This window comes from Diadema antillarum, unplaced genomic scaffold (genome assembly GCF_040938485.1).
Source record: "Diadema antillarum isolate AM-2024a unplaced genomic scaffold, OU_Dant_1.0 scf00000141, whole genome shotgun sequence".
NCBI classification, from domain to species: Eukaryota; Metazoa; Echinodermata; class Echinoidea; order Diadematoida; family Diadematidae; genus Diadema; species Diadema antillarum.
In genome coordinates this window covers 2,974,221-3,118,399 of record NW_027271030.1, presented here as the reverse complement: position 1 = coordinate 3,118,399, position 144,179 = coordinate 2,974,221, and the positions used below count along the sequence as shown (strand labels likewise).

General features: G+C 38.6%; 1 protein-coding gene, 1 long non-coding RNA gene and 2 other non-coding genes across 4 annotated transcripts; 3 read left to right on the top strand and 1 right to left on the bottom strand.

Moving 5' to 3' along the window:
• Positions 1 to 15,445: 15,445 nt before the first annotated feature.
• Positions 15,446 to 20,197, bottom strand: LOC139721364 (uncharacterized). Its single transcript, XR_011710231.1, has 4 exons — positions 20,090 to 20,197; positions 17,000 to 17,267; positions 16,457 to 16,680; positions 15,446 to 15,935 (listed from the first exon to the last, which is right to left on the bottom strand). It is a non-coding gene; the product is annotated as an uncharacterized lncRNA (long non-coding RNA).
• A 15,470-nt stretch (positions 20,198 to 35,667) lies between these two features.
• Positions 35,668 to 127,789, top strand: LOC139721290 (integrin alpha-8-like). The gene is made up of 29 exons (XM_071632611.1): positions 35,668 to 35,801; positions 51,774 to 51,904; positions 66,238 to 66,317; positions 68,079 to 68,214; positions 76,687 to 76,751; positions 77,374 to 77,422; positions 78,208 to 78,294; positions 86,456 to 86,544; positions 89,029 to 89,135; positions 89,776 to 89,878; positions 91,257 to 91,359; positions 91,741 to 91,838; positions 98,838 to 98,931; positions 100,978 to 101,023; positions 101,420 to 101,524; positions 104,152 to 104,207; positions 105,293 to 105,438; positions 108,447 to 108,581; positions 111,103 to 111,167; positions 111,837 to 111,987; positions 114,033 to 114,116; positions 115,704 to 115,783; positions 116,859 to 116,948; positions 118,024 to 118,141; positions 119,354 to 119,518; positions 120,056 to 120,265; positions 120,871 to 120,987; positions 122,268 to 122,393; positions 126,530 to 127,789. Exons 1-29 carry the CDS (start codon positions 35,668 to 35,670, stop codon positions 126,620 to 126,622), a joined length of 3,063 nt encoding a protein of 1,020 aa, XP_071488712.1. The 3' UTR covers positions 126,623 to 127,789.
• Positions 127,790 to 136,496: 8,707 nt separating this feature from the next.
• Trnak-cuu (transfer RNA lysine (anticodon CUU)) lies at positions 136,497 to 136,569 on the top strand. The gene has a single exon. It is a non-coding gene; the product is annotated as a tRNA-Lys (tRNA).
• Positions 136,570 to 138,780: 2,211 nt separating this feature from the next.
• On the top strand, positions 138,781 to 138,853 carry Trnak-cuu (transfer RNA lysine (anticodon CUU)). Its single transcript has one exon. It is a non-coding gene; the product is annotated as a tRNA-Lys (tRNA).
• The last annotated feature ends 5,326 nt before the right edge of the window (positions 138,854 to 144,179 follow it).

Genomic DNA, 144,179 nt, shown 5'->3' with positions numbered 1-144,179 from the left:
ATTAATAAAATCTAGTGATTTGGTTTCAAGTCAGCACATAAAGGAGACATTACTGTAGAATGAGGAATGCACACGAAAGTTCTTACCTGCACTACATGCATTGAATGTCAGAGACAATTTACAAAAATTTCATGCTGTGAAAAAAGCCATTGGCTCCAATTCGCAAAAATATACTGTGTATACCGAATATATCGTATTTACCAGTATGTGACAAATATGGTAAATTCAGGATTATTAGAAAATTATATGCCTACATTTTTAAAGATTTTGTTTATTTTTTTTGCAAACCATAGTAAAAAACAACAACAAACAAACAAGCAAACAAACAAAATATATTCTGCCAGTTTGCACAATGTAGATAGAATATATAGAAAAAAACATTCAAAACACAATTTATCAATTTGTTTCTCTGTGTAGAATTGATGGAAATTCCTCATCAAAACAATACAGGTCCAGAATTATATTAGCTTATACTATTGCTGTATTTGAAGAGTTTGTTCGCAAAAACCGATAAGTCTATTTTTGAAGATTTTGAAGTACGGTCTCTGTCATAAAGTACAGAATAATACCTTTTAATTGATATATTGGTCACTACATATAAAGGTACATTTTTGAAGTTATGTTCAAAAGAAGCTAAAAAATTCTTATTATTCTCTTTATTATTCTTGACCTTTAATCGCAAATATCTCCATTTGGCAAATATGGACTTATCAGTTTTTGCAAACAAACTCTTCATTTCCTTTTGTTGTTATTTTTTTTTTCCTTCTTTAAATATATTTCGGTTCTGGTTCAAGATTGCGACGCATTCTTATTCCGCATGTGTCAATTCAATTTTCAAATTAGCAGCTTAGTGTCTTCATGTACTGGCCAATTACAAGTCAGCGGGGCATTGGGAAGACCTTGTGAAACTGTCAAGGGGGGCAGAGAGCGGCAGCGGTGGACCAGGGTCGCGGACAAAAGAAATTCTCGGCAGATGGGGTGAACTTTTGATCTTTTTGAGTATGGGGAAGATGCCATCCTCCCAGGAGGGGGGCGTGGAGCCGCGCCCGTTTTGTCATGTGTCTGAACTTTGCGGACCGTGAAATGATGTAATTAGGACATCAACTCTGCTTGAGCGCTCATATTTTATGTTTCTTTCCACTATTTTCTGAGCTCCTTGAATATATGACAAGAAAAAAAAAAAAAGATATGCACAAAGAACCTGCCGTGCTTGAAAGGAGAATTTCATGTTTACATTAGCTGTTATTGTTCATCTGAGGATTGGACATGGCACACAATTCAAATACACACATGTTGTCATCCCCCCCCCCAAAAAAAAAAAAAAAAAGAAAGAAAAAATGAAAAAAAAAAAAGATGCAAACCCAAAACAAAAGAACAGGACAACACAAAGGCAAAAAAAAAGAAAAAAAAAACAACTATACTAAAACCTTCTCGTTTCTTGTGCTTCTGTTGACAATTTCTTCTCTGACATGTATGTTTACCCTGTGATATCACATTTTATCACATACTTACATGAAAATATTAAGGTATACTTATATCTATAAAATGAAATAATCGAAAAGCCAGTAAGCAGTAGCAGTTCATAATGTGTTTTACAAAGAACAAACAAACAAACAACAACAACAACAAATATCTATTCGTATACTATAAAGCAAGAAATATTCGCGGCATTAAATCGCCACTGGCATCCAGTGCATAATAGTGAAGATAAGAACTTCTGTATGCATTTGAATTTCATGAATCTTGGCTCTCACGAAATTTGCAAAATTGAAATGCACATGAACATTCCTGATTTTACAGTATATGATATTATGATGATGATAATAGTCTTAATATCAATAATGATTCTGAAATGGTGATAGTAATGATGACAATGATGATGATGATATGTGACCGTGCACCTCAAAACGAACATAAAGTCGCACACACTGATTTTGCGTGAGGACTGAAAATATGTGAAATGGTTCAACCTAGCCGAACTTGACTTTTTCATATATTCTGAAAGAGCGGGTCTTCTTTTACATTATGCTAAAATTTGGTGTCATAAAACGGGCAGGAAAGTGTGTTTTTTTAGCAGTTTATCTCGAACATTTTTGGTAGAATAGTGTGATTAGGTGTGTCTTTAGAATCCCTTTTTCATTTATGAAAAACCTTGCCCACATTCTTCACTTTCAACTCTAATAGCTTTTGAAAGCATAGTGCTACTGCTTTGAAAGTTGGCATTAATTATGGGCAGAATGTGTTAATGAGGCATGTTTAATTTCAGTGTAATTTGATAATCCCTTCATTGTTGTTACTCTGGTGGTTTACTTCCTGTTTTTGTTCCATTCATCGCACAGCCAGCACGGTTTGGTAAAGATTAAGCACTTGAATAGACACTGTACTTCAGAGCCTCTTTTCTCAGTTCACACTTTTCCTGAGTTTGTGCTTTCTTTCCAATATTTAGATAGGTTAGGAGAGTCCATTTGATTTGAATTATACATCATTTTAAAGCTTAAAGTATGCGCTTTCAGAATATGGTCTTAACTAAAAATTCATGTCTGGCGACTTTTTGTTTGTTTTGAGGTGCAGGGTCACATATAATGATAATAATGATGATGATGATGATATAATAATAATAATGATGATGATGATGATGATGATGATGATGATAATACCAATACCAGTAACCAATCAATGCGAAGTGGCAGAGAAATATAGTGAAGTGTCTGACATCAAAAGTATGAACAAGCGGTAATGCGAAAATTTGGGCTCAGGTGCTGTGTAGTCATCGCAAACGTGATAATAATCTGGCTGATGGAAACCTTTCTGGAGCAACCAATGCAGTGTGAGGAGGGAGAGAGAGACAGGAATAGAGACAGAAAGTGAGAGAACACTCAATGGATGTTTCGAAGTATGCACTGCCGCAGCGGAGATGGTGGTGGTAGTAGTGGTAATTGAAAAAGTCGTTTGCGGACACTGTACATCCAGCCAAGGTTACGGACAGCTGAGGAACGTACAGTCAGGAGCGTGTGGAGATTTATGGCTCGTTGCCATGCGTAATGGTTGTGCGAGTAGTTATTTTGGATCTGGTAGATGGAATTTATGCTGGTGTTAAATTCACACAATCAATTTCACCTTCCCCCACATTTTGTTTTTGTTTTGTTTTGTTTTTGTTTTTTCTGACAAAAGGAAGAGGTTCCAATCATATACATGAGATAATTGGAATGCTGCTATGTATGCTTTATGCCTGTTACTATCATAGTTGTACACAAGTACAATGAGTACACTTTCTCACATAAACGTACAATACTGTGCAAGGGATTTTGGACAGTGTGTACTATGCTATGGGGTTTTCTGTGCCATTTCATGCGCTCAAAGTACGCAAAGGGTCAGTTGGAGTCGTTACCATGGTTACCGACATCAGGAAGTGACTTTTCGTATTCTGATCTCTAGTTTCTATTTTTTTTTTGCGTACTGTGTATTTCATTTGGTAGTTCTTCTGCAGAAGAGTTTGAAAAATAAGCAAAAACTACCAAAAAAAGAAAAAGAAAAAAATCCTAAAACATATTTTGTTTTTATCACTGCAAGCTGTCTATATGCAATGCCAATGCTATTTTGAGGTTGTGGTCTTGAAAATGCTGAAGTAGAGTTACTATTTTCCCCCACACATGTCATGGAAGGGGACAGTTACATCTATCAAACTGTAATCATCATTTTCATGGACCTATTTAACAGAAAAAATAATAATTTTTACAGTAGCAATATCACAAGAAGAATCCCCCTGTTCCGCCCCCATGTGCTGGACCGAGGTTCAACGTGAAGCATCTGTCTGAAAAAACGTCCTTCAATATCAGAAAAAGCATCCAGCATCATGTCATATACCAGCCTGGGGCGTGATTCGCTCGAATCTTTTAATATTCAGATATCCTTCCGTATCTTCCGGAGTGCCGGAGGCGGATCTGTTGGGACTCGACCTTAACTGCGCCCAGTCCCATTCACTTCTTCATTGCTGTGCCACCAATTATTGCTGCAAGATATATGGAATCACAGAAGTTGGCGTTTTGAGTCGCAACAAGTCTACTTCATGTTGGTTCAGTGTATGTTTGGTATTAATGAGGAAATGAAGCACTAGATAGACAGAATTACAGAAGTTGGCTTTTTTGAGTCCCAGCAAGCCTAGTTTGTGTTGGTTCAATATGTTTGATATTTATGAAGAAACGAAACACAAATCTGGTATTAGTTTCTTATTTTTGTGCTTAAAATATTTCATGTATACATGTACATTTCAGAATTGTCAGCCAAGTTTTCAGCCATCTTTTAATATAACATATTGATATGAAACAAAATGATGAAAAGAAAATTGCTGAAAGAAGGGTCAAGTGAGTAGTAGCTTAAAGAAGTGGACCACACACACAAAAAATGGACCCCATTGATGAGGTTATGATATTTATTGAATTATCAGTGTTCACTGTATGGGTAATCCACAGATATTTCTTGGATTGGTTTGAGGAAGTCGTGGGTATCTTTCACTGATGTCTCCCCTCTTCTGTGATAATGAGGGCTCTGCATTTATTGACTAGTCAGTCGAAATTGTTGTAGAGGTGGGGTGCATCTCGTTTTGCCGAAGAGAGTCTGTCCCAAAGGTTATTGTATTGTTCAATAATGTAACATATTTTGCCCTGTGCACGATTGCCAAGAATAATATGTACTTTTGATGGCCAATGTCATGACATACATTTCATTTGACGACATTGTGTTTTTGTACTTTTGCATTTTTGTAATTGTAGGTATGTTAGTTGTTACCTATGAAGAGTTTGAAAAAAATACAAAAACATACTCAAAAGTCTGGTTCATATTTTTCAACTCTCATAATGCTTTGAGAGAAAGATTATGCAGTGCCTTATTCAGCTCACCCAAAGAGAAAAGTGCTTCAAACTCTTCTTCAGGAAAAAAAAAAAACAAACACACACACATTCTTGCATCAGTTTTCGTTTTTTTGTGTGTCTGTGTTTTTGTTTTGTTTTGTTTGCTTGTTTTTTTTATTTTCAGGAGAAGCACACACCATTTGACACACATCCATGTCCGACAATCAATCAATTACTAATTACCGAATGGGACGATATGAATTATTGATCGTTTGATATGGTAGAGTGCCGATCTCTAGATCGAAGTTGTGACTCATGGCATTTCACTTTTGATATATACACTCCCCCGAATAAATGCTTGCACTCCAATGATATGTGGCCTATAAATGCTTGCCTTGAAATTTGTATGAGAACCGGTTTTTAAGTTGTTCCATCTTTTTTTCCTCGGTTCAGCTCAGAATTCACACTTTCAAGGGCAGACCTGGAGAAAGAGAGGGAAAAAAATAAAATCATAACTATGCTCAGTTTTGCATCGGGGCAAATTCCATGTCTCATTTATGAAATTAAATAACGCAGCCACACAATACCACTCGCCGATGACTCAGAACCCCGTGCGATACGGAGTAACGATAATTGAATGCGACTCCAATATCATACTCGCATATCGGAAAGAGATATTCGGGAGGAGGTCGGAGATGGTTATGCATGACGTTCGACCGAGTTGTGCTCGCGGAAATTGCGTATAGAAGGAAAAAAATGAAAGGAGTTTATATCGCGTTTCGTGTTAAGTGGTGGTCATCTATTCTCCTTGAATGACAAGAGGGATGTACGTGACACCGCAGTGCGCAAAGGGCGTGTAGGATAACAAGGTGTCCTTCACTCACAAGCTGAGCCATTTACCCCTCTGACTACCAGCGAGGACCTCATCAGGTGGAATATCAACAGCATCTTGAAATAGCACACGTGAGAGGGGTTAAGCTAGAGAGGAAAGGATCTCATTTGCATAGATGCTGGTAGCATTTCTCCATTGTGACCCCAACACAATGCAGCACAGCATCAATTGAAGAGCTTTCTCTGTCATTTGTTTGATTTAATTTGTTTCTTTCTATGGCTGTAAGGATGATGTAGAGGTATGAGTGTCTTGAGATCTCTCCCTCTCCCTTTCTCTATCTCTCTCTCCCTTTTGTTGTTCTCTCAATCCCTTCTCCAGTGGAAAGGGAAAAAAAATCAGAACAAATGTTTTTAACCCTTGTAGGACCAATGTTTAACTCATTGAGGACAAGCTGATTTTGCTACAACATGCATTTGCCATAGACACCTGCCAGAGTATACTCGGGACTTTTCCTCAAGGGGTTAAGAACGTCAGTGAGTGTGGCAGATGAACAGGTTGCCAAGGGTAACCACGGGACTAAGATACCAGCAGTGAGATGCAGTGCATATTAACAAAGATTGCATCGTCAGATATACCTTTGTATTTCTATACTCCAGAGATTTATTCCGGTCTTCATCAGTGAGAAAAGTTGGGGTGGGGGAGGGGGAGGGGGGCAAAAAAGTATCTGAATGGTAGAATGGCGTGGGGAGAGCATTGCACAAAGTATCTCTCACACGCTACGGTAGCTGAAGGGGGCGGTGATAAGAGATTAGCTTGGCAAGGTGTCTCTAAGGAAGAACAGGAGCGCTCATGCCTATTTCTGGTACTTCTTTTGCTTCTTCTCTCTTCTGTTGTTGTTTTTTTTTATCATTCGTGCTCATATTCAGGCGATTGATGTCCCTGAAGAATGTTGCCGAAAATAACCTTGCAGACAGAGAAAGAATGAAAGGGAATAGTCGAAAAGAATGAAGGAAGAAAAAAATGGAAATCATGAATGAAAACAATGACAGGGGGCAAGGGAAAATTGGGCTGATGCATCTCTTGTCCAAGTTTTGCCCTCCCGCCACCAGCCGAGGGCCGTATAATGTAAAACAGACCGATTCAGACATATATGTACACGTAATTATGCAAATCATATCTGTGATAACCCGTTATGTGTCCGCTGGGAGCCAAGGGCCCCTCGACCTCGCTTCATCACTGTCGAGATCTGTAACGTTTGTCAAAGGGATATCCATCTGATCTTTCTGTTTCGTTGGGTTCTGTTTAACCCCAACGTTCCTGTGTTGCTCCAGCCTATGTAGTATCCTTTCATTACCTAGCAAGAAAGTCAGACATCCCATTGTCTTTGTATATCTTTTCAGGAGGGACCAGGAGGGTGGGGGGACTCAATAATCTGCATTTATTGGGTTACAGAGCTTTCTCATTTGCCATTGCCCTTGTTTGTATGTAGTTAGACTTTGTGATAGTCAATCATTTTTGTCAGAGTTGTAAAAGGAATTTGAATTGAATTGAATTGAATAATTTGGGTGCTAAATCTCATGGAAGAAAAATAATCAGAGAGATTCTAAACTAATGATTTGTGTGTGCCCTGGACCCTGCCTTTACTTGTTTTTAGACATCATCACAAATCAGGCTAAGCACTATTTTTCAAACATTTTGAAGTAAGTCCATTATCAGATAGAGCAAAATAAAACCTTTCCAATCATACCTCAACTGTTGCATCATAACAAGGCATAATATGGAAGTTCAGATAAAAAAATGTCCCATATTTTTATCATTTTCTTTACTTTTTAACATGTTTAATCACAAATGTCTCATATTGACAAGAATGGAGTCAGCTCATTTTGTAATCAAACTCTCCATATAACATGCAGAGAGAAAGAGTGAGAGAAATGTAGAGAGATAGATATTATATGTGTGTGTAGAGAGAGAGAGACAGATATGTATGTATGTATGTATATATATATATATATATATATATATATATATATATATATATATGTATATTATATGTTTATAGAGAGAAATAGATAGATATATATCAAATGTTTGTAGAGAGAAAGATAGATATGTATTATATGTGTGTGTAGAGAGAGACAGATATATGTTATATGTGCAGAAAGAGAGAGATAGATATGTTACATATGTAGAGAAAGAGAGAGGGAGATAGATGTATGTTATATGTGTAGAGATAAAGATAGATATCTTTTATATATGTAGAGAGAGAGAGAGGGAGAGATGAATAGATTATATACTATATGTGTAGAGAGAAAGAGAGAGAGAGATGGCAGCATGAGACATGGAGAATGAGGATGCGCTTCGTGTAGAGCTATCCGGTTAATGACGGATTAGCGTGATGCGTTCTGACAGGACGGCAAACACCACCGTTCCAGTCGGGGGATGATTCCCAATCCAAATGACAGTCATCAATAAATCTGTTACTTATCCCGATCTATTCCAACCACTTTAGCCCCAATTCACTGCATCATTTCTTACCCCACCCCCTCTCCATCTCAACTTTCTTCTCCTCTCCCTTCTTGCATCTCGCCTTCCTCGATACCAAGAGCACTGTTTCCAGACTTGCAAGATGCATTCCGCATCATCTTGCACATATGTTTTTACAAGCAGAGGATGTACTAATGGTGTGACAACTCCATCATTTTTCTTAACCCGTTGAGGACAAGATGATTTTGCTATAACACACATTCCCATAGACACCTTCCTGGGTGTACGTGGGACTCGTCTTCAACAGGTTAATCATCAAGCTCTATTTTACTGTTGTTGCCATGGCAACTCCGCAACAAGAAAGTAAAATTCATGCCCGTTGCTTTTTATTTTCATTTTCATGATAGTAAAAGGAGGTGCAGGTTTGTTTGTTTGTTTGTTTGTTTGTTTGTGGTATTGAATGCTAGTTTTGTAATAGATTAAACATTTTTTTAAATTCCTTTTTTTTTTTTTTTCGCTTTCCCAGTCTAAAGTACATCGGAAGCTTTTTCATTGTGGTGATGTGTAATATGTAAGCAAATTACTTTATTTATTTGAATAATTTTAAACAGATGTAGACTTGAATGATGAGATATCATTTGATTGATTTGAATTGATAATGAAGTAACTTGCTATTTATGTTTTTTATTTGTGAGTGTATGTGTGTGTGTGTGTGTCAATATTAGGCTTTTATCACATGTAATACAAAGCACAATTTTGAGTGGAAATAGCATATATATTATATGCGAGTGCAAATGTGTTTTTGATATCAGAGTTGGACATAATGACTGGACAGGGAGTCTATCATGTCTACCATTATGTTTTGCGGAGGTGCAGTTTACACATCATGTGACTTTCACTTATTTGAGAGTTTAGATATTCAGTAGGATACACTGGCTTTGTAATGTAGGATATGTGATGCAACATTCGTTAATTCTGTATGACTTTTCTTTGAACTTTATCACTTAACATAATTCACATGCTGATGTCAATATTTGGAATATTCTGTATTTCATACGATTACATTGTGTTTGTGATTGTGTATATTTGTGATTTTTTTTTTTTTTGGGGGGGGGAGTGGGAATGGAAAATGAAATGAAATGATACTTCTGTATAAAAATTGGTAAACATTTGTGGTACAAAATGCTTATTTTGGACATGATCATATAGACTGCCACAATTAGAGTTATCGCAACAATTTCTGAAACCATGTTACCTGAAGAAAGACTGATCAAAATGTGGGTATTCTGTATCATCATATCTCATTTTTGTTCATCAAAAAGATTACAAAAGAAAAGGGCAGTAGTTACAATGTTAACCCGTTGAGGACGGTTTGATTTTGCTACAACACGCATTTCCCATAGACGCTTGCTCGAGTATACTCGGGACTCGTCCTCAACGGGTTAACAATCAAAACCATGCAACCATGCGACTTGCAATCAAACCAGCTTGTTGTTACGTAGGTCCTAATTTATTTCTTTTTATTCCTGTGGTAACCCAACAGTTCTGTGCTATCTGTCAGTATGTCCATTAATCGGAAATAAATAAAAAAGAATTAAGCTTTATTGCATTGGTTATTATGATGTATCATCATTTTGGAAATGCCAAAATATAATTGATATGCAATGGAAATGAGATTTAAATATCTCTGCTGTTTGATACCATTATTATAATTATGTCACAACTAGAAAACACACTCACTTCTTCAATAGCTTTTCAGTAGCTGTACATTGACTTTTATTGGAAGGAAGTTATGCGATCAGAGTTTTTTCATCAAGAATGTAGGACGGACGATTCTATTCATAGTAACACGGTTGCTCGCCACCTCACACCCAAGAACGTTCAAAGGGGGAAGGCGAGTTGAGAAGAAGGTGTGTGGAGAGGGGAGCTTGGAAGAGCTTTCTCGTAGCGACATCGCAGCTCCATTACATTTGCATTTTCAATGTGATTACCGCGGCTATTGCGGCCCTCAGCTGGCGTACAATTTCCGTCACTGTACCCCCGACGTTTTCCTTCTCCTGTGCGTATCTGTGACACGCGACCGAAGGGTCACCGATATGGAGCACTGCACGGACAGAGAGAAAGATGTATGTGTTGGTTTCCACGATAATCATCTTTAAGAAGAAACGGGGGAAAGGTGAGATGTTAGAATGGAGGGGGGGGGGCTTTTTTGACTCCAAAAATGAGACTATTATAGATAAAGAGTTTCTAATGAGAGAGGGGGAGAGCTCGGGAGAGAGGGGGGGGGAGGGGGATGAGGATACATAGATGAAGTGATACCTCCTCCGCTGGGACAAAATTCGATGTTAATCATCGCTGGATGTTGGCGTTTAGACAGGGGAGTCGGAGCCATTTGTGATAGGGTGGTATTAACTCTATCCTCACTTCTGTGTTGGAAAAGAGGATAAAAATCCTTGGATTCTTTTGCATCAAAAACTTGTTTCTATGTTTCTTTGGTTTGCAAACCAAAGACCCAACTCAAGTGCAAGCCCAATATTCCAGATTGTGGATTGGTTGAAAACCAGGACTTAAATACATTATTTGTGTTTGGTACATTAATAGATGCAGGGAGAATCCACATGTGTGTGTCCTTGGGATGTTGGTTGCCATGGTAACCCATTCTTTTAACCTGTGTATGGATGTTTTGCTGAGTAGAAAGACTGGCTCCATAACCAAAGAACCTTTGTTCCTATGTCATCTGCCATCACCCAACAATTGCTTCCTCCAGTGTGTCCCAAGGAGAAAGAGAAAAAAAAAAGTGTATCCATGACAATCACAAAGGACCACATCCTGGATGGATGACCTAGCTGGAAATTACATTTACCTACAAGGGAATGGGTCAGAATTCAAGAAGGTAATGTGGAATTATGAAGTAGAGAACTTGGTATAAAAGTGTGGACAGAGAACATAAAGGAAGAGACATTATAGAAGAAATTATCTTTTCTTCTTTTTTTTAACCAAAGAGGCTTTTGCAAGTAGAATGAAGGAAAATGTATATCAAGGATGAGAATTGAAGAAAACTGAGAGAACAACAAATGCTTCAATTCACTGACAATTTCTAATAGATGGACAAGAAGAGAGCACATCTAACACATGTGGGTTGCATTTATATGATAAAAAGGACAATTCAAGAGGCATTTAAAGGAACTTACCATGTAGTCTCGCAAAACAGAGGGAAAACAAAATATTTGAGATTACCATCATAACAAGCAAAGGTAATAGACTACTCTGTGAACAGAGGCTGTGTGAATTTGTATAAAGGTTTGATAGGAAAGGAGATAGTGAAAGGAGTTTAATGATGACCAGTATGATACTGTCTTCTATATATCCAGTCAATGAGATAAAGATTTACATAGGAGAAGGCAATATACAGATTCCCAAGGACGGCTTAGGTAGAGAAAGGAATTTTAGGGGAATAATGACATGTGTAATATCATCTTCCTTACATGCAGTCAATAATGTAAAGATTAACGTGTGCATGGGAAGGCGATATATTACAAAGATTTTCCAAGGACAGCTAAGATAGAGAAAGGAATTTCAGTGGAATGATGGCTTGTGCAACATTATCTTCCTTACATGCAGTCACTATAAAAGGATAAATATTAGCCTATGAGAAGGAAACATATGATAGAGATTCCAAGGACAGCCAAACACTTTGATTAAAAAGAAAACCCAAGATTGGAGGTGGAAAACAAACAAACACAACCAACCAACGGAAACCCCCCCCCCCAAAAAAAAAAACAAACAAACAAAACAAAACAAAACAAAAACAAAACAAAAAAAGAGAATATAGAGAGAAAGAAACAAAAGCAGAGAAAGAAAAGAAAAAGATAAGAAAAAGAGGGTAAAAAACAGAGAAAGATAAGTAGGAAAACGGGAGCAAAAAGATGATTAGAGATGAGCAGTGGAGACAGAGAGAAGTAGAGGAGGAGAAAAGTCTGTAGGGATGCGTCTCCGGGGACGACGCAAGGTGTGAATGAACTGGAGTACACATCAATGTTGCATCTCCCGTTTCCTTGTCAAAGACGTTGGTCTGGACATCTCTTTCTTTTTTCTCTCTCTCTTCTTCGTCATCTTTTTTTTTTTTTGAAGAAAAAAACAAGCAATAGTGGAAAAATGCCCTTTGGGTGAGTAGTCCATGCGAATAAATGCACGCATCTGTATCTCTAGGTGTGCATAGAATAGATGCCTCCTTGTGTGTGTGTGTGTGTGTGTGTGTGTGTGTGTGTGTGTGCAGATGCTAGGTGTATAACCTCCAACATGTACTGCTAAATTTGTGTGTGTGTGTGTGTGTGTACAGTTGTAGGTTTCTGTGATACTGTGCCCTAATTTATAAATTCATCACTCATACGTGGGCAGCACTCTTCGGGCTCGATGTCTGTGCAAGTATTACGCTCTAGCTGGCTTCTTGACTGCCTTCTATCATTTGAATTCATGCTTTTCCATTCACCTACATCCAACTGACTTTTCCTTTCTTACAGTTAGCTCATTGAAGACGAGTCCCGAGAATACTCGGGCAGGTGTCTACGGAAAATGTGTGTTATTTATAGCAAAATCAGTCTGCCCTCAATGGGTTAATAATGACAAGCATTGTGATCTTTTTTGAAGAGATGGGAATAAGAGGATCACTACAGTTGAAGACACCGAATGAACTCTGTGCAATATGAAATAAGTTTCCACCTGCTAATGTTTTCCCTTGTAAAAAAATACCATGGTTTGACTATGAGGCATAACCATGGTTTTACATTGGATCCATCCATGGTTTAACCATAGTGCAATATGGTTTGATTATGGTCAAACCATGGTGCACTAGTGTTTAACAATAGTTTAACAATAGTTAAACAATGGTGCACTATGGTTAAACCATGATAACTACGGTTAAACCATAGGTTTAGCATGGGTTAACCATGGTAACCATGGTTTAAAGGTGGTAAATTGGAACGCACTTACCATGACATTACTGTGGTATTACCATGGTCACTACTGTGGTTCTACAGTACCAAAACCATGGTTAAGAAAAAGTAAAACCATGGTTAAGGAAGTGTAAAACCATGGTTAGGAAATGGTGAAACTATGGTTAGGAAAAGATGAAACCATGGCAAACTCATGGTTTAACCATAGTGCAATATGGTTTAATTATGGTCAAACCATGGTGCACTAGTGTTAAACCATAGTTTAACCATAGTTAAACAATGGTGCACTATGGTTAAACCATAGGTCTAGCATGGGTTAACCATGGTAACCATGGTTTAAAGGTGGTAAATTGGAACGCACTTACCATGACATTACTGTGGTATCACCATGGTCACTACTGTGTTTCTACCAAGCCAAAACCATGGTTAAGAAAAAGTGAAACCATGGTAAAGGAAGTGTAAAACCATGGTTAGGAAATGGTGAAACTACGGTTAGGAAAAGATGAAACCATGATAAACTCATGGTTTAACCATAGGGCAATATGGTTTAATTATGGTCAAACCATGGTGCACTAGTGTTAAACCATAGTTTAACCATAGTTAAACAATGGTGCACTATTGTTAAACCATGGTAACCACGGTTAAACCATAGGTTTAGCATGGGTTAACCATGGTAACCATGGTTTAAAGGTGGTAAATTGGAATGCACTTACCATGACATTACTGTGGTTTTACCATGGTCACTACTGTGTTTCTACCGTGCCCAAGCCATGGTTACGAAAAAGTGAAACCATGGTTAAGGAAGTGTAAAACCATGGTTAGGTAAAGGTGAAAGTTTGGTTAGGAAAAGATGAAAACATGGTTTTACAGCTGCCAAACCACAGAATTACAACCCAAATCACGATACAACCATGATCCATTGTACATAGTAAACCCACTATTTAACCACAGTGCAATATTGTAGAAAAATGTATTTTTAACTACAGTTGTATTTCACAAGTACTTTGAGAAACCATGGGGGAAATTGGTGAATAATAAAAATTGGTGAATATAATATTTGATGAATAATGATCAATAAATAGCACAGTAGAGTCTTCACATAAAGTGATGAAATAAAAATATTTTCAGTAAATTACCTGGAGCAGAATAATAATTCTTACAATTCCTATACATATGTATTATGATACAGTACATTTGTAAACATGTATATGAACCTGGACTCTGAAACAGGAGAAAACCAATTCTCTATTATTTTCCTTCTAGCTATAGTCTAAAAAATATGTACAGCTGTATTTAAAAACTGACTTCCATGTGTGTGTTGGTGGATGGGTGCAGATTGTAAGTGTTAATTGATTCACTATTTAATAAAAGAAGCTATATGTAGCAACGAGTAGGTCGATGCTCTTACCAGCATTGACTTTCACACAGCCAAAGCTCTCCCCAAAACATACATGTATATCGAATACACTATGGCCAAATTGAGGAAACCAAAAAGTCCCAATTTTTATGGCCTAGTCATGTGTATTCCTCTGAACATGCAGAAGTCAAACATTGCCCAATTTGATGCGCTTTTTCAGTCAAAACTGACTGACTGGAGTTGACTGTACTGTCATTAGCATTTAAAGGCACATAGACCCGGTGGTTTGCTTGCGTACACGGCGCACGGCACAAGCTTCCTTGAGAGACCTATGCTATCGACTCCTCTTTATCGTTAGCGTACACGGCGCACGGCACAAGCTTCCTTGAGAGACCTATGCTATCGACTCCTCTTTATCGTTAGCGCTTACGCTTTGACCCATTTCCATGAGTCCGAAGAAGTCCAATCCACTGCTGATGATGACAGCTTTAATATTTTTTTCTCTGAAGTCAAACAAAGAAGCATGCACCCTGGCATTCAAATTCTACGGACTGTCTGACACGCAGAGAAGACAATGAAGGCAACATTACCTAGCAACACCTACGCGCTTTACTGTTGACGACAGCTCAATTTCGGCAGTCTTTGTATCAATGCTAATGGTGATCGGCACTCTCATCCAAAAGCGCTGCAGCAACTACCGGGTCTAGGCACCTTTAAAATAAGAAAGTACACAAGGGTAGAAACAGTCAATTATGATTATACATTCAAAAGTTATTTTTCAGCAGCTGGGTGTGAGAAGTCAAAGTATCATACAAATATCACATTATTTCCAGTTGCAAAACTGTAGGTTTATGTAAACAAATCAATGAAGAAAATGTACTCTTACTGAACCTCAGTCAACAAATAACACATAAGAATGCACATTTGCTCACTTTGCTGTTACGATTGAAAAGTAGCTTTTTATTGCTTCATGAGCAGCATCTTGACTGTACGTAGGTATGGCTTATTGCCAGTCACATGATTTAAAACTATAACAATATCACCTGCAAAGAATTAGTTGGATAATTAAATACAGTGTACATACATTAGTGCATGTTTGATGTACATGATCATTTGTAGCTTTGTATAGATAATGCAAATTTGGACTTAAGTGACACCAGGAGCACTGGACAACAGAACAAAACAGCATCAAAAAAAAAAAAAAAAATATCTAGCAACCAACAGTCCTGACATGAGAGCATACATGCACACTTCACATGCTTTGAAAACTGTCCTTGTACTTCTACTGTCCAAGAATATCCAGCAGTAAGCTTTGGTGCAACTTCTGGATGAGGCTTCGCAGGAACTAGGTCTTGATATAGCTTGGTTAGTGTGCCCTTTGTCGTTGTGGAGCCTTGAGATGTCCTTCTTTTGCAACCGTGAGCCGTGAGAATTTTCTTGGGGAAGATCACTCCTGCAACGAACTGAGAATTTATTCATTACGCTATTATTTTTTTAAAATAATAATAACATGTAGTACGTGTTAAACTCTACTTCAAATACTCAACACACAAAATTCTTGCACAGAATAGCTACCTTGCAAAAAACATAAGAAGAATGGGATTAGATTGATGTGGTACACCTAGCCATCATTTCATCACTCTAATGTGCTGGAGAGATACTGTTTAAAATACAGTGTACTTTTACAATCATTTTAACCCCTAAGTGCCACATACAGGTGAAGCCATTACGTTCAACATTCCATATCATGTATTGTGCACAAATTGCCTAGAGTAATTTGATGTTTTTCAAAAATTGATCACATTCTATTTTAAGCAGGTTGCCAATATTTTAGGATGCTGCATAGCATGCTGCTGGTATTTGAGGATGTTGCACAAGAATGTGGGTATGCTGCAGTGTAATGCTCAAATTCCTCATGAACCACACTAATAATGGGTTGAAAAAAAGAAAGAAACAAATAAAGAAAGACAGAGGAGTATCTTACCCTTGATGACATGGAAAAGCGGGAGAAAGTATGACATCAGTAGATGGACTTCTCTGCACCAGAATTCAGCCAGGAGGATGCCATACACGTATCAGCACTGCATGTACTTGTACCCATGAAAGGAGCTAGCTAGGGGACAGCCTGATCGATGGTCATGGGTGGACTTCAAGTCTTCTATGGAGAAACCTTCTCGTGTCAGCCACTGGCACAATCAATCATTGATTCTGATGAGGAAAAAAAAAATAACACAACATAACGATAATAGTGATGATTGAGAGAAGTGAAATAAGGTTAGGCAGAAAAATCACACAGGAAAATGACGTAACATACAAAATACAGCATTGGATGATTTAAAGTTTGGTGCTTGTGCTAGCTCCCAAATGACTGCTGGAATAAAAGACTCCCAAATATTCTACAATGTCGCATAGCATGCTGCTGGTTTTTGAGGATGTTGCACAAGAATTTGGGTATGTTACAGCGATATGCTCAAATTTCTAATGAACCATACTGGGTTGAAATAAAGAAACAAAGAAAAAGGAATACCTTCTCCTTGATGACATGGTCAAACGGGAAAAAACATGACATCAGATGATCCACTTCTTTGCACCAGAATTCAGCCAGGAGGATGCCATGTACACATATTGATGGAAATCAGCGCTGCATGTGCATCATGTACTTGTACCCATGAAAGGAGCAAGCTAGTGGACAGCACGATCAATGGTCATGGATGGACCTCAAGTCTTCTATGGACTGCAAGTCTTCTATGGAAACACCTTCTCACATCAGCCACCTGCACAGTCAATCTTTGATTCTGATGAGGAAAAAAAAAAAAACACACGACATAACAATAATACACCTATTAATGATTGAGAGAAGAAAAATAAGGTTAGCCAGAAAAATCACACAACAATCCGTTAGGTGAATGATATACTGGTATAACATACAAATTACAAAATACAGCATCCTTTGCCATTGGGGGATTTCAAGATCAGTGCTAGTGCTAGCTCCCAAATGACTGACTTAAACTGAGCTCCAACACCGACGGTCGGATTAACTAAGCGATACTGATCAAAGTTATTGATCCCCAGCAATAGGTGTTGGAATCGCAGCATCGCGAGGTCCGTGAGAATCGCACGACGAAAAGTGATGGCGCATGATTACACTCGAATATTAAAAGATGCAGGACTGCTTAGTTTTTAGACACAAAGTGAGGAAGACAGACTAAAATGCCCCAAATTTCAACCATTCTTCAAAACACAACTTAATATTTAATTTTATGCTTCCAGGCTCAGATTTATGAAGCCACATGCTTGTGTAGGGCCTACATTTTGTGGCGTGGGTGACCATTGCATTAGCATAAAATGTACATGCTACAGGCCTAACTCTTACACTACGAAATAGCGGAGCTAGGTTCAGTAGACGACATTCTTTGATTTCAACACCAAGCCCAGCACTTGACCGAAAGATTGGTCTGTATCTCGTCGACAGGGATATGTTCCACAGAGCAGAGACTGCATCTGGCTTTACGGATCCCCTCCTATAGACATAGTCCGGAGGTAGAGAGCCATAAGTAACGTAAAAAAAAAATAAAAGACTCCTCCTCCGGACAGACGAATCTTTCACAAGTTTGCCCAGCACCAGCAACCAGAAATTTATGACATATTCTTGAGGTCATCCTACCAGCACCTACGGACTTCAAGTTCACTTCAGTTTTATCGCCAGTGCCAGTGGCTGCCAGTGCTTAAGTTAGTGCTGAGACACAATCAAAAAGCTAAGAGGGCGTACTCTCGCTACTTCGCACGCAAACGGGTGTAGTACGGCATGGAGCGGGAGCCCAACCGAGCCCAATGGCAGCCAATTTAGTAATAATACCGCAAGCTTCTTAAACACGTGAGCCTATGGAGCAAACCCTACCTTCCTTTCATTTTCTTCATTTTAAAAGGAAGCACACAGCGGTAGAATTGCATTTCAGACCTCAAAATATCACAAAAAGTATATTTTCTGTCGATATGTAAAAAAAAAAAAAAAATTGAAGTAATGTAAAAGCCTTTACTTTTTTATCTATAGTCCCTCAGCAAGTTTGTGTTTGAGCTGACAAACGCCACCTATCTCTTTCTCTCTCCCTCCCGAAACATAGTTTGGTCTACCTACTTCAGCTCAAACTTTGTGGGCCTGCAGATTGCGATTGGAAAGTAAATGACATTTTTTTTTCAAATACATTTCATAGTTAGAGAGGAATGATACTTCTTTACGACAAAACAAGATTCTAAGTACATACATCCGTACATATCTTCCCCTGTATGCCCCCTAAAAAGGGGAAAAATGAAAGGGAGACAGAAATACGAGGACCCAGTGATACGGCACTGATATCATGATCGCGTAATATACAGTACGCCCTCTAATCAATCTATCGGTCTGTTGCTTTCAATGGCGGAATGGCGTCCGTATTTCGCCCATGAGCGTACTAGTTCGCAGGAGTAAGCCCTTGTGTCTTAGCGTAGCTTCTACTGATACTCTTGATTCACTGGAGCAGTTATACCACTAGAAGTCCTAACAGAGTTAGCAGAAAATAGTGTTGTTGATGTAGCTTGCACCGAACCTGACATCACCACCCAATATGAGGTAGGCCTATGCCTACTAACATTGTTAGGGATTACGCCTAACTATCGTCTTGTTAGCCCGACCAGACGCTGTTAGAGTACGCTGTGCTGTGCGAATAAATTATAGCCTGTCGCTTAGTAGTAGGGTTGGGGGTACCACGTATCGTCACCCTAAGGATCTGTAGCTTGTTTATTCTAAAAATATAACACAAATCCGCCTAATTCTTACCTCAAATATGCCATAAATACTGCAGTTTTGAATGTCATGACCGTCTCGTTGATTATGAATCTCCGTTTTAAAATAGCGCAATTTTAGCGCGTGCGTTTCGTTTTCTTCGCGCAGCTAAAAAGGGAACCTTGCGATCGGCACCCCCTAACCTCCATAGGTATACACGTGAATTTCACAGCATAGGTAATACACGTGAATTTCACAGGCCATAGGTAATACACATGAATTTCACAGCCATGCGTCGTTACTGAGCGGATGTGTAATTTTTAGCTTGGTTTGTTTGAGTTTGATTTTCGTTTCTTCGTTTTTATTGTTTTTATAGCTCATGACACTTAATCCCGCGCGTACCTTTTCGTTCTATACGCAAACAGCCATGATACGCAGGGTGCCGATGGGAAGGTGCCCTGCCGATAGGTGGTGCCCCAACCATACTAGATCTACACTGTCTACAGCGACTGGGTTGTGTATAGAATCTAGTTACCGTAGATAACTTGTAGAATTTACGTGACACAGTAACACTAACAGTTCAGTACATATACAGTAGCTGAGTTAGAACAACTCATTCCAAACTCTTGAGCTCTCATGTCATACTCTCACACTCACTGACTCAGTCACACTCTCAGATACAGAACAGTCTAACTGGACTGGTTATCCCCACTTGATACGATCATGCGAAATTTGCACAGCAGGGGCAGGGCCGCTGCCGGCCCCGGGTCGGTCGGGACAATGCAATGCAAATCTCGCTGGTAATTATTTTAGCTAAGATTAGGTCTACATAATGTATTAAAAGTTACGTTGACCAACCTTCCGCGAAGAATCCCAAAGGAGAAGTTCCTCTTTTTCTTAGGGGCCGTTTGCTAGCCATTTCTCAAAATAGATGGTTCGTACGTCGAGATGTTTGACTCCGGTCAGAGATCATCACGAAAGATCAAGAGCGTTTGAAATGAACAGCGAATCGTAACCGTGTGTGTGGTTTTTGAGCGCGGTCGCGGACTAACGGTTCAGCAGTACATACACGTAAGGTTCAATCAGCGACAACAACAACACGCACATGACCTCTTACGTTACATTATTACCAAGAAAACTTGTAATCATTAATTTTTTGGTTTTGAATAAAAAAATATATGTATAAAACTTTTTTTATTGCAAATTAAATTTTTTTTTAATGTGTCAATATTTTTTGTGCTCCATATATTTTGAAATATATTTTTGTTGTGATCCTTGGTACGAACGAGCCTCATATCAACAACCCGGATCTCCCATTCATCGTACACAATTGCTACACGCCGATTGCATTCATATACAGTGTACCCTAGTAGTTTTCTATTGTTGTGTGTACATGTCAAAGCTACGGGGAACGAACGGGCGGCAATGGGTTACTACCTTTTTTTATTTTTTCACGAGTATGTAATCTCATTTAAGGTTTTTTACGTGCTTTATTCCGTAGTGAATAGATGTTGCATTTTAGGAATGCTGTAAATCAACCAAGTGAAGCAGCTTTTTGTTTGCAATGGTAAGACTACTGTTTGTTTACATAATCCTATTGAAGCCAAACGGGTGGTTGCGTTAGATGAATGTCCGTCATGACTTGCATTGACATTGCGGCCATCAAATTATGAGTTTTCATATTGATTTTTGTGATCGACATCATTCAATAATCATAGTGCACGTGGTTTAAACTTTGGTAAAACAAAAAGTTAACCATGGTTTAATAACCACTGTTCTTATGCTATCATACAAGGTTCCATGGTTAGAAATTCTAGAATATGGTTTTTCTGCACTCTATATCTGATCAGCATGAAACCATGCACGGTTGAAACCATTGTTAAAATATTAACCACTTTTTCAACCGTGGGTAAACAAAAGTTAAACCACGGTTTTATAACCACTGTTCTTATGAGCTATCATACAACCATGGTGAAAATCATGGCTTTTTAACCGCCTCTTCACTATCATGAAACCACGGTTCGTAGAACCAATCAATGTTTCATAACCATCCTTTGCACATCACACTATGATAAAACCATGGTTCAAATCCTGGTGTAGCTATGACCATCGTTTTCCTCGCTAAAATGGAATTTGAGCGATTGTTTAAAACCGTTGTTTTCACACTTTCGTTAAACCACTGTTAAAGTCATGGTTATATAGCCTAACCATCATTTTTTAACTATGATAAAACCATGGTTAATATCATGGTTAATAGCCATCGTTTTCAACCTTTGTAAAACGAAAGTTTAACCAAGGTATTATAACTAGTGTTTTTGTGCTATCATACAAAACACGGTTAAAATCATGGTTTTATAACTATTGTTTTTACACTATCATAAAACCATGATGAAATCATGGTTTTATAACGATGGTTTTCAACCTTAGTAGAACGAGAGTTACACCATGGTTTCCTAACCATTGTTTTTATACTATTGTGAAACCATGGTTACAACCATTGTTATATTATTATGTTATTTTTACCAAAGTAGAACGATAGTCTTGTTGTGGTTTTCTCGCCATTGTTTTTTTAATTTCTTAAAACTGTGGTATAACGATGATTTTTTAACCATGGTTTTAAAACACTTTCATTAAACCACTGTTAGAGCCATGGTTATACAAAATGTATAACCATCATTTTTTAACTATGATAAAACCATGGTTAATATCATGGTTAATACCCATCATTTTTAACCTTTGTAAAACGAAAGTTTAACCATGGTATTATAACTAGTGTTTTTGTGCTATCATAATACCATGGTTAAAATCATGGTTTTATTACTATCTTTTTTACACTATCATAAAACCATGATGAAATCATGGTTTAATAACGATGGTTTCCAACCTTGGTAGAACGAGAGTTACACCATGGTTTCCTAACCATTGTTTTTATACTATTGTGAAACCATGGTTACGACCATTGTTATATTATTATGTTATTTTTACCAAAGTAGAACGATAGTCTTGTTGTGGTTTTCTCGCCATTGTTTTTTTAATTTCTTAAAACTGTGGTATAACGATGATTTTTTAACCATGGTTTTAAAACACTTTCATTAAACCACTGTTAGAGCCATGGTTATATAACCATCATTTTTTAACTATGATAAAACCATGCTTAATATCATGGTTAATACCCATCATTTTTAACATTTGTAAAACGAAAGTTTAACCATGGTATTATAACTAGTGTTTTTGTGCTATCATAATACCATGGTTAAAATCATGGTTTTATTACTATCTTTTTTACACTATCATAAAACCATGAAGAAATCATGGTTTAATAACGATGGTTTTCAACCTTGGTAGAACGAGAGTTACACCATGGTTTCCTAACCATTGTTTTTATACTATTGTGAAACCATGGTTACAACCATTGTTATATTATTATGTTATTTTTACCAAAGTAGAACGATGGTTTTGTCGTGGTTTTCTCACCATTGTTTTTTTAATTTCTTAAAACTGTGGTATAACAATGATTTTTTCACCATGGTTTTAAAACCATCGTAAAATGAAAGTTTTATCATGTTATCATAACTATGGTATTTTAACAATGGTATTACCACACTTCCGCCACACATTTACCATGGATATGAATTAAAAATCATGGACTACCATCGATCCATTGTAAAACCGTCCATAACCATGGTTATACCATGGTTACGGTTGTAAAACCATGGTTTTTTTTTATAAGGGTACCATATGCCCAGAATGTATATCACATTTTTAATGCCAATGAGCAAATGAAATAAGCGGGGGAAAAAAGGGCATTTGTCATGAACAATTATGATTTTGTAATGATGGACAGTGTGAAATCAAATCATGAATTCTTGTTCAAATGCATTGAATCTCTGTTGTTTCAGGGTGTGAACAATGATGCATTATAGTCATTCTTAAAATCGTAACATATGACACTGTTAAAAAATACCACTGCCAACTCACAGGCTGAGCCAATTAAGGTTGCTTGAACGTCAGTCAACGTGGACACTTTTATTATGAGCTACCTCATAGATACATGTTGTATTTGTAATAATAATGTTTGATTTCCTTCTAAAAGATGTACTATTGTCTGATTTTATGTCAGTATTGTCTTCGGCATATTATTTGTTCAATAGAGTCCTTTTTTCTCTCTCTCTTCTTTTCTTTAAAACAACAACAACAACATCGGTCATTTGAGTGTATTCATCAGTGCACACATACAAAAGTATCTATATCTATGTGTGCGATGGACCATTTTGAACAGGCTGAAGTAGATGGATGCAAGTGTTACAACAAACTTTCGTATTTCTTAAACACACTTTCGAGACAACGTGCCCAAGACCAGGCCATGACTCTAACACTTCCATGCAGCGATTTGTCATGTGCATACGGAAGCGGAACGAATCGCAATGGAATACAAAAAAAAAGGAGGAGGAACATATCACACACACACAGACACACTCAAAAGATTACATATGTATCCTTGGCCTAAAGATACGAATCTCTTCCCATCCCTAACTTGCCCGTTTGCGGCCGAATGCGAGTAAATCCTGACTCACAATTTGTGCGCCCTGCCTTGATTACGCCGCGTGATCACATCTTGTAATGGCTCGGCATTCCCCGCAGGCCGTTTGTTCGCTTCGTGGGAGCACGAAACGGCCGTTTGATTCTCCCAGAGTTGGCGTAAGTCATGCCTTCCGTTAAAGGTCAGAAAAATTTCAGATCAGTCTTTGGCGATCCAGCAAAAATAGCTTGATGCTGGTATAATTGTCATTACCGATCTTAGCATTAGTCTTTCAAATGTCTCGTCTATATGTACATGGGACTGAAACCAAAACAAAAGCAAACAAACAAATACACACACACACACACATACTCATACGTATACACATACACACAAAGTGTATTGCCAGTGTTGGTAGAGATTGCACTGCACCAAAGAGAACCAGTGGGACTAAGTCAGAAAAAAATAAAAATCCCCCCCCCCCCTCCCCTTAAAGCTGTGTGTTGGTACTGAGTGTAAAAATAACTAAGACTATTTCAGCATTCTCTCAGCATAATGCAACTTGTGCATAATGATTTATAGAGATTCATAAGTATGTGTGGAGACAAAATATATTGTATTGATCAATTGTAATATTTATGTTGTGTTCTGGGGTTTTACTCAGCAGCGAAGAATCTGTGTGCAACCTCATGTAAAGAGAAAAATACATCATCAGCCCTTTCTGTATCAGGAACTTTGGACAGTGTGTACAATGCTATGGGGTTTTCTGTGTCAATCACCACTCAAAACACACAAAGGATTAATCAACAGACACTTGTGCTTTTCTGATAATTTTTCTCAAAATTTGCGACTGAACCAACAATCCCTAACAGCTTGCAAACGTGTCTCCCATGTGCCCCCCCCCCCTTCCCCAAGGCACAAATGCTTTGTAGATCATCCCCAAGGTAAGAAATCATTTAAGATTTTCTCACAGAAAAAAAGGAAAGGGCTTCTTTATAATTCTGTTGTTATAATTCTCAGTCTCAGATTGGCCACTCACACATTTGTCCTCCACAGTCACAATTCGTGAAATATCATATTTGCAAAGAAGATGTCACAAACAGTAAAATTAAAGAAAGTATTTAAGGACTGTGCTTTATTTTTCATATAAGTCATGAGCTTTTCGTAGAATCTCTCTAAACATGTTTTTTTGTTGTTGTTGTAGTTGCTATTATAATTCTTCATCTTCATTTCCTGTAAAATGCTTTATAATTATAATACTAACAATACTATATATAACTTATATTGTGCCAAATCCACTCTGTAGTGTCCTTAAGGGGCATAAATACAAATATTTTGTTTGTTAGCTTTTTTATTTTGGTTGTTTTCTGAGGTGATTTGCATAACAATGTTCACAGACAACTACTGCAAATGTGTTTGTTTTTTTAATGTTTGGAGATGGATGAAAGGAGGAGAGGGCATGGACGAGAAAGAAAAAAAATAATCTTTCAAGAAATTCCCTGGATCTTCTCATCCCTGATAAAATGGTAGTTGCCATGGTATCCTAATGCATGTTTCCACTCTCCATCCCACCCCACCCCACCCACCCCCCCCCCCCCCCAGCCCAAAAGATGCACTAATGGAGGGGTAAGTGTACTTTCCAGTCATACATTTATAGAATACAAAAAGGGAGTTGTGGGGGAAAACAAGACAAAAAGGGTCAAAACATAAGGATGTGGGACGCACGTCTTTGTGAGCAAAGGCGTGGCGAAAAAAAGAAAAGAAAGGAAAATGTAGCAGAAAAATGTGAGGAGATTAGCAAGATAGATGGTCCAGATGATGTCGCGAAGTGGCTGGAGGGTCGCCGCGGCTCCCCGCGAGAGTCCCGATGGCGTCGTGAACTTATGAGCTAATTGGTCAATTTCACGTAAATTGGATTTGTCTCTTTCCGATTACACTGTTCCTCCCACTTCTCCGTCCCCTCCCCCCCCCCTTTTACCTATTTCTCCTACGCTTTTTTGTCTCCCAAAATACGGGTCATGATTTATTCATTGGTAATGGACTCCCATAAAAGTCTCCCTCGGGATTTAGTGTGATTTTTAGTTTTTTCTTTATTGCTTTGTTTGCTTTTCATAATTATGGTCTATTTCAGGAAGGCAGGCAGGGAAAAAAAGATGTCTGCGTTAAAGAGGCACGGTAATTAAACCGTATTTCTAAAATACACAGTCTTCACGCTAGATTACCATTTTGTAGGTAGCCATGTTTGACAATGAGGTGACCTTATTAAGTGACTGAAATCAAGTATTAAGCAAATTGTCTGACTTTTTTTTTCTCAATCCCTCTCTTTTTTTTTATGCGGCTAGCGATGTGCCAAAATTACACATTTTTTTGAAAATGAACCATTTGGCACTTTGTCAAAATGATGTTGCCATGGTATCGAAACACTGATGGTGTATTCTTGCTGTATATTCAAAAAGATTTTAATTTGAAGAATTAATGTAAAAAAAAAAAATCAGTGTACTAACTAAACTTTTTGTAAGATTCATATGTTAAAAGATAGTGATAGTAAAACACAATACATTAAAGACCAAAGTATCTGTGTTATATGGAATTTCCAAGTGAAGGGAAGTCACCTAGTCATGTAAAACGTAGAAATAAAACAAATTATTGTTTTATTTTGTTTGTATAAATTAGTGGTGTGGAGTTGACCTCTAACAATCAGGAGCTTTGTGAAATGGTCTTGAACTTTGAATTTTGAACTTCTTTGTGTTTAAGAAGAAAAAAAATGACCCTCCCTCCCCCCCCCCCCCCCCCAAAGACATGCATTGAAACCAGTTGGGAGGCAACCTTTAGTCTCATATATATAGATGCCTGAACCTTGATGCATTAGCTTGTACCGGTCATATGTACCACTCAGAGATAATGTGCCTGTGCGGTCGAAAAGCCTGTTCAAGCAAGACTACACTAAACTCTCGGTCACTTCACACATTGCACAGTGTAGTGGAGTCCAGATCAAATATTCATGTAGCCGTGACGAATGGCGAAGCGTAATCTGCCAAATTTTCGTTGCTCTTCTTTTTAATGTGCGAAAAGCCAATTTCTTTTAATCACCAGAATGGTCACATCCATTGTCCTTAAAGACACAGTATTGTTGAGGTAGAAACCAGAAAAGAAAAAGATTCAAAGATTCACTTTGCTCTTATTTTGGAAGACATGAGACCAGTAAGTGAGATGAATATTCATTTAGTATCAGGGCAAGGTGTGTGAAAATCAGTCATTTATGTTGGAAACAATTTAGTCGTGTGAAAATCAAACATTTAGTATTCTTTAATGCACAGTTTCAGATGTTGTGTTTCACTGAGAGAAATGCAAATGCATATATCCATAGACTACAAATAATGGGTTTGGTTGAGTCAGTTGATATCGAGGAACAGTTTGGATGCATCTTGTGTTGTGTTGTGTTGTGTTGTGTTGTGTTGTGTTGTGTTGTGTTGTGTTGTGTTGTGTTGTGTTGTGTTGTGTTGTGTTGTGTTGTGTTGTGTTGTGTTGTGTTGTGTTGTGTTGTGTTGTGTTGTGTTGTGTTGTGTTGTGTTGTGTTGTGTTGTTCTAACTATAAAGGAAAACGGCATTATATAGTATTATGCGCAATCTGTATGTTATATGTGAGAAAATGTATGCTTTATTTGAAGATTAGACAAGTCTCATGCTAATGCCGCTCAGTCCCACATAACCACATGCGTGTCAGTGGTCTTAAGTGAGATTGGCCTTCGGCAAGTTTTCGCAAGAGCCGTTCAATCCCGCAATGTGTCGGCATCTGCCTCATAAAACCACTCAGAAGAGACTTCTTTAAGGCACTGCATCCCACTTACCAAAAACCTTGTCTGGGTTGTGATAATGGTAGTGGTCTTTTTTCTCCTTCCATTTCATAAGTCCCTCTAGATCATAGTTTGATTTTTTTTTTTTTTTTTTGGGGGGGGGGGTAGGGAGAAGGGGGATGAGGATGGAGGTATAGATTAGCTTCAGATCTTACCTCTTGAGTTAATTGTTGACACTGTGTAGTCGGATGCCCCAGGAGGTGCGCCGTTATTGGTAGCCATTTCAGCCTCTTGACAAGCGAGCCCATCAGCAGGGTGTCGAGAGTCACAGGGTTAACCAATAGAACAGAGCCATCCTGACTCTGTTACTGTAAGATAAACTTGTACATAACTCTCACACGTTTGCTTACAGGTACATACTGTATGCATCATACATACAACACACCACAGATACTGGATTATGTTTAACCCTTTTGCAGTCTGTTTGAACTGGGGGGGAAAAAAAAAAAAAAGACCTCCATGGTCTCGCCCAGAGGGACCAGGAACCGAGTTGGGAAATCATACTAAGTGAGTCATCACCAGTGTTTTGTAAAACTTGGCCGGCGAAACGTTTGCTCAGATTTTGGAGCGAAAATGGGGGTAAGAATGGTGAACCGAAATGGAAGAAAAGGGGGGGGGGGGGGGGTGGAAGAGGATAATGATGATGATGATAAAAGATTGGGAGACAAGAGCAGAGGAAAGTGTGGTGTGATGACTTGAAAAATGTGATGAAAAAAAGAGGTTCTCTTGAAGATTCTTTTTTTTTTATAGATAGAATGAAAAAGGTGGTTGCAAGAGGAGAAAGTGAGAAAAGAGATTTACTGAAAATGGAAGACTTGAGTGGGATGAGGATGACTTCCTTGGAGAAGATGAAGAAAGAAAGATGCAGAATGGAAAGTACTGGAGGAGGAGGAGGAGGAGGAGGAGGAGGAGGAGGAGGAGGAGGAGAGAGGGGACAGAAAGAAGGAGAATTGAGTTTGGGGGAGATGGGTGTCATCCATGGTATCTTGAGAGTGTATGATACACAGAAATCACAAAGTAATGAAGGGAGCATATTGATGTTGAGGAAAACAGGATAGGTGTGGAGGTAAAGAAGAAGAATCCATAGAAGATGCGTTTACACTTAACCCGTTGAGGTTGGACTGATTTTGCTACAACACGCATTTCCCATAGAACCCTGGCTGAGTATACTCGGGACTCATCCTCAACGGGTTAAAGGAGACAATATAGGCCTACATCAAACGTGTTAGAAAGAATGAAATTGACAGGAAACTTTTAGGCTACTGCCTCCAAGATGTGGCAAATCCTATAGGGCTATTGCGTGATACACCTGGGGCCCGTTGCATAAAACTTACCATTGAATATCAATGGTAACTACCATCAAAATTAGGCATCACAGCCAATCAGCATCAAGGATTATAAAATTTACCGCTGATTTGAAGACTTACCGCTAGAAAGGAGCGGTAAGTCCAGCGGTAAGGGTTTTATGCAACAGGGCCCTGGTTCACATAGGTGGTGGTGGAGGTGGCGGGGGGTAGTGATTTTGGAGGCAGTTTCAGCCATTTTGGGCTTAGGAAAAGTACACAACAAGCCACAAGCAGCTTGAGATATATCTATTAGTTGATTTGGAACCTCATGTTTTGGGTCACACTGCATAGGAGATATGAGGTGGCAAGATTGTTCCACTGTCTACTGCGTGCATGCATGACATACAGGGAAATTTGCATGTAATGTATAAATTCAACTGGCACACGCAGTTGATCCGAAGGACATTCGGTAACCGTGTCAACCGAAACAGTCAGGACAGGTTTATCAAACGCTGTAGGCAGCGAATACAGACTATAGCGACCCATTTTCGGAAATAGCTTTCGGTTAAAGAGAATAGGAGGAGATGGCAGAAAGGTTCAAAATGGCTTAAATTCTGGATGTAGTATAAACAGAGAGTATCCATCTCCCCCTACAATAATTGTTGCAAGGCGGGAGGAAATTTGGTCGTCTGAACATCCCCCGCAGTCAGCTCCGGCTAGTTTTTGAATGAATTTAATCCATTGCCGGCACACCCCTGGCTGACTGATCGCTATGCTCAATGGTTAGGGGTCGGTCTTTGATCACGACTTCTCACCTTGGGAATTTTCAGGGGGAAAAGGTTAGATGTATTGATAAGCAACTTTTGTATACCTCTTTCCTTTCTCTATCTGTTTTGTTTCTCAAAGGTTGTGGTGGAATTGCTTTGAGTTTATAGTAATCCAAATGACTGTAGTGTATTTGTTGTTGTTGTTTGAAGACAAAAGATGTACAGACCTCCCCAGGCTCATTCTCGGTAAAATTGACCTTGGAAAATGGATGGTATCTCCTAGTCTAGATTCATCGCATGTGCTTCTTTTTGTAGGGAGAGGGCTTGTCTTCTTTTTGTTGTTTCATTCCTTCTTCTGCTTCTTCTTCTTCTTCTCCTCCTCCTCCTCCTCCTTCTTCTTCTTCTTCTACTACTTCTTCTTCTTCTTCTGCTTCTTCTTCTTCTTCTTCTTCTACTTCTTTCTCTTGTTCGTGATTTTCAAGATGGATGTGAAGATTTTATGTTACCATGGTTGCGTGACAGGATGTGGAAAAGGTTGTGAGGCATTCATCATCTGCAGCGTGTGGATATATCTATGTACTTCAATCATATGACTCTCTTGTTTAAGGTACAAACACTGTATTGGAGTAAGAATGTTTTAAAGGAAAAATGGTATAAGTATGATACTTGCAGTTATAGTGCACAATTCATATTGGAGTAAGTTACAGCCTGACAAGTTTGATGTTGGCTTTCATTTAGATTTCAAAATGCAGAAAAAGGTTTGCTGAAGGCATATTTCTAGATGTTAGAGAGACAACACGAAGCCCCCAGTACACCCTTATTACAGATATGGAAATACCAACCATAGAAATATATGATGGAGATTGTAACGGGGGCTCATCAATCCCTTCAGAATTACCCTTCACTCCTCCCCCTCCCCCCCCCCCCCCCTCCCCACCAAACACACACCCTACCCCTTCTCCAGTCTCGTTTCCAGGCGGGTAATCACGCATCCGCGAGACAGACGGAGCAATTCCGCTCGCTGAGCTCTGGCGCCAGAATTTAGCAGGCAGCCCATTGGTTTCATAGCCATTACACCAACTCCCACTGCCTTACACCCTCCCCCACCCCCCTCCCCTTCCAAATTCGAAAAAAAAAAAAGGAAAAGTAAAGAAAGAAAGGAAAGAAAAATGCAGTCTAAACTCAAGGAATGGTAATGAAAACGAGAGCAGAAGAGTGAAAATAGAGATGGAGGTAAGAAGTAATGCGATCAATCCGGCGTGTACTGATATGATGGGCGAAGGGGGTCGTTTGGCGAGCACAAATATCCCAATCTCACCCCACGACGCACGTGGTGGATCCACTGTACCATGCAATATGCATGCGACTCGGGGAAAAAGCAACGGCCGTTGCGTTGCCGTCCGGTCGAATTCCGAGCCCTTCGCGCTCTCCTTCTCCTGATGCAAATGGACAGTCAATATTCGAGCAAGAGACATCTCACTTAACTGCGGTCGTCTCGTCATGTCAAATTGCCATCAGAATTTCTCTACTTGCGTTCGAATCGACGTCAGGCTACCCCTAGCCCCCCCCCCCCCCCCCCTCTTCAAATTAAAATGAGACGTGATTGATAGTAGAATTGATATCAATTGCAATTTCTTGGCTAGATGTATATCAAACAAATGTCAACTTTAAATAACACAAGGCCTTGATCTAGTCCATCAATACAATATGTCATTTGCAGAGCAGCATGCCATATTGTTTGATTATTCAGATTCAGAATCATCTTTAGTGGTCTTTCATATGGCAAAGGAATTTTGTTTCCATAATACAACAAAAACGTATCACATCACAGATACTCGTTTTCCAAAATAGATGTTTTGATACTTTTACCAACATCTTTCTTGTTCCTCATCTTCCTTTCTGTACATCTATTGCTATATCTTTTTGATCCTTGTATCCTTGTATTCATGTCATATGATCATTTTCTGTCCTTTTTCTCTAAAGCTGTCTCATATACTTCAGTTTTCCTCTGAAAGTTAAAACATACTTCAACATATATCTCCATGCATCTGAATGTGGGTAGGAAGATATGAAATATATGAAATATATGAAATATATAAGTATATTCACATCCGTTATAAATGCTTCTAATATCAATCTGGGAATATTGATAAACACAAAGGGGGCAGCAGTGTTGGAAACTCTGCGGGGTGTGTTTTAATTAAGTCCATCAGCCCTTTGACTGTGACAACAAGTTCAATTTGGGGGGGGGGGGGGTGAATTGGATGCACTTTTTAATTAAAGTGGTCACACCTCCCAGCTAAGGTCACTTTCAAATTTATAACAAATTAAAGCAAGAGAAAAGTCATGGCCATGCAGCGGGGATGATATCTTCATTTAAATGTCCATGGTACTGTCGTCTACCAAAATGGTACACTGGTAACTTGAAGGTGTAAAAAAGGTGTAAAAGGTATTAAAAAAATAAAGAACCTGCTTATGTGGGCTGAAGTCATCATAACGGTATGTGGTATATGTTGCTTGGTGGGTTTATTTATTTCAAAAAGGTTCATTATTGATCAATATTCTTGACATTGAAAACACAACAGAATATTGCCTCCTGGATCACTGAAGATGTGAATATTGTCTTCAAGGCAGTAGACTGCTGTCTTTGCATCTTGAGACGGGGAAATACCCATTTTTCGTTTGGCCTTTGCGGTTCTCAAACATTAACAAATCCACTGGCAAAATAATTGCCTTCCAAGTCCAGTGCAGTTTTAGTAATGTTATGCTCGAGAAATGTATATGGTGCATGCATTGTACAGTATGGGTGAGAATAGCATGTAAAAGATTGGTTAACTACAATTTTGCTCATATAAGGTGGTTCTGGCCTATCATTGACGAAACTATGACAAACTGTGAAGAGGGGATCTGGCTATCCACCTTTAGTAGAAAACAGAGAATGGGGGCTTGTAGTCTACATTGTTTTCTTATTGAACAAAGAAAGTGCCCAGCCACTTGCAAAGAACATCTCCAAATAATTTCATTAGGAAGGACATTAATAATGAAGAGCTTCATTACAGGATTCTAACAGAATGTGCTCTACATACATTCTATGATCATCCACCTGCAGCTGTTGTGTGTTCAGGTATGTGCAAAACATTTACCTTTTTCCTTGATGATATGAACTTGAGGTATTTTTGGATGGTGATTTTACCTTTGTTGAAATCACTGTTTTCCTTTATTTTTGTTGCTTTCTTTTTTTCTTCTTTTTGATCTCTGTCTATGTCATTGGACAGCGCTGGAGGGTCTATATTTTTGGTACCAGGTCAGGACGGAGGTAGACGAAATCGACGTTGTCGTCAGATATAATTTGATTGCCTGCGAGAAGTAATCCCCTTCTATTTCCACTGTTAGCTGAGAAGGCCTCGCAGATTTCGGCTTGAATATCTTCAGCCATTGTGGAAAAACAAGCGTCGACAAACACATTCCCGCCCTCCCCCTTGTCGAAACTGGAACCAGATGGAAAATCGTTCACTTCGGAGCTGTGCGACGCACACACGCACGGACGTTCGGGTTTCATTCACGCCAGCCAGGATAGATGTATACACAGATTTCTTGTGCGGTGGTGCGGAGGTTTGTGTTCTGTGAAAAGAAACGGGAGAAGAGGGAGATATCGAGAGAGGGAGAAAGGAATGCACGAAAGCGGCATGTCCGCTTGCAGGAAATTCTAGCCTGGTGCTGTAAGAGTGGCGTGCATCTTGCATCTATTCGTTACGGGTCGCCAAGTGAGGTGCTTATTCAGAACTGCCCTGTACCGTGGTCTTTTGTACCCCCCCCCCCTCTTTTTCTCTAACCTCCTCCCCACCACTCTTTTTGCTTTCTTTGATATTACTTACCGGCCTATAACCTGCCCCCACTGCCACCCCCTCCCCTGGCTACTTCATGTCTGTTAGCATTCAGATGCGTCTGGGGTAATTTAGTGGGCAGTCCAATGCCATAACCACATGAGAATGCATGTGTGGGACTGTGAATTGGTGGAATAGTGATCGAGGGAGGTTAAAAATAACTGTGGCTTCGAGCACAAAGGAGCAAACAACACTACCTCAGCGAGGTGGATGGAGATTTTATGCGGGAATTCATAGTGCTGTATAGTAGCAGTGGTATTCTTCTTTTCAATTCATTCTTGGTCATGGATTACCACAAATTATTGGGAGTTTGTTTGTGCTGCTTTGGCTGTTGTAACTCACAAAGATTGAACAAAGTGAATTACTGTATAAGCTGTTACTTTCGCGTGGGTTTAATTTTTGCGAATTTCATGAATCGCAATTGGACCGCGAATTTAACAACACGTGAAAATGTCACCGTGCGCTAGGGTAATAGTGCTCTTATGAAGGCCTCTGTGTCAATTTGCAAAAACAACATCTCGTGAAAATGTTTGTGACCTCCTCATTCGCAGGGATGCCAAGTTCAAAAAACTTTTATGAGTGAGATTTTCATGATTCAGCATCTCGGCATGCGAATGTGCGCGCGAGCGAGGGTGTGGGAGGGGTTTATCCCCTCTGTGGCCTCCCACGGTAGGGAACTTTTTGAATTTTCAATGTAGCTCTTAATGGTGCAATCAGGTGCATACTTAAGTGACTATCTTTTACTTATTTTGAAAGACAAATGGAAATATACCTTCAATTGCAACTATCACTTTAATCTTTTGAGCTATGCTCATTATTATAGGCCTAAGTTGCAGACTTCGCCCGATGCGTGAGAAAAATGGGTGTCATGCGTGAGATCGTGAGATGGCCCGTAAATGCTTGAGTCTCACGCAGAATGCGTGAGACTTGGTAGCGCTGCATTCGCGAAAATAACTGTACGCGAAAATAACAGCTTATACAGTAGCCTAGGAAGAACTTGAATGTTTCAAGAGGGAAAATAAAATTCTCACACTTTTTCTTTGGTTAAACATGAATTATGAGTCAGAATATTTCCTCTGTGAATAAACATGACATATGTTGTCAATTGTTGGTGCATGTTGGTAAATCATCAATACCGGTAGAACAATTCATATTGAAAGAAGTTAAGTGCATTTGATTGAATCTCAAAGTAAACTTGACAAGAGTAAAGTAATTACGATTTTGAAGAGTAAAAAAGGACCCTCTCTCAATTTAGAGGAGAGGGGATCATTCAAGACTTTTTTTCCCCTGAAATTATTCACAAAATTTCTTCGGAGTCTACATACGATTGGCAGTTATGTAGTACTAACAAAATAACGGCAGTGTGGGACTAGGTAGCCTGAGATATCGGATGACATTTGCTAAAAGGAAGGGAGCGAAATAGGGTAAATGTACTGGGGAAAAAAATCAAACTTTATTTCATTCCCTTTTTTTTTAAATTACTCAGCAACCAGGAAAAACTTCTGTGGACAGTAGGCCTGTGTAGTAAACGTAATTGTTATCTTTTTTTAAAACAATTTTTAACAAAATGAGGGTAGAGATAGCTGAAGACTAACGGCCATGCGTGCGTTTGTGTATATCTCAGCCCATTCTGAGGGAATGTAAATGAAGCAACACGTTCGGGAAGCTCACATGTGGCGGAATTTTTCCCATTCCGACATCCAGCTGGAAAAGGGGCGCAAGGCGAACAACGGGAGTTGGGAGCGAAGGGATTTGCGCTTGATCCCAAATTGAACCGTGAGCTAAACAGATGTGATTCTAGCCCATTGCCCGTACTCCCCAACTCGAGCTAAATTGCCCCGATTAATTGACTAAAAAATAATATCATCGCTGTTTGCAAATCCGCTCTTTGTTTGTCTTGGCGGTGATCTCGTACAGGGACGGTGGAGGAATGAGAATGCCCCAGGTTTTGAAAAAAGTCCCGTCTTTTTCATCGTCATCGTTAGAGCACGAACGAGTGACTCTGACGTAGTAGAAACCACGGTTAAAAAGAAGAAGAAGAAAAAAAGCAAGACGAACCTGCGATGGAGCGAGGGAAAAAAAAATCCCCGAGGTGATTTACCTTCCTGTCATCACCCTTCGCTAGGATGAGTCCTTTTATCCAGCCGGAGTTCGGGGGCATTGGGGGGCCAGCCACCGCGGCAGCTCCCTCTTCCACCGGTAGAAAGGGTACTCTGGAAGCACCCCTGTCATCACCTTTGGTAAAGAGATTGGTTCGGGGGTGAGACGGGCGGACAGATGGATGAAAGTGGGTTGCGAGAGAACGCTGGTGCCAGGGAAAGAAATGAAAAAATAGAAGCGGGGTTGGTGGAAAATGGAAATCCGATTTTTGTTTTCCAGGGTCAGGCTTCGTTTGATTGCAACAATATCAAATAGGATCTTAAACTGTAACAGATTTGGACGTTTGTGATTGAATCGGTTTGATTGGAGGAATGCTTAAAGGGATATAGTAATGCAGTCAGAAATGCCAGGGTGCAGTTTTCATTTCTCCTTTTTTCGTTTCAAGAGATATTTTCCCTGGGAGTTCAAATTAAGGAGGGGAAAAAAAAGAAATAAAGAAAGATTGAAATGGGGAAAAGAGGAATTATATGCACACTTTATGTAGTATATTTCCACTGCTGTATGCAAGGTATGATCAAAGGGGAGTTAATGATGAGGGTAAAAGATCCAATTTAATTTTTTCAATTCAATTTCTAGACTTGATGTATGACACATAGTGTTATTACAGTGGAATAATAAAGACATGTATTTTACATTTTATACCCTCCTGAATATGATATTCTCTGTATCTGTTGTGAAAGGTAACAGAGACAAAAAAATATGATGCAGATTTTGTTATTTAGTGACAGTAAGCCTCTTTGACCTTGCTAAACTAATGCACAAGAATGGAGGCATATGTGACCCGCTACAACAAAATGATCTTAAAGTCGGGCGAGGTCGATTATTTGAAAATTGCATGACACAATTCCCTAATCCTTCTGCTTTAAATTGATATATAACACATCTTATAAAAATAATCGGCTGCGGAGATATCGATGTTTAAAAAAGAGCATGTCGAGACGTCTGGGAAATCACTGTTTCGAGAAAAGCGCCCTAAAAGTTCTCCTTGCGACGCAATCACGATCAAGGGACACGCAAGTCAGTATTCACCTCCGGACAATAGAAGGTAAGCCCTAGCAACCCCCGAAATGTTCATTCAAACACAGCGTCGACGGTCTCCTCACCGACTAATCAGAGACCAGGAGGCCAGGAGAAGTGGCTGGGCATAGCGCACCCCACCAGCACGTACCAGTCGACTGGGCAGTGTGCGAGCTTCACGCTTCGGTTAGCGGCAAGCAGCAAACTGACCAATGAGATCACTCTAGTCATTGTTAGGGGCGGAGCCTATGTGTGGCGCTCACTCCAAATGTTCGAACCAGTTTCTGCTTCGTTGAAACGCCAAAAAAACATGGCCCAGAAAAACGCTATTTTTTAGTCTTTCCTTCCATCATTTTGCTTCAAAATTTCAAAAGATGATAGAAGACATGTCTGATTCTAATAATATGTCAAATTCAGAAAATCGTAAGTTTTGACCAATTTTGATGCTCTGACTTCAAACTCGATTTTCACGGCTTCGACCGTGCGCGACTTTAGGACCATTTTGTTGTAGCGGGTCACATATGGAACGAAAAATATTGGGCAGTTCTTCTTTCCAAAATCCTTAGTGAGATAAAGGTTGTTTTTTTTTGGACAATATGCTCATAGTAGTCTGTGTTGTGGAATATACCGGTATGTGGTTTTGTTTTTTCCTTAAATAGTTGTTTTGTAATGAAATGGAAAGTTGTGCTGTGGATTTAATTTACAAAGTGTATGAAAATCATTGTCATGTTTGGTCTTTACACTCAGTAACGGACCAGCAATTTGTATTTGTTTTGGTACCTTTGCTATTCCTTAACCCTTACTCTGATTTGTATGTCAATAGACACTGATGTCTGGAAACTAATTGTTAATCTATAGAGATTACCTAATCCCTTTTGGATTCAATCGACCCACAACCCCTAACCTTCAAATAAAAAGAAGAAATGTTCTGCTGCCCCTGACATTGTAAAAGAGCATCTTTAAATCTTAGTCTGACATGTTTGTACACCCGATGCAATTGTCGGCTCGTCAACCATGCATACTTTGCTCAAATGCACAACAGCTTACGAACTGATCGATGAGTTGCAATATGACGCACTACATGAAAGGTCATAGCCACATAAAAACTGACATCACAACATAAAGCTAGCAGTCTTCTCGTCTGTGGCGTACTAAATTTCCATCATGAATGCTTCTATGTAAAGTCACATGGCTTAAAACACACACACACACACACACACACACACACACACACACACACATTTTCAACAAGTGCTCGCCATCTCAGAATTGATATGTGTTGCACAGGGGATTTACACCATGGCACAGATAGAGTTAAGCAGTACAGTGGCAGTATGATAGAAATATGGATCACATGAGTTTATGCTACTAATGTGAAGCCCCACCCCCCCCCCCCTCCACAAGTAAGTGGTGATACATGAAAGCCATATACAGACGTTACAGATTGGATCCTTGGAGAAATCGGCAGACATAGATAACCCCATCCATTATTGATGCGGAGATGGCCATTAAACTAAAGATGGACGTTTGTGAATACCAATGCCGGGGATGAGGTTGTTGAGGGTGGTAGGAGTTCATCCAGGGGGCGATCCGCGGAGGGAGCTGTCAGAAGAAGTTTGTGACTAATCGCCCCAGAAAGTGACTTTTTGGTGACTGCTCTTCATTCTCAAACTTGGTATCATGGACAAAAATGGTACTGTACAGTCATGATCATAATAATCATTGTAACTGTACTATTGAATTTACTATTGAATAAACTATTGAACTAACTCGGTGGTTCAAATTCATGAAATTCTTCCGTCCAAATGTTTTCATTGCAACTGATTAACAAATTGCCCTACATCGACGTAAATAAGCACTGAATTGATCAGTGGTCTACTGAATTGATCGGTGGTCTAGTGGAGATGATGCCTGTCAGGAGATCAGGAGGTCGTAGGTTCAAATCCTGCTCGAGTATGTATATGCCCATGATTTTTTATTATGGCTACTATTAAAACACTGATCAATTCAGTGCTTATTTACAATTGTACGTCAACAACGTAGGGCAATTTGTCAATCAGTTGCAATGATAACTCAGTTATGTTTGTTTCATACTTTTGTGAACACAGAATGAAATTGAATTCAAATCAAATCAAATCAAAATCAAATCATGCTGTTGTTGTTTCTGCCTTTGCTTTTGTTTTTCATTTTCAAAGCTTGCTGCATACATGATGTATGCACATATGATTCTGAATAGATAGGTAGAAAGTATAGATAAATATGATTTTTTTTTTCATTCATTCATTTATTTTTTCTATTTCCAGCAGAAAGATTATAGGGTATGTTATCAAATATCTGAGCATTCTAATTTCTAAACACTGCTTTTCTGTGTTCACAGTAACCTTGTACATCAGTCTTGAGTAAAGATTATTCCAATATTTCTGTGCCCATTCTTTTATTATGTCTTTTTTTTCTTTCAAAAATGCTCGAGAAATACTGAACTCTCCATAGACTAATGTGTGTCTTGAAATGAAATCTTGGTTTGCTATCTAACTTGAAATGCGCAAGAACGAGAAAAAAAAAACTAACAAACGAACAAACAAACAATGTTTTGTTGGTTACCATGGTAGTGCTGCTAACCGTCCATCTCTGAAGACATACTTCGCCGCTGCACCTTCCACAGTGCGGATGCCGTGCAATTTGTCTAATGCGTTGCCCGACCTTGTGGGAAATGAAGACGCCGTCTCGGGAGCTGGCCGCGCTTTGTTCGCGAGACTGTCGTTCTTTTGCAGTCTTCCATTGTTGCATCCACAAGGGAAAGACAAAAAGATGCTCTTACCTTTATTTGACAATGGATGAGGGGATTCAAAGATTTTGTCGGTACACTAAGAACATACATCACTCCGACTAGAAAATTGTGTCAAGTCATGGCTCAAAGGAGGAAACCATGCAAAAAAAAAAAAGTTGTACATCTTTAAAACCTTGAAATATCATGTTTCCTTTTTGCTTGTTCTGTTGTTGGTGTTCTTTTTTTTGTAATCAAATACTTGAAATGTTATTGTGTAAAAGTGAGAAACGTATCCCTATTCATAGTGATATTCTGGGTAGTACTGATTTTGTACTTGTGCCCACTGTAACCCCAAAAATGTATAATGATTGAAGATCGACAGACAAAACTATCCTATAAGTTGGATAACCTTTGACCTTCTCCACGGAAGAATGATTCCTAGAGTGAACTTAATGATAAAGTGGGATTTAGTCATTGATATATATATATTCATTGTAGATTTATTTTGAGCATGTGTACCTGTATGTCTTTCGAATGATAAGTGAGTTGTGCTTGTATGCCTAGATGTCTGTGATCTTCATTTCCTGAGGAATTATCATATATATCTGATTTAGATTCAAATTTCAGAAATAACCAAACATACCTGCTTTACCGAGGGACTACTCTCAGTAGAATTGTTCAGGTAATGGCATTCATCATGTCATTAGTGATTGGATTTTCATTGATATATCTATAATTCGTGAGCATTGCTTTTTCATTAGGTTCATTGGTATTTTACAATGAATAGTAATTTTGTTAGACTCAAACAAGAAAAGTATGAAAATTTATGGTTTTCCTCATATTGTATTGTCATCAAAATAATTTCATTTTCATCTAATTTCATTTCCAACATGAATACCATCACGTAATAACATTTGCAATTACAGTATATATAAAAAATACAATCATTCTAAAATATTCAATTCAATTCAATTCAAAGGTTTTATTGTCACTTCTTCCAACAGAATGTACAAAAAGTATAAATTCGGCATGCATTTGAAGGAATGATATATAGATAGCAAAGAATAACATGTATTTGTCAGTAGTCATTAAAACAAAAACTGATGCTAAATTGAAGAAAAAGCTGTGTCTACATCCATGCTTATTATCAGATAACCCTGTGTGTGCTTTGATTGTTGACTGGTACAGAAAACACCATAGTGATATGCAGACTCTCCTAAGTCCATGGTGCAGCATCGGTTAAACAGCAAAGAGTGTAGCTCACCCCTTCTGCTTTTCAGACACCCCTGGAATGGGATTAGCATCTAACTGTTCCACTTGTCCCCATTTAGATCCCCTGTGTAAACCCCTAATGACCCCCATAGACTGTTAATCCCCACCCCTTGTTTACCCCCCATCCAACGTCAACATTGCGCCAGACTCTTTTCCTTTCCACACCTTCGGGGCATGTGAGGAGAGGAAACCCAGGCATTGTGCATCGCGCAGTCAAGACGACAATTTTCTGTCCCCGCCAAGAAAATTGTTGTCCCCTTGTATATTCTGACTGACATAATAGAATCCACGCGTTCCACAGGGGGGATGGTTTTTCTGTAAATGTCATATACATACACAAATGGTGTCCTAAGTGAGTAGGTACATAATGTAGTTAGCAAACTGATTTGTTCATGAAGATGAAGACGATTTTAGTTAGACCTCGTCTTGTACAATGGTTGGCTGAAACTTTTGAGAAGATGTTTATACATATTCCAGAGCCTCACAGGAATAGACCCTTGAACAATTTGTACATTTATATTGGTCATATTGGGGGAGGGGGGGGGGGAATGAATAGATAAAGGTTCAGGTTTTGGATATACATATAGCTAAAACAGCCAGAGTTTTAGAGCTGTTCATTGATGCAATGATAGGAGGGAAACACAGACTACTAAGCACACTCAAGGCAAAGTCATAAGCACACTCAAGACTTTACAAACTTTTATGACATTTGCACCCTACCAACATTATGGTTAATAGCCCCTCCCCCCCTTACGAGTAACAGGTTTTTAAACATAGTGGGGCAGAGTATTTATTACCAGTGTGTATGTCTTAAATTTCCTTAGGTCCAAATTCAAGATTCCCAAGCCAAATTGTTCCCCCTCACATCCATTGCCATCCACCATACACAATGCTAGCAATCATATCCAAGCACAATAAAAAGGGGGACCATTTTTTTTTTTTCTGTATACGATGCAAATGCAAGGTTCAAAGTCAACTTCTTGCATTCACTTTATTCTACATTAATGTATCCACCTGCATCAGTGCTTTGCAGTAGTTGTAAATGAATAAGTAAATACCAGTTTTAATATTGGGATTTGTTTTTCTATTCCTGTTGATCTCTTTGTCAATATCTGATTTTTCTTTTCTTAGTAATTGGTGTAGAAGCATTCAGGTAAACGACTTTGCTAAGATGATGTACTTCACTTTCTCTTTATCACAAGAAAGAAAAAAACAACAACAACTTCAACTTGAAAGCAATCACCCATTTGTGGTTAGAGTCACTCATAAAATATGCATTAAACCACAGACGGCTCTGTTAGCTCTAGTCAGAATCCATCAGAAATTGAACAGCAGCCATTTACCCCTCATTGCTGATTAATAAATGCTATTGCATGATCAGTCCCTCCCTTACCCCCCCCCTTTTTTTTTCCCCTTCGGTTCAAATGTAACCAGAGTTACCTGTGCTCTGCTACAGATGGTAAAATTGGCGAAACCGGAAGAATTCCGGCTCGGAGGTTTTGAATACCAGCCTTCTCATGTCACCCGAGATTCTACAGCAAGCGTGAAACGGTCACTTCTTAACCAAAATACGGCAGGAAAGATTTTGCTGTAATCGATGCTGAAGAAAAACAGCACAAATCCAAGTTTGTAAGTCAAAGGTGGGAAAGAGGAGCATGTTACAACGGTATCCTAATCTTCAACTTTGTTATTATCTTCATGGTGACTTACCAATTGGTGGGGGGGGGGGGGGAGGTAGAGTGTTTGAGGAACAGAAGAACGAGAGAGAAAGTTTTGTCAAGAGAACCAGAGGGATTATCAAAACACAGGCCTTCCTTTGTGGAGTTTTGAACTTCAAGCTTTTGGAGCGAGCGACCTCTGAGCAGAAGTCAGGTGTTGGGTTCAGGCACATTGCCTTTTAACTTTTTTGTGCCCATGGGAGAATTGGCTAGGAATGGGGGGGGGGGGGGGGGGGTCGAGAGGGACTGGCAGTGGTATTGTGTGCTTTGAGGCAGCAAAACGGTACGTCATCGTCGTCAAGTTGTGGGTCGACAGGAAAAGATGGATGGAAATATATTGAAATAGAATTGCCTCTCTCCCTCTCTATCTCTCTCCCTCTTCCTCTATTTCTCTTTCTCTTTCTCTCTCTCTCTCTCTCAATGACCCCCCCCCCCCACCACCACCACCACCCACCTTCCCCAGTTGAGTGTTTTCAGCTCAAGAGGCGGATCCATAAACCAACCTCTTGATGAGATGAAGGAGGTTTTGATGACGTGTCATCCAGGATGCCGGCATCTTGAGATGAGGAGGAGTCTGGTGATATAAAGCCCATCTCAAGGTGGTGTCGGGGAGGAGGAGAAAAGGGACTACAATCCACAACTTCCTCATCCTCTTCTTCCTCCACCTCCTTATACCTGTTTTAATCTCCATCCCCTTCTCAACATCCCTGCATAACCACTGATACAATTCTATATTTTCATCTTTGATGAATAAATATTTCTAGGTTGAAATGACATGTATGACATTGTCTTCCAAGATACTTACTCAAAGAAACTGTTAAACTGCTACTGCTACTGCTACTGCTACTACTACTACTGACACTACTGACTACTACTGACACTACTGACTAATACTGCTGCTGCTTGCTTCTACTACTACCACTGGTGTCACTATTCCTACTGCTGCTGTTGCTGTCACTACTATTATTACTACTACTGCTACTACTGCTGCTGCTGCTGCTACTACTACTACTACTACAACTACTACTACTAATGTCACTGCTACTTTTACTACTACCACCACTAATACTACTACTACTAGTACTGCTGCTATGACTACTACTACTACTACTACTACTACTACCACCACTGTACTATTTCCACTACTGCTATTACTACTATTTCTACTACCACTACTGCTACTTCTACTACTACTACTTCTACTACTACTATCACTGCTACTGCTGCTACTACTACTACTAATCTCACTCTTTCTCTCTCTCTTTCTCTCTTTCTTTCTCTCTTTGTCCATCTCATGTTCAAACTTTTTTCCTTCCTCCGACTCCTTGCTTCTTTGTCGGAGAACTGGGACTCAGTGCGTATTGCTGTTGTAACCCAAAACTAAGAGAAAATTGGTTGTGATTTTCTGGACGTGACTTTGGAGTAATTCCGGACCACGAATCCGAAATGGGTCAGTTTACCCGAAAGAAAGCATGTCTTTGTGCAAAGGAAACGAGAGAGAGAGAGAGAAAAAAAAAATGGATGAAAGGACAAGGAAAGAAAAAAGATAAAATGCCGTCCAGTGCACATGAATTTTGTGGTATTCGTTCGTTGGCGGTATTTGGATATGATGATTTCTGACATCATGCTTTGTGCAAATGCCAGATGTGGAGAATCAAGCATCACATGGAAATACGGCTGCCTAGCTCTTTTGCCCATCATGTGCACTAAGCTAAGAGTAAAGACTGTGTTGTGGAATGTATGATGTAAGTGTGAGAGTTAGAGCAGTGCAACCCATTGCCTGTGGCTGTGTGATTGGTCTTGTGAGAAGTTTAACTTTATGGAAGTTTCAGATTTTAGTTAGGGATGGATTGATATTGTGAATACACACTGCTTGCCTGTGCTTAACCTTTATTTTTTTTCTGTCAAAGATATATTATCACTGAAATAATATTTGACTGATTACCTGTTCTTGTGTGTGAAACAGAAAAAAAAAAATGAAATTACAAACTATGCGATTTCATACACTGTAGTAGTTTAAGACAGTTATTGAATTACATCTTGAATTCCATTGGGTTAGGAAAAGAAGAAGAAGAAGAAGAAGAAGAAGAAGAAGAAGAAGAAGAAGAAGAAGAAGAAGAAGAAGAAATTGTTTTCTTTCATCTCCTGACCCCAAACTCCTCCCCTCCTTCCCCCCCCCCCCCCCAAAAAAAGGAAAGAGAGAGACAGAGATAAACCAATATATATGCGAAATGTGCTTTCAAAGAAATTTTAAAAGATATTGATTCAATTGCCATTTTTTTAAAACAATATCATTAGAAGATATGACTCAGACACTCACTTCTTTAACACTCATATTGCTGGGTGATGGATAGCTCACAGTGTTGACAGGGATCTTACTGTAAATATTAAAGTCTAAAAAAAATGAATTCAAGCAACTTGTGTGTAGGTTTTATCAATTTTTTACTATTTGGCATTAATGCTCCATTCAAATAGTGACATGTCATTTTGCATGTATATGTGTATACCAGTTATGTATTCATGTAGGTATGTATAAATAGTGTAATGATTCCCCGAAATTTTGGCTAATGTCAGGTTTAAAATTTTCGTTCATTACTTACTATTAGTGTTTCAGGTTCCTTGGCACCTGTAGTCTACACAAGCAGACCCTGTAATGACTTTTACCCCTTTTGTCATCGAGGCATCTAACTATTGATTAAAAAAAAAATGAAAATAAACAAAAGCAAAAGCAAAAAAAAACAAAAGAAAAAACAAAAAAAAAAAACAGAGGATGAAATTCCTATGTGCACAAAAGATTTCCTGTAAGATAAGTTTTGATGCAAGTGACTTCTGTTCTATGGAATAAATTTCTTCCCAAAGCTGGAGTTGCTGCTGTTGTATGTAGTTGCAGATACTGTAATCAATGTGATATGATGAATAATGGTGGCAGCAGGTCCTGTCTGCATGCAATGCTGAATAATCACAGACTAACATATGTATAATAACCCGTTGAGGGCGAGTCCCAAATATACTCGGGCAGGTGTCTATGGGAAATGCATGTTGTAGCAAAATCAAACCGTCCTCAACAAGTTAAATTCTCATGCCTTATCACTTCAAACAGTACAAGGATTGTCATGTATAACTGGCTCCATTAATACAAAAATTCATGTTGATATCTCCTGAGACACTTTAGGAGGACGAAGAGGTACAGAGTTTAGATCTAGACTACCGTCAAGATGAATAATACTCAGGGCAACCCTCCTTTCTTTCTTTTTTTTTTCTTTCAGGATTGCCAGAGGTTATGACCTCAAATTCTTTTGCTATGATCCATGATTGTGTGAATTCCCCCATCCCTTTTCTTGGTTTTAGTTTTTTTTTTCTATAATTAGCTTGTATTCTCTGCCTAGAATGCAGCTTATCATAGTTTTTGTTGCTGTTCTTATTCATTTTGTTCAATGGTATGTTTTTTTTTGGGGGGGGGGGGCAGGGAAAAGATGGAATGCTGGGATTTGAGGACAATTGGGTTTGAAAAGGGGGTCAAGTTCAGGTTAAATTTTGATCCAGACAGAAATATTTTGGTTGAAAATTGGGGGTCATTAGTCAAGATCCACTAAAATGAGTGCTGATGGCATTGCATTGTGTAGTGGAGTCAGAATGGATACCGGTCTACACCAAGTTTGGCGGCAAACACCTGTTTTCTTTGCCCCCTTTTTAAGATGATGGTGATGGGAATGAACGGATGACTTTCACTGGAATCTGACTCGTGGGCGGTTATGACCCATCGAAGTTTGCAGCCAGTTAAACCCATCACAGCTTCATATCATGGAGCAATCTGTTGAAAACCATATGTGCTTTCATCAATTCTAGTTATCATTTGAATTTGTCTGATAATTGCTCAGTTGAAATGTCATGATTTTTGTAGGGGATCATTTCCAACAAGCCTCTTATGTGCTTTTTGTGATCCCTCCATTCAAAATGTATAGATTGTACCAAAGCAATTGTATTTTGATTTTTTTTTTTTGTTTGTAAATGTGATGTTCTGAAATGGAAATGAATGAATGAATGAATGAATGAATGAATGAATGAATGAATGAATGAATGAATGAATGAATGAATGAATGAATTTATGAAAGTGTGCAAATGCACCATTCTAGCGAGTGAATTAATGTTAGTGCATCTTATGAGGTGCCTGATTCAAGGCCAGTAAGATTATTTGTTTGCTTTTTTTGCCAGGTTTTTTTATTGATTATAGAAATAGTTTTCTTTCCCTTACCTTTAAGTAAATGAACTTGAAGGAATTAATGTATGGATTAAGGGCCCTTCCTCCTGTATTTTGATTTGCTTTCTGCTGTGTTTATTTGCATTTTACCCTGTAGATGTTAACTTCATAAACTATCAACCAAAACTGTTCATTTAAGCATTGAGTACTCTACTTGTGTGTTGTTGTTGTTGTTGTTGTTGTTGTTGCTTCTGTTGCTGTTGTTGATGCAAAACATGTATTGTCACAAATTCAGCTCAATAAAGGTTAAAAAATTGTCAATTTCATAGTTTACTGATGGCTCTTGAAGTAATTGCAGTTCACTGATACAGTGATTTCATCTAGATGTCTGCTTTTAGTGATTTCAGCTTATTACGTTTTTGTAACACAGTTTTGTGGCTAGTGTGCATTATACATAAAGCAGAAATACATGTACAAACAGTGTATATGTAGGGAATAGTTTTATATTTTCGCTGAGTGATTTTTTTTGTGATTTTTTTATTATCCTTTATTTCTTTGGTTTATTCAATATTTTTTCTTACGTTTAGAATTTGTGTAAAAATTCAAGTGTTTCTACTATGAAGAATATATGATGTAAAGCTGATATTGTTCTAGCTTCAATGATTTCAGTGCAATATGAACTCGATATGATTTGTTGTTTCCAGATGAAACGCACCTGCTTATGTTTTCAAAAATGGCAAGAAATGTCTGAATTCATTATTATTATTGTATTATTGTTGACGCTGCCCAGGATGGAAATTGGTTTTATCAAGCTGTTGTCCCTTTGAGGCAAACTTTTGTGAAATGTGTTGAAAGCTGCACGCCCACCAGATCTAATGGTACTGTAGGTGGTTAATTTAACCCTTTGAGGATGGACTGATTTACATGTAGCTATAACACCCATTTCCCATAGATTACTGCCCGAGTATACTCACAACTAGTCTACAGTGGGTTAAGGAGAATGAGCCAAAAGGGGGAAAATAAAAAATGATAAAAATAAAACAATAAATGAAATTTAAAAAAAATATAATGATAATGCACGAAAGGTTGAATAAATCACAAAACAGTAGGTGAACGCTGCCTTTATGAATGCAGTGCCTATGACATTGCATGTAACACAGTGCCCATTGTGTGTATGTCGAGTGTAGGTTTTTGTTTTCTTTCTTTTTTTCATTTCCGATTCGAGTTCTGTGCTGACGACATCTTGAGTAACTAACTGCGTGGCATTGAAACAAATCAGTTCGGCCATATGCCATTTATGAAATATGTATGAAGGGAAATTGAGCGGCGTAATTTGTGTACGCCGTGACGCACTCTCTTCCAACGGGGTCAGCGGGGTCGGTGGCGAAAGTTGGGCTCGATCGATATTCAGTGGACGACATTTGCCAACTGAGCGAGAGTAAAACGTAAATGTATGCAGAATGAGTGTTTTGATATCTGCTGCATATCATTTATGTCAAAAAATAGCAGTTTTGATGTTTTTGCGGTGCAATATGTTGTTTACATCTTATTCATTTCTATCTCTCTATATATATCTCACTGAATCAAACAAGGTGGAAGAATTTTGTTTTTTTATTTTTTTTTCCCCGCACGTGGGCGGTTGGGTCTGTATTCATTAAATCGTGTACTATGGCAAATATAGGTGACCATTAATGTGAAGTTGTTACGAAAGTAAAATTGTCTTATGCAATATTTGTCATACATTGTAATGTGAGTAGGACATCCATTGACACATATAAATGTAAAAGTGTCATTATTTTTCTTGGTGTGCTATAGCTAATTGTAGATCAGAAGGCGGCTGACTCGCAGGCTGACACTTATCGGCCCAAATTCATAAAGGAGATTTAAATTTAGACCATGGTTTAAATTTAAACCATGGACTAAAATAAGCGTAAAATAGGCATACCTTTTAGCCTTGAGTGTCGGTCATTGTTGGTCGTCTGTTGGTATATATACAATCTGTCATGTGCATTTATGCAGAAGAAATTTGCATAAACCATGGTCTAAATTTAAACCACCTTCATGAATTTGGGCCATTCTGTATGGCTGGAAGTTGTATTACTCGAGAGAAATCTAAGGCTGTTATCAGCTAATAGTCCCACAGCCTTGTTTTGGTGTTTGGTTGGGGGGGGGGGGGGCAGAAAGTGTGCAGCCTGGGCCCCCTCTATTGCATCACCTAGGCAAACAAACCTGATACTGTTGAGGGGCCTGGGCTCACTATCACCTATTAATCAGTCAACAGAATCAGGCACAGATTAGCCAGCCAGGGCTGTTGGTTGAAGGGCCCTGAACAATCCAATTACAAGACAGTCAGGCACAGGCGCAGAAAACTGCGCCTGTCGAAAAGAGCCGAATTCTGCTATCATGAATATTATAATGACAATACCCATCATGCAACGCGATGCTCATAGTGCAAAAGGCATGGGGAAAATTTTGGTGATGAAGACACCAAATCGATACTAATTTTGTAGCAAAATTTGAACCCTGACACTTTTCTGATTTTCCACCTGTAGTAAGCCAAATACCTAATCTTGCATAGGAATCCTTTCTATGGGAAAACAACCTTGACAACTGGAGTAATTCTGGTCGGAATACATAATTAGGTAAATGTTTTTTGAATGACCAACGGTTTGCTGTCCTATTAGCCTTGCGCAACAGGCAATTGAATAGTGTAACAGAATTGTTATCTTAAACAGCTGATAGGGACACTCTTTCCCTTTCTCTCCCCCAGCACAGCCACCTCCCATGTCTTAACACATCATCTCTTTCCCCCTCTCTCTTCTGCCTGGTACTCTCCCCGGCAGGTTGGGTTCTTATCGGTGTTATGTAAACATAGGGCAGCAGTTTAAAACAAAGAACGTTTTGTGAAAGTGAGAGCCTCACATCTCTGTGGGGCCTATACCTCCCTGGTGTTGAACTGATCATGGGCAAAGAACAGAGGCAGGGGCTATGCGATGGGTATGAAGGCTGTTACACTGCAGTTTTAGATGAGATTCTAGAGAGACAGAGTTATACCAGAGATCCCATAGTTTTACCAAAGTTATCAGAGTTATTTGCAGATGATTTTGCAATCAAAGGCAGCATACAGCTTAACAGCAAGGTAATCACAATTACTCCTACTTTTCATTCTTACTAGCCTATTTCTTTGAATATGAATGAGCTAAGTATGGTCAATGTGGTGAGAGCTACATCTTTATTTTGTGCATGGCGTCTGTTTGTATGAGAGCGTGTGGCTCTGTGATATGCCTTATGACGGCAATGCCGTATTTCGATATAGATGGTGATACAGTGCAATATACATGGTATACTATCGTGTTTTTTATTCTAAGGACGTTCAAGACCTGTCACTTTGACTGTCTTGCATACAGTAGAGCACTGCACATCATTGGAACAGGCTGGGAGGATGGGGGTGGGGTGGGAGGGAGAGAGATGTAGGAAACAGTAACGAGCGCCCGGCACACAGACGGTATCAATGGAACCGACTGTTCGTAGAAACTACGAGAATCGATTGTAGCGGGCACACTTGCTCGGCGCTCGGGCGAATAACCCCAAAGTAGCCGTTTTCTGCGCCTGGTGGGAGGCGCAGTTTTCTGCGCCTGGGCCTGACTGCAAGAGGGCTGTTTATATTTGCCTTCTGGGGGTGGGGGGGGGGGGGGGGGGAGAAGAGGGTGGATGGAGTAGGAATGAGATAGAGAGGTGCATGACATAGAAGAATGCGATAGAGAGAACGAGGACTGTGATTGATATGTTTACTGTTGCCTCCAGTGATGGGACATGGAGGGATGAATAAAAGAAAGGAGAGACAGGTAGGTTACTGCATTGTGAGGATAAAGGGATTGACAGAAGAATTGATAGAGGATAAAAAGATAGATGATACATTAGATAGAGAGATGAGAGAATCAGAGTGTAAGAGGATGACCCAGACTGGGTCACAGTATCACCTGTGTTTGCTTGACCTTATCTTGAGGTCATGGGTCATTTGAGGTGAGAGAGTCAAGTCAGTACAGAGAATGATGTCATGTCAGTCAAAGATGGGGAACCCCCTGCTGGGAGAGGTAGAAGGTTAGGGAAGATGATCTGCCAATCAGATGATTAATAGACAGTTTGATGGACACATTTGCAATTGACGAGTTTGCTTTGTCAAACCTTGTAGCAGAATTATGGCTCAAATTTATACCTTGGCTGCTATCACGATTAGAAATAATATACAAAAATGTGTTTAAAAGAATGTGAACTGGTAATATGAATATCAATTAATGTGGAAACTGTATTTGATTTTCAAACTGTTGGTACAATAACGCATTTGAACTATAAAAGTTTTCAAAAAAACAGTAAAATGTTGAGGCTGTTTAGCCTTCAGTTGTCCCTAGAGTGCAAGAAATTCAAAGTGCAATAAATTCTATTAATACATTTTTCATTTAAAGCTTCCAGTTTTGAATATATTTCAGGCATATTTCTTGATAGGAATGGTACTCAAAATAAGGGACATTTGAGTCTCAAACATGAGTTTGGATGAATATCAAAATGAAGTGACTTGGAATAACCCTATAGGATGTACTGCTACACTAGTTACGAAAAAGGGAAAAAATCATAAATTCGAATGACATAAAGGAAAAGCTACAGCACCAAACCACAAAAATATGGTTTCTTGGACTTTGCTGGGTTAAGCCATCAAGACTTTTGTTTTTGGATGGTTACTGGTACCTGGCTTTAATATTCTCATCCATCAAAATCCACCCTACATTCATCACCCTACTGCACTGAATGCCCCCCCCCCCCCCCCCATTTTTGTTTATCTCCATGGAAAAGATGGCTGCCTGCCTCCATAGAGTCGGTCAGTGATTGGTCGCTCATGAAGGCAAGGGATGGTCTCAAATGGAAAGAAGGGATCATCTCAGATTCCTTTGTGTGAAATGAAGGGAGATGGATCCCTGTACTAAGGGATTGTCTCAGATTGAGCGGATATGTTGTCTTGTGTCCGAAGAATTAAGTAATTGGCAAATGTTTTCACCTGGATTATAACTCCCATGCTGTCTTTGCTTCCTTGTCTCTTGCATGCAGGGTGCTTGTTGGGGCTCCGGAGGCACAAACCCAGGTAGCTGGTGTGGATAATGGTGGGGCCGTCTTCAAGTGTCCTGTGGTACCCCTAAGTAGCCCAGGTGCTTGCGAGGAGGTTCCCTTTGACCCCCAAGGTGAGTCTTGTGTCCAGCTAATTTTACAAGCTTGGCTGCTCAGGTGGTTTTATATAGTTCTTGGCATTTGTTGCTATTTTATCTTAAGTAGAATAGAAACTATTCTTTCACTTGATTTCATATTGATGTTACTGTTTCTCTCTGAAATTTGCCTAATTTTTTATCTACTATGTTATTATGTCAGACATCAATACTCAGTGCATCTGACTTTATCCTTTGTCAAAATGTATATGTTGAATTACATCTAAATCATACAGTCTACTCTTTAAATCATAAATGATAATTGAAATGTAGCCTACAGGGGCCGCAGAAGCGGGGGGGGGGGGGGGGGGGGGGGGGGCTGGGGGGGCTGTAGCCCCCCCACACTTTTTGATCGTGAAAAAAAAATCAAAGAAAAAAAAGAAAGAAAGGGGAAAAGTCGGGGGAAAATCACATTACCCGAATTTCTCACAAAAAGTGTGCTTCAGATCGCTTTATCTTGATTTCAAAAACGCAAAAGCTCCGTCGATTGGGAGGGGGTATCCCCCTCCCACACCCTCCCCCTCTACCTCATTAGACTTTGTACATACACACAGATGATGCACACGTGGAATAAGAGCTAAATGCCGTGATTTTGCTATTTAGTATTAGCACTTTCCTGAAAAAATCTAAATTATTTCCATAAATATTTTTTTAGGGGGGGGGGCTGGGGGAGCTAGAAAAAAATCCCAGTATTGCACGAAAAGTTTACACCAGATCGCTGAATTTCAGGTCTGAAAATGTAAAATCACCTTCGTGTAGGAGGAGAAATATCCCTTTTGTACATACACTCTCGTGAGCATGCCTTTTCTGTTTGATTGCTTAACAGACAACATTCATGAAATTAATTGTAACAATAAATTTATACAAGAAGTTTATTCATATGCTACCACTTTATAGGCAAATTGTTCAATAATAATCCACACCAAAATATCCTGCTATACCTTAAACAAGTGGGGCCGTTTCTAGTCGATAAAAGACGGAAAACATGCATCAAATTGCGCCATGGGGGGGGGGGGTTGACCTTGATACCCCCTCCCCTCCGGGCTGCGCAGCCCCCCCAAACTGAAAAACGTTCCGCGGCCCCTGGCCTATATATGAATATCTATGATATGCAGCTAAAAATGGTAAATAGGGACCTATGTGCTAGGAAAAAAAAATTGTATACAGATGCCAGTTAAATTCCCCTTCACTTTGCCAAAATTTGAGTGCATCACCAACATAATTTTGTTACTGCAAATGTCTTTTGTTCGTGGGGGGAGGGGAAGGGGAGAGGGGAGAGGTGGGGAGGGGGCTGGGCTTGGTCAAAATTTGCAGTTGGTCATGCCCTGACCTCCTGCTCATCCTTTGGCACAAGAGTGGGTTGTTTGATTCCCCCATTGGTTAGCTACTTGACCTTCAACCTGCAAGGGTCACCAGCATTCCTGGCATAGCGGAGTGAGGTGCTGTCAGTCAACAGGTCTTGAATTGTCTTTTACCTCTCAGACAAGAAAGAAGAGGTCATTATCAGACAATGGCCTAGAGTTATCATGGGGAGTTTCAGAAGGCAAGAATATAGGTCTTGTAATTTTGATGAACTATTTCAAATGGCACATAATGCACACAGAAGAGTGTGTCTCAAATATGTGAGATATAGGCCGTGTTCATGCGAATTTCATAGCCAGAATCAGAAACATGAATCATGATTCAAAACGGCGTTTCAAATCACGGTTTCGGCGGAAGAGCGTTCATGCGGGCTTTCGCAACGCTGATTCTGGCTCTGCTCATCCTTTGCCATTGCACAGCGCACTGCGCAGTTTGACCTTGTCTCTGCAACTCGAGCCAGACCTCCTTATGCCAACTGATCAGTTAGTTTATTATAGGCCTTTTCGTTTTTATTTCGGTGAATACTTTCCAGTAAGGTGTGGCATTCAGGCTCTACCCACAGATCGAGGAATATTCCTAATTCTTCGTCTCTCCAATTGTTTCCCTTGGTAGACACAGCGCTGCAGCCATTGTTTTTATCAACTCAATCGGAGAGTAATTACATGTATTATTATATTAAACAGCTAACGTTAGATACTAGCATAGAATCGGTGTATGGTATTGATGTAAACAAACAAGTGCAAGTATGGTACCGAAACACACGACTCATAAGACGTACACAAGCGCGCGAACAGAGCAAGAAGCTGTGGATGGGACACCTTGCAAGACATGCATGCGCACAGCGCACAATGACATCATAGAATCATGATTGAAATCACGGTTGCGTTCATGCGGTTTCTGCGATCGTGATTCTGGCAGAATCATGATTCAAAACGCCCTTTTTTCCGCATTTCAGATTGGCGTTTTGAAACGCGTTTAAATGGAAAAATCACAAGAACGCAACGCAACTAAACACGTTTAGCGACTGAACGTGTTTAGAAACGCAATTCTAGTTACGCATGAACGCAGCCTTAGTACAACAGTGAGGTGGTCCCACCTCCCTGGTACAACTGATGTTGTTCATAAGAGCTACATATAAGAGCTTCAAGGCAGCCAATTTCTCTCTTCCTTTCTCTTCTTTCTCTCTCTTTCTCTCAGTCTGTTTATCTCCCTTTGTTAAAAAACAGTCTTGAATGATGCCAGTATAAACTAGAAAAGCACTCTGAGAGCGCAGACCTCCGCCAAGCAGTTACTTTCCACCGATGATCTTGCTCTTCCTGAAGAGATTTTTTTCTCCTCTCTACCAATGGGGAAAAGCTCGTTGGGCTCTTCCATAGAGATCAGTGATTTCCACCCATAGGTCTGTACATGCTGAAAAATTGCCCGATTTCTCAATATAGAAGCCTTTGTTACGTCATAAACCCTCAGCTGCACAGCGCGCCTCGGCCTAGCAGAAACTAGAGCACGCACCTTAGTGCGCGCATGCAAACCTCAAATACGTGCAGCCTGAACTCCCAAGTTCATTGACCCTACTTGCCAAAATATCAAAAATCCTTAATAAATTCCCCCAAAATTCTCGGATCACTACCAAAAGTTAATCATTTCTTACTTGTGTCATTCTGAACCTTTTCTGCAAGTTTCATCCCAATCCGTTCCCTACTTTTTGAGTTATTTTGCACACAGACAAACAAACTAACGACCTAACAAACAAATCGACGGTAACGAAAACATAACCTCCCCCCTTGGCGGAGGTAATAATTGACATTTTGGAAGCAACCACTATTGCATAGTATAGCAGAATATGTGACTAATTGAATACTTGTGTAATAAAAACATTGAACCTAAAAATAGACAATTCAGTAACAATCAAATTATTGTTGTAATCAAATTTCTTTGAAAGAAACCTTTTGTTTTCACTACTGAGTACTTTTTAGACTCACACATATTCTTAAAAACAGAGGACCTTCATGCCTCTAAAAAAAAGTAGATTGATTAAATTGTGGTAATTCTTGGAGCAGAAGAATATGAAGAGTAGGAAGGAGTGCTTAGTTATTGTGTCTGTCCAATGTTGCCATTTCTAGTTGCCCCCTCCAGTTTAACCCGTTTAGGATGGACTGATTTTGCTACAACACGTATTTCCCATAGACCCCTGCCCAAGTATACCCTGGACTCGTCCTCGGCGGGATAAGACACAACACAGAATGATTTACACAAACCATAGTGATTATGATTTGCATGGAGTATATAATATCCTTACCTGTCTGATGCTTATATTGCTGTCATTCAGAAAACCTTTTCATTTCATAGCTACCAGGTATTCATTACTTATGTATAAATTCATTGAGACCAACCTTCACAGAGAAAATCGCACTCATCACTAAGTGAAATTGATATCCTATGCTTCGTGCTGCTGCTGTGTACCTTGTTAATACGAGATTGAATACGAGGTCAAGCTAAGCACTGCGTCCTTGTCATGATTTAATCAGTCAAATCGTTTTGACGTCATAAATTGTGCACCAGAAGCTGGCAAAACACAACTGGAAAACAACCAGACCATGCTGGGGCACCTGTGATTTGAGAAACCGAATCACTGAAATGGGATTTGACTTGAGTTTGCGTTCATTGCAGACTTCTATTTGATTTTCATGAAATGTGATGAGACACAAAATGAGTCTAAAAAAATGAAGAAGAGTTTTTATGTGAAAGGGAGACTAGTAAGAGTCATTGCTGCAACATTAAATTATATCAGATAATTATGTTCCTATGAACTAAGGCTGCTGGGCAAAGCTCTGTAACCTTGCTGGCTGGCTCAATGTAGCCTTGATTCAGGCTCTTCTATTATATCTATTTGATCTCCACTCAGGTGGACAGTTTAACTTAGACCTGTTGCAGACCTCTGACTTTGCTATTACACACATATCCCATACAGACACCTGCCTAAGTACACCCCGGACTAGTCTTCAGCAGGTTAAATGAGAGCCTGTACATATCATTGTAAAGACATTCAACAATACAATACATGTGGATGTGCATCGTACCATACTTTGTGACTGTCAGCAGAGCTACCAAGTCTTACGCATTCTGTGTGAGACTCATGTATTTAGGGGTCGTCTCATGATCTCACGCATGGCACCCGTTTTTCTCATGCATCGGGCCAAGTCTGCAACTTGGGCCTATAATAATGAGCATAGCTCAAAAGATTAAAGTGATAGTTGCAATTGAAGGTATATTTTCCTTTTGTCTGTCAAAATAAGTGAAAAAAATAGTCGCTAAAAATTGAAAAATCTCCCTACCGTGGGAGGCCACATGGGGGAAAACCCCCTCCCACACCCTCGCTCGCGTGCACATTCGCTGACAGAGACACCGAGTCATGAAAAATCTCCCTCATAATTTTTTTTGAACTTTGCATCCCTGTGTCAGACATACCTTCGAATGATAAGAACATTTGTTTTGCATGCTTCCCAGTCATGCGTGGTAATGAAAGACTGCATGCCATAATTTTAGAAGGATGAATAGAGAGGAAATCAATGAACCATGACCATTGTGATCAAATCTCCCAAAGAAGCAAGAAAAAACAAAACCAACAACATCCTGTGCTGTTCTTTTTTTCTTCTTTTAATGTTGAATTCATGTGGCCTCCGTTTGAACTGATCTCTGCCCACAGGCACAGGAATCGCAGGCACATTGCTTGATAAGTACAGTTTGCAGACAAAAGTTGCGAAAGGGTCTGATATGTATGCTATCACACACAGAGAGAAGGAAACAGGACTTGCAAGCTTGGCCCCGTGTCACACCCAAACAAACACATTCTTTCAAGTGAATGTACTGGTATTATGTCATGTTATGTTTTGTTCTTGTTCATCATCAGGGACGTATTGAGGGAAGTTGAGGTCCAGTTTAATCAGATGTAATTACTATTGCTGTCCAGCCTTTATTGGATTTTCATTCCTCCTAGAGTCCTAGCGGACGGAGATGCAAAGCAAGAAACAGTTGTGCAGATTCACTTGCACAAGTCGAGGCCAGGAATTAAAGGGGGACATCAAGTCACCAGATATACAGTATTTGCAGGTCTTGCTACCCTGTTAACAGCTTTTTGACCTTCAAAGCTACCATTCAATATTGTCATGTACAGAACATTGTATACAACTTACATATACCAGCTAAATCTATGACTGAAGGGATTCAGATCCAAGTGCCCACTTCAAGCTGGCGAACTAAAGCTCTCTGTTGAGGAAGGGATATGAGTGGGCACTTAATGTTTACCATATGATACAGTACTTGCTTTAAATGTTCATGTGGGCAAGTGCACAAAATGAGGTTTGTAGTACTGTATACACTGTTATTTTCGCGAATTTCGAGAGCTTCGGGCTGATCGCGAAATTAAATACACGCGAAAATATTACCCCGTCATACTTTTGTGCAAATTGATGACAAAATGCATCCAATGCTGGCCGGACCAGAATGCGGCTGTTACATCGGCCAGTATGTACACATACTTTATTACTAGTATGTACGCTACGGTGCGACCGTTTGTGGAAGTGCAGTACGATGCTAAACGTGCATTAAAATGTGCAATCTCCGTGCTACGTTACCCTACGCGAACGAACACCGGCTCGACGTGGTTGGGTACACGGGTGAGGCCTAGGGATGCATGTAGCCCGACCAGACGCCATGTGCCCAGGGCCGTGCAGACGCCATGCACAGCTAGGTGTAGCTAGCGCGACACTTGTGTCCAGCAATAGGGCCGTGTATATAGGATGCATATAAAACTTTCGCTAGCGCTACAGTGTAGCACAGCTCTGAAACTTCGTCATCTATTTGTTGCAACATTTGGTAGGTGCTGAGTACTTGTGAATGCCGTAATTGTTTCATTCTATAAATCTTCTGCTGTGTCTTTTCTATTTTCATGTTTGGGAGTCACAATGCAAATGGAAAAACGTTACGAGTACGTTGGCAAGTGTTTGAACGTATTTCTCGGGCTTGGCAGTAGACCCTACTCTCAATCGCGAATTTAACAACACGTGAAAATGCCACTGATACCGTGACTCACAAAAATATCTGTAAGCGAAAATATTGGCGTATACAGTAACATACTGTGGAAAATGCTACAGTGCTGTTTGTATCTCCAGTCAACCTGACGAGGACAAACAGATTTTGCTATAACATTGATTCATTTTCCATAGACACCTGCCTGAGTATACTACATTGTAGGGACTACTCTTCAATGGGTCAATATAACAAATAGACCTGATAACAATAATTGTATAACAGTGCATGATACCACAGTAGGTGCATTCACATTGTATTACCATGGTCTTAAATGGCATAGTAATTTGTTTGCACCATTCTCATTGGCAAAATACCATGATGATAATAGATGCTGTGGTAATTTACTTGTTAGGCCTACATATTAATAGTTCTCAGTCACAAAATATGATTGGTATTTCTTTTAAGCACTATGCATGCACAACATCTCCTAAGTCCTATGAGAAATAGTGAGTCGGGTCATGCAAGAAATACACTGCTGTACATTCAGTGGTATTTAGTGATATATATGATTCACACTTAAATCTTGCATGCATATTTTGTGCGAAGTATGAATTACCATCATCAATACTGCAGTATTTTGCAATGTATTTCGTATTGTTATGCATGGAATTCACATTGCAAATTACCATATGAAATACACATTGCAAATTACCATGAAATACCACAGTATTTCTCCACCAATGTGAATGCACTTTGTGTCTCTCCTGTAAACATAAGCAAACATGTGAATAAGAATAAAATTGAAAACTTATGCCAAAAGAATAAGTGGAAAGTATACAAGTTTGTAAATATAGGAATGGGGAGATGGGGGTGGGGTGTTCCTTTGTTTGTCTGACGTAAAAGAAATTCAGTGCTGAAAAGGAGTTTATGACACAGATATGCATGAAAGAATTACAGCAATGCTGAGTACAGTACTGTTATCAAATTCAAAATAATGGTCATATTGGATTCGCTGCATCAGTTTTGGACCATTCGTGTTGTACTGAACCAGCTTCGATTGTGTCACTATTGGAATTTGATACATAATGGTATTTTTCTGACCTATTTGTGAAAAATGCAAACAAACCGAAAACAAACCAGTCATAATAGTAATTGGATACTGCTGCCAGCCTGAACCTGGCAGCTTTTCCTGACAGCTCACTGTAGCTGCTGTACGTGTAATATTCCCAAACATGTCAAAGGGAAATATCAGCTTTCCAGGTACATGCGTTGCAGCTGATATACAGCGATGAAGACTGGGCTCTATGAAGGTGACCAAAGTATTAGTTTACTCAGACAATGATTCTTGAAGTAACAGTAATTTGAATGCCACATCAATAAGGTCATCTGACTTGGTGGATTCTGGGGGCCTACATGTAGATGGAGCTGTTGTTTGCATAATATATGTATGTGACCCGCTACAACAAAAGGATCTGAAAGTCGGGGGAGGACAATTTTCGGAAAATGACATGACATTATTCCCTTACTCTTCTACTTTAATTTCATGTATAGCACAACTCATAAAAGTAGGCCTACTTGGTTGCGGAGATATCAATTATGTTATTAGCACATGTCTAGTGGTTGTGGAAATCACCGAGATCTGTTTGCGTACAGTATTACGTGTAAATGCATGTGTGGGACTACGGTATGCAGTTGCAAAGTGCAAAACAGTGAAAGCTGGCAAATAAAGTAGGTACCAGATCTAGAGGCTGTAGTCTGTATGTCAGCGCTGCTGCTGTGACTTATCAAGACCATAAGCTTTCATGTAATTAGAATATCAATATTCTCTTGAAAGAAAAAGGAAAACAGGTGAACTGAGCACGTATTTCCCGAGAGTCATCATGCTCTTTCGCACGATTTTCGTCTATCGTGAGAGGAGTGTGACGTCATAGCAAGGTGGGTTGAGCGTGGTGCAACCGAGTTGGATCGACACTCGCGCATGCGCAGTACGTAAAAACTACGTCATAACAGGGTGACGCCTGGCTCAACATGCAAATCGAAAAGTCCCTACTATCATGATCAAGGGGAGGCGAGACAGTTTTCACCGTTTGACAATAGAAGGTATGCTCCTAGCGACCTCCGCGATGTTCATTCAAGCTCTATATATTTGCTCCATGTGGCTGAAGTGATTATGCTCATGGTTTTTATCATAAAGTCTGAATCTCTTCAGAATATATATTGGACGGAGAAGTTGAATGATACAAGACTAGAAGGAAGAGAAGGAAAGGTTATTCAAGTCATATGCATTTGTTCTGTGATAGAACCAATATACCAGAATCCCACACTAATTATGCATGAAATCTTTAAAATGGCAAGACGTAGTGTGTGCACTGAAGCACTCCGACATGACCGTGTGATATTAGAAAAGTGTGTGAATCCATTTGTTCACAGTACCATATTGCCATGCCTGCCTAGAAATTCGTAGGATTACCAAACGCATGCTACAATGTTGTATTGCTCCATGAACACACTGAGTGTATTCATGTCTCTTGTACTTGTACGTCAGACAAGGAGAGATCCTGGATACTGGTTGGTTGATTGTGCTGTAGTACACTATGCACAGGGTGTATTCCTCAATCAGAAAGAAAGAAAGAAATCTAGTGAGAGAGAGAGAGAAAAAAAAGCCAAGATTTAACAGTCTTTAGCTGCAAGAGTCTGTGCACTATTGCGATGATACATTTCACATTGTGTCTTTGGCAGTGTAAATAGGCCTACAACCTGGCAAATTTGTGACTATCCACCATTGCGTGATAGTGTCGGTAGAGCTTGTGGAGCTGTGCACGAATCACCAATATTTCAATATGGACTGACTACTCTGACAAAGAGGCTGTACAATTTTCCGTACATATAGGCCCTAGGTAGTGAAAGTTTGGGTACACTTTCTTTTAGTGTCAAGATAATGCCTGAAGTACTCTGAGCACGTTCACAATCTATTGCTATGATCATGCGATTCTTTTTCCATGTGGTAGGCATCTATTTTAAAGCTTGCTGTACCCACCTTTGGAAAAGTTTGAATTTGCCAATGATTATCTACACTCTTTGATGCTGTATGTGTGTCCATATTTATTTGTTCATTTATTCATTCATTTTTCATTACCCCCCTTTTTTGGGGGGGGGGGGGGGCGGGATTCCTGGAATACAGCTTGCATGATTGACAGTAACATTTTTTTTTTTGGGGGGGGGGGATGTGGTTAGGAATAACCTGGGACAAGTCAGGAAATTGTCATGGGAACCTTTAGTAAAGGGATGGGCATTGTAATTGAACCCATTGCTGAACAAAGGTCTATTCAACATTGCTTATAATGCCCAGGGATATCCTTTGTACTTCCAGCTCCATGTAGGTTCCGTGGGCAATTGGGAAGGTAGTCTTATATCAAGCAAGGCCTTATTTTGCATTGATGTATCAAATTGAATGGTTAATAGACACATTATACAAGAGGTATGCAACCTGTTACCTGCCTGCCCAATGAATAAATTTGTAGCTTATTTCATACTGCATAGATGTCAGCTTTTGCTATTCTGTATTTGTATATATTTGTTCACCACTCATGGGATGGATAGCCCCTCAGCAAATTGCTGTTTTTTCTAAGGTGTCCAACCATAGTAAAACAAACAAACAAACAAACAAACAAGCAAACAAACAAACCATGCACAAACATGCAGCAGGGGAGCAGAAGAGTTAAGAAAACAACATCTAAGCTAGGAATATGTTATCTTACGCTTTCAAATATACTACTGTAAAATGAGGAATACATTGTTCACATGCATTTTAATTTGATGAATTTCTCGAGAGCCAAGATTTGCAAAATTAAAATGCACATGAAAGTTCTTGTCTACACTATATGCATTGAATGTTCGAGGCAACTCACGAAAATTCATGCCGCGAAAAAGGCCGTACGCTCCAATGCGTGAAAATTTCATGCCACGAAAATATTGTGTTTCACAGTACCTTTAAGTCTTTTTGTTTCATTTTATTTATTTCATTCCCAACAATGCAAAACATTTCCACAAAATAACACAATATCAATACAATGTAGTAACAAAGAAAAATATGTGAAATTAACAATATACTCATCACATAAGCAGATGAAATTGAATTAGAGTTGAGGAGAAGATGTGTTTTTGAAAAGCGAAGCTTGTATTTTGCAGTCTCTTCATGGACAAACTAACTAAATAACACTGAGCAGTTTCCATTGATCATTAGATCGGAATAGTCTTGCCTCCACAGGCTATAACTCTCAGAGCAAGTACCATCCACTCTGTCATGATATGACAGTAGTTGGTCATTGAAAGTGATAAAGTTCCTTTATTAAACTATGAACATCAATCAAGAAAGAGAAATCTAGCTGCCCACTGACAGTTTCCGAGTTGTATGTTGTATGTATGAACAATGAGTAAGTTCAAATTCATATTAGATTGATTGGCAATGAAGCGATGTTTGTAATGTGACTACTAGTGTAGTGTGTGTTTACATAATATCCTATTATCCTGGCTGAAATACACTGTAGATAAAATACCTGGGGTAGTATTTGAATTTCAGAATCTGAGTAATCATGATATTACCTTTTAAAAGAGCTCATACCACTCATCATTGTGTGTAGTCCCACATGTTTACTTTTTGGTTTGGAGCTGTTTGAGTAACTATAGTCTTCAGTCTTGTGTGTGCTTGTGTATCCCCCCCCCCCCCCCCCACACACACACTTTCATTTATTTGTGTTTGATGATATAGGACCAGTCTTAGATTGTCCTTTTCTAATAACGATTTAGAAAAATAAAATTCAACTGGAGTTTATACCAGGGATCCATTTCATGAAAGTGTTTTGAAAAACTTTTCGCTCATAAGACACACTTAGGAGAGACTTCATGAAATGGATTTTACTTCTCTACATAATTACATACATTTTGTATGAGCGACTTTGGCTATTCTGAGATTAATGTTAAGACTTTTATATGACGACTTCATGAAATGGACCCCTGGACTGTTGTGATAGAGTCTAAAGTACAGTATGTCCCCCAAAAAAATTACAATTGGATTTTTGCATTGATAACACACAATATGACTAAACCATCTAAATGCTACTTCAGGGTCTTTAAACATAACATCTTAGCTCTATTTTGCTGAAAACCCCATTCAATCTGGTTAAGCGGTCACAGAGAAATGTGGATTGTTGTAAAGCATGTCATGAGTCTGATTCTTCCAAGTTTGGCACTTGGATGCTTTTGGAACTGCGTATTAATGTGTAAATACAATACACAGAACTGGAACTTGGAGGGAAGGGATTCCTGACATGCTCTACAAAAATCTTCATTTCTCTTTGACCACTAAAGCAAATTGAATGGGGTTTTCTGTAACATGTGGGCAATGAGTTATAGCTTCATACCCTGAAATTGTTTTTGGATTAATTCACTATTTTTAAAGTTATCATTGTGGAGGGTACCATTGTAATTTTTTTGGGGGACATACGGTATTAGACTATTGGCACAATTCTGTATTGTCTGTTTTTAGAGCTACAGTAGGCAGATAGTAAACATTCTTCAGACTTTCCAGATCTTGTATGACTCAGAGACTCTTGCCAACAACTCTTGTTTGCATCTGTCGCTTCAAGAGTGTGTGCATTGGCAGACATGACTGTTTGACATTGGGCTGTATACTGTAGACAATTCACAGTTCACACACTGTACAGCCAGTCCGATCCAATTCCACAGGAGACTTCGCGTGAAGTCAGGAAATCATGTGCCACTCTTGACTACTGATCGAGGATTAGAAAATTAAAGTAGAGTGTTTACATTTTCTGGACATTCTATGAAAACTGAAACCCTATAATGATGTCATAAATAGAGAATCGTGTAGAAAAAAAACTGTACAGTGTTTTGCTCAATTCTATTTTTCTTCCGGGATTCTCTATTCATATGTTCTATGTGGAAATTTTAAATGAGGCTATTGATTCATGAATTAGATATCAGATGAATTAAGTTCTATAAAGTCAGTGTATTTTCTGGTTTAGAAAGGAATACTAGCCCCTGTCCCCCACCTACCACACTATGCACTCAGTCTACTAGCGTATACTACATCATGTATATATTTACATAATTATGTATATAAAAATATGTTTGTTTGAGTGTGTTGGCCCAGGATGGACCTGGTCTCTTTCGATTATTAAATTGAGTCAAAAGGGACCTGTATAAGCTTTCAATCCTAGCAGAATCTCCATTGGGGGCAAAAAGTGAATGGATGCTGGAAAAAAGAACTGAAATGATGATTAATGGACATAAAGACACAATTACAGCTGCTCGATTTTCAAACTTCGCTCAATTTCATTCAAATCTGATGATATCATCTCCCATGGTTTAGTTGTATTGTATGCGTGCTTGGTATTCATGTCTTCATTCAAATGTGCATTTATCACTTGGGTGTGATCCTTATCGTGGAGCAACTCACAGTCTTGGCATGTTCAGATCGACTCATTACAGTGGGGCATTCCGGGGTTAATTTTGACAACAGCATCCAGATAAATCTAATTTACCTCCTGCAGCTTGCGGAGATGTTAACTGTGTGCATGTTCCGAGTTGTAGTCAATAACCCATGCAGTCGAGATATAGACCACTCATACTTGAGCAGCTGTGTGTGTGTGTGTGTGTGTGTGTGCGCGTGTGTGTGAACATATGTATTTTTGGAAGGGGGAGGGGGTGTGCAAACAGATAATAGGACAAGATGTTTTCCCCATCCACTCTAATTAAGTACTTGATCCTTGACCCTGTCAGATTGGAAAAGGGGGGGGGGGGTAGAAGTTTGATACTGGTATAGGAAAAAACAGACTTGGTACTCCAGAAATGGAAAATATGTTATTTACAGTCTGTGTGTCCCTTTTGCAACTCTGAAAATTAGAATCCTTTCATTAGCGGATATGCTGTAGAGGTAGGTACAATGTAATTAAGACCTTTCCTCAGAGTAACAAATCTGGAAACGTCTTTGTGACGGAAGGGGAAGCAATACTATTTCCTGCAAATTTATGTGAACTAAAATATTCCCACCATTCTTATTACAAAAGGGAATGTATTCTCAAGTGACATGGGGTTACTTTTTCACTCTTTTTTTTTGGGTTAAAACTCTTGAGGCATAGCTAAATATCCGTAAGACTTCAAACATGATGTTGGGAGACATTCTTCAAGCATGCAAAATTTTGTGATGCTTGCAAAAGGGATATCATTAAAAACCTTTCTCTTTAGGATGTGTGCAAATGGGAACTGTGATATGATGCTGCTGTTAGAATAGGGTCTGTGCCACGTTACATTCAAAATACCGGTTGCAAAGCCTATTTACATGAATTAACTGGTTGAGGAGGACTCCCGAGTATACTTGTGCAAGTGTCTATGGGAAATGCGTGTTGTAGCAAAGTCAGTCCATCCTCAACGGTCTATTGGAGAAAAAAATTTACCTATGTGAAAAGTGCACTTTTAGAGCTAACAAATGTGCTGGAATATTTCTTCAGTTTATTTAGTTAATTGAGAGAATCTGTAGTGCCTTATGATATGAAACACTATCAGTCATTCCAGACTGTTATTTGTCCATGCAGTATTTGTACAGTTTCCTCTTTCTTTTCCTTTTTTTCTTTTTGTAGATAACATGGTAACAACATGTGGAGTCTTTTTTCATAAGTTGTTCTGAAAGCATGCATGATCTTTGTTTTTCCTTTTCTTTCCTTTTTGGCCAGTGAATGAGGTATACAATAAGTGTCACATGCTGCCCACTTAGTTTTGTTGATTTTCCAGTGAATGCTGGCAATGTATAAAGTATTTCTCGTTGTTTGATATTGTGTGTCAAGCATAATTTCATTAATTTTTGTTTAATTTTCTTTGCTTTATTGTTTTCCATCCACCCGCAGGTAACTCGCCTGTAACGGACAAGTCCAACCAATGGTTTGGAGCAACGGTAGAGAGCTCAGGCCCAAATGGAAAAATACTGGTAAGAATATGGCCCTGCAGCTCCCAGGTTTTGGGTATATAACAGTAAAATTATAAATGGAAAGTTTCCCCTTTCCTGTTGTGGACTGTGATAATTGGGGCTAAATGTGATCCTTTGGGAATCACATTAGAAAACTTTCACCATTCGTTTGCAAGAGCCTACATGCAAGTGCTGTGCTAGGATGTAGCATTTAACGTACATTTGTAATTATCCTTTTTACACACTCATGAGATATTATGAATTGCAAGTAGTCCTACACGTGTACTCCTGTCTGATTAGACATTTTTCATCTATTTGTTCTACTAATTTAGGTCGAACAGATGTCACTAAAATGTGCTGAACTAAGAAAAATAAAATACTGCATTTCTCCACTCTCAGAGTTTTACATTGTATGTCCACATATCATTCACCAGAAATATGAATTTGAAATGTAAACTACACTGCATATAAAAAAGACACACACAATAAAAGAGCTAATACATTAAAGGCATAATTTACCATTTGCAGATGAAACGCAAATCAAGCATCAGTGCTTCAAAATAGTTCTAAAATGTGAATTAGGGATAGAAACAAACCAAGTTAAAAATTTCAACCAGTATAATCAATGCTATTGTGTTGTTAAATATATGAAATGTGAACATTAGTTTTAATAAAAGTGTTTCTAGACTAAACCATCTACAGTTATGGTTTAATGCGAAAAATAGTGATATCTCCTTATATTTTAGGCTTTATTGCAAATTTTTTTATATGGTGGGATGTTTTGTAATACAACTGACCTAAACATACATGTAGTGTATATATATATGCATCAAAAGTGATATCTTGAACATTTTTAAGACACTGTTCCCAAAGGTAAACAGGACCTTTAACATTAACATATTTTTACATTGATGCCTACTTGACTGTTCAATGATAGGTTTCAATGAGAGGTGCCTAATGGGGCCTCCACGGTCTGCAGTAGGAAGAGTCCATAAGGATTGAAATGTGAAATCCAGCGTATTCCACAGGGGTCCTCATATAGATGAAGTCATGGGCTTTGTCACGGAGTCGGCTGACGCTGGAGGATTACGAACTCACAGAGCAGGTGTCTGGATTGTCTGACCGATAATCGCACAAGGCACCTGTAGGTCATTGACCACAACGCATTTTTCATACCGCTCGGGTGAAATTATATGAACGGCATATCATGCGTGCAGCACGGGTGCGCATGTGTGTGTGTGTGTGTGTGTTTGTGTGAGTGTTGTGCTGCCAAACTGTTGATTAACTTCTGGTTGCACCCCAAAATGGACCTTTAAGCGAAGGTTAGCAATTGGAATACATTTGGGGATCCGTGTAACACTTCAGAAAATGCTAATACAATAAATTAGGCTCTTGCAAGCAGAGAAGACTACATTGAGTGATTCTAGACTCCTCTGGCCAACCTAGTCTTTGCATATGATTTGTACCATAATATGCTTTGTGCTAATATTTGCTGATGGGCAGTTCTGTTGTAGCAGGCCCCGGTCGGCAGCAAATAAACGTTGGTTCAGTCAAAGTATCATAATATCTGCTGATCGGTTCCATGTAGCGATAGAGGGACCATTGAAACAGAATAGTAGTGTACATGCCCATGCCCATGCCCATGTATTCAAGTTTTGGGTAGTAAGGTCAGATGTCATAGGCTATATAATCTCTAATGAACATTATTTTAGTGAGTGGAGGGTCTGAAAAGTTTCCCCGTTAACATCTAACTGCTGTTTTTGTTCTTTCATCCTTTGCAAGGCTTGTGCGCCCAGACTAGTCTGGTTCAGAGACCCCAGCTTGGCAGACCAGGAGAGGGAACCAACAGGAACATGTTTTGTTGGATACTCAAACTTCACCAACTTTGTGGAGTACTCACCATGCCAGACAACAGACCGTAAGTATGACAAGCTATCGAGAGCTTGGGATGGAAAGAAAGAAAGAAGGGCAAGACAATGGATGCTGAAAGTTTTGATTTGTAGAATCTTTGTTTTTAAAATCAACTTATGGTCTCTCTTGGGTATGTTGGTGGTACCAATGAGGAATGGATTTAATATTATGCAAGAGTGATTCTATGCAAGTTTGATATCATTTTAAAAAACAACAAGTACACTGTGTGCACAAGTGTGTTGCTGCTGAACCTTACTGATCTGTGAATTCAAAATGATGCAAAGTTCACTTGAAGTTGAAAGCGCATTGTTCCGATCATTGATTTCTTTACATTCTCCTTGCCATTGCTAGCTGGCAGCCTATACACTGTGTGTGTACAATGTCAGTGGCATCTTGGAGAGTGGGGGGGGGGGGGGTATGCATTTTATTAAGTGTTTTATCAGATGATTTTTATTACAAACTGTTTGAAGCTACTGAATTCCTTGCATCTGATTGGCTGAAAAGCAAAGTTGTTTGAAAAAATCTGACAAAACACTTGATGAAATATCCCCCCCCCCCCCCCCCGACCAGTTCATCCACGAGGAAGGCTAGCTAGATTAAGACCTCATGTCTGCTATCACCTCAGGTTCTGATTCAGATTAGAAATATGCCATGCAATTCTGATGACAAGGGGCAGAAATTCTACCAGTGTTGTGTGGTTGGAAAAAGTAGTCCCACATAATCATAATTATGTTTGCATGTGCTCTAAATGAACGATTGTTGACCGAACTAATGTTTTCATTGTATTTCATGGTGAGTTCTCTATTTTGGGACAAAAAAACAGGTCCATGGTAGAAAGGTTACATTTGTGTCGAGAAAAAAAAAAAGGAAAGGGTTGAGGACTAGTGCAGGGATGTTTTGAGTTTTGTTTATCTTCATTCTTTCTGTACATTTTGTTTTAGTTTTTTGTCCTTACAATTAGAAACCCTGTAGTCTTCTTGTTTTCCTCCTCAGAAAAAGAAAATCCCCCCAAAAAACAAAAGCACAAAAGGAGGACCCAAGGGGTTCCAACAAATTATCATTGCTCTGATCTTTTATCTTCCTTGTGTATGACTGACTCCCCAAACAACCTGCTAAATTGACTTCATCCCATCTTCCCAAACAACATGGTCCCCTTTTCCTCATTGCTAAGTGTGGATATCATAAAGTGTTTTGCAATAAAAACAGGAATGTCATCAGAGCAAAGGGAAGTGGCTTGTTATGCGCACATGAATACAGACTTGAAAAGAGTCATCTCATGAACAAAAAAACAGACAGCAATGAGACATTTTTTTCTTTTTTTTTAGTCTTTTTGATAGTAATTTCAGTGTTTGTGCAGACCATGTACTGTTAGGACCATGGGGCAACAGTACATAGACCATAGTGCAAGCATTCAATATCTTTACAGTGTTGCATTGTAAACAACAGCAACAACAATGACAACAACGTCGACAACAACGTCGACAACAACGTCGACAACAACAACGTCAATGAAGACGACAACAACAACAGTAACAACAACAACAACACCATGGAATGCAAGTGACTCCTAGAGAGTGAAGATGGTGCACATTTGGGTCTTATGAATGAGAATTTTTGTTTTTGATTTTGTTTTTCTTGCCTTTATTCATTCATTCATTCATTCATTATTTATTTATTTATTTACTTTTTTTTTGGGGGGGGGGTTGGGGGATGGAAGATGAGGAGAGGCTTTTTGTGCAAGTCTTACATGCAGAAGATAAAAGAGCAAAGTTAAACCTTTCCGGTGATATCTCACCTGCTACATAGCAAGGAATATTCCTGAAATTATGATTGGAAAAAGGCATACATATATATATTTTCTTATTACTTTCCTTGTTTTTTTCTTTTTCAGCAGCTTTAATCTCAAATATCTTTAATTCTCAAAAAATGGAGTTAACTCATTTTGGAATCAAACTCCTCATTATTTACAAAATGTAGTACTGTGTGTATGAAGTAAACTCCAAGTAGGTCAGCTGATCATAATATGTTGAATAATGGGCTGGAAGTCAAGTCCCAATTAAAATTCATAACCTTTTATTATAATGCTGCACACTCTCGAGTTGAGTGTCATCAAAGTCAAATGTTACCTAAAGCCCACTGCACACCACAAGACCTGAGGTTGTACTACCCACCGACCATGAGACCAGGGCCCCGTTTCATAAAACTTGTTATCAGTGACAAGTTGTGATAGTTGTTACAAGCTACTGAAATCCTTGTATCTGATTGGCTGAGAGCAAATTTGTCATAGAAATGTGGCAGTTGTCACTGATAACAAGTTTTATGAAATGGGACCCAAGTGATGCAATCTGGCAACACATGCTCGATGCGACCTTGGGGGTGTTTCATGAAACTTTTTGTCGGTGATTTACTCCGACAACTGTTAAAAGCTACTGAAATCCTTGCGTCTGATTGGCTGATAGCAAATTTGTCGGTGAAAACCTCCGACGAACTCGTTGATGAAACGGCCCCCTGATCTTTAAGCCCTGCAACCTGCCTCCAACATGCTTTATGTACACAGGACGCGCGCAGCCTAGCAGCTACAGTGTAGCTAGCTGGCTATAGACGCACGACCTCTTGAAAAAATTCAACATGCCAAAACTTTGCGATCAGGTCGTGCGACCTAGTCCTGTAACCTGACATTTGGATGTTTGGTGACATCTAACCAACAGTCGGAAAGTCATACGACCTCAGATTGTGTATTGTGCAGTGGGCTTTAGACTACCTGCTTAAGTCAATGCATTTTCCTCAGTCCCTTCAAGATCAACTCACATTAAGTTTACTGTGTATACTGTATTATGCAGGATATTGATATTTATTCAAAGTGTCCTTTGCATGTTCTGTAAGGTCATCCTTTGTTAGAAAAACAAACAAAGAAAATAGCACAAATCTGGTCATTACTCTGGCTAGTACATCATATTCTGGAAAAAGAAATGTAAATTGATAAATTTCAGACTTTTCTCTCCTTTCATTTTGTTAAAACATCCTGCCTGCTTCTAGATGAGAAAGGTATGGTGACATCTTCATAACTCTTAGACCAGAGGGCTGTTTCACCAAGAATTTGAGACGATCTTAAGATCAATGCAAGGTTATACAATGTAGTATCTGCTGTTTGTGTCTTCAGTGGTATTCTAACTTGTGATAAAAATGAGAATGTCGGAGACTTTTTCAAGCAGCCAGTTATAAAAAGAATGAAACAAATGACCAAGCGGTTTGTATGTCGATTTTGATAACAATTTGATGTGGATTCTGAAACTATCAAATGAATCTGAACAGGGAAACCATTGGCATAACATGATTTTAAGTTGATATTAACTTTCTTAAGATCGAGATCAATTCTTCGTGAAACAGCCCTAGTAGCACTTCACCACCCTCCTTTATGAATTATGTTGTTTTGCTTTATATCTTTGTTATCGCTGCATGGATATACTTTTAAAGTGTGTGTATTGTACGTGATGGAAAATGTGCGCAGTGATTCGTCACTTTGAACGTGTTGTGCTGTTTGGTTCAACTGCCAAGTATTATATTCATTGACTTCAATTCTTTGTGAAACAGTCATAACAGCAGTGTGCTTCCCTCCCTTATGGATGATTTTGTTTTGCTTTGTACCTAAGTTGTTATTACTGCATATATTTACATTTAAAGTGTATAAAAATGTATGTGATGAAATAGGCGGGCAGAAAATCATCACTTTGAACGTGTTGTGCTGTTTGGTGCCACTGAAAAGCATGCGTTACTTTACATGTGAAACAGATGTATTTGTGATTTCAGTTGTAGAAACCTCTTGAATAGGGCCCTACATGTCAGACACCAGTGTTATAGACAGCAGACAGACAATAGCAAGGTCCACCAACCTTCAACTGAGAAGATCCTGAATGGACTTTGTATTTGATATACTCAGCAAGTGAAGTGTGTTTATGATGCATTTTAGTTGCAATAATAAAAGCATAGGATTTACTGTGATATTATTTTATGTATTCATTTTTTAAATGAATGTAATGTGACATTTTTGACACTTATCATTACCTTAATGTATCCTGTACAAACATGATTGAAGGAATTTATCAATTGAAATAGAAAATATTTAACAATGAACATATTACTCATTGATCAAATATTTTGAATCTTGGAAGTACAGGTACTGTATAATGTATATTGTATGAAATGACATACACATGGATGTAGCCAGGTGGAACAGACATTGTGTTTGTGGCTTCATTCGTATACTCCTCTTAAAGGGGAAATCCAGTCCAAGTGTATGTTAGTCTGATAAGAAAGAGTAATATATATTACAAGTTCAACGGTAACATTTTGATCGAAATCCTGTGAAAAATAAGGAACTTATAACATTTTGAAGTTTCGCTAATTTTTCAGTAAACAGTTCTTGAACAGTGAATATGAATATGCAAATAGCAAAGTGAGCATGCCATCCCCTCACAACTTGCCATATAGTTCGCACAAAATATTTTGAAATTTCCAGTTTTTCATTCAAACGCAATTATGCTTGGAGGCTCAAATTCTGGTATATCTAATTGATCTTTACTGTAAAACACAATATTTTTGCGGCATGAAATTTTCTCGAAATGGAGCCAACGGCCTTTTTCGCAGCATAAAATTTTTGTGAGTTGCCTGTAACATTTAATGCATATAGTGTACACAAGAACTTTCGCGTGCATTTTAATTTTGCGAATATTGGCTGTCGCGAAATTAAAATGCACGCGAACATTCCTCGTTTTACAGTATTCTGAAGTTATTCAACCAGGAATGACATCATGTTTCAGATTTCAGTGACAGAAACATGAGATTTTCGTCATTTGATGTACACGATCAATGGAAAATTGTGAGGGTATGACATGGTTAGCTCACCCATTTGCATATAAACTGTATACAAGAACTGTTTTGCAGAAATAACCCAAACTTAAAATGTCATAATTTCCTTATTATTCATCCAATATCACTCAAAATTTTACCATTGAAATTTTAAGATTTTACTCTTTTTCATCAGTCTAACTAATATTTGGACTGGATTTCCCCTAAAATACATGTCAAAAACCAGTGTTCCAATTGTAATCTCTGTTCCCTGTGGATGAGCTACCATACATGGGTTAGAAGAAGATAAATAAAGAAACAAGGAGGAAAAGTTCAGAACTGCAGAGGCCTTCATTTAAAGGGACTGTACAGTACTGGTTGAGGTAGGGATTCATGTTTTAAACATTCCTATGTGAGATAATGAAAAGCTTCTTATGAAATATGAAAGAGCATGTAATTTTAAGAAGGATTCAACGTTTATTTGATGAAAATTGGTTTTCAAATGGCTGAGATCCCCAAAAAGTGCTAATAATAAAAGGCGACATGCCCCAACTTTATTAGTTTCTCTTTGTTTCACCTTGTTTTTGGATATATCAGCCATTTCAAAACCAATTTTCATCGAATAAACTTTTGATACCCCTTAGAACTGCATGCTCTTTGACATCTCATAGAGTGGTTTCTGAATATCTCACAAAACACTAAAAGCTAAATCTTCACCTCGACTAGAACTGTACACACCCTTTAAGCATATGAAACATGTATGGACTTCTTTGGCTTTATATTGTCTTGTAGAATAATAATGTGTTGAGTTGTGGAGTTCAATGGAGTCCTTTATATGACCCCCCCCCCCCCCCCCATCAAGAGCAGGGATGTTTGTTTGTATCAATCTGTGTCTATTTCAGTATGTGTGTGTGTGTTTGTTTGGTTTATCTATTTATTTATTTTTATTTTTTTTTTTGAGAAAGGAGTGATCCATAAAATCTATTCCATTCATGTTGTGGGTATGTGTTCATATGTGCAAGGTAAATAGCTTTCTGGTATGTGTTATATGTTTCCCACGCTCCTTTGCTGTAACCCCAGCCACCCCATCTTTTCATTGTAATTTGTACTTTTTGTTATAAATTTTACTTGGATGAGGAGGAGTTAAAAAGCTCTTTAATAGAGTCCTACATTGTTCATCTTCACGGGTCTTCTTTGTGGTTACATAATTTTTAAAGACTTCTTTAATTATCAAATTTATATCAGATTATTAAGAATTAGCAACACTTGTGTGATGATTATTAATGTTCCTGTATAATTTTCTAAAGTGGTATTTTTCTAATGAATTTCTTTTTCTTTATGGGCAAATTTCATGAATGGTTCCTCACAATCTTTCTTTAGTGTCTTGCAGCAAAATTCAGATTTTCTATTGTATGCACCAAGAATGTAATGAATACAAGATGATAATTTCTCCAGCAAATTCCCCAGGTACTTTATGGATTAGAGTAATACCTGCCTGCCCATCAATTATGAATTTGTGGTTAAAGAGAAACTTTCTTATCCTGTAGTCGTGCTCAAGCGATACAGTGTGGTCTATAACAAAATTCATACCAAATGTGCATATATTTGCGGTCTGAAAATTTGAAGCATGTGTCCAAATTGCCTCAGTCCGACATGTGTGTGCACTTATCCGACATTACGAAATTTGCGAGATGATGTCATTGGAAGTTCCGAGGAGTATGTTCCCTTTAACGGTCCCGTCTCCTGTAATTAGCCGTGGCTGCATCTTGCTGTAGCCTGTGTAATTGGACTCTGCTGTCTAATCAAGTCAGAGTGTCGTTAGGAAATTCCCCGACCCCGTTTTTCCCGTCTCTTTCTATCTTTTTCTCTCTCTTTGGCTCTCTCTTTCTCCCGCTCATGTCGATTTTGCATGGTAGGTTACATCAGTGGCATCGCGAATGTCTGCGTGGGCCTGGGTGGTAGTGAGGCAATTTTACACTCGGCACAGTGCATACAGTACATGTCTTATGCACTATATGCCTGTGGAATGCCAGTGGTGTGCATACGCACCATGAATGCACACCAACAACATGTGTGCCATGTACCAGTACAGTGTAGCTTGCACAAGGATCATTAAATTTTAATACCTTGTAATGCCAGCACACATGAATCTATAATGACGATGTAGAGATTCTATGTGAGCTCATTGTTTCATTGTTCATTTCTAGGTATTCATGATATACAAATGCCTCATTGTCCGTGCGTTATCAATGTGTGCTTTTCTTTTGATTTTGTTGTATTTAAAGCTCCTAGCTGTACAGCAAGCTGCAAAGTGTCGAGTGCAAATTGTCATTGTATGGCCAAGGCCTGCTCGTCACATCACTGTAAGCAAGCTAAAGTTGTTGGACCGCCGCTATGCTCGACATGATCTGTGCTATGTCTGTGATGTTCAAGAAGATGACACGTGTGTGCATGTGTGCGTGATACAAGATCTGGGCTATCGCGTTGCTCGACCAGTAGAAGGTCAACACCAGCTACCTGTTTTTCTTACCGTGTTAGCAACAGCAACACTGCGCATCAATAACAGTGTCAATGCCAAAAGGCACGATCTGTATCGAATAGATCTTTCATGGTAGGAAGATCCTTCTCAACTCTGATATATAAACGTACGGTACATAGTGTATGAGGCATGCCAGTATGAAGAAATCTGCTTCTTCTGATAATAGAAATTGTATTATGTGTATTGTAATACAAACTTGGCAGTCATGCTGGTGTGGCAGTTAAACTGATGTGAATACTTACAAAAAGGCTCGGGAAGAGTGCAAAAGGTTGTAGGCCTATATCGTATGTATTGTATCTGCCCATTCACAGTCTATTCTGTATTCCATTTATGTAATGAATCAGATAATGTCGTACACAAGGCTGGAATAAATATATGTACATTGTAGGCCAAGTAGCCCATGTACATTCCAGGGATAAGGAGCAAGGTCGGGTATAACTTTTTTTAAACAATGATGATGAAAGGAATGTATCTCAAATCATCTTCATATATAGTTTAGCTGACTGGATAAACTGAGTATGATATTTTGTAAGCTTTAAAGTTGAGAGTGATGATGATAATGATGTTGTTATTATGATAACTATCACAATTACTTTCATTCACATTGTCCTTGCTTTATTATTATTTCAATGATAATAGTGATAATAATGATAGTGATGATGATAATAACAATAATAATAATAATAATGAATTATTGATCAATAATCAACATCATTGTAATAATTGCTGCCGACTAATATATTCATTTTTTTTGTCTTTTGCTGTTATAAATTTAGCAGTCAAGATGCTGTGACTGAAACAGCAATATTTGTATGAACAACAAAGGTCTCAAGTTTGTGAGAGTTAGTCAATCTACTTTTTCAAACACTCACACTGAATGACAGAATTATGAATTTAAAAGATACACAACCAAAGTGCAGAAATATGGTCTTTATCAAGACTCATTGGGTCAATGCACTTTTTGACTCCCAACTCCCAACTGAATATTCCACTTTCACTGTAATTTTGCCACAAAGCAGACATGATACATTCCTCTGTTGTTACTCTTTCTACATCATACTTGACCTTTTTCTTCTTCATTTTTTTTTTCCACAGGAGCCCTCTATGGCTTTGACAAAATCACCCACTGTGAGGCTGGCTTCAGTGCGCAAATTGTACCGGTGAGTGCGTCTTGTGACAGTAGTAATTTTTCTTTTGTCTCTCTGTCTTGAATATATCTCATTTACCAGTACACAGTATCATATTTACATACCTTTTCTTTTACAAATAAATATTTCATTGTTGAAACAATAATAAAATAATGATAATGATGATGATGATAATAATGATAATGATAATAACAATAATGATGATAATTATGATAATAGTAATAGTAGTAGTAGTAATAGTAATAATGATAATAATGATAATAGTAATAGTAATAATAATGATAATAATAATAATAACGATAATAATAATAATAAATAACACTTATATTTAGCGCTTAATACTGACATTTCTAAGCGCATTATTACAGAAATATGCAGTGTATATGAATTAGCTAATCTAAACCTTTGGTGCAACTTGCCTAAAGAAAAAAAAAAGGAAAGTGTTCAGTAGAACTTAATGGTATTACAATGTGCTTTGAGTCTTTATTGTAATTTGAATGTAAAGAAGAAGAACAAGAGAATGCACGCATTGCTGTTTATGCATTGTATTATATGTTATAGCAATACCTTTTCGAAATTTTAGCATGCAATTCTGATTTGGATTCTAATATGTTTCACATTTTTGTTACTCCAGGATAACAGTGTACTGGTCATGGGGGCACCAGGAAGTTTTTACCTGCAAGGTAAATTAATATAACTTTTGTAAATGTATCATGTCTTTTTGTATTTTACTCCACCCGTGCATCAGTGCACGTTCTCACTAATGGCATATTTCGCAGATTCTTTTCAAGCAAAAGCTGGTCTATAAATTAACTGATCGCAATTAATTGTACTTTATTTTGTACTATTTGCTGATGATCTGATGATTTTTGAGATGCTTTAATAATACTACATCTCTTGCAATGCAATTACAATACTGTGAGTTTTTCCAAGGCAGTATTTCTTAAATAAGTATAAAGTGTACCATTTCTACTTCTATCACCTGCCCAACTCCCCCCAATACAACCTGTTGAGCAATCATGATAATTGCAAGCAGAAAATCCATACCAATAATCACACAGCACACAGTCAATGAAATGCCCAGTGGCAGCTAAACCTTTTCTCTATTAAACATAGCTAAATTATATATAAAAGTATCATAAAGGAAGTGTTGTGACCATGTTTTTGCTTGCTCTTGTTGTTGTTGTTGTTGTTGGTGTGTGTGTGTGTGTGTGTGTGTGTGTGTGTGTGTGTGTGTGTGTGTGTGTGTGTGTGTGTATGTGTGTGCGTGTGCTGGGTGAAAGTTAACAACTGACGTGATAACAGGGTGTTAAACAAACCACTGCCTTCCGAAGTAATGAGCAAGTACAGCAACAATGACAATGGCATCAAATGTAACTCTTGAATCATTACACAGAAACTGAGAGCCATTCAGAGTTTTGAATTTCATTTTTTTTTTTTTTAATTATTATTTTCTCTTTCAATGCAGGGCAAATCTATTCTCAGGATCTCACCTCCCAGCAGCCAGCTACAAGTACAAGTGAAGGCGCGGCAAGGACTGACAACAGTTACAGAGGTATGGCAGTAGGAGATTTTTGTTCTTTTTTGTTTTTGTTTCTCCTAATCATCTATTCTTTTCTTTTTTGTTTAAAGAGTTGGGCATTTCCCTGTGTTGTATTTTTCAACATTGCAACTTGTACGCTTTAGCTGTTTCATAAATTCTTGCATAGTTTTGATGCTCAGGTAATGACGATTTCATCAAGTCCAGAATAGTTTGTGTCGTGATCATATACCACTTTTTATTATTATTATTATTATTATTTTTATTTGGCGTAACCCTCTGAAGATCACATCTTTTCATATCTGCATGATAAACTGACAGAGAGGAAAAGAAGGAACCAGTCTGAGATTTGCTGGGTTAGGGGGAGGGAGGGTGGAGGGGGATGACACTCCCAACTGCGCTGAACCAGGCTGGTTCCTTCTCTTCCCTTTCAAAAATAGAATATAAACAAACAGAACAAGCACAATTCCTCTTTAAATAGTCATTTCTATTTCACACCCGTTTCCTGGTATGCAGAATCATTATTGCATTGCTGAATGTCTGTATGATAGCATCCCTAACTTGCCATTTGATACTTTTCCTTGAGCTTCATCAATGATTATTATGGGCTCAGGTGCCATAGAGTTAATAGCAGAGGCTACGGCTGAATTATGCTGCAAATTGGAGAGGCTGCAAAACCAGTTATGTGTGCCTTGCGGCTTGACTGTATTTGATCAGCCTCTTCGGATGTTACGCCATTTTGCTAGACATGGGAGGAGTTGAGGGGAGGAGGAGGGAGGTAGAGGGAATTTGCCTGTTACGGTATCATCAAAAGAGGCAATTATTCTGTCCAATTTTTGTGGCACTACATCCCTTCTTGCCCTCATAGATAGCCTTCAAAAGGGCTTGACTGAATAGTGGTAGAAAAAAAAAATGGAGAAGGAACGGTCTGTCAGTCCTGATGGAATCTAAACTACTCCATCGTTAGGACAATCTCAAGATTCCAGTGGACCATGGAGGATTTTTCCCATCATGGAGACATGGCATGTTTAAAGGGATAGTTTACTGCCAGACATTTGCATTTTTTGGGGGGCTTGGTTGATACTTCAGGCCATTTCTGTCCCTAAATAGAGAAAACCTTTTTTTCTTAAAGACTTAAGAATTTTAAGAGGAATTCACAGCTTATTTGATGACATTTTTTTTTTTTTTTGAAATTGGTGAGATATTAGAAAATTAAGTAAAGCAAAGTTTTACTAATTTGATAGAAGGTTGCACCCACCTTTTATTGGGACCTCTTTGCCTTAAGACATCCCAACCATTTCAAAACCAATCTCTATTACAAACAAGCTTTGGACTCCTCTTAAAATCTTATACTCTTTCATATTTCATGAGAAGTAATACTCATTATCTCTCACAAAAAAGTTGGAAATCTGAAGCCCCAACTCAACCAAAACCATAACATCCCTTTACACCCTTTGTGTGCTTGAGTGCTGATTGACACAGAAAACCCCATAGCATTGTACACACTGTCCAAAGTCCCTGGCACAGAAAGGGTAATGCAGGCAATACCTTGTGTTGATAAATATCAGTAAGGGTAGAAGATTTTCAATGGTAAGTTGCCAGTGATGCCTTTCTTTTTACCTTACAAAGGATTCTGTATAAACCTCACAGCAAAATGTACTGGATGAACCATGTGCCAGAGTATTAAGTTTTTACCACTTCCCCATGTCAGGCATTCAGTTTAAAGATTTAAATGGAAAAAGATGATGGTTGTACTTGATTGAAGTGGGAAGCAGTTCCTAGCAATTTTCAGTGAATGACAGTTGTCATAGCTCTGCTTTTGGGACTCGACCTTGGATTCAGTGCTAAGAGTAATTCAGTTGTCAAGGAGGTGAGAAGTTTGGCATTGGGAGCACGCCGATTATTTTCATCCGATTTCCGTTTTCCGTTTTGGCCGCAACTAAATGAAATGCCCATCCTGTAGGGTGGGGCCAGAGGAACATCGAATTGGTTGACTAGGGATGGGGTCTAGAAGTGTATGAGGGTGGGGTCTAGAAGAGTATGAGGGTGGGGTCAGGGTTGGGGAAGGATAACACAGCATTGTAGTAGTCAGCGCACTGACCCCTTTGCGTGCCATCCCCAATGACTTCGCAATACGCGTGTCTGGTTTAACTATCAGCGATAGAGGAAATAGCACGGCCACTCCTGTCATCAGAGTAGGAATCAATCGGATTGCATGATAGTGGAAGGTCACCAGGGGGTATTTTAAAAAGTAGAGCCATACATGATACATACTTTGTGGGGTTTTCTCATCAATTTGCCAGATACCGTACGCATTATGTATTTATCATATTATGGCTTAAAATCCTATTCCATAGTCGTGTGGTAGGTGTGGCATTACTTCACGTACACATTTGTGTGGTCATTTCCCCTGCATAGGCCTAAAATCTGCTGTCCTTGATGATGACTTACCACAAATGTTGGTTACTGAATACGGTGGAAGTTTAGTTTTTCTTTCCATTTTGTCATCGTAAGGAAAAAAAAATAAACCTTGACAATTAACACATACATAACAATTTCTTTTTGCATGACTTGCATCATTAAGCTTTTGAGCCACAATCATTCATTTCTAGTAGCATTCAAACCACAAAATTAGTCTTTTACTCACTAGGTGGGAAAATAGGAAGGGAAAGCATTATTATGATCTTTATCAAAGTATTGGACGACCAAAATGAGGTTAAAGTGGCTGGTACAAGGCTCATTTATTTATCTAGGTTAATGTTTCTTTGAAATTTCTGGAAATTGTCAAGGGACAAACGGTACAATGATAGGATATCCTGCTATTATATCTAAAATTTAATGTTTTATGTGAAAATGTTTTTGATTTCAGATGGATATCCGCTGGTAATATCCCTGTGGCTGACAGTTCAAGCTTTACCCAGAAAAGCCTATGAGAATTAAGTTGTTATTTTTCACGGCTGAAAGAAGATTCATTACCATTTTGGGGAAGCTTAATTCAAGGAAGTCCGTTTTGGAAAAACAAACAAACTAAAACACGAGCAAAAAAAAGTTGCAAGTTGTTTTCTCCATAATGACATCATGAAGTGATGTAGTCTCCTTATCCTGCAATGATGCCACTGAAACTTTGAAAATTCATAAATTTTGAATCAATTCTTTTGAATATCAAACTTTCACTGACGTATCTACCTGATATTACTGCTACCATGCAATCCACATGTGGTTTCTTTAATACATTTACTTCTATCTGGATGTGCCATGTCTTTTGTGGTTCTCATTATTGTGGGGTAAAGTTGGTCGCTACAATTCATACTTATCATACACACATTTATTCACACTCATATTCATATCCTCTGTAGTTTCAGGAAAAAGAGGATCAGTGTGTAGAATGCTGTGTATTTATGTTTATGCTTTCACTTTATACTTCACTTGATGGCTGCTCACTTCAGCATGTTTATACCAGGGAGATGGGGAGAGACTTCCCACCTTCCTGTTTATACATGATCTATCAAGACATTCTAACTTTCCATTGCAATAGATAGTTCTCTGTGAGGGTATTGGCAAGAGATTCCAGATGTAATTTTAGTGTGGAGACAAATCAGCTAGTTTTCTAATCATCTTATTTACTCGTTAGCACTTTGAAATATTATCTTTTTCAAAACTTTGAAAGAATATATAAACTAAGCTGTAAAACAACAACAATAAGCATCATCTTGATGAAACTCAAGTGGTCGTTGGTGAGGCAAAAAAGGCTCTGAAACTTTTACAGCATTAAAGGCATTATTTACCATTTGCAGATGAAACAAGAAACCCAGCTTCAGTGCTTCAAATTAGTTCTAAAATGAGTTAGCAATAGAAACAACAAAAATGTATGTATGTTAACCAGCATAATCAGTGTTAAGTATTGTTAAAATGTGAACAGTAGTTATGATAGAATTGTTTCTAGAATAAACCATCTACAGTTATGGTTTATCGAAAAAAAATTGTGTTCTCTTCTTACTATCATAGGTTTTATTGTGAAATGTTTGTATGGTGGGATGTTTTGTGATACAACTGGCCTACACATAATGCATCAAATTTGATAACTCGAACACTGCTCCCAATGGTAAACAAAACCATTATCGCTCTTCCGGTTTTGTAATATTAACAAACAAATGACGAAACTCTCCCTAAGCAGTCAGAGAGTTGTTTTGCCAACCAAATGTTGATTTGCAGGGTGCAGCCAGTCATGCATTTTTATAGTGGTGATGCCAACCACAAGGATATTGTGGTCAACGAGCCGAGGATTTCCAAACGGTTTTGAGTTTATTGAGAAATGGCCCAGTTTTTCTCTTGTGAAATGTTGTCGATTTGGCTTGATTGCGTTTGTTTTCTTGAACAATTGTTTGGATGGAAATGTTGATTGGGAGAAATATTAATGGCAAGGACATATTTTGGCTTGATGTTCTCGCCTAATTTGGCAGAGACGTTAGCAAAATACATCATTGGGCACAAAACACTCTGCCATAACTCCACTGTACTATTGAATGCTACATGCATTGTAGCATGGGTGGCTTTAGATTTTAATACTATTTTGATCAGTTAAGATATTATTCTCTATCCCTACAAACTTTCATTTTACATTTCAAATAAGATGGGTTTCTTGAAAAGAAACAACATTGCCTATCTTGCATCAGATGATACTTTGTCACTAGTATTCATTTGTAGGTACGTGTAGATCTGATGTGCGAATGTAAGGAGATACATACAAATTTTGTCATTATACGTCGGGGGTGGGGGGGGGGGGAAGGGGAGGGAAGATCTATTACCACAGCAGCAACAAAAATACCATGTAGGTGGTTTTAATATGAGGGAAAATTTGTGCCATGTCATACAGTGTTCATACAAATCCTCCATGGAGGATTTTGGGTATTAATTTCCTCTTCAGTAGCAGAGATTAGCGGATGGCATCCTGTGGTTCTGAGATAGCATCCTCTAGGACAGCCCTTAATTCAGGAAATTACTTATTATCAAAACAGAAAGCAAAATATATATATTTTTACATTGTTATCTAAAGGAGAACAATGTATAATATGCAAACATCACTGCAAGCATTGTTTCTACTGGAAAACTGATGTTTAACCTTATGGCTGTTTGATCAAGCTTGTCATCTAGGGGGAAAAAATCTGTGTGTTGTATTTATTTGATTATGGTTAAATGAAAATAAGTGTCACTGTGATCAAATATTTGCACGTAGGGAGTGAGTCACCGGTTGAAATCGCTATTGTCTCTCTGGACTCCTGATAAATACCTTCTGGTTTGTGAACTGTAGAATGTTCTTCAAGGAGAAATACACACATGTTCTATGATAGGCAGATGAATATAGATAGTTAAAGTTGACACCCAGATATTTCAAAATGCATGAAAGGCTCTAAAGCTTGATAATAATGAGATGATCAGGTATGCAGTCGCAGCAGACTACCCTAAGACAAACTTTTATTGGTTCTGTGTGCATGGTATATTTCGCTGTGTTTTTTATATTCACATCTTTTGCAAGTTAACTGATCACAGGTAAATTGATGACTGGCAAAAATGTTGCCTCTTGTATTGCAGATGGTCTGCATATATTGCAAACCAAATCACTAACTTCACATCTGAAAAGGAATAACTTTATTATCCATATAGGATGATTCAGTAGTGCATCAAAAACGTGTATTCTTGTCCGCTCCATTTTCACGGTGCAATATGAGAGCGTATTGGAAGAAACGCAAATAGACCAACGTATCAATTTCTCATGAGCTACCATTGTTAGTAGCCATGAAGTAATACACTGATGTATTCTTTCCCATCTTGTGTGCGAGCGCTTGCTGAGTTCATGAACATTTGCTACTTCTTTGATTCATGCAATATCGGCTCTGACTTTAATATGCAAAGATAATATGAATTTTGATTTCTCATTCTGGTACATTGGTCCTTGATCACCCATTCAGTCACGTGCAAAATTGTCTTCTAGGTCCCAAGTCTTTAAATGTAATGGTGTGTTCAGTTCATTGTTTCTTGAACGCAACACTTTTGCAATATGTACACTTGTAGTCACTACAAGTGTACTTATTGCAAAGGTGTTGCGGTGTGCAACTTCAAAGCATCTTGCTACACATTTCTAAGCACACTGTATTCTGTACCTCCTATACACTGTTATGTTGTTATGATTGATCTGCTGTTAATAAGCTGTATATAATCAAGAGATATGATGCGTAAAATCCTGGCAGTGCAGCTAAACATTCCTTTGCATATATATTCTGATTTTAGACTCTGTAAAGCACTTTTATTCCAACAATTTGTTGTTTTAATCCGTTCCATACTGAATTCTGAAAAACCCATAGACTTAACACACAGGTCACCAGGTTCCCGTACAGAACGGGTTAACTTCCGCAGATTGGTACAAGTGGAGAGCGAAATAAAAAACCAGAAAAAGTGATGATCAAGCGCAAACTGAGCTGAATGTCTATGTTGTACATTGCATGTTAAAAGTGTAATATGTCCGTGTGGGAAAGTGACATCACACTTAGATCAATGTTTATAATTGTATAATGCCAATAGAGAGTTACATGTATTTCTGCTTCACTTGAGAAGAGTTTCATCGTAGTGACACTCAGTCCATGTCACTCGTAGAAGTAGGCACTTCAAAAGTTTCCCTCACTTTCTCCAAAAAAAAAAAAGGAAAAGGAAATGAGTTCTTGCTGTTGCCAAGTGCTGTTGATTAGATATTTTACTTTCAATATCTTGTTATCCCTGACATAAGCTTTAAAGAAGCATTTGTCATTCTGCTGTATCAATATTTGATTCATTATTATTCAATTGTACAATCATTGTGACCATTGGTAGCAGTGATTTAAAGAAATGTTCGAATTATCACATTTGATTCATACAACTGTGGTTCAGTTGTATCACAAAGCATCCTACCATATACCGGGGGAAAATGTGGCTATGAAGCAGCAAATGTAAGGATATATTACTAATTTTCTCAATAAACCATAACTGGACATGATTATTTTTAGAAACAATTTTAATAAACTATTGTTCATGTTTGTAGGCCTATATTCAACCCGTTGAGGGTGGACTGATTTTGTTACAACACACATTTCCCATAGACACCTGCCCGAGTATACTCGGGACTCGTCCTCAATGGGTTAACAATGATTATACTGATTAACATTTTTACCTTGGTTGTTTCTATTCTTAAGTCATATTTTCTAACTTTTTTTTTCAGCACTAAAGCTGGGTTGGTTTTGTTTTTTGTTTTGTTTTTCATCTGCAAATGATGAAAAAGTGGCTTTAAAGTAGTTTCTCCTGACGATTATGGACACCAGGAAATCCCACTTGTAGCTTTTTTTCTAAATCCACTTCTTCTGTGGTCATGCTAGTCTTGCTTCAAGGCCCTTGTACGCATTTTTTTTTCCCTTGTACACCAGCACTCTGCATATTCAGTGAGGCAAATCTGACTTGGTGAACATGCCCAGGAAGACTCCTCTCAACTCAAGGCTGGTGTAGATGCCGGTATAAAACAAGCATTGCTCTGTTTTCATCACAGACACTCCTATACAAGCATTACTGTGGTATGCAGCCCATAGCCTGCAGGCCAAGTTAGGATCATGAAAGTCTGTGATATGTCAGCTCTTTGCATTTCACAAACTAGAGAGGTTTTAAAAACACATTTTTTTTTTCTAATCCATCAACAGTTCAAAATTTACAACAAAAACATTTCAAATCTAATGTGAAATGCATTACATACCAGTATCACTTGGTAATGGATTGTAGTGTGGTCAAACAATGTGTAATACGGTGTATTATGAGGAGCTTTAATAAAAACACCACTTTCAAAGCTCATATAGTCTTTGCAAATTAATTATGTATTGACCTAATCAATATCATTATTGATAATGTGCAGAATATAAACACATTACAAACAGGTGAGAAGGTCTAAAGGGTTTCATCATTCCGAAGAAAAGTCAGAGTGATTAGCTATAATGATTACACGATAGTTCTAGTTTACATTCCCTTTTTCTATTAAATGTGCTGCAAATTTATCAAGATGCAGCCCACAGCACTACTTGTGTAGGTTGCTGCACCTGTGTCATTCACAGATCATTAATGGCGAAAGGATTCTTTCATTTCAATTTTTTTTCTCATGCCATTTCAGGCTTCTCGCTTGCTCTCGGTGACTTCAACGGTGACGGCGTTGACGATTACGTCGTTGGAACACCACGCGGGGACAGCCTGATGGGACTGGTAAGTGTAGAGAGATTGGAATGGTAGACATTGCATCTGTGCCATTTTCGAGTTCCTCTGCATTTTATTGCCATCGGATTTCAGCCCGAGCATTCACACGTACTGAGATTAATTTGCAACACGATTGTAATTATTAAATTGAACTAAGTGCCCATTGTAATTATTAAAGTGAACTAGGTGCCCACATGTAGAATCATGTTTCAAATCAAGCAAACTTGCAATGTGAATGCAAACTGGAATTGCAAAGGGTGATTTGAAACCTAATTACAATTATGTTTCCAGTGATGGTCTGGAGGTGTTTTTCAATCACATTTCGCCTGAATTAAACAACGAAACTAGCGCGCGAACATAACTTAACTCTATTCATGTTGGGAGGGGGGGGGGGGATTATGGTGACTTTCCAATCACTTCTACAGAAAGATGGCTGAAGAATGATCGATTGGAACTTGGCAAGAAGCCAAACCTCTGTTCTTGCTCTGAAATTGAAAACCGCAGAATCTGTGAAGACCTTCCTCTGTCATGTGAACGAACGATGATTTGAATCCTAATTGCAATCGAGATAACTATCATTACAGCTACTACGTAGTAGCCAGCACTGGTCGTGCTGTTCACAGATAGGGGAGCATCTTACAGTAGGCCTGTCTTCATCTGACCAGTGTTTCGAAGTAGCGCGCTATTTTGTGATTAGTAAATTAGCCCAATGTGAAAACAAATATTTGATCAGGAAAATATCCCCCAGAATCGTGGTGTACGGTAGTTAGTGAAAGAGCGTGCTACACTGTATTTTGTGAATTAGCCCAAAACTTTCTCGATACCATGGATTGCTCCTGATTGAACTGCGCTCAAGCCCACACAGGTACGGGCACTGCGGTCTGGCTGCACATAGAGTTCTGTGGCTGAGCGAGCAAAGCGAGTAATGATGTAAAGTATGCATGTGTCAACTTTGGGCTAATTTCTCAGACGGGCTGGTTTCGAGCTGATGAAGATGCACGTTTGTGATATCGAGCTATCTTCCTAGACCGCAAAATAGCCCACTAGTTTGAATTTCGGACTGGTGAAGACATGCCTAGTTCTGCTCCCTATGTCATTTCCTCTCTCTCCCTCGTGCAGTGACACCCATCCATGATCTCACTGCCAGAGAAATTGATATGCCCTTGTTTTTGTGATGTATCTGATTTCAGGAAGTGGCCAATAATTCTGATTGTAAACAGTAGAGATCAGTCTGGACCACAATGTTCCCGAGGATTATATAACAATGATGTCAACGTCCTTGACCACAAAAGACAATAGGAGGAGACAGTAAAAAAAAGGAAAGAAATCCCAAGAAAGATAATGATGTTTCTGATGCTGCAAGTACAGAATAGGATGTGGACAAAATGCTTCGGGGATTTTCAGGCTATATTTATCTGTGTATGTGCCAAGGTGCACTTAAATTCTCTGGATGCTGGCCAAAATCCTATTTATATGACTGTATCTTGAGGAATTTTTCTTGAAATTTTGATTGTAGACAGAAGATTACATTGTTGTTGTTAATGTTGTGTGCAATGGAGGTGAAGGATAGGTTACTTGAATAGACAAAAATGAAGGATATTAAAGTCAGTATGCTGTAAATGCTACATAATTGTGTATTTCAAAATCATTTGCAATCCTGGTTGTTCTTGTGTGAATGTATGCATCTATGATTGTGGGAATACAAGTACATGTAGTCACACAATAAAACATGTCTGTTTAATATGTATAGATGTTACTGTCAGTACAATATTTGGATGTGCTTATGTCTGTTTGTCCAGTTCACTTTTACAATACTTATGTTTCATTGTGTAACATTGTATACCATATAGCATTATTATTTATTGATTAGGGAGGCGACCAAACCAATTGATCTTTTGTTGCTGAGAAGATAAATAATGAAAATACATGTAGCAATGGCAACAGTAATGATAAAAATGAGTGATAATTGTAATGGTGATGAAAACGAAATTGGTAAACAATTTAGCTCTTCCTTGGGGCCCTGTCAGTAATTATTGTTGCCCCAGAGTTTCCATGGTACCCGTTGAGGTCAAGCGGGACATCATAGGCCACCACATCTTGACCAATCACCCGAACGAGATTTGAATCCTGGACCTCGTGGTTCAAAAACCCAAACTTTATCCATACCGACCTTATCGTGTTGCTCCTGTGAATACACCACAGGTGTATAACCAAGAGGCCATGCATGAGAATAATAATGAAAATAATAGTAGTAATGGTAGTAATAATGATAATCATAATGATAACGATGATGATGATGATGATGATAGTGATAGTGATGATGATGACGATGATGATGATGATGATGATGACGATGATGATAATGATAATAATGTATAATGATACTTTCATTGCCTGCACAAACACTTGTATGTCCCTCAAAATATTTGGTGACTTTTTCCATTTTTGTTCTCTCCCTCTGTCTCTGTCTCCCTTGGTCTTTCTCTCAATCAGGTGGAAATATTCGACCAAAGTCTCGCCCTCATCACCAGTGTCAGAGGAGGGCAGCTGGTGTCATACTTTGGAAACAGCGTCGAGGCTGAAGATGTCAACGGAGACGGGTGAGGGGCGAGATTATCAATTTAAGTCCTCTTTCTATCCACTAAACTGTAGATGAATGAACATGCGAGACATTGACTTTAAGTCAGGTCAGGAAAAAGAAAATTTGTCCAGATTCGTGAGCAAGTCCTTGGGAGACTTGCTATGGCAAAGGCATTCTCACCTCATCTAATTTTCATAAATGTGGGCGTGGCTAGAGTTATACCATTGTTTCATTAAAACATGTTAAGGTTCACCTCCTGTAGCCTTCATAAATTTCAGTTTATTTATTTTTTTGCATTATTTTTTGCCAAAAATTTTCACAGTAACGGAACATCCAGGATGTATGCTTGATTTTATGAGTTTTCGCATGTATTATTCTTCATCCAAAACAATGAAGTATTTGATTGAATTTTTAAAACGTGTGGTTTTTTTTTCTGAAATTTGTGTACTAATTGCAATTTTTCTATATTTGAACCAAAATGTGACATTTGACTGTGTAAAAATGCATTTTTTTTTGTTACCAGTAGCAATTCTTCAATCTTTGGTAGCCCTGCCGTGCCATTTTTGTTTTGATTTTATTCCCGATGAAGTCAACTCGAAACATACAGCTCCCCCGCAACTTATTCATGCAATTGATTCTGTTCCTTTGTGTTGTTGCAGCTTGGACGACCTGCTGGTGGGGGCGCCGATGCACACGGACAAGCGGTCGACCAGCGAGAAGTGGGAGGCGGGCCAGGTGTATGTCTACTTGCAGCAGAATGATGTAAGCACCAGCAGTGGAGTTGGCAATGCGAGAAGTTTGCCAGCAGACAAAATGAAAAAAAGGAGCTCTACTATAGGTGTGATCAGACTGGCAAAAGATCGAGAAGTTTAAGATCGCGATCTTGAAAATCTGGACGTTTTGCCAGTGTGACAGCAAACTTTGGCGTACTTCTTGTGAAACTTCCCACTCCAATGAGGGATATTTCCCCACTTCTGCCAAACTTTTTGGTCTTTTGCCAGTGTGAACGCTAGAAACTGAAACTTTGTGAAGTTTGTCACGTGACCAGTCCATGTATGCAGTATGCGGCCATTGTGATGCGCAGGTGTTCTTTGTTACATCACAATGACTAGCCATCAGAAAACTTTTCTTTTTTCTTGCGCACGTGCACTAGTGACCCAAACTTCTCCATTCAAAGATCGAGAAGCTTGGCTGCCCGTGTGACTGGACGGCAAAAGATTGCGAAGACTTTGCAATCTTAAACTTCTTGATCTTTTGCCAGTCTGATCACGCCTTATAAAAACTTTTCAAGTAGTCTGAAGAGTGTACTTTCCCTGTGTGCTATTTTTTTACCGACCTGTTGTGTTTTCTTTCTGTTGTGAATTTTCAATCCCCAGCATCCCCGACTTATCTCCATCTTCAAAGACAATCCCCTCAATGCTGTGTTTGTCTGGTACCTGGCTTTCACACCATTTTCTCTTGTAGGTTTTGGAAAATAAAGTGAAACAAGTTATAATGATATCAAGTGGAAAGTGCAGTGGAATCTGAAGAATTTTGAAAGTGATACCAAATTTTAGATGGTTATTAAAGCCAGCAGTGCTTTCAGGCTCCAGTTCAACAGATCACAGATGCTACATTTATCCATTTAGGAAGAGTCCGGAGTATACTCGGGCAAATATCTATGGGAAATGCTTATTGTAGCATATCAGCCCGTCCTCAATGGGTTAAGAGATGAGAAGAAACTGGAGTATACTTTTGTACCTTTGGAAACTGCAAATATGAGCAGTCCTCAAACTTTCTCAATTGTCTCCTTTGCACACTCAAACTTAACCTTTTAGGGAACAATGGTCTTATGATTCTATTGCTAGTGTTAACAACAGGTACTGTGAAAGTGGATATTTTCGCGTGACTAATTTTTCGCGCTTGGCCGGGTCAGAAGAGTTTCGCTTGTGTTTGATTTCGTGGAATCAAGACATCACGCACAGGAACTTATAGCAAGCAAAAATATTAGTGTGCTTTTATTTTCGCGCTAGTATCTGGTTGCGAGAAATGCGCGAAAATTTCAGCACCGCGAAAATTTCCACTTTTACAGTATTCCTTTGGTTATGAGAGAGTTTATTACCTACATTTATTGCATTTGTCTGTTTCATTTGTCTTGCAGAACTCATTTTCAGAGCCTCAGGTGATCACCGGGAAGGCCATCAGGGCACGATTTGGATATTCCATCTCCTCCATTGGAGATTCCAACCAGGACGGCTTCAACGGTGAGAAAGTGTAAACGAGCAGTTTCTAGTGGTGTACACTTTAGAATGGTGATGAACCAAGGGTAATAAGATGACTATTTGTGCAGAACAGAATATTATGCACACAGTTCAAGAAGAAAAGGCAGTGTTTGAGTGTTTGAAGAACTCTAATGGGATGGCATAGCTCTATCACTATCTGAGACATGTCACATATTGGCACAGAAATCTGCATACAAAGGTATGCAATGGGAGGTACAAATGTACATAATGAACTTTTAAACAATGTTACAGAATTCTGTGGGGTAACCACCTAAAAGGTCTCCAGTGCTGGAGTGATAGGGAGGTACCTTTTTTTTTGTGAGCATTCTTTACCCTTATCTGCCCTGCTTCCATTGTATGTAGATGTGGCGGTGGGGGCCCCGTATGACGGCGAGGGCCAGACCGGCAAGGTGTACATTTTCCACGGCAGCGCAAATGGACTTCAGACAGAACCATCGCAGGTACGATTCGGGGTTTTCAATGATTTGTCATGGTGTCAGTTTGACTCACTGATAAATATTCATTGTCATACGTGTCATTCTTACTCTCATGTTGAAACTGATACCATTTTTTAAAATCTAACTGCACTAAAATCTTATTCCATATACTCTAAAGTGGGGGGTTAGAAGAAATGCCACAGCATTTGATACTATAGACCGATTCTGTGACGCGCTATGTGTATTTTTGGCATGGGCAGCGCCATTAACGAGGTGTCTCAGCCGACCCCCCCTCCTCTCTCCCCCACCCCCTTCCGCGCGCGGAATGAAAAACTGATGCATGGTTGCTTCAGCCAATGGGTGTCTCGTACTGAGTACGCGAATGCTTGCTTAGTGCGCGAATCTTTGTTACATGTGCGCGATAAACATGTTGACCGGGGTGGGGGAGAGCAGGGGGGGGGTCGGCTGAGACACCCACTATGGCTGCGCCCAGTGCCATGAAATGTCTGCTACCCTCAACGAACCCGAATCGGTCTATAGGATGAAATTAGTATCGCATGTCCAACCATAACATGAATTTTCCTGTTTTTACTGGATACTCGACATGTCAAGTGGCTGGATAGGTTCTGCTGGAAAGAGAGAGAGAGAGAGGAAGAAAAATATATAGGTAGATAGCTAGATAGAGAGAGAGAGTAGATAGATAGATAGATAGATAGAGAGAGAAAGAGTAGATACAGATAGATAGATAGAGAGAGAGAGAAGGAGATAGAGAGATATGAATAGGTCAATAGAGAGAGAAAGATGAATAGGTACATGTAGATGGAGAGAGAGAGAGCTGTGCAAATATTTTGACATGTTATGTGGACGATCAAATGGCTTCCTAGCCCAGTGATCTGCCTACTTCCTGTTATTTTCCCCGATTTCCCAGGGAATACTTGGCGACATCTTGTAAGAGATATTTTACTCCCGATGCTTCGTGTGTCATGTTTATTCGAGTTAAAATATTTACAAGTATGTATACAGCAGTAGGTTCAAATTTGGTTTTGAAAACACAACAAAAACATATATGAAAAATAACTCAGCAAAGCATCCACACCCCCTCATATGGCTTCATTTGATGCTGCTGCAAGATAAATAATGATATCATTTGTGTTTAGCATGCACATCTCTTGAAACGTCATACATGCTTTCATGCCCAAATTCAGTCTGCACCTTTGTACTGGATTCGCCATACATTTCGCAAGATTTTTATTTTCCAGAATTCAGCAAGTCGGGTGCTTTTCGCAAATTTAACAACGTGTGAAAATATCAACTCTGATCCGGACCATGCATGCATCCATTGTGCTTTTCTTGAATCATTGCTAAACTCCCCTATTGGGAATTTAACCACTTGCAAAATTGTCGGGAAGTCCCGATTTGTGAAAATTAGACTAGCTAAATATATGGCTTACATATACAGTAATGTATTTAAAGTGAGGGGGGTAATAACCAATGTTTAATTTGAGAAGTAGTGTGTGAGATACACCTAAAGTAAGCTGAAAAAAACAAACAAAGGAAAACATCTTTTCAACGCCAAGTTAAAAGAAAATAGTACAGTCCTTCCTCTCCTTTCCATCCTCCCTTTATCCGGATGCAATCTCGGTGTAATTTTTTTTTTTTTCAATCTAATAATTACCGGGAAAAGGGGGAATTCCTACACAAACTCACATAAAGTGCATATAATTCCCAACATAATTAACACACATTTCTATATAATTTTCATCTAAATAACATGCATTCAGACATTCTCTACCCCCAAATCACCACAGAACTTGGACAGAAAACCTTTCATTAAATTAGGGCATGGTACAGGCGATCAATCCATTGAGCAAATTAATACAGTTTTCCAAACGCAGACCAGCTATTAAACAAGGATGTGACATATTCACACAAACTTGATAGATGTTCATGTACAAGTAGCTACCACATTGGGTAGGCAGCTGCGTGTGTATTAATTAAACAATGAGTCTCCCAATTCCGGCCAAACCCTGTATTATCCGGATTTAGCGCCAGTCCCGACATGTTCAGATAGGAGAGGTCAGACTGTAAAAGTGAAAAATAATTTGCTTGCAGCTTCTTTGTCAGTGGTGACCCTTGGTCATGCATGGTGAAAGACCACCCAGCCATTTGTAGATGGACAGAACGGTCTGAGGTCCTTGGTTTATCAGTGGCATACATCTCAAGTAGGAAGCGTCCTTGCATTCAGACCGAGACTGCATCCGTCTGCCTGCCCTACCTGGCCACAAAAGTGGAAGGATTTGTCAAATTATGAAGATGGGTGTAAAATTTCTTGAGCAAAGTGCGGGGGAAGGGGGTTCACTTGTTCTAGCGGGGGTGTTTGGGTTGCAATTTTCAGTTTCTGTTTACTCCTTGAATGACATTGTTTGGAATCGTCTGTTACTCAGCAGTATCAAATTTTCCGGTGACTAGATTTTTAGTGAGACGGTCACAAGACTTGAACTTTTGACAGTCTTCTCTGCATGTAAGAGTGCCCCCAAACTATTTTGTAAACATGCAGATAATTGAAGTCTTCCTCTTCATCTCAAGATTCCATCTGTATTCATTCATCACTTTGTACGTACATTCCAGATTGTTTGTTTTGTTTTGAGGATCCACTATGAAAAATAATCAGATTTTTTTTTTTGTCCCCGCCGAACGAGTTCGAGCAGGGGACTATGAAACGGGCTCCGTACGTGTGTGTGTCCGTGTGTCCGTCTGTCTGTCCGTCCGTCCGTCTGTCTGTCTGTGCGTCCGTGTGTGATCAAAATGTTCAATTTGCTACTTCTCTGTCATTTATGAGCCAATTTTGATTCTGTTTACTTTATATGATAGCACTACATGGGAGCTTTGAAACTTTTACACAGAATTTCAGTTGTGACCTTTGACCTTGACCTTTGACCTATAAATTGTACATTTTGCTTCAAAATGCTACTCCTTCGCCATTTCTAACCCGATTTCGATTCCGTTTGCTTTATGTGATGACACTAGGTGAGGGCTTCAAAACTTCTACACAGAATTTTGACCTTTGACTTCTTTGACCTTTGACCTTGATTTTTGACCTATATTGTACATTGGCTACAAAATGCTACTCCTTCGCCATTTCTAACCCGATTTCAATTCCGTTTGCTTTATGTGATGGCACTAGGTGAGGGCTTCAAAACTTCTACACAGAATTTTGACCTTTGACTTCTTTGACCTTTGACCTTGATTTTTGACCTATATTGTACATTTTGCTACAAAATGCTACTCCTTCGCCATTTCTAACCCGATTTCAATTCCGTTTGCTTTATGTGATGGCACTAGGTGAGGGCTTCAAAACTTCTACACAGAATTTTGACCCTTGACTTCTTTGACCTTTGACCTTGATTTTTGACCTGCATTGTACATTTTGCTACAAAATGCTACTCCTTCGCCATTTCTAACCCGATTTCGATTCCATTTGCTTTATGTGATGACACTAGGTGAGGGCTTCAAAACTTCTACACAGAATTTTGACCTTTGACTTCTTTGACCTTTGACCTTGATTTTTGACCTATATTGTACATTGGCTACAAAATGCTACTCCTTCGCCATTTCTAACCCGATTTCGATTCCGTTTGCTTTTTGTGATGGCACTAGGTGAGGGCTTCAAAACTTCTACACAGAATTTTGACCTTTGACTTCTTTGACCTTTGACCTTGATTTTTTACCGATATTGTACATTTTGCTACTAAATGCTACTTCCGGCGGGGACATATTTTACGCACTGCGTAATTTCTACTTTTCCTTGTTTTTTGTTTGTTTGTTTTTTTTTTGGGGGGGGGGGGGAGCTTTTGCATTCTAGATGTCTGTTGCAGAAAAGCAGCTGATACTGAAAAACAAACCCCAAAATGAACATATTGTTTTGCAAGAATGGGATATGGTTTTCATTTGTCATTTTTGAATGGGATTATACTGGAAGCTGTTTATCAAAATTTGTGCCAATTTTTCTTCCCACATTCAATGAACAAAAGGGAAAATTTTCAAAGCTGATAGGCAAATGGTTGAACAAGCCCTTAGTATGTGGGCAAAAGTGAAGGTAATTGCTGCACATGTTGTACCATCACACAGCCACTAAGAAAAAAAAAAGTATCCTAAATCGGGTTGAATCAATCTGAACTTCATTAAATGCACCAGAATGAGTTCCTCGATGTGTTGAATTTGTCACACAGAGGAAAACGTGTCTGCAGTCTAGCCCAGAAATGTGAAATCCTCCTGAGCTGTTTAAAGCGTGAAACAATGCCTTACCTCTTGACTTGATTTTTAAAAATCTCTCTCACCCCCCTTCCACAGTTCAGGGCCTGTGGGCCCGGGGTTATATTTACTTTTGTACCTCTGCAATGTCTCAAGCTAGATTGGCTTTTTATCAGTCTCCTGATCGCTCGAAGAAGGGGGAAAAACTCAAGAGAAGGAAAGAATCGGGTTGTATTCCCCTTTCCTGCCCAGACCCCTGGCAGGAAATAGGTGTAGACTTCCAGTGAAAGTTATTAATTAGTTTAGGAATGTTCAAATATGGCAGGCATAGGGCAAATATCTTTGAATAACCTGTTTTTTGTAGGAGTAATAGGGTACGCGATAGTATGTACTTCTTGTGGAAATTTTTGCCATCTTGAGCCACAACAGTAGCTAAGCTAGACATGCAACAACTGTATTTACATTGTATATTGCTATAATGTGAAGGCATATTTTGCTTCAAACCAGTAGTGTATTACAGTGATTTTGATTTATGAGGGATTCAGTTATCTTAATGATCATCTGTTATGGATCACTCAAGTTTATCAAGTCATCTTTATTTCTCTGTATTTTGTATGAATTTTGTGTTCTAAACAGACTGATATTTTATGGGCTCGAAAGTTGAGAATTTGAAAGTCTTGCATGGTCTTATTGTTCTCTTGTAACCAATTAAAACAATTCATTCTTTAACTCCTTATGTGCCATGGTGTAAACCACATGTGTGCCACATTATTCTAAGACAGCAACTTAGTCATGCTTCGGGGAAATATTCTGCCTTTCAAATCTACATAATTTCAGTAGATTTCAGTTCCCCTGGTCATGTAATGAGCAAAGGCGTAGAGAAAATGCCAAGCTTTCCTTTGATGTAAATTGTATGACAAATCTATGATCGTTCTTCTTTTAAATGACCAGTAGCTACATTATTGTAGACGCATGACTTTTGTACACAAAACAGTGCATGAAACTTAGAATTTACTCACAAATCCAGTTGGGAACACCACTTGATAGCCAATCATCACATAAAATGCAAGCTACATGTGACAGGAATGGAATCTTGAGAAATGCTTTCATTGTGCTGCGGCATTTGGCGATTTATCGATCGATTTGGGCGGGATTGTGGGTTTGAGCAGAATATGCGAAGTTGGCACGCCGTCGACTGAGTCGGACGTGCGAACGTGGCACAGAAAGAGTTGATCAACCTCTGCTTTATAATTTTGCCTTTTGTCTGTGGATGGCTCATAGCAACAGCTCTCTGAATCGTTTGTGGCAGCAAAGAAGAATGATGGGCCACATTTGTGGTCAAACTGAAAATAAAAAAAAAATCAGCAAGCAAACCAAGAATGAAAGCAGAAATTGCCGTAGACCCAAATCTGTACTCAAGCCGTCAAATACAGGGGGTTTAAAGGCATAATTTACCATTTGCAGATGAAACAAAAACCCAGCATTAGTGCTTCAAAATAGTTTTAAGATATGAGTTAGGGATAGAAACAACCAATGTAAAAATTTGAACCGGTGTAATCGATGTTAAGTATTGTTATACAAAGTGTGATCAATAGTTATAATAAAAATGTTTCCAGATTAAACTCTCTGCAGTTATGGTTTAATGAGAAAAATAGTTATATACCCTTAAATTTTAGGCTTTATTGCAAAAATTCTATGTGTTAGGGTGTTTTGTGATACAACTGACCTGCACATGTGCATCAAAAGTGATATCTTGAACATTTTTTAAATCACTGCTCCCAAAGGTAAACAGGACCCTTAAGATATCAAGGATTAGGATATACATTGTATAAAGGACAAGTTCACCATACGTTTGGATTAAGTCAATGCAGCAATATTGGTAGAAGACATCAGTAAAATTTTGAGTAAAATCAGACAATTTGTTAAAAAATTATGAATTTTTAAGTTTCTGTGAGGTCACTGCTGATGAGAAGACTACTGCAATTTGTGATGTCACATGTGTAGAATGATATAAGGAAAATATGAAGAGAATTCCACAAAAATTTAATTCTTTGAAAAAAGTACATACAGTGTTATGCCCTCAACTTGAAGCTGACATATGTGAAGGATGATATTATTCCTCCTGCCTTTTGAAAAAGGCAAGTGAAGTGTTTTTTTATTATGTGAGAAAAGTGAAAATATGTTGAGTTTTCTTTACATCTTCTGTGAAATGTTTAATGCATATGACATCACAAGAAGTAGTAGTCTTCACATCCAGCAATGTCGGCAATGAGATTTCAAAAATTTGTAACTTTGAATGAATTGTTTGATTTTCCTCAAAATTTCCCCAATATGTATTTCTTCAAATATTACTGATTTCACTTAATCCACATGTACTGTAAAACGAGAAATGTTCGCGTGCATTTTAGCCCTTGGGCTTTTCATACTGAATTCTGGAAGCCCCATAGACTTAATACAGAGGTTGCCAGGTTCCTGTATGGAATGGGTTAATTTCACAAAAGTCGCAAGCGTCAAAATTCACGAAATTTAGTTGCATGCAAAAGTTATTGTCCACACAATATGCATTGGATGCCAGTGGTAATTCACAAAAATTTTATGCTGCTAGAAAGGCCGTCGGCTCCAATGCGCAAAATGTTCATGCCGTGAATATATCGTGTTTTACAGTATACGAAGGGTGAGCTTGTCCTTTAATTCTTGTTGTTGTCCCCCCTGAGGGCGCTGAAGCAATTTCCATACACGTTTTCTTCCTCCTCTTCCTCTTCTCTATGACAGACCATCAGTCCTTCGTCGCTGGGCCAGACAGGAATCACTACGTTTGGCTTCTCTGTCCAAGGCGGTCAAGACATGGACAAAAATAACTATCCAGGTATTGAAGAAAACAGTCCAAGGACAGGCCTGACAGGGGCCTTGTTAGGCTTGACCAAACAAGTCTCCTTTAATACCTTAAAGGCATAATTTACCATTTGCAGATGAAGCAAAAACCCAGCTTCAGTGCTTCAAAATAGTTCTTAAATGTGAGTTATGGATCTATATAGAAACAACCAAATTAAAAAATTTTAATCAGTATAGATAATTTAAGTATTGTTAAGATATACATGTACAAGATGTGAACAATAGTTGTAATAGAAATGTTTCTAGACTAAACCATCTACAGTTATGAGTGTACGGTTTAGTGAGAAAAATAGTGATACCTCCTTATGGTTTAGACTTTATTGCAAGCTTTTTACATGGTAGGATGTTTTGTAATACAACTGACCTACACATATTATGCATCAAATGTGATATCTTGAAAACAATTTTTAAATCACTGCTCCCGATGGTAAACAATACCATTTAGTTTGTATACTGAAAATGTGTTGGAGGGTTTTATGTTTTTCCCCTGGCATAAAGAATAAGCACAGACAAGAAAACAAAAACAAAACAAAAACAAAACAGCTAGGCTGGCAGATCTAGATCCATGTTTGCCAACTCCCTGGAGCAAGGTTATATCAGAAAGATTAAAGGGATAATATAGTTTTGGTTGAGATGGGGCTCCAGATTTCCAACTCTTTTTTTTTAATAAGATAATGAGAAACCTCAAATGAAATATAAAAGAGAATACAATTTTATGAGGAATTCAAAGTTTATTTGATGAAAATTGGTTTCGAAATGGCTGAAATATCCAATAACAAACAGATCCTGATAAAGGATGACGCCCATTTTTTATCAGGTCCACATTGTTGTACTTTGTTTTTGGATGTCTCAGTCATTTTTGTAAATCAATTTTCGTCAAATAAACATTGAATTCCTCTTAGAATTGTGCTATTTCATATGTGGTTTGTAATCATCTTCCAAATAGTTCAATCATAAAATGAATTCCCCATCTCAACCATAACTAGATACCATCCCTTTAAAGCCCCAGTGTGATTTTAATTTTGGACATTACCAGAAAAGAAGGCAAGTTTGTATTGCTAAACTGAGCTTGTTTTCGCTGGTGGTGTGATGACAAAATATCATGGAACACACATAATACAAGTACAATGTAGACATGGAGAATGTTGATTAAATTCTGGCATACGTCACAGTAAATACAAGCATTTCCTATCTCTCTAGTTTTATAGTATCATCATGAGTTGTGCAACTGTGAGTGGATGTCACTTTTTATTGTTAAAGATGCACTTGGAAGTAAGGACTCAGCTTGGTAGATGCATGTGGTGGCTTTATGTGAAAGACAGTCAAACTTCTACTGATGGAAATGTGTGACAATGTTGAGATAGCTGGGGATAAAAAGTGTTGAGGTGTATAAAAGCTTTTACAGCTTTTGCTATGACCATCAAGATGGCTATACATGGATATTCCCATGCTATCAAATTGTGCAGGAATGTTTATAATTACACCTCTGTCTATGAGAGTGTGATAGTAAATGAGGTTATTCTCAGTCTTCATGTCTTAAAACTACTCATTAATTGTTGTGAAGTGCAGTTTCGCTCTTCATGGCCTTTTGTCTGTAAAACGATATCATTGAAACTGGTAGCTTTCATAAGACCGGGCCATTCAACTCATATATTGCTATTACTGAGAATGTTATGAAACTGTGTCATTTTGTGTTGTTGTTGTCTTGTTACTCTCAAGCATAGCTAGCTTGAGAATGACACACCACACATGGAATTTTTTTTTTGCAGCAGGAACCATAGCCAGTAAATCCCAGTGCAATATAAATTCAAGTCAGTTGATGAGTTTTTTGCAGGAAGTTCCATAAGGTTTCATTTTATGTGTGTGTATATACATCGTACATTGCACTTGAAACTAAGCAACTTCAAAACTTGACAATTTGCATGTTTGTGTGTGTGTGTGTGTGTGTGTGTATTTCTGTGTATGCGAGTGTTTTTGCATTTGACAAATCAATTTTTTGTTTTCTGTTTTTATTTCTCAGATTTGCTGATTGGTGCAGAGAGTTCTGATAGAGCCATTCTCGTAAGGTGAGGACTGAAAAATAAATTATATTTTTGAAGCAGTTTGGTTTAATATTGATTAGATATTGGAAGTGCAGGATCCTCTTGATGAATAGATTCCATCTCTTTCAAGTACTTCTCTTTTCAGGAAGAAAATTTTGCAAAGTTCTAATATTGATAAAGGTAATTTGAGCAACAAGCTTCCCCTTAACCAGTTGAGGACAAGCTGATTGCTATAGCACACGTTTCTCATAGACACCTGCCTGAGTACACTCCTGAGTATAAGCTTCATCAACTGGTCTACGTACCTATATGCTGCCATGTGTTGACTGCATGTGTAGCGTGAATCATTTTTCCTATGATTGACAGAGGTCATGAACTCTCACAGTCTCTCCAATTTTTTTTTCCCCTCCCACTCATCAGAGCCCGCCCCGTTGTCTTGCTGCACGCCGAACTCACCCTTGACCCCATCGGAATCAATCTCGAGAACAGGACTTATGAACTCTCCGATGGTACCATGGTAACCAGGTAAACAAAGACAGGATCAGGTGCTCTGACACTGCAGTTGGCTGCATTAAAACTTACGATAATTGTGGTGACCAGGATGTTTACTTTTGAATTTTCCACATGTTTTATGAGAACAAGGCATACCATGTGCTTAGCCTTTCTTGGAAACTGGCATGTTAGAGATATAGTCTAAATACCATTGTTTCAAGTCCGGTTGCTGCTGTATTGTAGCTTGCACAGCTGAAAAACACATATGCAGGCTTTAGGATTTTGGCTGTGCAATTACTTGTATGTTTTCATTCATTTCACAGGAAAGACAATTTGATTTGATATTCCCACTTGAAATACAGCTGTATAGACCATTTAGTATTTAGCTCATGTGCTCATTTTTAAAAATGACCTTTTTTTTTCATTTGGTTAGGAATTTCACTCAATTTGAATGGAACATAATGCATAGCCTTGCCCAACGTAACATTTATGGAATTCACGTTTTAAACAAATAATGAACTTGCCTAGACTACATGTAGGTGACCAGAAAGGTCCATCCATTAACACTGTGGGAAGCATCTGGTTCATTGCTTAGTATTGAGTGCATCAACAAACTTTTTATTATTTCCTCCGCCAAGGGAGGAGGTTATGTTTTTGTTACCGTTTGTTTGTTAGTTAGTTTTGTCCGTGTGCAAAATAACTCAAAAAGTAGTGAACAGATTGGGATGAAACTTGCAGGAAAGGTTGAGAATGACACAAGTAACAAACGATTAACTTTTGGTAGTGATGCGAGAATTTCGGGGGAATTTATGAAGGATTTTTGATATTTTGGCAGATAGGGTCAATGAACTTGGGAGTTCAGGCTGCGCGTATATGAGGTTTGCATGCGCGCACTAAAGTGCGTGCTCTAGTTTCTGCTAGGGCGAGGCGCGCCGTGCAGCTGAGGGTTTATGACGTAACAATAAAGGCTTCTATATTGGGAAATCGGGCGACTTTCAGTACGTATGGGTAGAAATCACTGATATCTGGAAATGAACTGCATGCTTGGCGGAGGTCTGCGCTCTCAGAGTGCTTCTCTAGTTATTATCATTATTGCCAAATACTAGGCATTTATGGCATTTGTGCTCTGTTGCTGGCAAGTGGATGTGCTTTACAAGCTGTGAAAATGAGGATTACATAAATGATTATGACATCACAGATGCTTTGATATCTGAGTGAATTTAAAAATTGGGCACAAAAAGGGTCAAAACTTCTGCAAAACAAAAGACAGAAAACTTTATTTCAAAGTAACACAGTTCCTAGTGCTTCGTCTGACAATAGGGCATTTGGAAGATCTTTTCTCCCACTACTCTGGAATGGCCATGTGCATATACAAAGAGCAACATACTGTGTATGCTATATTTTGCTGGGATTTCTATTTTCATAAATTTTTGATAGCGAGTTTGATGCTATTCGTGAATTAAACTGCTGGTCGGTACACGCAAAAATCTAAACCTTATTTTTACATTCACGTGACATTCATGTGTAGTGTGCAACACAGTACATGAATAAGGTGTGTAGTAATACAGTTTACAAGGCCAAAGATTTGGCATGCCTACTGTGTGAGTGAATTCCCTACACTTTTTAAATAGGTTTCTTGTCCATTGCTGTCACAAAATTGTTAGGGAGTCCTCACTCACACAAACTTATTATCAAAAATAAATGGCATATACATGTACAGTACTTAAAACAGACAAGTGCTCATTCGTGGCAGTAGCCACACACTGAGATATTAGCTCTTTAAATGTGACTCTGCATCACAAAACCAACAAAAAGTCGACAGACATGGATTTTTAGTTAAGGGCAGATTCTGAAAGAGCAGACTCTAAGCTTTAAAATGATGTATAACTCAATTCAAATGGACTCTCCTAATCTACCTAAATACTGGAAAGAAAGCACACACTCTTGAAAAGTGTGAACTGAGAAAAGAGGCTCTGAAGTACAGGGTCTATTCAAGCACTAAATCTTTCACCAAGCTGCGCTAGCTGTGCCATGAAAGGGACAAAACACAGGATGTCAACCAATGAAGCAACAACAATGAAGAGATTATCAGATTAAGCTGAAATTGAGTGTGTTCTATCAACACATTCTGTCCATGATTAATGCCAACTTACAAAGCAGTAGCATCATCCATTCAAAAGTTATTAGGCTTAAAAGTGAAGAGTGTAAAAGGATTTCAAGAAATGAAAAGGGGCCTCTAATACATGCCTGATCATTCTATACTCTCTCCCCAAAATTGGTTGTAGAAAAACTGCTGAAAACACATTTTCCCATTCGTGTTATGATCCCAAACTAAAGAATAATGTAGAAGAAAGATAACTCTTTTAGAAAATATGAAAAACTTAGAGATTGACATAGTTGACCCATTTCACCTGTTTTGAGTCCTCACGTAAAATCATGGGGTGCGACTTTTTGTTTGTTTTGTGGTGACGGTCACAAATGGGACATTTTGGCAAGTAAAATTGAAGCATTCGAGACAGGTGTGTATGTTATGCAGAGTTGACAAGTACCATTGGAATGTGTTTTTTTGTTTTTTGTTCCCCTGTTGTGTTGTTTGATTGTTTGTTTGTGTGATTGTCTTTTATTTAAACAGTTTTGTGTCTTTTGATCTCTTTCACCAGTTTTGTGGCCATGGCTTGCTTCCGGTTTACAGGAAACCACCTGCCAGATACCATTGGTAAGAAATGAGGATTCCGTATGGGCACAGAGGGAAAAAAATGTTGTGTGTATGCTACTGTGTGCATTGACATCACCTGGAGTTTAGCCTGTTGAGGACAAGCTGATTTTGCTATGTAAAACACACATTTCCCTTTTAGACTTCTGCTGTAGTATACTCTAGTCAGGTCTTCAACAGGTTAAAGAGTTCCTTGGGCATGTGTAAAAATGAAACAAAGTTCCCAAAATGTCACCCTATTGATGACTCTAACAGCAGCATAATGTATACATACATGCTGTCAAATAGTATGTTTCCTTGCATATGTTGGCCTTTGGCATTTTTTGGCAGATGCCATTTTCTTTCTTAAACTCAGACACAGTAGTGATTGGAAGAGAGGGTGATATACAGTGTAGAGAAAGCAAGAGCGGGAGAGAGAGAGAATGTGTATGTGTTTGCTGTAGATTGTAGATGTCAGTGAAAGGATTAAATAAAGGGATGTATCTGTGAGTGGTAATATTGGTTATTCTTGTGTGTTGATTAATGTCATCAGCAGCAGTCTCATGACTACAGGCCTTCAGTTAGCAGTTTGATTCACTTTACTTGGATGGTAGATTTCAAAATTTTGTTTTGGTGATGCTTTCTTTCCCAAATTTCCTTAAGGAGACCATACATGCAACACAGTAATGACACATGATAATTATGATACTACATAATGGGGCTAGCACGCTAAGAGCGTGATAGTTTTTTTTTTTCTGACATGGAAAATGCTCTTGTGTTCCTTCCGTACATGAATTATCTTCATATGGTTGTGAATGGCTGTTGTGCCTTGCCATAATTTCCGTTGTGCGTTAGTTTCAGTTCTAGAATGTGATGCGAGTTGTTCAGAAAGTGAAATATGCAAGATAGCACTACTTGACATGACTGTAAACAAATGGGTTAACGTAAACATGCATACAAAAAAAGCTATCCATCTAGGCTTGTATCATTGTGATTCTCTTGTCTTTTTCTTCTTTTTTTGTCAGCAAATAGAATTGAGTTCAATCAGCCTTGTCAGCAGGTCTCAAAGCGAATTTGTTCTTTCATTCTTTTTTTTTGTGTTGTGGCAGCCATCATGTATACGCTGACCTTAGATTCTCGCACGGCTTCCAGCGCAAGAGCCCTGCTGGTGGAGAACGACATGAGCCAGGCTGAGAAGAAGCGCACGCTGAACAAGGACCAGCAAGTCTGTGACACATGGCGGGCATACGTTGTGGTAGGTTTATTTTAACATCCTCAATACCATCATCCTAGTATTTAAAGGACAAGTTCACCTTCATTAACATAAGGATTGAGAGAATGTAGCAATATTAGTAGAACACATCATTGAAAGTTCGAGGAAAATCGGACAATCCGTTCAAAAGTTATGAATTTTTAAAGTTTTTGTGCAGTCACTGCTGGATGAGAAGACTACAGCAGTGTATGATGTCACATGCGTACAACAATATAAGGAAAATATAAAGAGAATTTCACAAAATTTCATCTTTTGAAAAAAGTACGCATTCCCTTGACTCATTACTTACATATGTTATGGGTAATATTATTCCCATTGCCTTTAGAAAGAGGCAAGTCAAATGCTCTTTTATTGTGCGAAAAAAGTGAAAATATGTTGAATTTTCTTTACATTTTCTTTATACTGTTGTACTCATATGACATCATGAGCCTTAGTAGTCTCCTCATCCAGCGCTTCCAACACAAAAGTTGTAAAAATTCGTAACTTTTGCATCGATTGTCCAATTTTCCTCAAACTTTCACTGATGTGTTCTACTAATATTGCTGCATTCTCTCAATCCTTATGTTGATGAAGGTGAACTTGTCCTTTAAAGGACAAGTTCACCTTCATAAACATAAGGATTGAGAGAATGCAACAATAATAGTAGAACACATCAGTGAAAGTTGGAGGAAAATTGGACAATCGATGCAAAAGTTATGAATTTTTACAATTTTTGCGTTAGAACCGCTGGATGAGGAGACTACTACAGCTTGTGAGTCATATGCGTACAACAGTATAAAGAAAATGTAAAAGAAAATTCAACATATTTTCACTTTTTTCGCATGATAAAAGAGCACTTGACTTGCCTCTTTTTAAAGGCGGGGGGAACAATATTACCCATAACATTTGTCGGTAACGAGTCAGGGGAATGTGTACTTTTTTCAAAAGATGGAATTTTGTGAAATTCTCTTTATATTTTCCTTATATTGTTGTACGCATGTGACATCTAAGTTATACATACACTGCAGTAGTCTTCTCATCCAGCGGTTACTGCACAAAAACTTCAAAAATTCATAACTTTTGAACGGATTGTCTGATTTTCCTCAAACTTTTACTGATGTGTTCTACTAATATTGCTACATTCTCTATGAAGGTGAACTTGTCCTTTAATAACCTGGGATAGTAAATCAAATTGTTCACTCTGGATTTTCCTACATGCACTCTAGAGAAGAAATGTGAGGTGGATCTGGTTAGATTCATTTAAAGAATCAGAAGAAAATACGGCAGTGTGTCTCAGTTTGCAACATAAACATGAACTTTAGTCACTTAGGATGTGTTCGCAATTTAAGTTTCATCATGTTTTTAGTGATTTTGAGGCATTTAATGATTCTGCATTTAAAATTTTGTATTGGTGGTTTATATCATCGTGTAATTGTAAGCCATATAATTTGACGATATTCCTGTAGTAATGTGTGAGTTAGCTCAAAGCCTATTTTCATGCAGGCTGGTTGCCAGAGTAAGCAATTACTGGATAAGTTGGCTATGGTCAGGAGGATGAAAAGTCATATTAAAGTAATAATACTTCATTGAGACAACAAAGAAAATGAGGAAGCTAGTCAAAGGAAAGAGTTAGGATGGATGGCTGGGGTAATGAAGAATGTTATCATGCTTTTTTAGTGTTATTCTTCCTTTAACAAAGAGATCGACATTGACTTCCCTCTACATGCACTGTATAAAGTATGCAAGTGGGATGTCAAAGTTTTACAACAAAAAAAAAAGGTCTTTTGTGGTTCCTAGGAATATTGGCTCAGATGGATACATGTCTGTATTCTCAACCTAAACTTTTGTAGGTTTTTTGCTGTATATTGCTCAAGTATTCACTGTTCTTCATACCTCTGTATTTTCTTCCAGTCTTGGACTATAGTCTTTTGAAAAACCAAGCTATTCAAAATTATCGTGCTTATTTTCTCATGTAGACAGCACCAGTGCACTTAGAAATTATTATAGCAATTATTATCATTAATTGTTATAAACTTAAGGCATTAATTACAATCCAAAATCAGTGCAGTTCATTCATTGATATTGGAACATATACACACACAAGCAGAAAAAATAATACAGATAAAAAAGATATATATATGTATATATATATGTGACAGTGCACCTCAAAACAAACACAAAGTCGCCAGACATGAATTTTTAGTTAAGACCATATTCTGAAAGAGCAGACTTTAAGCTTTAAAATGATGTATAACTCAAATCAAATGGACTCTCCTAACCTATCTAAATATTGGAAAGAAAGCACAAACTCAGGAAAAGTGTGAACTGAGAAAAGAGGCTCTGAAGTACAATGTCTATTCAAGCGCTTAATCTTTAACAAACCGTGCTGGCTGTGCGATGAATTGGACAAAAAACAGGAAGTAAACCACCAGAGTAACAACAATGAAGGGATTATTAGATTAAACTGAAATTAAGCATGCCTCATTAACACATTCTGTCCATAATTAATGCCAACTTTCAAAGCAGTAGCACTATCCTTTCAAAAGTTATTAGAGTTGAAAGTGAAGAGTGTGGACAAGGTTTTTCAGAAATGAAAAAGGGATTCTAAAGACGCACCTAATGACACTGTTCTACCAAAAATGTTCAAGATAAACTACTAAAAAAACACACTTTCCTGCTCGTTTTATGATACCAAATTTTAGCATAATGTTAAAGAAGACCCGCTCTTTCAGAAAATATGAAAAAGTCGAGTTCGGCTAGGTTGACCCATTTCACTTATTTTCAGTCCTCACGCAAAATCAGTGTGTGCGACTTTATGTTCGTTTTGAGGTGCACGGTCACATATATATATATATATATATATATATATATATATTTGTCTGTATCATATATGATGAAATAAAAATGTGTACTTGAGTGATACAAATCCATGATCGTTTTTTTAATTTCATTTTTTTTTTTTTAGCCTTTGTAATGTGAGATTCTTGATCAATCCTTCCTCCCTCTTACAGAATACCATCCAAGACAAACTGACCCCGATCGAGGTCACCATCAATTATGAGCTGGACCAGGACGAGTCTAGTCTTCAGGCACATGAGATCTTGCCCATCATGGACGCTGAGGCCGTTTCCACCAAAAAGAAGCAGGTACGCTTACATCAAGTGTCGTACATGACGCTTTCTTGCATTGCGTATCATAATCATTTTTTTAATTCAGATTTTTTTTTTTTTGTCCTTCTCTACAAGTCATATATGCAATAAGAGATCCATTGTGATCAGGAATGTATGTATAGTGTAACCTAGATCTATCTACTCAAAACATTGTCTAATTGTGTTTTCTTTTGTTTGGTTTGTATTAAGTTCAGTAATTTTTCAAAGATGATTGAATATATATTTTTGACAATTATTATTATTATTATTATTTTTTTTTTTTTTTGGATAGAGTGAACACATGTGCACAGAAAGACCAAGAAAGTATCACAGACAGCTCCCATTTCTGGATCTAGGGCCATAACCTCCTGGACAATTACCCCAGACCCTTTCCCTGACCCTAAACCCTAATCCAAATCCAGAACCTAATCCAAACCCTCACCCAAACTCCAACCCTATACCTTACCATAACTCTAATCTTTACTCTAACCTTATCACTAACCAGTATTTAGCCGGGGGGTCATTTTCCTGGGGGGAGGGGGTAATTCCCCTGATACGCCCCTTTCTGAATATTCTCTCTACATGCTCTTTTGTGATTTTGAAGGTCTCCCTATCAAAGAATACATCTGACTGTGATTGAAACCTAAATGGAAGACAATCTCAAATATAAAAACAACCAAACAAAAGTTCAGCACAAGCAGTTAGCAGGTGTATTCCTGATTCACTTGTGGTCATTGTCTTCCTCTTTTTTTTTTTGTCCATCTTATTCTATTCATTCTATTCATTCGAGTTCTGATATGTACAAGTACACGTACAAGAGTGAGAGTACACTACTGTCCTCCCTTTTTAGCTCACCTGAGCCAAAGGCTCAAGTGAGCTATTGCGATCGCCCTTCGTCCGTCGTCCGTCGTCCGTCGTCCGTCGTCCGTCGTCCGTCGTCCGTCGTCCGTCGTCCGTCGTGCGTCGTGCGTAAACTTTTTACATTTTCATCTTCTTCTTGAAAACCCCAAGACCGATTTTCATCAAACTTGGCAGGTAGCATCCCTAGGGGGTTAGGAACTCAATTTGTTAAAATGGGCACCATGCCCCACCCAGGGGGCCCCCAGGGGGGCCCAAATCCCCCAAAATTAAGGAATCTGTAAAAATCTTCTTCTCTAGAACCAGAAGTGATAGAGCTAAGTTAATACTATGAGTTAATACATTGATGACTGTAGTTTCAAGTTCGTTCATGGCAGAATCAGGGGTGCCCCCCTTGGGACCCAGGGGAGGGGGGTGGGGAAGGGTTCTAATGGGGCCTAAATTGTACATTTTCATCTTCTTCTTGAGAACCCCATGACCCATTTTCACCAAACTTGGCAGGTAGCATCCCTAGGGGGTTAGGAACTCAATTTGTTAAAATGGGCACCATGCCCCACCCAGGGGGCCCTCAGGGGGCCCAAGCCCCCCAAAATTAAGGATTCTGCAAAAATCTTCTTCTCTAGAACCAGAAGTGATAGTGCTTAGTTAATACTATGAGTTAGTACATTGATGACTGTAGTTTCAAGTTTGTTCATGGCAGAATCAGGGGTGCCCCCCTTGGGACCCAGGGGAGGGGGTGAGGAAGGGTCCTAATGGGGCCTAAATTGTACATTTTTATCGTCTTCTTGAGAACCCCATGACCCATTTTCACCAAACTTGGCAGGTAGCATCCCTAGGGGGTTAGGATCTCAATTTGTTAAAATGGGCACCATGCCCCACCCAGGGGGCCCCCAGGGGTCCCAAACCCCCCAAATGAAGGAATCTTTATAAATCTTCTCTAGAATCAGAAGTTATAGAGCTGAGATAATACTATGAGTGAGTACATTAATGACTGTAGTTTCAAGTTTGTTCATAGGAGATCCAGGGGTGCCCCTCTTGGGTGGGGGGGGGGGGGGGTGGGGGGTGGTTGGAAGGGTCCAAATGGGGGCCTGAATTGTACATTTTCATCTTCTTCCTGAAAACCTCATGATGGATTTTTGTCAAACTTGGCAGGTAGCATCCCTAGGGGGTCAGGATCTCAATTTATCAAAATGGGCACCATGCCCCACCCAGAGGGCCCCAGGGGGCCCCAATCCCCCCAAATTAAGGAATCTGTAAAAAATTTGGGCCCTTATTGTACATTTTCATCTTCTATTTGAGAATGCCTGGTCAAATTTTAGTAGAGCTGTGAATAATTTAGATTAGTGACTGCGTGAAAGGTGAACTTGCGATACTCAGGTGAGCGCTAGGCCCGCGGGTCTCTTGTTTATTTGTCCATCCTATTCAATTCTATTCCATTCTATTCCATTCTATTCATTCTGTTCTCTTCATTCGAGTTTTGATATGTTCAAGTACAAGAGCAAGAGTGTATTTTCTTACCTTTTTTTTTGTTCATCACATTCATTTCTATTCTATTCTTTTCATTCTATTCATCCTGTTCTATTCATTTGAGTTTTGATATGTACAAGTACAAGAGAGATAGTGTATAATATAATTGCTTCTCTTTAACACACACACACAGGTTTACATTCAGAATAATTGTGCAGACAACATCTGTGTACCAGAGTTGGGAGTGTCTGCTGTAGCGTGAGTATATCTCTCTGGTTTCAATAGGAGACAAGTCTCAATTCTGAGGTTTAAAAGGGATTTGATACCCAAATATATGTGGATCAAGAAAATGTGGTAAATATGTATAGAGAATTTTGCAGAATTAGAAGTTTTAGTGGGATGTACTGTTCTACTTGTTACTGACATATGTTCAGGTAATATTATTCTCCCTGCCTGCTGAAAGAAGTAAGCCGAGTGCTCTTTTATTTTGCCAAAAAGAATGAAAAAAAAAAAATCTCATTCCATTAACTCAGAATGTCACATTTATGACTTCAGGGCCTTATTCACTTTAGCAGTGATGTTGGTTCCATAAGGAATTTTGGGAATGTATGTGGTGATAGATAAAGGGGGGGGGGGGTGGAACAGGGGCGGATCCAGGAATTCCAAAAGGGGGGGGGGGGCGTGACTAATATTTCTGGTGCCACTTCCGGGTTTCATTTCATTTTTTTCTTTTTTATTTCTTTCGTTTTTAACGAAAAATAAAGGGGGGAGGGTGTGCGCCGGTTGCGCCCCCCTCTGGATCCACCACTGGTGGAAGAATAGAAGTAAAGCCTGACTTCATCTGATGCAAGTGTTACATGTAACAATAATACTTACAGCCTTGAGAAGCGATGTTTTTCAGCAAGATACCTGCCATTCGCTATGCAGGAGTACCGAATCCATCATCATCGGTGGTATGGAGGACCTGACCCTGGATGTGACGCTGGAGAACAGCGGAGAAGATGCCTTCCAGTCTACCCTGATGGTCTACTACCCACCTGGGCTCCAGTTTGTTCGGCTGGAGAGGAATGTGCAGAATGTGAGGCTCGCATCGTTTCTTTCTATCATCCACCCCAACCCCCCCCCCCCCCCTTTCTCCCTTTCCCTTTCCCCCTTGTACCTGCTTCTCTTATTACCTCCTCCACGGAAGGAGGTTATGTTTTCATCGGCATTTGTTTGTTTGTTTGTTTGTGTGCAAAATAACACAAAAAGATGTGAAGGGATCTGAATGAAACGTGTAGAAAAAGTTGATAATGACACAAGGAACAGACGATTAAATTTTGATAGTGATCCACAAACTTGTAAGTATTTTGGAACAAGGATTTTTTAATCTTTGGCAGATAGGGACAATAAACTTGGGAGTTCAAGCAGCGCATATTTAAGGTTTCCATACGCGCTATAAAGTACGTGCTCTGCTCTGACGAGGCGTCATTGCTGGAAGCTGATGACGTAAACAAAAAGCTTCTATATTGCAAAACTGGGCAATTTTTATTATGCGTGTATGGGTAGAAAGTAGTTGCTTGGCGGAGGTCTGTGTTCTCGAGAGTGTTTTTTTAGTGTGACCTGTCATCTCATCGACCCTCATGATATCATGTTAATGGATAGGGAGGGATTCATTCAGTCTGTTATTATTGTAAACCTTTTTCTGGAGTTGTGTTCCTGCGTCAACGTGGATATTACAAAGTAACTGCCTCTTTCCCTCTGTCTGTCTGTCTGTCTGTCTGTCTGTCTGTCTGTCTCTCTTCCTTTTATATGTCCTTATCTCTCTGTTCCTTTCTTCTGTTTTTTTCTCTGACTTTCTATCTTTCAATTTTACTCTTCCTCCGTTTCAGCTCAGCTCAGCTCAGTTTATTTTTCCATCAAGCGAGAAGTAAAGCAAAGTATTATATAATATAAAGCATGCATAATACAATGACATAGTTTGATTAATTATTTTCTTCCTCACTGTTGTTGGTCTTTGCCTTCATATCTGCCTGTATGTCCTTATATTCTTCACTCCTTCTCTCTCTCACTCTCTCTCCTTATTTTCTGCTGTATCAATCTATATCTGTGTTGTTCTCTCTCTCTCTTTCTCTCCGTCCTTGCCCTCTGACATTTTTCTGATTTATCAGTATAATAGTGACCAATATCACCGTTTTGTGAAAAAAGTGAAATTCTATTAAGATTTCTATAACTTTCGGATTATCAGTCTAGTTTTTAATGACAAAACTTCTGCTCTGTAGTTCATTTGACTCGCTGCTCTTCTCATCCAAGTCAACTCAAACATCAGTGGGCCCTGTTTTACAAAGCTGTTTGTAAAGTTACGCATGACTTTACATACGTAATCATGGGGGGATCGGTCATTTGCAGATGCTGGACCTTACCTGTGGAATCAGTTGCCTCGAGCTGTCCGTTACATTTCAAATGTTGACTCCTTTAAAGTTGCCCTTAAGACTCATTTGTTCGTAATCGTTTCCAGTAGAATTGTATATTGTGATTATTTTTTTTCTCATCATTATTGTGTCATTCATTTTCATGCATATGTTTATGTAATTATTTTGTACTACTTTTCATACTCTGCCTTGAGCATGTTAGTTATGTGGAATTGGCGCATTATAAGTGCCCTGCATTATTATTATTATTTACGAACAACTGGAATATGAAATGCCAATATATATTGTGTGCCCATTTGTTTTTTCTTTATGATTTTATTAATAGCAAAGTAGGATTGTACATAGTATGTCAATATTTCATCTGCATTATGGCAAAAATACACTTTCAACTATAAGCATGAGTTAACATGTAAGAATAATCATTATCATCTGCAAATTTCAACTTTAGCTTATTGAAATTAACAATGATGAGGAAGCCTACATTGCTTGCCATAAAGTTGTGCATATCTTTACGAACAGCTTTATGAAACAGGGCCCAGTTTTAATAGTTGTCCCTTTGTAGTGACCATGGACTTAGTTACACCTTTGACAAGTTATCTGCAGTGAAACTGAGAACTGACGTTTTAATTGTTCTCACTTGCACGCTGTATTTGTCGGGTCAATCTTCATTCCTCTCATTGTTTTGTCTTCGTTTTTTTTTTCCTTTTGCCAGGACCTGTCAATAAATTGTGCAGAGGATTCTGACCGGCGTGTGATTACTTGCGACACTGGAAACCCCCTTGCTGGACATCGCACGGTAAGCTCTTGACCAGAAGTATTTTGTAGTTCCAGGTACCCCACCCCCCATGACCCCCCATGCCAACATCAGTACAGACGTGGCCTGAATAATTATCGCATTAAATGGGGAATGAAACCCAAATATTGTGTGGATTGAGTACATGCAGAAATACTAGTAGAGTGCATTAGTGTAGTTACATGAAGAAAACTGGACAATCTGTTCAAAAGTTATTGATTTTTGATTTTTGTTTTCAACAGCCTTCAAGGATATTAAAGACTTCAAAGATTTGCGATGTCACACAGGAACAACAATGTAAAGAAAATATTCCCCTGGAAGAGTATCTTCAGTAGCAAAGAGCACCAAGTGTAGATTCCACTTTGGCACATATCAGGAGTATGGCAAGAATATTACGTTGACATACACAGTGCACTTTTCTGAGTAGCACCTTTTAGCATTTTTTTTGTGTGTGTGTGCCAAAAGACAAAGAGATTTGAATTTGTTGTGCTATACTTGACTGTGTTTATGATGATATCATGCATCCATTCTAACTACAACTGCATATTATACATTCAAGACATACTAATAGTATGGGTAGAAACTGAGTGTACAGATGTAATTTGATACACAGATGGGCCACTGAAAATAATTGATGTGGGGCCACCAAATTTCCTAAAAAGCTATCTTTTGGTAGCCCAATCAGGCACTTGGGATTCAAAATGGATACAGTTACAGTATGTTTCTGTTTTTACTGGGTCACTACATTCATTTTTCGTACCACCAAATTTTCAGACTCACAAATTTTTAGTGGCCACCAGATATTGTGAGTATTAAAGTGTGGAGCCTTGGATGTAGATTGTTGCCATAAAGTTATTAAGTTTTGCTTTCATCCTTTATCACTTCTCCCTTCCGAGATTGGTTGTTCATTTTCCAAAATACAACATAACACCCCACTTCCTGTAGGCAATATCATGTGGCATATTAGGTGGGTCAATTACAGCAAAGCGGAGGTTTAATGTGTTTAAGGATACAAGTACACCAGTCTCATTCCATATTTGTAAGCTTATTACTGTGAACAGTGGTTGTACATGCACAACCTTATTTACTGTAAAATGAGAAATGTTCGCGTGCATTTAAAGTTCGCGAATTTTGCGAGCGCCAAGATTCGAGAAATTAAAATGCACGCGAAATTTCTTATCTACACTATATGCATTGAACGCAAGTGACAATTCGCGAAAATTTCTTGCCACGAAAAAGGCCTTCGGCTCCAATCCGCGAAAATTTCATGCCGCGAATATATCATGTTTTACAGTACTTTGTGGTGTGAATTGATAATGACAGTAAAAAGTCAGAAATATTTGTGTCTATAATTATGATTTAAAAGTGGAAACAACATTACAACCTGAGTCGCATTTTTGAGAGTCAATCGATGAGAGAATGCTAGTTCATGAATGAGACAAACTAATACTACTGTAATTAAGACAAATACACATTATTTAAAGTTTCGTCTGAGGGCTGCAGAACCATACATTGAATGCCTGTGAAAGAATTTGTAATTTGTCATGCATGCAATTATGTGTTTTTCCTTCTGTTCTCTGCTACTTGCAGCTCCAGTTTGGTTTGACACTGTCTACAGTTGGAATTGGTGGCAATAACCAGCACATTGAATTCTACTTTGTGGCAGACAGGTAAGTATTAAATTTACAGTGCTTTTTCACACCATGTTCTGTGTGACATATCATTTTATGAATAGGGTAAATTGAAAATGCAGACATGTGTAAAAAATTCGTTAAATTCTGACATAAAGTAAGAAAGTTGAGTCGTACACTGTAAAAGTGGATACTTTTGTGGAGGTAATTTTCACACTTATGTTTTTAAATCTGCGGAATCAAAACAGTAATTAGTGAAACATATAACATACAAGTATACACGCTTGCTTTTATTTTTGCGCTAGTATTTGGTTGTGTGAAATGCAAATGTAACACGCAAAAACTTCCACTTTTATTGTAGTGTTCAGAGGAATCAAGCTGAGGCATCACTGAAATGCCCTTGTCATATCAGGCATCTCCTTAGATCAGGAATAAGAACAAAGAATGTATTATTAGTGTATTTGTTTTTGTTTTTGAGCCAACATAATGGAGCTTTTGCTGAAAGTAAGGATTTTAGAATGTTGCACAAAATTACAGAAGAAAATGGACATGTGAATTCCACATATTATCTTTACTTTCTTGTGGAGGGGAAGTTAGAGAATAAACACATTTATTGTTTTGGTTTTGAGTTTTTTTCTGCGCAGGGGTACCGCTGTGAATGGGCCGGGGTAATTGAAATTTGTTACACTTACCCTAAGAAATACAGGGTAGCTATTACTGATCACATCATGTAGTGTTACTCCATCTTTTTTGAAAACATTACATTGGTAAAAGAGAAAATGAGCTTTACCAGGATTTTTTATTTTTTTTTAATTTCCCATACGTTGTGGCCGGTTTCTATCTGTATAGGGTATCTATCTGTGTGTATGCAGCAGTTTATGTGTAATTTGTTTAGTTTATGAAATGTGCATGCATTGATGTGGAAGTCATACAGCAGAGTTCAGCACCTTGTTACAATGTATAAGATACTCTGATCTTTGGTCCACATGTACAAGAAACCCAGTGAGGTTGGCATGAATAACTGTTTTTAGAAGAGTAGACATATCTTTTCTTCTTTGTTGTTTTAGTATTTGAGCTCTATATATCTGGTATTCTTTTACCAACCCGTTTGTAGTGAAAACAAGGAAGGAGCAGACACACTGAGAAACAATGAATTTAATATGACAGTCGAGGTGACGTTGGACATCAATCTCAAATTGCTGAGGTGAGTCATTTTCATATTTCATTCTGTTTATGATACAGTAATAGTCTGCCCTAGTGGTCAGTGCTTCCATCTGTCTATCTTTTCATCAGAAAGTCCTTTTGTGTGTCTGTCATTTATCTCACAATCCTTCCATCTTTCTTTTTCATGACTTGTCTGCTGTCTGTTAATCCTTTCTTTAGTCGATCCTCCCATCCATCAGATCTTTTGTTTGTCGATTCTATATGTCAGTCGTTTGTTTTTCAGTCCTTCCGCTGTCACTCTTTCTATGGTTTACATCACCATTTCACAGTCCTTGCATTCCTCAATCTTTTCATGTTGATCCTTCCACTTGCCAAATGTTCTCAGTGTCAATCTTTTCAGGTGTCAGTCCCTTGACTTGTACTTGTAAGTCCTTCCACTTATCAATTTGTGTTGAGCGATTTATTGATCGGTTTGGGGACGGTTGTGCGTTTAAACGTTTAAGCAAAATATGCGAACGTGGCAAGCCATTGACAGAGTCGGACGTGGGAACAGAAAACATCAAGGCCCGAATTCACGAAGGTGGTACAATCTTTGTCCTTGGTTTACTACACCATGGCAAAGACCATGTTTTTGTATGGGGTGCCAAGTGTGGCATGGCCTATTTCATTACAAAATGACTGATTTCGTAACAAAATAGGCCATGCAACACTTGGCGCCCCACACAAAACTATGATCTTTGTCCATGGTTTAAAGCATGGACAAAACTTGTACCACCTTCGTGAATTCAGGCCCAAGAGTTAAGGATATAGTTATGCCTAAAGTACTGATCTTAACCCGTTGAGGATGGACTGATTTTGCTACAACACGCATTTCCCATAGACACGTGCCCGAGTATACACGGGACCCGTCGAATGGGTTAAAGTAATCTTATTTGTTCAAATTCATTGAATTCTTCCGTCGAGATGTTTTCATTGCAACTGATTGTCAATCAGTTGCAATCTTATTTGTGTATAGATGAGATTGTTGTTGATATACCATTGTAATTTTGTTTGTACAAGTGAAGAAATAGAATAAGCTAAACTGAAATGGTTGATTGCTGTCTTTATTCCTACAGTGCATCGAATCCAGAGATCCTCACTTTCCCTCAGAACCCAGATAATTATATAGGCCCTCTACCAGAGACAGGCGTGAGCGAGTCTGACATTGGCCCCGGTATCGTTCATCTGTATGAGGTTTGTTTTTTTCTTCTTCTTTTGTTTTGTTTTTTCAGAGTAAGCAGAATTTGTTATAGCAGTTGATAGCAGTTGACTTTACAAAAAAAATTGCAGTTGTCAGTGTAGAGATGTGATCAGTTAAAGTAGATGAACAATGAAGAACACTGTCATTGTGGCGGATGTTTAAACCCATTAGCAATGTCTGCATGATTTGATTCTACATGCCTTTTCACTTCGGGGACAAAAGGAAATGTCTGATGAGATCCAAAAGGGTACTTTCTTTTGAGTCATTTTTGTTGTGTAGATTCAAGAGCTGCTTATGAAAATGTTTTAATTAAATGAGACATTTAGATATACATGTATATATATTTTTTTAAAACTAGAAATGGGACTTGTTTATATTCATTTTATGCCTCCTCCATGAAGTGGGGCCAGAAGCATTATGTTTTTCGGGTTGTCTGTCCTTCCGTCCATCCGTAATCAATTTTGTGGACAGCGTAACTAAAAGACCTTTTGAGGTATCCTAATGACACTTGGCATGTATGTGTATGAGGGCGTGGAGTTGTGCCTATCAACTTTTGGGTGCACATACTTAAGGTCAAAGGTCAAAAGGTCAAGGTCAAATGCTCAAAAATGTCACTATTTCCTCCAAATCTATGCAATGCCTGAAGATATTTTCTTGAAACTTCGTGTATACATGTACTACCCAATTATTCTCTTCCTCCATATCTCAGAAGTGGCTCAAGTCATCTTGAAACTTAGTACATATTTATGCATGTTCTGCCCGACAAGGATTCTCTTATGAATTTTAGGTTCAAGGTCAAGGGTCAAAGGCCGGGTCAAAGGCCAGGTGAAAGTGGTAACAATTTACTATTGAATACAGAAATTGCACTTTTTCTCCTTACCTTGAAAGTTACTAAACAAGTAAAAGTCCTTAAATCCCCAAATGCATGCTCTCCCATTCATCCAATTAAACTTAAGTCAAGGAAGGTGAACATTCAACATATTTATGACAAATAGGTCGTTTTAATGTTTTTACCAATTATGTGAAACTGTCATCACACATTGTCCACATGTACTCTAGACCTATTAGGAGAATTATGCATTGTGGCGGAGGCATACCAGTCGCCATAGCGACATTTCTAAAGTTTTTTTTAAAAATTTTGTGGCAAGTGAGCAGCAGTTGAAAATATAGTTGATTTCTTCATGACACCAACCCCTTCTCTGTAGGTCCGCAATGGCGGCCCCAGCAGTGCCGGGAGAACGACAATGGAGATTTTGTGGCCGATGAAGGACGAGGCGGGCGAGTACCTGTTCTACCTCCTGGGCGTCAACGCAGCAGAAGGCGTCACCTGTGACATTGTCCAGGGCGAGGCCAACCCACTGGGAGTGAAGGTGAGGATGATGGATCATCAAGCTGCCCCCTACCAACCCCTCACCCGCCCCTTTATACACAGTACTCTGCAAAAAATTTAAAAATCTTCCAACAGTGGCAATGTGCACTAATTGCAGCAACTGTGGCAACAGCACAAAAAACCACAACGAAACAATGAAATGATTGCGGTATAAAGCATTTGAGTCGTTACTGATGACATTAGGCCCTTTTGGTCAAATGTGAATCGAAATCAATCTTTCTCTGAGTGTGTCTGTTTTGTAATGTGTTTCAGGTGTAATAAGCTGCAGTAGGAGGTTTTGTGAAAGTGAGTTTACAACTAAAAGTGTGTATTATAATCATAAAGGCCTATTTAGAGGCTGCCACAACACAAGAGTGCCATAAACACTTTTTATGGCAGTAGGTCAAAACATTCATGCTCTAGGGTGTCATGGTGATCTCCATGCAGACAGTCAGACAAAAAAAAAAAAAAAAACTCCCCATATTTCCTGTTTCTCAACCTCACCCTACCCTGCCATTTTTTCCTTCTCGCACATCAGCTTGACGCCAGCACGCAAGACGAGCTCAGCAGCACGTCGTCCCGTCGGCGACGCGACGCCGCACAGGCCCAGGCCCTGACCCAGTCCGAGCCGTACTACTGCCAGGCAGAGCACTGCGTCAGGATTCGCTGCGACGTCACCGGATTGGGCCCCGGCGAGGGCAAAGTCGTCAGACTCCTTGGCCGATTCTGGCAGCGCACCTTCCAGACAGTAAGTGCTGTGATTCAATGACTAGTTTATATTCATGTATACAGTATACACTAAATATCTGTCACTGACCAACCGTGTGGTGAAATATCTCTAGAGTTAAAAGTTAACCTGAAGAGCAGGGGTTTTAATTTCTTTGCTTTACGATATGACCAAAATGGGTAATATAGCATTGATGTCAGTAAAACGTTTTAAGCTGATGCTATATCTTTAAAGCCAAAACATACATTGTAGTATGCATGCACAACTATCGATTATTGCTCTAGACTGTACACATAGGCATAAGGAATGTGTGAAATAAGACCTCTGCACTTGTGCACTCAAAACGACTTAAAGAATGCTCTACCGTCAGACACATATGTACTTCAAACAGGGATCTATAGAAAAGAGAGTGTTCATTATTATACCGCTCATGCTTGACTTGCTCAGCTTTAGGACGCAGGAAAATAGGGGGCAGGAGAATCTTGTTTGTATTGGATAGCAACAAACATGCAATGTAGGTATTCATATTAAAGGAAGAGAGGCTTGCGGTAACACTGTGTGTACGTAGTTCTTGAAATGTAGATGATCATGGGTTTTATTTTTGCTGTTTGTTTTATTTACTCTAGACGGAGATTCAGAATGCTGTGTCTCCAGTGTTTGTAGTGGCATCCACAGCAGTGGCAGAGGTCATGGAGGTGCCCTACAATATACCCATCCGTGAGGAGTTCAGCGATTCCACCAAGGTACATTATGTATGTTAGTTCACATTATGATGGAGAGGTTCTCTTCACAGCTGTGTATGTAGGGCCCTCCAGCAGAGTACAGATTTTCATATTGATGCTGGCTGCTCTACAGGGTAGTGAAACCCAAATATGCATGTGGATTGAGTGAGAGCAGCAGGACTAGTAGAACACATCAGCAAAGTTTGATAGAAAACAATCTGTTGAAAAGTTATGAAATTTTGAAGTTTCCATGCAGCCATCGCTGGATTAGAAGACTACTGCCGTTCATGACGTGTAACAAATGGAAAAGGATAATTATACAGAAAATCTAATGAGAGTTCCACAACTTATAACTTCTTATGGCAAGTACAGCTGTACACATACATAGACTTGTAACTGACTTATGTTAAAGGTAAAATTATTTCCCCTGTGTTTTGAAAGAGGTAAGTCAAACGCTCTTTCATTATTCTAGAAAAGTAAAAATATGTTGAATTTTCTGTGTTTTCTGTATATTGTAGTCCATACATGACATCACAAAATGTTGTCCTCTCATGCAGTGATTGCTGCACTAAACCTTTCCTAAGAATTCTTAAATTTTGAACAGATTGCCCAATTTTCCTCAAGTTTGGCTGATGTTTTCTATGAATATCGCTGTATACCCTCAATTAACATAAATCCTCTTTAAACGATGGCCATGGTAGGTGGTCGGAAAGCTTGGACATCATATTCCTGACAAGTTGAGATAGGCTATACCCAAAGATTGTGTTGTTCTTCTACATGTGCACTGTCTTAATAGTGGCAGTAGTGTGTGAAATTGTGATTTGGATTCGACAGAGAAGAAGAATATTGTGTTCAAAGATTTGTGTGTGATAATTTATGCAATTATGCAATTGTAAGAAGCCATTTAGGTCATCTAACTACTGATGTGTTCTAGCTAGGTTGTCAATAACTCATTTCATGTTTTGTAAAGTGATATCATTGAATCTGTAACCTTTCTTAAATTTGTGCAGTGTGGATATTCATGTCTATTGATATTTGCAATGAGAAAATGATTTATGATATTTCGAATGGATGAAAAGTAATTACATCCTGTTGTACGTGTATGTGATATGATGTGAAAAGTTGAGTGGTAGGTCCTTCCCATATACTGTTATGTGACTTACATTGTAATGGATGGGGAGAGAGCATCTTTTTCGAAACAACAGCAGTCAAAATGATGTATGGATCTTCATCGTTTTGTTTTTGTGATTTGTATGGATCTTCATCCTTTTGTTTTTGTGATTTTTTTTGTCGTCTCCCAGGCGACGACGACGCTACGATCGGAGGATCTGGTGCCGGAGCCGGCACCCATCGCCTGGTGGATCATTGTGGTGTCAGTGCTTGGGGGCATCATCCTCCTCATCATCATCATTCTGGCACTCTGGAAGGTGAGGCAGATGTGTCCGAGTGGGGCGGAGAAGGGGGGGGGGGGGGCTGATGGGATGCGGGGGGGGGGGGGGGGGGGGGGGGGGGGAGATTAACGAGCGCAACCAGGATTCAGACTTTGGTGGCTGTGCTAACTCTTTTTCAGTTGGGATGAGACTTTGGCTGTGGTCTAACCTTCTTTACTTGATATAGAAAAATTTTGACTCTGGTCCGTATTTGAAAGTCAGATATTTTGCATACCTTGCATTCACATTTCAAACTACCCCAAAAGTTTTGCAGGGGCATGTTATCATTGTGTGTTGAGTTGATCTATTGTGTTTAAATACCCATTCTACAGCATACACCAGATCACATGGTGACAGTCTTTACAATTTATTCATTCGAGCGTATGGCACAGAGTGCCTGGTTGATGCCGTTTGCTGACTATTGCTAGTCACCTGGGGCGAACCATGAGGGGCTGGCGTCATTTGCCCGTTTTCTTGTATGGGTGGTAGTGGGACCACTTCACCGGGGTTGGCGCCCTGCTCTTTGCAATAATTTCTATGGTAGAGAGAAAAAGAATTTTTAATTATCTGTATATTTATTTCTCATGAAATCTTGTTTTCTTACCAGAACTGAGCATTGAGGTTCCCTCATTCTGTCACATTAAAAGATAAAATTTCAACACTTGTGCTCATAGACAATTCACACTACCCTTATTGCCTAGTCCCATGGAGGGGACTTAGAGCTGTTTTTCACATGGTTGCTTGCTTAAAAGGATAAACTACACATAGCTGTTTCCTTAGCAGTTACAGAATAATAAAACAGAAAAATAAATGCCACATCAGTTCAACTCAGTGTTGTTAACTGTTCATGGAGATTTCACTCTGGCATACACTTGACTAGAAAGTGTAGATATATGAGTGTGCAGATTTCCTTTCCTTTGTCATATCCCCATTCTAACAAAGAAGTACACCTTTCCACATACAAAATGGGTATGTGACCGGCGACAACGGTTTCAGGCAAAAGTCAGGAATTTTGAAAATTCATTTTTTCACTGAATCACATTGTCCATTTCCTATTAAAGCTTTGTGTTGATATAAAACACTTGTAGTCTTTGGCACCATAAGTGGGCATACTGTAGAAAGAGAAATAAAATGCACTTTTAAAGTTGTTAGCCTGACAAAATTGCGAGAAAACAGGCTCTGAAGATTCACCTCTTTTTCAAAGACAATGTCCGAGCAGCGATGCGAGGGGAGAATCACCCAACCGTACGATGGTGCCAATCAATGTTAAGCTCCGCCTCTAGCAACCACATCGCCTTCTGATTGGCTCACTGAGAGAGTAAAATTTCCTGGGCACCTTCCTCGGAGCTCAGCGTATGGAGCCGAAAAACAATGCGTTTCGTTCGGGTTTGTTTACCAGTACGTCTTTGAAAATGGCGAATACGATAATTGCACATACAAATACGGTGTACATGTATATGTTTATGGTGCATGCATTACACAGTGGCATCCACACGCCATGACCGTGTGCATGTAACAGGAGCGGTGGCGAATCCACACATTTACAAATGGCGTTTTCATTGTGGTTGATTTGTCTTTATCATAGGCGACCCTTTTGAAGGCAGAAAATTGCTAGTGCTGGCAAAGGTCACGCTTCCTGTTTGTTTTGCTTTTACAAGACATGCATATGTTGCTTTGTTTGGTGGTGCTAATTAAATTCAAGCAAACAAACAAACACGACTCGTAAATTTGGTGCGATCTTGACGTGTAGTATTTGAATATAATTGGTCACATGTGACTGCTCCTTTCCTTTCATCTACCTTCCATTGAGTCAGTCTGCTGTCATAGTTTTTGCTACATGTACAAGTAGACAAATTTGAGAATATTTAGCTTTCTTTTCACACGATTATGTCATGCTACAGGATTTTTTTTTCACTTCCGTTATCGAACATTGCGGTAGAGTAGTTTGGATAGAAATCCAAATGAAGAGCACGCACTACAGAGCGAGCGTATATAAACCATTATAGCAAGAACAATGGAGCATGTAATCGTGCATGCATGGACAAAGCATTCCCCAAACGCTGCAACTGGTGTCTCCGAAAGCCGAATTATGTAAATGTATGCGACGCACCAGCCAATCGCATGTGAGACCCTCCGCCGTAGCAACACTGGGGATATTGGCGCGGCGTTCGAAAGAAGCTCGAAACTGACGAGTGCGATCCAACATAGGGTGCTTAAAATTCCATTTTCGATGGGAAAAACTTAGTCTTATGCTATGAAATTTAGTGTAGATGTAGAAAACATATCAAAGATTTGATTTCTGCAAAAAACCTAAATCGACAAAAATAATGGTCAAGATCTTTGTACCCCGCCTAGGAGGGAATTTGCTCTTGCGACTTTTGCCTGAAACCGTTGTCGCGGGTCACATATGTTCTTTTCCCTGTTTCCCTGTACTTGGGAGCAAGTGATCTACACATCGTACATCTGTCAGAAATGTACAATTAACCTGTTGAAGACAGGCTGATTGCTACAACACGCATTTCCCATAGACACCTGTCTGTGTATACCCGGGACTATTTTTTTAACGGGTTAATCAATTATTTTGCTTAAAGGGGGTGCAGGCGCATTAATCCTAGTTGTCCCCCTTCTATTTTGCCCGCCCCACCCCACCTACATTTGTATGACCCGAGATTCTTGTGGGCTACTCGATCTTTCGTAGATTGCCACGTTAACACAAAAGCGACAGTTGTAGGTTTCAGTCCATGTAATTACTTGTTTCTCCTTTGCTTATCTGCTCCCCACCCACTTTTTCTGTGGTAGATGGTAAGTACGCAGAAGTAGCAGTTTTCTCTCCCTCTCCCGGAATAGATACAGCTGTAGAATCAGTTAATGCCATGGTTTGTCACATCATCATTTCATTTGGAGAGGGATTTGTGAAACATGCGTATGATTTCTTCAGTGAGCAAGCAATAAGAGTGAAGTGTAATGTTATTCTGAGGCGGTGACTGAAGTGATTGAACTTATTTTTTCGTTGTTGTTGACGGAACAGTCTAAAGGCCATTCATGATATCCATTTAAATCTTTATCTATGGCCTATGCTGTGAAATCCAAACTTTCAACAGGGAAGCCATCTGCCGGGCATGCATTACCCCCCTCCCCCCCTCCCCATCACCACCACCACCCTCCAACTCCTCTTCCTTCCCCCTCACCCCACCCCACCCCCAAAAAAAGAATCATACCCAACATTTTCACATACGTGATGAGACTAGTGTCAAACACATTTACCCGGACAGGTGCCATTCCATTTTACCTGCCAAGGAGGGAATCTCAGTGGTCCGGGGCAAGTGGGAATGCCTTTAGTAGCACCTTGGTGTTTGAAACATGTTCAGTCATTGTAGTCTCTGCAAGGAAACACAGAGTAAATCAATCATGCCCAATCCCCATCCCTTCACCCTAATCCCATCCACCACACTAATCCCACCCTTTGGGTCCAGAGGGTGAAAGGTGAATCAACATGGCTGATGCAAAGTCTCCCTGTAATGTACAAAGTATAATTACTTTTTCAACATGATACATCCAAGCACTTCAGTCACTTGAGTGCCCACATATGAGATTTCAGTCGGTCACATGATTTGATAATGAGGATACACAGAAGTAGAATTCTAATAAACAGCCAAGAAAGGGTCAGCATTAACTTTAATACATAGGGAGTTAGAGGATGAAGTTGGTATGAGCAGAACGGTTTTAAAGAAGGAAAAATGTGCTTGGACGACATTTTTTGGAACGTGCTCCACTCAATACAAGTACAACATATTGCCAGCAAAGAGCCATTATTGATTTGAAAACCAATTTTTATCAAATAAATGTTGAATCCTTGTAAAAATTACATGCTCTTTCATATTTCATAAGAGGTTTCTCATTATCTCAGTTAGGAATGTTCAAAACATGAATCCCCACCTCAACCAGAACTGTACAGTCCCTTTAAGGTGGGTTATCACAAATGATGTGTGTCATTTCCAGAAACCCTCGTGCCTTCTGTTTTGAGTGTTTTGTTTTGTTTTGTTTTCATTTATACAACCTTTAAGTGGAAAAAGTACACAAACGACAGCATTGATGAGCAATTTTTTCTATGATCTTGTGTCTTCCCATCCCAGTGTGGATTCTTTGAGCGCAAGAAGCCAGGGGAGGAGCAGGGCAAGCCGTACACGCCGGTAGCTACCGAGGAAAAGAGCGGGGAGCCGGTATGACGCACCGGACTGAGTGTGTGTTTGCATCTCCTCCTAATCCACCTTCCCTTCACATTTTGTAATGTTGCTTTAATTGATATTGTCCCAAACAGTGTACTATGTATGTATCATTAAAAAGTGAGACGATTTTTTTTTCTTCCTTTCAAAGAAAAAGTTACAAGTTAAAAAAGAAAAAAAAAATCACGAGAAAATGTTAATAGAAAAAAAGTGGCGAGACTGTTGGTAGAGGTATTCTTGTGACTTCACTGATATTGTATATGTGTGTAGTGAAATGGCAGCTGTGTTTGAACTGGAGCTCATTGGGAAATGCTTGTCTTTTGAAAGCTGATACGACTTGATCTACTTAAACAGGAAGCTTTCAAAAGGGAGGAGTGTCCGGACTGAAGTCATGACTGTATGTAGGCTTGATCGTGCAAAGGCCCTTCGTTGGAGGTTTGGGTTTATTGGAAAGTGTTGAGAAACAATGATTTTTAGGCTATTGCCTGAACGGAGACTACTCTCTATGTATGCATGATCAGCTGCCTGATCGTGTTGGTGAAAGAGTGCAGTGGAAATGGCAGATCAAAAACATTTATTGAGTCCATTCTTTTCAGTGAATGATGCACTGACTGTTTGATATCATTCTGTCATCAAGAAAATTGAATGGCACAGATGTTGAACTGTCTTTGTATCCATGAAATGTACTGAAGTGATTTGGAAGTTGGTTTTTTTTTTTTAATTTTGAGGGGAAAAATGCCAAAAAAAGAGAGAATTAATGACATGTGGAAAAAAAATCTCATTTCCGCTCCTGTAAAACGAGGAATGTTTGCATGCATTTTAATTTCCCAAATTTCACGAGAACCAAGATTTGTGAAATTAAAATGCACATGAAAGTTCTTGTCTACACTACATGCACTGAATGTTAGAGGCAACTCACGAAAATTTCATGCCGAGAAAAAGGCCATCGGCTCCAATTCGTGAAAATATTATGTTTTACAGTATCAAGGTTGCTTGAAAGCATGTACACTGTATTGTATGAATTTCAAAGTGAATGATGAGAAATGATGTATGAATTAGGCTGCTGTTTGTAAAGTGTGACAAACAAGTCAAGTTGCAGTTGTAAACATTCTGTGTGTCATGAGTGGAAATTGGCAGCTCGTGTGTTTCATAATAATCACTGGTTTTCGGAGCACAGCCTAAATGTTGCTGTCATAGTGGAATAATAATGAAGGTCCACATTTACACAAAGTTACCCAGAGTTCGTGTGATCTGGCATTAAGCTCTGTAGAGATGAAAACCAAATATTTCGCTTGTAGAAAGTAAATTGATGCAGCGTGCATTAGACTGTAGCTACAAAAGTGATAGATTTTATATGTGTTGAGAGGTAATGTGGAGTAGCAGTAAGTAATGTGACAGCCTCAGCCTGTTATAACCAAACTTTGTAAGTCCTGTGATGTTCTTTTATTTTAATTGTCAGGTTTGAAATCAAAAGATTTAAAATAATATGTACCATGTGGAATGTCTGTGATGTGCTCATTTCAGAAAAAAAAAATTAATTTATCAGTGCCTTGATGAATAGTGAGAATTTTTGGTATCATGTTTCTATCAGTTTCAATGTCAGGTCTCTAGAATTACCAAATCATAGCAAATGTAAACATAGCCTTCCCCAGACAGATGGATTTTCACTGTACTGTCATATGCACTCTACAAGATTTTTTCTAACACTAGGGAAATGTGAGTTGTCTTTTTTTTTGTAACTTTCCTAATGTTCCATTTTTCTTTTTCTGCTTCAAGAGAGTAAAAATGAAGGGAACATAAATATACAAATGTGTAAAAAATGCACTGCTTTGTAATGCTTAATTGTTACCAGCTTCCTGTCTTCATAACCATAAATGTATCTCCTTTAAAAAAAAAAGGTTAGAGGTGCAATACTTTAAATTTATTATTAACATGTACAGAATTAGGTGCAGAGACTAGAGCCTAATCAAAGCAGCCTATTCAAATCAACTCATGTTGCAACGAGTGACTTCCTCCTCCCAACTATGTCTGGCGTGGATGGTTTTTCAAATGAAATTTTGCTGATAATTTGCTTGTGACTTTTGCAATTTTGTACCTATTATTCTTTTTAATCTATATGACACTTGACACTGACTGCGCAGGCTTACACTGCAGAAACAAGTGAGTGTGGGATAGTTCACCAATAGCCCATTTTGTCTGTGGCAAATTCATAAAGTTTGTGGTGATATAAACACTGCTGGCTTTGCTAACTCGATATTTTGCCCGATGAGGTTTTTTGATGCATGCAGTTATGCAGAAGTCTCCAGATGTAAAGTGTGATGTTCATGACAAGTGTCTTTTGCCAGCACTGCTTAGAACAAATTTCCTGGGTGGCCACACCTGATACGGAAATGGAAAATGTGCTAAGATGTGCTTAAGTTTGATTAAAAAAACGTTCATTGCATTTGATGGTGAGCATGCAAAGATTTTCCTGTCTCCAACCCCCCCCCCCCCCCCCCCCCCCGAAGAAGCTGATTTAGAATCTTCAGTACTCTTGTGTTTTCATCAAAGCACATTATTTTCTCTCGTACGAAGAAAATGAAAATGTTATACATTTTTTGGGTTGTCAAAGAAATTCAAGCAATTCATACAACCGGGGACCGAATAATAGTAGTAGTCAAACGATCGGTTTGAAGGATGGGTTAGTGATGGTCATGGTGCTTCTAAGTGATACTACATGTACGTATCTCTGTGCATGATAAACAAAGATGCATTGGGTTTTGATACTGTCTTTTGTAACAGAGGTACCATATCAGCGCTACACACACACGCAAGTACAAAGTAAATTGCAGCTTTGGCTCTAGCTGAAACCAATTCACTGTGTGACGGATGCATAATTATTAGGGAAGGGGAAAAACTTGTATACTACTGCAAACAAACTCCGTTGCTAGGATATCAGGTTGCAGCAGTGGGTTAAATGTGCCACTCTCCCCACCGTCTGAATGAAAGTTGAAATGTTTATGTCATCAAGTCAACTTTGTTGTCACGATGCATTATTTCGTGGGATGGTATTTCAAATGTTTCTGCCAGATCAAGATCAGACAGATTGACTATTGTCTTGCTACATGTGTAATGTACAGATCCATGTCGCACATTTGCCACAGTTCATAAGATTTTAATGAAGTGGCTGCACATAATGACATTGTATTTGTAAGCAATTATGGTATGTCTCTTACTGTGTGTTTTGCAAATGTCACTAAAAGATGAAAGAGGAGGGGAGGGGAATAATTATTAAACTCTTTCATTGTCAATAATATCATGTGTGGGACTTAAAATAAAATGCAACTCGCAGGTCCTGAAGAAATAACAGTGTTGTGATGTTTGATATTTGAAACAGATTTGTTTCTAAAACAACAACAACAGCAACAACAGCAACTTGGAATGGGAAATGTTGACATAGTGACTCTAAGTATTATGCAAATTGATCCTTCACCGTGCATTGTTTGTGAAGGTATATCGGTGCACATGTAGTTTTGAGTATGATGAAGTGATGTTTCATTTGTATGTGATGCTTGCTAGCCGACCCTAAATCTATCAGGTGTTTGCAGTGGGCACACAAGTATATATAAATGCCAAAAATACACTTTATCAAATTTGGGCATATAAATGATAGTAGATATGATGGTGTGTAAATCGTGAAGGATCTGCACGTACAGCTGTCCATGAACATCAAAAGGATTTCAAAGGCACCAATGTAGATAACACCTCGATGGCACAACGCAGCCATTATTAGTATGACCCAAGTCTTAGACAATTCAGGAGAAAGGAATGAACACGCACTATATGTAAACACTGAAGAGCAACAAATTGACATGAATATAGGGAGGAAGAAATATTTCTGTGCCACATTGTTGCCAATTTGCCAACCTAGGTTTTGTGCTGTTCACAAGTAACAATCTGACCCTCTCATGCATTTATGCACTATGAGCATCACAGAAGGCAGCATTTGCACCATTACTCAACCCCGCATATGAATTATGGAAAAAAAAAAATCATGACAAGTGTTACAGCCTGCCAGAAATTTTAAAGCATAGTCAGGCAAGCGATAATTTAAAGGGAGGGGGAAAGATACTCTGAAAACAAAGAGAAAATGAAATTAAATCTTGTTACCACAATGTATTTCTACGAGCCATTGCCTTGTACATATAGTCAAGTACAATGTATTGTGAGTATGCCTTTTTTTTCTTCAAATTTATCTATTTATTACTTTTTTGTTGTTGCGATGTGGCGTTATTGAATTTTAGCTTTGGTTTTAACATCGCGTGTCATGATTATGAATTGAATTGCTAGACGAAATATCTTATTTATTACAGATATAAGGCCGACAAGGTTTATGTGAAATAGAGGGGTGATGATTAGAATGTTTTAGTGTGTGTATTCTTGTATAATGTGCGTTGATTAAAATTGATGCAGAAATATGTGTATTACTCAGTTATGATTTTGTCATCGATATAAGATGTATATGTGCTCTCTATCATGTGTATAAATTTCTGTTTTTCAAAACATACTTTCGTCTTTTCTGATGGGATATTCTCTAGACATTAATCTATAGTTTGGCTTATGTATTTTCATATAGTTATGTTTTTCAGTCTTTTGTAGTACTGAAATTGAGTATAGCGTTTGCTTTTCTCCATGACGTATAGTTCAGTTTTGTGTGTAAAAAAAGTACTTTTATACATGGATATTGTAAGTTGATATCCTGTGAATCACAAGATGATTGAAATGCATTTCTGTACGTGAGAACACTTCGAGATGCCATGCATTATAGACGGAGTCAGTGAAAATAGTAGAGAAATGATGCTTATATTTTATGTTGTTACTGTATTTCTTTCTCTGTAAGCGACATTCAGTCTTTTGTTGATATACATAATATTTAAGCGACTTATGGCTTTAAGACCCGGTGGTGTTGGGATACCATGCTCGGGTATGTTCGAATGGTCCACCCATGACTCGCCGCGCTACCGGGTTTTTAAAGTTCAAAGTTTTACTCTATTTGTGGATAATAGGGCATAGGATGAATTGATAAGAGGCTATTTTCAGCCTTTCTCCGAAGCGTTTGGGAAATATTCTCCTTTTTCCCCTTGAAGCAATCAGGAGTCGCATTGTGAAGTTAACTTGGAAAAACAAATTAGCTAGCAGAGAGTGGAGAAAGAAAGAACATGATCTCTTTGTTTGAGTTATCCGAAGCGGCCTATCAGAATCAACGTTTAGTGATTAAGTAACGTATGACCATGAACGTTGCGCTGAAAATCGTTTCATGAAATTTCTGTTACATAATCTTTACAGAATTCATGTCAAAGTCAAATAGATCCTTTGTGGGTTATTCTACTTGCGAGTAAATGCCGTCGGGTAAAAAAAGGACTTTTAGGAACAGTAACAGGAAATTATCTGTCAAAGTTTGTATCTGTATGTGTGTGTACATGTATGTCTCCAACTTCTCATTTTTATCTTTTGTACATGCGTACGCAATTTCTTTCATCAGTCTTTTAAACTCATTTTGTCTGTTTTTTTTTAATTCTTGATTTGTATCTTTTAAAGAGTGACAGTGTAATCAATTAATGTCATGATGATATTAAATACAATGTAATAGTGATATTCGTAAAACGTGCACATGTATTGGATTTTGTCGCATAAATATATTGCAGAATATGATGAAAAATTAAAACAAGTTTTTGTATGAAAAATATCCTTCATGGCACCATGTAGTTTCTTTACTTGTACATTATGCGTGTGTGTATGTGTGTGTGGGTGTGTGTGTGTGTGTGTGGGTGTGTGTGTGTGGGTGTGTGTGTGTATATATTCTCTGTATTTTTTATTCATCTATTTGCATTTTTCAGCGTGTGTGATTGGGAAGCTGAACCAATTCCTTAACTGTAGCGTAGTTAATACAGTATCATTCCAAACTAAAATGAATAAACTATGGAGGGTAGTTATCAATATCATGTTCAACATTATTGGGGTTGTTGAAGTGATGGACGTGGACCTTGCAGTGACACGTTTCTTCACATAGAGGCAATAATCACACTGGGATTTCATTCATTGATAGGAGGAGCCCACTCACTTTTAACATTTCTGTTGAACAATTATTAACGACAGGATCAATGAATATCTAAAAAAGAAAGAGAAAAAATGTTAAGAACACTCTGGTCTCTCTATGCGACTCTTAGCCGCAGTTTGTTTTTATTATCCTTTCAAAAGAGTCTCGGAGGAAAAGTAAAGAAAAAGAAATACATGTAGAACATTAACCTCCCAAACTAACATGTCCGTGATGTCTGATTCATCTTTGAGCTAAAATTATTTCAGGATTACAAATTATTCAAATGATAATGCGAGTCACTTGTATGGCCGCCAGACGGTAAAGTAATCTTTAAGTGATCTTGATCAGACTTGTTTTCCCGCAGTTACTGCGTTGTTAGCATTTTTTTTTAGTAGATTGAGAAAGATGTGTGGAAAGATGATTGTATTGTATGTCAACTCTGCTTGTGTGCGCGCGCGTGTGTGTGTGTGTCTGTCTGTCTGTGTGGTTTGGTGTGTTGTGTCTGTGACTGTGAATGTGCGTTTGTTTTTGGGTTTTTTTTTTCAATGTTTCTTGGACAAGCTACTTCCTGTTCAAACTAATTGGAATTTCTTAGACAGGATAATGGAATTTTAATGAAAGACAGAAAATAAGGAAATAGACGCACTTTTAAAAGAAACAGTGACGTCAGTAGTGGGGTCCTAATCTTCAATGTTTAAAACTTTTAATCTATGATAGGAACTATATAGGGCGTAATAGATGAGGTGGTTCATCACCTTGCGGCAGATATCTAGGTTTAATAGTGTATGATGTTTGAACAAGATGAAAAGACAATAGTGTATTATTTTGATAATGTTTGTAACTGTGTTACATTGGTATACACTGTAACTGATTCTGGGTGCATGCACTGGTCGGGGAGAAAGGCCTCGAGCCTCGGTGATTAACTCCCCTGGCAACCAGCGGTATGCACTTAGAACCACCACAACCTTATCATGTAATATGATTTTCTGTTTGTGCTCAATGTCCGCTTGTATTTTATGCTGAATTTCCAAATGAATAAATAATAAAGAAAGAAAGAAAGAAAGAAAGAAAGAAAGAAAGAAAGAAAGAAAGAAAGAAAGAAAGAAAATGATAATAAAAAATAAAGGGAAAAGCAGAAAGCACCAACATTTTTGGGTACAGTTGAATGAATGATATAGCAAAATCGCCCATTTCTCAAACAAATTAAACATTGCTGAGAATACTGTCACTGATGAAAATACACAAGTAATGCAATGAATGTGTGTGTGTGTGTGTGTGTGTGTGTGTGTGTGTGTGTGTGTGTGTGTGTGTGTGTGTGTGTGTGTGTGTGTGTGTGTGTGAGCGTGTGTGCGTGTACGTGTGTTAGTGTTTTCTAAGTTCGTTCAGCGAAAATGCAATACAAAAGTGATATAATATGCCTAGGCGAATATAATGAGAGTACAAATGAATGGGAAAGTAAAGTGTTGTGAGGCAATGACATCTTTGCATTGTCTAATTGACATATGCGATTATGAACAGTGTCATTGTTTTGTGAAACTGAAAGCGTGAAACTTAAACATGCCATTAAAAGATGCAAGTAATATATCTATGTTAGAGTTATCGTAAATAACAATTTCGTCTTTTTTCTGTTTGTTTTATGTCTATGAAGTAATCGTAATTAAAGAAGGAGAATTCCACTTTCAGGTTACATGTTGTACTCACTTCACAAGGAAGTTTAGAAATAAAAATGAATGCCCACTCCCAGACACAAACGGTCAAATTATAATTTCATATAATGGGGGGAAAATGAAGACGAATGCGTGTAACACTGTGTCAGTTTCTTTGTATTACAGCACGGTGAAACAATCATTTGCTTGTAGGCCTATAAATGATAATCGAGTTCTTCTCACGCACATAACTATAGTCCCGCACGTATTCCCACACAGATTACGGATGCTTATATAATTATTTCATATAGCATAAAAATATATAATTGAATTGATTTTATTTTCACATCAAGAGGAGGAGAACCCTGATCACCATAGCTGGTTTCCATAGGGGTCCACATCTCAGATATACATGTATGCATATCTCATTTAGCTTGATTATACGATAAGGAATCAAATGCGGTAAATCAGGTCACATGACTGTTGCCGCGGCTACGGCAGTGCAGTAACTACTTAGGTGTTACCAAAAAAACAAAAAACAAAAAACATATCCCACTTTTGATCCTTTGTTAATAGTTCAAAAACTATATATCAGATAACACTGACATTGATATGAGCAATAGCTAAATAGTGTAGTTGTCCAATTACAGTTATACCAGTATTATCTTATTTCGTACCTAAGTATTAACGCCTACATAACAATAGCATAAATACGTTTCATTAAAGGGACTGTACAGTACTGGTTGAGGTAGGGATTCATGTTTTGAACATTCCTAAGTGAGATAATGAAAAGCCTCTTATGAAATATGAAAGAGCATGTATTTTCAAGAAGGATTCAAGATTTATTTGATGAAAATTGCTTTTCAAATGGCTGATATATCCAAAATAGTGCTAATAATAAAAGGCGACATGCCCTAACTTTATTAGTATCGCTTTGTTTCACCTTGTTTTTGGATATCTCAGCCTTTTCAAAACCGATTTTCATCGAATAAACTTTTGATACCCCTTAGAACTGCATGCTCTTTGACATCTCATAGAGTGGTTTCTGAATATCTCACAAAACGTTAAAAGCTAAATCTTCCCCTCGACCAGAACTGTACACACCCTTTAAATTCAAGATTTATTTTGAAGTTAGGTTTCAGATTTTGTTCTGTTTTCAACCCTCTGTACAAAATTCTTATTTTGCACAGGGGTCAATTGGTGTGTGTGGCAGTGTGTGGTTAACGCCCTGACAATGGTCCTGAACAATGGCCAGGATTGGCATGGTTGGAATGCTCAATTACATATTCACGAGGAATTCCACTGTCACAGCTAGTCTTTATTCGTCCAGAAATGTAGTCAATGCAAGCACATGAAAACATGTGCTTATGTTTTTCATGTGCATGCATTTTACCCTTTACCATGAATTCAGACTAGCAGTTTCCAGGGCAATTCATCAGGAATTATTGATAAAGCATTGGGATGTGCCTTGGAGCAATCTGAGTAGAAGCCTAGTCAACAGGGCTCTGAGATGGTGGTATTCGTGGTATTCATGCTTATTGTTCTGGGTCATTGCAAGCACACACTCACATATGCCCTACACATCATTGGTTCTTGTGTAAAGTTCAATTTTGTACAGAGGATTCAAATTTGACCAAAATCTGGATCTTAGCTTTGAAATTAATCATGAATTTAACGGAACTGATTCACGCTCTCATATTCAAATCACCTCTAACTAAATTGTACATTATTGAGCTGTTACTCATATCAATGACAGTGTTATCTGATGTATAGTTTTAGTACTACCAGGGAGGTGGTGGGAGATGCTTTTTGTACACCTAGTATGAATCCGTTTCTTATACAAGTTAAATTCAAAAGATAAGGTGTTACAGTCCCCCCCCCCCCCCACACACACACATACTAGCGTTCTGTAGGCGATGGAGCGATTCATGCGGAACTGGGACCTACATCTTGGAGGGTGCCACCTTTGCCACTGGACTATGCATTTTTTGTTCAAATGTATTTATTGATAATTTGTTTTTAATGACTTTTCCATGACATTTACTTCTTCGTGTTTGTTTGTTTCATCCCAGTACTGAAGGATGTCCGAGCTGGAACCTCTGATGTTTGCTGACCTGTTCGAGCACTCATTATGTGTCATGAATCTATCGCAGCAGCCCGGTTAGCTCAGTCGGTAGAGCATGGGACTCTTAATCCCAGGGTCGTGGGTTCGAGCCCCACATTGGGCGACTCAGGTTTGTTTATCTTTTTTTTTTCTTTAAATGGAGATCGGAATACAACTTCATCGAATCACCTGCAGGACAATAAACTCCTGGTTGTTTCAGAGCTTAAGCTTTTATTGTCATTGTCATGAGCTGAATGATTGTATGAAAGTGATAATTTTCAATTCTGTTGATGGATTTTGTATAGTTGTAAACGTTGGGTTAATGTATGACGTTGTCACGGTGTATGTGATAGTGTATGTTAATATGAGTTAATTTCGGTTGCATTCTGCGCTATGTCTGTCTGTGGTGTACCTGTACCTGTAATGTATCTGTTTATATTGTTGTGATATCCAATGAACAAAGAATTTTCATTGTGGACAATAGAGTAATCAATCAACCAATCAATCAATCAATCAATCAATCAATCAATCAATCGATCAATCGATCAATCGATCAATCGATCAATCAATCAATCAATCAATCAATCAATCGATCAATCGATCAATCAATCAATCAATCAATCAATCAATCAATCAATCAATCAATCAATCAGTTAACTAGGGCCTATACAACAATATAACAAAAGAGTGAAATCAATGTTATTGTTGATGAGTCATGCGGAATAAATGTCATGACGCCTCTTGAAAGATCGTCATCAGCAAATTACCAAATTCTGTGTTAAACGACGAGAAACGAAAACATTATTTACGATACCCCCTGCCTAGAGTGTCATATCTCTTAAGCTTGTTACAGTGTATGTGTATATCACGAGGATTCATTCATTTATTTCTTCTGTCTGATGCTCCTCAGTTTTTACGTGTAAATAACAACTCTTATGTGTTGATCTTTGATTCCTTTGAAGTGAAAAGGCCAAACCAATGGTGTAGGCCTATCAACACGGGTGCACGTCCCCGATCCCACGTGTCATCCAGCTCACAAGTCATACAGCCCAAGAATTATACAGCTCACGAGTCACACAGCCCATTAGTTCGACATTAACAAGGCCCACGAGACCGACACAGCCCCGTGTTGTCTGTCGAACTAGTGAGCTGTTTTTACCTGGCGTCGAACTCATGGGCTTTATTTGCCTAGTGTCGAACTCATGGGTTGTATGACTCGTGAGCAGTATGACTCATGGACCTGTTTTCAATGTCGAACTCGTGGGCTGTACGACTCGTGGGTGTCGATCTAGTGGGATGACCCCCATCAACACACCCTTTCCCTGTCATACGTTTGGCAATGCGCAAAGTTTTTCTTCTCCAATTTCGCTCAGCTCCTTTCAAATGGCTTTAAAACAAAGAAAAAAATCTGATTACAACAGTGAAAATCTATACGTAAGCACTGGTAAGGAAGTTATGAAATTTCAAAGATTCGGTAATTGAAGACGAACGTGTGGAATTGTATCTCAGTTTTCGTTGTGTATTTCAACTCGGCGATGAAAATCACATACGGTACTTCGGCCTATTGATAAATTGTTTTTCCGAAGCTCGTATGGTCCCTCATAGATTACAATATTTCGCCTTACGATAAGGAGACGCGGTAAATCAGGTCACCTGTCTTTATCGCGGCTTCGGCAGTGCCGTGAATAGGCCTACAGTGAATACACAATTAACCCGTTCCTTACATGACTCAAAAGCATCCATAGACTATTCACCCCAACAAGCAGCTTTTCGTGATATAACGGGCGATGGAATATATTTTTACCCTACTGGAAAAGAACAAAGTGTTCCACAGTGTGTTCACAGTGTGCTCACAATAATAGTCGACAATGTGAAATCGCTCTAAATCTTCCAATCACAGAGTGTTCAGATAGTAATGTTTTGTTTCACACTGTGTACAGATGACTCACATCGTGTTCACACTGTTAAAACGCTCGAATTTAACAGTGTGAAGAGATTTCACACCGTGTTTCTCACACTGTGGGCACTGTGTTCTTTCCAGCAGGACCTATTTAGAGCTACCAATAATAGGCCCTACATCTCGAAGGGTGTCACTTTTTCCACTGGACTCCACCATTTTTCTTGCTGTTTTTTTTTTTAAAATCTATATATTCCTTATTTATATTTTTGAATGGCTATTCCATCACATTCCTTTCCCACTGCTTGTTTGAGTATAAGTTGAGTTTGCTTGCTTGATTATTTGTTTGCTAGATTTTTCATCCCAATGCTGAAGAGGCTCCCTCGAAGCTGGAACCCTGTACAACCAGTCACTATTATTCAGCCAACTTTTGCGAAAGCCCGGTTAGCTCAGTCGGTAGAGCATGGGACTCTTAATCCCAGGGTCGTGGGTTCGAGCCCCACATTGGGCGACTCAAATTTTTCTCTTTTATTTTTTCAAATCTGACTTATTATTTATCATTTTTTATTCCATTATTTTTTACGGAGCTCGGATTCCAACATTATCGAGAATCCTTGAGACTTCGTGAAATTAAGCTTTTTATCATCATTATTTAGTCTATCGATGAAAAATACAAACAGATTAATAAATAAGTACTTACAAAAGAGTGGAATTAAACTATATTGCATAAACAAGTTCCAGACATAAGACTCACAAATCTCGCTTAATTTCGATAGCAATATTATCCCAAGCCAATCAATGATGCCGGCATCTCATTCTCCATCGAGAATTATCGAGAATTATCGAAAATTGACCAATAGGACGACAGGATAGGATGCTATCAAATATGACAGGTGTACTAATGTTATCGCGCACGTGCACGCTACACATACGCAGGGAGATACACCGTAGACTGTGTGTTGATAGTCTATTACGTTGAAGAACAGCCTTGGACTGTAAACAGTGAGTAAATCTCACTTAGCCTACTTTGCTGTTACTCTTGAAATGATTTGTGAGGGATGTAAGCCATTGTAGAGGCACTGGTTAAACCATATGCCTTCGGTTCTAATTAAGTGTTTTGTTACTATTAAATGCTACAAACCTTGTAGTATGTAACTACAAGGCGTACAATGTAAATCGAATGTGTAGTCCCATAAATAGATTTATTGGTTAACTAGGTAGGTCGCTAACTAATAATTTCACCACTGCACTGTACCAGCAGAGTAAGGGACCAGCCGAACGCGAAGCGCACAGTATAACTGTGTACACGAGCGCCCCTAACGTAATGTTGCAATGGCATGATTGGCAATGGGTCTTAATGTTCATGAATGTAAGAAGAACATCCTTCTTCTCCTCCGCCTCCTCCTCCTTCTTCTTCTCCTCCTCCTCCTCCTCCTTCTCCTTCATCTGCCTAATGCTTGTAAAGCCGTAAAGGCTCACTCCAGAGCAGATACACATATTCTCGACATCGGCTATCTGACTATGTAGGGACTGACGCGATGATGCCTATCCGGATGAGCAATTTAGCTGGATATGTGAGGAAATTTTACAATGTTTAGAATAAACCCACTAAATTTAATGTAGGTTCTGGATCTGGATCTGGATCTGGATGTGTACTGGGCGGGGCCCTACTGGGCGGGGCCCTGGCTGGGCATAATGCATCGGACGAGAGAGGGCGCAGGGATAATTAGAAGGTGCTATCAATGGCCTTTTTGAATGAGTAGCTATCTTAATCTATTCTGGCTTTTTTAGATCAGAGTCGGTTACATTAATAATTCTCACAGTGAATATTTTATACATGAACATCCAAAATTCTGATCATGTCTGCAGTGTGTACTGTAGGCCTACTGTTCTGATGGGAATTTAGCGTGAAACAGCCAGTAACTGTTTTCTTCTTGGCAATTGGAAAGAACAGTCCATCACTGAGTGTATAGTTGTACCATTTGGCAGGTCTGATGTGTGGTGTATGTACTGTGACTTCTATTTTCATTTCTTCATTGTACTATGTGCGGCTAATTAAATGACCATGCTCCTCTATTCAGAAAGCAGGATGCTCTGCACCTCCTCTTGAAGAGGCTTGCAGTGGTAGGTGGTGGTGACTAGTTCTTCCGGCAGAGCGTTTTGTCAAATAACCTGATAGCATCTGGAAAGATGGATCTCTGATACTTGTAGTGATAGATAAGTGTCCGTGCAAAAGGTATCTGGAATTGCCGTGCATGTCCACGCAGTGATGTTGATACTGAAATCAGGAATGTGTGAGGAATGTCGATTGTTGTTTTTTTTGTATATTGTAGGTAAATTGTGAGGTTTGTAGGACTCCTACAATTAAATGATTTTGAAATCACTTTTTTTTTGTCTTCACTAAGCTTGAGAAAGTGCGGATGATAAAGAAGTCCGGATAAGAGATGGCTGGGTACTCGAGATTGGCCTGTTAGAGTTTTGAGTATGACTAACATATCCATGTTTTAGGTAGACAATAGTTTGAGTAAGCAAGGTATTGTTCTTGAAAAATTGTCAACAATGCCTTGCCCACTCAAACTATTGTCTGAAAAAAAAAAGACCTGGATACCAACTGACAAGCACATGGTGACTTGTGAGCTCTCTCACTGCAGCATCTCTCATTGATCCCTCAACCGATATGCCCATCAAAGAACCACTCCTGGTGGACTTGTCAGCCAGCACCAACACTAACACTAATTATAAGCTTCTGATATTTCAGAACAAAATCAAAGAAACAACAAAAAGGAAGTGATTTTAATGCAAAAATTTGAAATTGAAAGGGGACTCAGACTCACATGTGTGATTGTGCGCACACATCCGTATCCATTGTGTGTGTGCAGATGTTTAGTCATACGTACACTATATTTCTAAATGCTTATATTTTGTATGCTTGTTTATGATTGTATATCTGCAAGTTATATTATGCAAGATTGATGCATATATACACTCCCACCTGTGTAATTTTTCCCTGCCCTCTCTGCCTCTTTCACTGTAGTTATCAGTTCCGCTATTGTTTTGATCATCATTATTATTTTCTATTTGTGTATATGATATCCATGTTTTGTATCTTGTCCCCAGTCTTGACAAAGGGCAGGAAGCCCGAAAGCTTGAGTAAAATCGCTTGTGAGGATTAAGCAACGTCTACCGCCTCTTTACTCTCGTTTACATACACACTCCAAAAAGATGCGACGACCCAGGGGTTCATCATTAGCTGAAGACACACGACTCACACTTATATATATATATATATATATATATATATATATATATATATATAGTGTTAATTGAAGTCACCTCACGCAAATAATTTCAACTAGAACCTCTCAGGCCTGGAATATTTGTATTTACATTGTATCTCATTTGGAAGCAGAAAAAAATCTTTTAAGGCTGCCAGTCATTCGTAATTAGCCCATCAGCCTGTAAAAGCAGATGGGAAGATTTTATAATCAATATTCATTTATTATAAGTGTTCACTTATGTTGATTTTGCATTTAATTCAACCTTGCTCAAAACCACACACACACAAGCTACTGTAGTTTAGAGGTAAAACAGTTTTTAATTTAAGAACAGTTCTGGGTTCAAGTCCCAGCAGTGGCAAATATGTGTGCGTTTTGAGCCTTTAAATTAAAGTACATGTAATTGAATATAATGAAACATTTAGGCATCTTGAGTCAACTAATATCAACCAGATTGATCAAGATAACTGTAAAATCCTTAAAAAGGGATAATTAATTGTTTCAAATAACATCGTCCGCCAGATAGAATATGACCGTGTGCATTCGAAATACTAGAGGAGCACTCCAAGAGAGCAGACTTCTGCCAAGCAGCCACGATGAAAATATCACCATTTCATCAGTAGAATGAAACATCAATGAGAGTTTGAGGATTTCAGACAATCCACTAAAAAATTATGAATTTTTAAAGTTTCTGTGCAGTCACTGCTGGATGAGAAGATTACAGTTTGTGATGTCACATGTGTAGAACAATATAAAAAAAATGAAGAGAAAATACCACAAAATTTCGCTTTGAAATATGAAAAAATGATATTCCCTCAACTTGTTACTGACACATGTTAACGTTAGTTTCATTCCCCAGACCTTCTGAAAGCGGCAAGTCACATGCTCATTTTATCATGTGAGAAAAGCGAAATTATGTTGAAGCTTCTTGATATTTTCTTTTTATCATTTTATGCATGTGACACCGCAAACTGTAGTAGTTTTATGGCAGCAGTGAAACTTCAAAAATTCATAACTGTTGAACAGATTGTTGGATTTTCCTCAAACTTTCACTGACGTGTTCAACCAAAAGTTTTCCCAGCTGATTCATTTTGTTTTCTTTCAATTTCATATTAGAATCATCCTTTTCATCAAATTTGCTCAGGCATTGAAATACCGTCATTCAACATCATTTTTCTTCATTCAAATTGACTAATTTGGCAACCAATTTCGGATCTGTGCATTCTAATTCATTGAATGATACATTTTCAGCAAAGGTTTTTCAACTTCTTCTTCACCTGTCGCAAACTCTTTCCAAGTATTCAAATTTGCATATGAGCAAACAAGTTCATTCAAAACAAACCTGTACGATGTCGAACAGTGTATTACTTTTACTGCGGTTTAAATTGAAAGTTAAAAATTACATGTGGATCACACATGATGTTGCAAAATACAGTAGTATGCAAAATGAAGATCACAAAGCTGTATGATTATTGTAATTAAGATAAAGATGTCAGCCGAAGATTTTTAACACAATATGATGATCTTCACGAAAATAAAGATTTAAATCAGACATAAAGAAAGCAATAATATTCTATATTGAAGTTTACATAATATGTTCAGCAAAGGAAACAAATCTGGATGTGCAGATAATCAAATGATCATGATGATGGAATTAAGATAAAAAGTAAGAGTCATATTCAATGATTAGCTGCACATTAACCACTCTTGCTTGTAATTATAGTATATAGTACATAAGTATAGATTTGTGCATTATAAGGATTGAATGCTCAGTCGTGAAAATTGCTTACTCATATGTTAATCTTTGATTATTTTCATTTATTTTTCTAGGGGAGGGGGTTGTATAAAGCTAATTACCCATTACATTCTGTCTCAACTTATCATCCTTCATTTATATGTAATTTGTAAACATTTTTGTTCTAAAGAAAATATATATATTTTTGTTTACAGATTCGTTTGAGGGATGCAAAACAAATACTATTCTCTATCACGCACTGTTGCGAACCACTAGTGGAATTATGGATTCTTCGGCGACAGAATGAAATAGCGTTATAGTTTCTTCCGGGCTACCCTCCTCAGAACTAGTGCTATTTCTGCCACTTTTGATCCCATAATTTCAATTATAGAACCTCTCAGTGCATGACATACGATTGTATTTTGTTCAACTATTGTCACGCTTGCATGCAGTGAGAACACCCCCTGAAGCAAATGAAATGCAATAATGTGTCACATGATATTAATCAGATGAAAAATATCCGTAAAAACAAAAGCTGATCGCGATAGAGTTCTTGTAGTAGGAAAAACTGTTCTTAACCGCATAAGCCTGATGAGAAGAATTTTGTATGGATCTTGGAAAAGGTTGATTGGGATAGTATTGACGATAAGATTTTCATCTGTCAACCAGAATTCATGGAGAGGATTTCTGTTAGGCTATCAGTTCCACAAGAGAGGCACGGTAAAGTTGAAAGATTGAAAAAAAAATTCACACAATGAGTATGACACAGGAGCCAAGAAAGAAAAAAACAAACAAACAAACTTCTAACAAGAAACCGTCCTGTTGTT

Bases quoted from the DNA above. Each gene is read 5' to 3' on its own strand.
- LOC139721290 (XM_071632611.1), top strand. From the start codon at position 35,668: ATGAGTCCTTTTATCCAGCCGGAGTTCGGGGGCATTGGGGGGCCAGCC. The intron at 104,208-105,292 runs GTAAGAAATGAG...GTGTTGTGGCAG, and splicing joins CCACCTGCCAGATACCATTG to CCATCATGTATACGCTGACC. The intron at 120,988-122,267 runs GTACATTATGTA...GTCGTCTCCCAG, and splicing joins AGTTCAGCGATTCCACCAAG to GCGACGACGACGCTACGATC.